This window comes from Trichomycterus rosablanca, chromosome 3 (assembly GCF_030014385.1).
Source record: "Trichomycterus rosablanca isolate fTriRos1 chromosome 3, fTriRos1.hap1, whole genome shotgun sequence".
NCBI lineage: Eukaryota > Metazoa > Chordata > Actinopteri > Siluriformes > Trichomycteridae > Trichomycterus > Trichomycterus rosablanca.
This window is the reverse complement of record NC_085990.1, coordinates 49982192-50104087: the sequence shown is the minus strand read 5'-3', so window position 1 is coordinate 50104087 and position 121896 is coordinate 49982192. Positions and strand designations below refer to the sequence as shown.

At 41.0% G+C, this 121896-nt stretch overlaps 1 protein-coding gene across 1 annotated transcript; it reads right to left on the bottom strand.

The window, feature by feature from the left end:
• Nucleotides 1–1423: 1423 nt before the first annotated feature.
• LOC134310696 (cyclic nucleotide-gated cation channel beta-3) lies at nucleotides 1424–63727 on the bottom strand. Its single transcript, XM_062992322.1, has 22 exons — nucleotides 63674–63727; nucleotides 62544–62686; nucleotides 60881–61044; nucleotides 60581–60728; nucleotides 23262–23490; nucleotides 21569–21623; nucleotides 21201–21291; nucleotides 16318–16478; nucleotides 13920–14228; nucleotides 12559–12767; nucleotides 12418–12468; nucleotides 10160–10246; nucleotides 9989–10053; nucleotides 9798–9920; nucleotides 8325–8466; nucleotides 7613–7772; nucleotides 6187–6284; nucleotides 5546–5629; nucleotides 5349–5467; nucleotides 5108–5260; nucleotides 4285–4435; nucleotides 1424–1602 (listed from the first exon to the last, which is right to left on the bottom strand). Exons 1-22 carry the CDS (start codon nucleotides 63725–63727, stop codon nucleotides 1585–1587), a joined length of 2814 nt encoding a protein of 937 aa, XP_062848392.1. The 3' UTR covers nucleotides 1424–1584.
• Between the last annotated feature and the right edge of the window lie 58169 nt (nucleotides 63728–121896).

Below are 121896 nucleotides of genomic sequence, written 5' to 3'. Positions count from 1 at the left end.
TAAAATGAAACAAAGGAACTGAGTCGCGCTTCTGGGAGTCGTTATATATATATACGGCTCTTTAAAAGGAACCGAGCCAAAAGATCCGACTCCCCATCACAGAATTCACTGCAGCAGTTTCCCAGACGCGATTTTTACTCAGTAACGGGTGTTATTTAAAATGTAGCGAATTACAATTCTTAATACAAAACATACTTAAATAAAAGTAAAATAACAGGCTGTAAAATCTACTTTAAAAAGTACAAGTACACAAAACAACTGCTCAATTACAGTAACGCGAGTAAATGTAATTCGTTACTTTCCACCTCTGGCATTAGGAACTGATTGGTCAGAACTGATTGGTCAGAACTGATTGGTCAGAACTTGAACTTGAAATCAACAGAGTCAAGTAAAGGGTTTAAATGTTTGGCATTGAAGTCAGACAAGCACAATTACCTTTATTTGTAGAAACCAGAGGTTCCACAGTATCCACTGTCCGTACTGTTACCTCTTCTTGTATTGTTGTAGTACTAAATGGCCACCAGATGGAACCAGATAATGACTTTTATCTTATATTAAGTCTCAAAAAAAATCTGCTGGGATTTTGTTTCTTTATTTCTGTATTTATGTTTCTAAAGTTTACACAAAAATACTTAATTTTAAAGGTTTTAATGTCACACTATTGTTGTGTACTTGCGTGTTCCATCAACTTATCAATGAGACTGGTTTGGACTGAGCTCACTCAAGATTTTTTCTCCATTCGCTGTCATCTGATTCTCCTCTTCATGATGCACCATACATTTGCAATAGGAGACAGATCTTACTCTGACCACATGTGTCCAGTACTGAAGCTTACTCTGACCACATGTATAGAGACCACTTACTTAATTACAGCTGAGAGTGTCTGTGTCAGGGTAAGGTAATTAGATAAGTGGGGCGGCACGGTGGCTAAGTGGGTAGCACTGTCGCCTCACAGCAGGAAGGTCCTGGGTTCAAACCCCAGGTGGGGCGGTCCGGGTCCTTTCTGTGTGGAGTTTGCATGTTCTCCCCGTGTCTGCGTGGGTTTACTCCGGGAGCTCCGGTTTCCTCCCACAGTCCAAACACATGCAAGTGAGGTGAATTGGAGATACAAAATTATCCATGACTGTGTTTGATATTAAACTTGTGAACTGATGAATTTTGTGTAAAGTGTAAAACATGAGGTTAAAATCCTAATTAGATAGTAATTAGTAGCAAATACTACAGAAAAGAGTCTAAATGTTGTTTTGCTGTAGATGCTAATTAAAAACAAACAACAGCATTTATTATGTAGGAACATTTATTATGCTTTAGTATAAAACATTGATGCGTCTGGATTAAAATAAATTTCGTTACATTACCGGATGCTTTTATCCAAAGCGACTTACAACTGTGACCATTTACAGTCCAAGAAATTGATGGTTAGGGGCCTTGCTCAGGTGGCTGACAGTGAAAACTTGGTGGTGGTGGGGGCTTGAACCGGCAACATTCTGATTGCTAGTCCAATACCTCAACCGCTGTACAGTAGTATACTACACTATAGTTGTCGTCTCATCTGGAGGGAACGCTGGTCATTTGTCACAGGTATTACCCATTTGCAGGGTTCTAGAAAATAAAAACAAAGAAAACATTATGTTACACTTAATATCTTAAATTACATACACTGTTTTGGCAAAAGTATTTGGACACCTGACCATGAGCGTGTTGGTCATTAATTTCAAAATCAACTGGCATTAAAATTAAGTGACCTCTGTTCTATGTGATTCTTTCAGCTATAACAGCCACTCTTCTTCACAAGACCTTGAAGTGGGAATCTCTGTGGGGATTTGTGCCCATTTAATAAAAAAAAACATGACTGCATTTGTATTGCTGGGCATTGATATTGGTCAAGAAAACCTCAGTTGATGTTCTAGTTCACCCCAAAGCTGTTGAGTGGGGCTGAGGTCAGGGCTCTGTGCTTTACTTTATGGTTTTATAGAGCTTGCTTTGTGCACTTGTCATGCTTGAACAGAAACAAGCCTTCCCTAAACTGTTGTTACAAAGTTGGAAGCATATATAATATAATATAATATCTGGTATAGAATTGATTTATTACCTCTTAGCAATTGTTGTGTCTGAAACACATTAATTAAAAAATTAGAAGGGGTGTCCCAGTACTTTTGTCCATATAGTGTATGTCAGTTTAAAGCCACAATAAGGAACTTTGTGAAGTATTTTGTTGGATGTTCGCACTCACTTTCTTAACCGCTTATCCAATTAGAGTCGTGGGAAGGGGGTCGGGGGTCGGGGCAAAGCACACAGTAACACCCTGGACGGGTTGCCAGTCCATCGCAGGCAGACACACACACACACACACACACACACACAAACACACACACCCATTCACCTATAGGGCAATTCAGTGTCTCCAATTAACCCGACTGCATGTTTTTGGACTGTGGGAGGAAACCCATGCAGACACGGGGAGAACATGCAAACTCTGCACAGAAAGGACCCGGACTGCCCTGCCTGTGGATTGAACCCAGGACCTTCTTGCTGTGAGGCAACAGTGCTACCCACCGAGCCACCATGCCGCCCTTGTTGGATGTTTTATATTGTACTTGGAATCATATTTCTATTTTCTGTGCCAATCTTTTGTAGTATTACACAGTTTTGCAGTTGCATCACTGCTCATTCCCACTGGATGAGTTACCCTTTGGTTGCTCTATAAAAATAAACAAGGCATCATTGTTTTTTAGTCCTTTTTACTAGGGGTGTAATGATACACACATGATTCTTTTTCCCTTATGGGCTTTTGATACTATCCAGATACAATCCAGTTCCAGATATCCAAATATAGTTAGCAGAATAAACATTGCAGGGTGTATATATTGCATAAAAACGGACTTCAGGAAAAAAAGAAACGCAGAATTGGACCACTAACTCAAGATTTTCTTTAGTGGATGCTTGTTTTTGGAGAAATCTTGCTTAGCTTTTGTGTCTCTAACATTTAAAGTACTAGACCAAAGCACTTGACTGTACTTTTACATCATGATCATGACCAGTAAAGCTGTGTTGGTATGTTAGCTGCATGGACCTGCTGGTATGTGTGAAAGTAATTAACATCAGGTACTTTCCGATTGAGGAGAGCAAGTCTGTCACACGCCTCCTCCGACATGTGTGCAGTAGCCGACTGCATCTTTTCACCTACACGAGGCGAGTTCATATGCGGATCAGCCTTGCGTACAGAGAGCCACACCCTGATTAGCATTATTCCTCGACTTAACAGCCAATCGTTGTTCATGTAGCCGCCCAGCCCAGCCGGATGGCAGAGCTGAGATGAGTTTGAAATGTCAGCTCTGGTGTGCTAGCGTGTGTGTGCCAGGTGCTTTCATTATCTCTATCTAGTTTGCTCATGCGTCTTAAAGAAATGTGCAGATTGTTACAGGTTCCCAGGCTTTTGATTAGTATAGACAAAGGCACAGAGCTTGGGGGTTCTTGGTCATAGAAACTTGTGGTGATCAGGGACGTTGGGTTGCTGTCGTTCTGCCTCTCTTGTCCGATCACTCAGGTTTGATGACGGTGGGGAGGTGGGCGCTGATGTCCTGTGAAAACCTTCATGACCTTGTTACCTGCTCGCTCTCCCTGCTGTAATAATTAGGGCTACCGGAGTCTAAAACTCTCTGTAAAACTTATATTCTTTCAACTAGCATTGCACATTTTTAACTACAGTTTCCGTTGTTTTACCCCGAGGTGGTTCTGATTGAAACCTGTTTAACCGCCCGAGGTTAAGGATTGAAGTCGAGACGACCGTGCAAAAGATGCTGCTCCTGCCGGATGTGACGAGCCTGGAGTAATTGCACCAAGAATGACAAGAACTAACTACAGACTTCATTACATTCTGAACTGAATAATAACTCTATTATTATTAATTTACTTACTGCCAGTTATAACTTTTAGTTCATTTAATTCTGTGTTTGTATGATTTGTGTAAATCCTAATTATTTATAGTATCCTCAGAGGTCCCTGCTGAGTCTGGTTCCTCTCAAGGTTTCTTCCTGTAATTTTCAGGGAGTTTTTCCTTGCCACAGTCGCCTTCGGCTTGCTCAACAGGGGTTTTTGTATCTGTTGGTCCTGGATTTTGTAAAGTTGCTTTGAGACAATGTCTATTGTAAAAAGTGCTATATTAATTAAGTTGACTTGACTTGACTTGACTTAAACCTCTACAACTAAAACTGTCATTTTAACAGCCACTCCTGTTTGTGTCGTTAGACTACAGTTTATTAAATAATAGTGTGAGGTTTCCACCTTAAGTTTGTCCATTAAGTTTTTCTTGTTGAATCTTCCAAAAGCACGAAGCATTTTGGGAGTGGGAGGTTTGGCTCCGAACAGCTCGATTCCTTTCTTCTTTTCCTCCTCGGCCTTGGCTGCAGCAGGACCCTTCGCTTTTAAGAGTTTCCTTTAGATGATGGAAAAAAATATGTTAATGATATTTATGGATTAATTCAAATTATCATTACTATGAGGGTTCTTCAAAAAGTTTCCACACTTTTTTTCCACACTTTTTAAAGTTACTCTCTGTAAAATTGACATTTTACTCTTAACCATTTCACACTGTAACTACATCTTCTGTTGTTTTACCCTGAGGTGGTTCTGACGGAAACCTGTTCACCCTCTCGAAGGTTAAAGACTGCAGTGCCAACAATGCTGCTCCTACTAGATGTGACGGACACCTTTAAGGGAGTTTTTTTCTTGCCACTGGCGCCCTCGGCTTGCTTAACAGGGGTTTTTGGTCTGTTGGTCCTGGATTCTGTAAAGTTGCTTTGAGACACTGTCTATTGCTGTCCCAACTTTTTCTGATATGGGGTTGTACACGGTCACATTCCAATGCATTTTTCCAGCGTTTCATCACATTTTCACATCATCATCACATGAAAATCTTCTTCCCCTTAAAGCTTCTCTGAGAGTCCAGAAAGGTGGAAATCAGATGGAGCTAAATCCAGACTATAAGCGTCTCTCAGTCACTCAGACACGACCAATTACTCCTCCCACCCTCACCGCTTATAACCAAAATATAAAAGTGCTGAAACTTTTTGAAGATCCCTCTTATAAAATGTAAAGTTTAACTCACTTTCCCTTCCTAGCCAGAACTTTCTGGGATTCTGGGTAATGAACCAGAATATCACTGAGGTCTTTTTTATCCAGCACGAAGAGGTTAGCAAATCCATGCGCTGCAACGTTGGCTGTTCTTCTGTTGCCTCCGTTAGCTGAGGACTGTAATAAACTGAAGGACATCACAGTAACTGAGCTACATTTACCTGGACCGTGTTCATGAAAGTAAAATTGGGACGGGTCACCTATCATCGCCTGACCTGATCTCACCGAACACACAGCCGGCCTTCAGCGTCACAAACACAATCTTATTGTCAGGTCCACCGATGACCTGCACTGCCCCTGCTTTAATGATGTACATTTCCTTCCCGATGTCACCCTGAAAATTAATCAAATAAAATAAAATTAAATGTAAAACACATTGTTACTTTTGCATTGCTAATATTTCTAAACATACCTTCTTACAGACGAAATCTCCGGGCAGATACACTATAGACTTTAGTCTCAGCAACATGTCCACAAGCATCTGGTTATCACATCCCTGCAGCAAAATAAATCATTTTGGTTCATTTTTATTATTATTATTTTTGGCATTTTCCCCAATTTTCCTCCCACTCTTGTCGTATCCAATTACCCAAATGCATTACGCTTCCTCTCTACTGATGCTGATCCCCACTTCTGATTGAGGAGAGCGAGACTGACACACGCCCCCTCCGACACGTGTGCAGTAGCCGACTGCATCTTTTCACCTGCACAAGGAGAGTTCGTATGTGGATTAGCTTTGTGCACGGAGAGCCACACCCTGTCCACATTATTCCCAGACTCTGTGCAAGCGCCATTAATCAGCCAGCAGTTCAGTTATGAGGTTCCTATCCGGCTTCCCACCCTGTATAATTGTTGTTCATGTAGGCGCCCAGCCCAGCCGGATGGAAGAGCTGAGTTTCGAACCGACGAGTTCGAAATGTCAGCTCTGGTGTGCTAGTGTGTTTTACCACTGCGCCACCTGAGCAGCCATTTTGGTTAATGAAAATAAGTTTTTGTTGGTTAATTAATTTATTTTATTAGATTTGTTGTGCTGTGAGAGGAGAGCAGTTTTACCTTGAACAGATCAATCTTCTGGAAAGTGGTGAGGTTGACGTCGACTGCGATGGCTGTTCTCATCACCAGTGGCATTTGCTCAAGCAACTCTGACTCATCTGAGATAAGGTAAAAAATAAAACATAAATAAGTGTCTTTATTTCAAATAGCATATTTTTGCATAGAGCATGCCCTTATGGTGCTTTAGATTATTCTGTATACAATCAGGCTTTAGAAATGCAGTATAAAATACACTGATCAGCCATAACATTAAAACCACCTCCTTGTTTCTACACTCACTGTCCATTTTATCAGCTCCACTTACCATATGTAGTAGTAGTAGTAGTAGAACTTTATTGTCACTATAAATTGCAGCATGTACAATTACAGCGAAATTAACCATCAACCTGTCCAGAACATTCAATGACAAGGGAGAGACAGGACAGGAAGACAGGATAAGAAAACAAGAAATAATGAACACATAGGGAAAGTAGGAGATAAAAAAAAACCAGCAACCGGATTGTGTTCCCTTAAGGAGCACACTATGGTAACACGAAAAAAAAAAAAAAAAAAAAAACAAACAAACATCAATCCATCAGCACTTACTGTATATATAGAAGCACTTTGTAGGTCTACAATTACTGACTATAGTCCATTTGTTTCTCTACATACCTTTTTAACCTGCTTTCACCCTGTTCTTCAATGGTCAGGACCCACACAGGACCACCACAGAGCAGGTATTATTTAGGTGGTGGATCATTCTCAGCACTGCAGTGACACTGACATGGTGGTGGTGTGTTAGTGTGTGTTGTGCTGATATGAGTGGATAAGACACAGCAGTGCTGCTGGAGTTTTGAAACACCTCACTGTTACTGCTGGACTGAGAATAGTCCACCAAGCAAAAATATCCAGCCAACAGCACCCCGTAGGCAGCGTCCTGTGACCACTGATGAAGGTGTAGAAGATGACCGACTCAAACAGCAGCAATAGATGAGCGATCGTCTCTGACTTTACATCTACAAGGTGGACCAACTAGGTAGGAGTGTCTAATAGAGTGGACAGTGAGTGGACATGGTATTTAAAGACTCCTGCAGAGCTGCTGTGTCTGATCCACTCATACCAGCACAACACACACTAACACACCACCACCATATCAGTGTCACTGCAGTGCTGAGAATGATCCACCACCTAAATAATACCTGCTCTGTGGTGGTCCTGTGGGGGTCCTGACCATTGAAGAATAGGGTGAAAGCAGGCTAAAAAGTATGTAGAGAAACAGATGGACTGCAGTCAGTAATTGTAGAACTACAAAGTGCTTCTATATGGTAAGTGGAGCTGATAAAATGGACAGTGAGTGTAGAAACAAGGAGGTGGTTTTAATGTTATGGCTGATTAATATATATACTGTATATGTACTTTTGAAAAGGTTGTATGAAGCAGGTTTTACCCAGCATTCCTTGTGAATCCCAGGTGTAGTTGTACCATGTACGCACTCTGTGTTGTACCATCTTTGGGATACGATTGGTCACCATGTAGGCCACGCATGCGTCCATAGAGGCACGAAAGTATGTCTGACCGGCAGTAGCTGCCCCAATGACATCTCTCATCTGAAATATAACATCATAAACAGAAATACAGAATTACTCTCATTAAAATGTATTTAATACAATTTAACACATAAAAGATGAATTTTTGAAATGATCAGCTATTCCTAAACAACAGGTTTGCTAATAAACTATAGTTTAACAATAAGGAGAGGATTTCATAATAAAGTCCAGGAATAATTGCTATGGGTCAGCTCAGGGAATTAAACATGGGCCACGGACTGTTCCTGTGAGGATTCTACACTGTCTGTCTTTTACCTGCCCAATCAAACTTGAGAAGACAAAAACACCAACAAAAAAGTTTGTCATCTGAAACATGATCTCAAAAACGCTGTGGGGTTCAGGAAGTCCACCGATGTTGATCAGGGTTCGTACAGCAAAATAATAACAGCGCAAGTACCTGTGAAGAAAAAAGTGTCCGTTAATCGTTTAGTCCATTTGTGGTAAAATTATTATTTATGCAAATAAAAAATAATAAATAAAAATTGAGAAGCCAAAAAAAAAATCTGTGCAAAACACAGCAAACAAAAATGGTGCAGAGACAAAAAAATCTACCTGGCCAAGAAAGATGGATACAAAAAATGCACCAAAAATGTAGGTGGTCATCTGAAAGATTTGACCGAATACGGTGTCTGGAAAAGGTAGTTCTGCGATCATCAGCAGGGATTTCTCTGAGTAGAAGAAACACCTCAGGTAGCTACGAGAGTATAAAAATCCAATTCAGAAAAAGTAAAAAAAAAAAATCCAAAAAGATTATATATTATATAACATATACATATACACTGTTCAGCCATAACATTAAAACCACCTCCTTGTTTTTACACTCTCTGTCCATTTTATCAGCTCCACTTACCATATAGAAGCACTTTGTAGTTCTACAATTACTGAATGTTTCTCTGTTTCTCTACATACTTTGTTAGCCCTGCAGCACTTTCTTAGCACTGCAGTAACACTGACATGGTGGTGTGTTAGTGTGTGTTGTGCTGTTATGAGTCTTTTGAGTTTTTAAACACCTCACTGTCACTGCTGGACTGAGAATAGTCCACTGACCAAAAATATCCAGCCAACAGCGCCCCGTGGGCAGTGTTTTGTGACCATTGATGAAGGTCGAGAAGATGACCAACTCAAACAGCAGCAATAGATGAGGGATCGTCTCTGACTTTACATCTACAAGGTGGAGCAACTAGGTAGGAGTGTCTAATAGAGTGGACAGTGAGTAGAGACGGTATTTAAAAACTCCAGCAGCGCTGCTGTGTCTGATCCACTCATACCAGCACAACACACGCTAACACACCACCACCATGTCAGTGTCACTGCAGTGCTGAGAATGATCCACCACCTAAATAATACCTGCTCTGTGGGGGTCCTGACCATTGAAGAACAGGGTGAAAGCAGGTTAAAAAAGTATGTAGAGAAGCAGATGGACTACAGTCAGTAATTGTAGAACTACAAAGTGCTTCTATATGGTAAGTGGAGCTGATAAAATGGACAGTAAGTGTAGAAACAAGGAGGTGGTTTTAATGTTATGGCTGATCAGTGTATACTCGGTGACTCAAAAAAGGGGATCTCTGTACCTTTGCATATAAGGCACTAAGGCTTGACCTAATAGATAGCTGTAAAAATCGTGTCATGAACCATGAAATGAGCTGTGTAATGTGCCATTTGCTGTGAAATTTAAACATTAAGGTTTGTGTTTATTGATTTAAAATTTTTTATTGGTGTAGCATTCAAGTGTCTCACGTTTACTGGTTAATTTGCATTATGAGGCGTCCCAACAATCCTGCGGCAATTCAGTTAGCAATCGCTCAGTCAAAATGTCCAAGATGTGGAAGTGTAAAGCAGCTAAAAACACGACTCAGGTAAAACTAACAACCAATTCTGCGGGAGACATGTAACAAACAAAAAATGCAAAAACATCATGTAAAAAAAAAGTAGAACATGATAACATGTTTTAATAAGATAGTATGTGTTGTAAAATACAAGGTTTTACGTTTATTTACGAAGAATTTACAAAATAAATGTACATACGCATTGCCTTCACCACTGTAGACCCACTTAGTTGTGCCGATTCCTTGGTAATCAGATGCCACGTAGTAAATGCAGGAGTTGATATGGAGGGCGTACAGCAGGTATCCAATAGTACGGATTACTCTAATAAAAGATCAGAAAGTGTTATTGAGTTTATCAAAATAAACACTGTATATGTTTGGACTGCATACCTCCATATGTAAGCCTTCGTCATGATGCCCTCGAGTCGATCACTGAACTCAAAGAATGCCCCGAACTTAAAACAGATTCAGCATCAGTGATTTATGCAAAAGAAATCTAAGAAATAATAATTACTAAATAAAAATATAATAATAATAAAACCCAGCTTCAGTATGACTTACCCTAATGAGGCGATTGATTCTGAAGATCGACTGAAATCCAAATGGAATATACAACAAGTCCAGTGGCATGACTGATAGCAGGGCATGCTATACATAAAAAAAAGAGAAAACACAAAACATGAAACATTAAACGTTACTACTAAATTGTAGGTTTTTATATTAAAAATTTTAACTCCCTAGACAAAGAAATGTTGCATCCACTTGTTGCAATGCCTCCTCACTGCTCAGTGTGCATCTGATTGAATGTTGTATAAAACCAGCAGTGCAGATATATAGATATATCCTTAATTTCCTTCGGGATTAATAAAGTATCTGTCTGTCTGTCTGTCTGTCTGTCTGTCTGTCTGTCTGTCTGTCTGTCTGTCTATCTAGTGTTGTCACCAGAAAATAAGCCAGTAAAACAAATCACTAAGTGGATAATAAGTGTTATTGTGTTTACCATGGCAGAAGGACAGTCATTAATGAAAATCACAGTTCAGACCAAAAGAAGGAAGGAATTACTGCAAGCAGTTTATCTAAAGGGTGGCACCATGGTTTGGTGGGTAGCACTGGTGCCTTACAGCAAGAAGGTCCTGGGTTTGATTCCCAGGTGAATCGCTCTGGGTTCTTTCTGTGTGGAGTTTGCATGTTCTCCCTGTGTCTGTGTGGGTTTCCTCCTGAAGCTCCAGGTTCCTCCCACAGTACAAAGATGTGCAAGTGAGATGAACTGGAGATACTAAATTGCCCCTATACTTGTGTGTGAATGTGTTTGTGTGTCTACCATGCAATGGACTTGCGCCCTGTCCAGGGTGTTTCTGTGTGCGTTGTGCCCATTGAGAGCTGGGATAAGCTCCTGCACCCCCCGAGACCCTGATTAGGATAAGCGACTTCGAAAGTAATTGCGTGAGTGAATTTATCTAGTACCACTCTGCAAATGGAACTGCACGCTCTGTTCATTTAGAGTACACACCTCTGTTAACACTGGAACACTGGACAACTTGGCTAGATATGGAACAACAGTAGAGAACTAACTCCATGCTAACACTAATGCTAACAACATGAAAACAAAAGGTCCCTATGGGTGCATTCACATAAGAAGCAGTTGGTTTGAGCGGTGTGGTAAAACGTCATTAAAGTGTGAATATGAGATGAATCTGCATTTGTGTGGAATAACCATCAAATCCAGTCTGAAAGCTCCACATGTATCTGTGTTTATCTGGATTTTCCTCACTGTTTCACTTTTAAACTTGTGTTACAGCTCGAGGTTCTGAGAAATTGTGAGAATCAGCTTTTCCAAGAGTCTAAAAAAGCTTAACGTGGTTTAATGTATTAAAAGAACGACACAGGGACACTAAACTTATCTTAATTATTACTGATCATAACTTCTCTCCACTAATAAAATTCCTTGCTCGTTGTTTTAGTACAACAAGTCATGTTAAGTTTTGTTCACGTTAAGCTTTGTTCACGTTAAGCGTTGTTCGTACAGTCTGAGTCGGTTTTATCCCGTCATATCAAACAGTTCGTCTCATTAGAGGAGCTTTGAAAAGGTCAGCGGCAAACTGGGTCAAAGTTCAATCAGGCAAGCACAAAAATCTTGAGCCCAATGTGGCAAAATAGGGCGGTGTGCGCCGCTCAGGGAAGCACAGCAGCACCACCACACTCCATAGGAAATAACAGCACAGCAGCACAAAAGCAGTTTTGCCACTTCTCACGAGAATGTGCCCTACACCAAACTAACCTCAAGCTCCAATCAACAGGAAATACTAATCCCTATGCTAATGCTAGAATTATGCTAACACTAACTACAAAGAAATTTGAAAAAGGTCCCTTAACTAATCAGCCCTGAAACAAAACTAGAAGACATAGATGGACAAGACGAGGGACAAGACCAAGAACAAGAGCAAGAATTACATTTACGGCATTTAGCAGAAGCTTTTATCCAAAGCGACTTACAGTACTATGACGGTATATTGTCTAAGCAATTGAGGTAATCAAAAGCCCTTGCTCAAGGGCTCAACAGTGGCAACCTTGCAGTGGTGGGGCTTGAACCAGTGACCTTTTGATTACTAGTCCAGTATCTTAACCACTAGGCTACAACTGCCAAGAATTACACAAACATACAATCAGGGACAAAGTCAGAATCACAAGGACATGTGAATCAGAATGACACACGAGTAACAGCTAAACAACAAAAACAATCAGTACATGAACACACTGACACAGAGGGACTGACATTGTTACACTACAATCACATTTATGTCCTGTTTATTAAAGAGTACCTGGAATTTTTGGGACTCCCTGTAGTTTTTTCTAATCACAGCTCTGTCATACTAAAACAAAACGATTTTTTAATGCATGATTTGTAATTATGATACAAAATGATCAATACAATTACTGTTGTATTAAGGTTTTGTACTTACAATAATGCCTCCAGCTTTGCAGAACTGCAGCCTGGGCTGGAAAATGACCATGTCAAAGATGTAGATAAGGTCAGCTACAATGTCTACAGCAAACCACAGTGGAACTGTTGAAGGTGTGTGACAGGGAAAGGCCATACGAACTGGTATGAGCCAGAGGTTGTAGTTAAAGGCAATGGTCACCAGACTGAGCCAAGTGATGTAGCGCCGATCTAGAGATGATCACATTTACAAAAAAATAAAATATAAATGTACACCGATCAGCCATAACATTAAAATCACCTTCTGTTTTCTGCACACACTGTCCATTTGATCAGCTCCACTTACCATATAGAAGCACTTTGTAGTTCTACAATTACTGACTGTAGTCCATCTGTTTCTCTACATACCTTTTTAACCAGCTTTCACCCTGTTCTTCAATGGTCAGGACCCCCACAGGACCACCACAGAGCAGGTATTATTTAGGTGGAGGATCATTCTCAGCACTGCAGTGACACTGACATGGTGCTGGTGTGTTAGTGTGTGTTGTGTTGGTATGAGTGGATCAGACACAGCAGCGCTGCTGGAGTTTTTAAATCCACTCACTGTCCACTCTATTAGACAGCCAGGGATGATCGCACATCTATTGCTGCTGTTTGAGTTGGTCATGTTCTAGACCTTCATCAGTGGACCCACGGGGCGCTGTTGGATGGATATTTTTGGTTGGTGGACTATTGTCAGTCCAGCAGTGACAGTGAGGTGTTTAAAAATTCCAGCAGCGCTGCTGTGTCTGATCCACTCATACCAGCACAACACACACTAACACACCACCACCATGTCAGTGTCACTGCAGTGCTGAGAATGATCCACCACCCAAATAATACCTGCTCTGTGGTGGTCCTGTGGGGGTCCTGACCATTGAAGAACAGCATGAAAAGGGGTAACAAAGTATTTACTGGCAGGGCCAGTGATAGCTCAGTGGTTAAGGTACTGGACTAGTAAACAGAAGGTTGCCGGTTCAAGCCCCACCACCACCAAGTTGCCACTGTTGGGTCCTTGAGCAAGGCCCTTAACCCTCAATTGCTCATCGTGTCCCGCTCATTGTGTAAGTCGCTTTGGATAAAAGCGTCTGCTAAATGCTGAAAATGCAAATGTAAATGTAGAGAAACAGATGGACCACAGTCAGTAATTGTAGAACTACAAAGTGCTTCTATATGGTAAGTGGAGCTGATAAAATGGACAGTGAGTGTAGAAACAAGGAGGTGGTTTTAATGTTATGGCTGATCGGTGTATGTTATAGTATTAATTAATATTTGTACTAGGGTTCTTCAATTTTTCTATTTATTAAGAATTTTAAACACTTTAATGTGTAATGTGTGGAGAACCTGTGAATGGATCCATAGTTGTGCCCAGAACTTTATCCATTATGTCTTCAACAGGTTTCAGGATAATGTCTATGCAGGTACATTTGAATTTGGGACAAAAAGGAAATGTTTTGGGTGGTTCAGGTTCTTCTTTCTTCTCCTCCTTCTTCTCCTCTTTCTTCTCCTCCTTCTTTTCTTCTTTCTTCTCCTCGAGTTTAGCAGCTTTTTTCTTAGCCTCCTCCTCCTCCTTTTTAATCCTCTCCTCTTCTTCTTTTCTTTTTTTCTCCTCCTCCTGCTTTTTTAGGAAGTCTTTTTTTCTCATAACAGGAGCTGTCAGGTAAAATAGACAGTAAAAAATGTCTAAACGTTTTATTGGTTGGAAATGAATCACGTTAATGTGTTTTATACATTTAAATTGAGGCTCAGTGAACTCGTGCAGCATCTCTGGACATTTCGTGATTATTCTCATTAGAAGGCTGGTAAAGTTTCTTATAGATTACTTTATCAGACGCTGGTGGGTGGTATTATGAGAGCGAGTGATGGTACTATGATGGTATTATGAGAGTGGGTGATGGTACTATGATGGTATTATGAGAGCGGGTGATGGTATTATGAGAGCGAGTGATGGTACTATGATGGTATTATGAGAGTGGGTGATGGTACTATGATGGTATTATGAGCGCGGGTGATGGTACTGTGATGGTATTATGAGAGTGGGTGATGGTACTATGATGGTATTATGAGAGCGGGTGATGGTACTATGATGGTATTATGAGAGCGAGTGATGGTACTATGATGGTATTATGAGAGTGGGTGATGGTACTATGATGGTATTATGAGCGCGGGTGATGGTACTGTGATGGTATTATGAGAGTGGGTGATGGTACTATGATGGTATTATGAGAGCGGGTGATGGTACTATGATGGTATTATGAGAGTGGGTGATGGTACTATGATCGTATTATGAGCGCGGGTGATGGTACTATGATGGTATTATGAGAGTGGGTGATGGTACTATGATGGTATTATGAGAGCGGGTGATGGTATTATGAGAGCGAGTGATGGTACTATGATGGTATTATGAGAGTGGGTGATGGTACTATGATGGTATTATGAGCGCGGGTGATGGTACTGTGATGGTATTATGAGAGTGGGTGATGGTACTATGATGGTATTATGAGAGCGGGTGATGGTACTATGATGGTATTATGAGAGTGGGTGATGGTACTATGATCGTATTATGAGCGCGGGTGATGGTACTATGATGGTATTATGAGAGTGGGTGATGGTACTATGATGGTATTATGAGCGCGGGTGATGGTACTATGATGGTATTATGAGAGTGGGTGATGGTACTATGATGGTATTATGAGAGTGGGTGATGGTACTGTGATGGTATTATGAGCGCGGGTGATGGTACTACGGTGGTATTATGAGAGTGGGTGATGGTACTATGATGGTATTATGAGAGTGGGTGATGGTACTATGATGGTATTATGAGAGCGGGTGATGGTACTATGATGGTATTATGAGCGCGGGTGATGGTACTATGATGGTATTATGAGAGCGGGTGATGGTACTATGATGGTATTATGAGAGCGGGTGATGGTACTATGATGGTATTATGAGAGCGGGTGATGGTACTATGATGGTATTATGAGAGTCGGTGATGGTACTGTGATGGTATTATGAGAGTGGGTGATGGTACTATGATGGTATTATGAGAGTGGGTGATGGTACTATGATGGTATTATGAGAGTGGGTGATGGTACTATGATGGTATTATGAGAGTGGGTGATGGTACTATGATGGTATTATGAGAGTGGGTGATGGTACTATGATGGTATTATGAGCGCGGGTGATGGTACTACGGTGGTATTATGAGAGTGGGTGATGGTACTATGATGGTATTATGAGAGTGGGTGATGGTACTATGATGGTATTATGAGCGCGGGTGATGGTACTATGATGGTATTATGAGCGCGGGTGATGGTACTATGATGGTATTATGAGAGTGGGTGATGGTACTATGATGGTATTATGAGAGCGGGTGATGGTACTATGATGGTATTATGAGAGCGGGTGATGGTACTATGATGGTATTATGAGAGCGGGTGATGGTACTATGATGGTATTATGAGAGTCGGTGATGGTACTGTGATGGTATTATGAGAGTGGGTGATGGTACTATGATGGTATTATGAGAGTGGGTGATGGTACTCAGAGAGGGCCAGTGATAGCTCAGTGGTTAAGGTACTGGACTAGTAAACAGAAGGTTGCCGGTTCAAGCCCCGCCACCACCAAGTTGCCACTGTTGGGTCCCTGAGCAAGGCCCTTAACCCTCAGTTGCTCATTGTGTAAGTCGCTTTGGATAAAAGCGTCTGCTAAATGCTGAAAATGTAAATGTAAATGTACTCACTGACTGGAGGGCTGTTCTCTGGTGAGGATGCGTGAGGGTCTATAATTTTCTCCTTGAATGCTTCTGTTCGTTCCCGCATCCGCCTGATTATAGTACGAAGTTGTGTGTCGGAGTAAGTGTTTATTACGACTGGACATGGTGCAGACGCTTGTTCCTCTTGTCTAAAAGAAATACACACAAGCAAATGAAAAATAAGTGACTGAAAAAAAAAGCTGAATATACACCGATCAGCCATAACATTAAAAACACCTCCTTGTTTCTACACTCACTGTCCATTTTATCAGCTCCACCTACCATATAGAAGCACTTTGTAGTTCTACAATTACTGACTGTAGTCCATCTGTTTCTCTGCATGCTTTGTTAGCCCCCTTTCACCCTGTTCTTCAATGGTCAGGACCCCCACAGGACCACCACAGAGCAGGTATTATTTAGGTGGTGGATCATTCTCAGCACTGCAGTGACACTGACATGGTGGTGGTGTGTTAGTGTGTGTTGTGCTGGTATGAGTGGATCAGACACATTAATGCTGATGGAGTTTTTAAACACCTCACTGTCACTGCTGGACTGAGAATAGTCCACCAACCAAAAATATCCAGCCAACAGCGCCCTGTGGGCAGCGTCCTGTGACCACTGATGAAGGTCTAGAAGATGACCAACTCCAACAGCAGCAATAGATAAACAATCTACAAGGTGGACCAACTGGTGGAGTGTCTAATAGAGTGGACAGTGAGTGGACATGGTATTTAAAAACTCCATCAGTGCTGCTGTGTCTGATCCACTCATACCAGCACAACACACACTAACACACCACCACCATGTCAGTGTCACTGCAGTGCTGAGAATCATCCACCTAAATAATACCTGCTCTGTGGTGGTCCTGTGGGGGTCCTGACCATTGAAGAACAGGGTGAAAGCAGGCTAAAAAAGTATGTAGAGAAACAGATGGACTACAGTCAGTAATTGTAGAACTACAAAGTGCTTCTATATGGTAAGTGGAGCTGATAAAATGGACAGTGAGTGTAGAATCAAGGAGGTGGTTTTAATGTTATGGCTGATCAGTGTATGTTATACTAAATAAAAGAAACAGTTCAATATTTTGCAACTAACTAAGTTAGTTATACACTCAACAACTATTGGGATCATCTAAACTGTTGCAGTTAATGCAATCCACTCAAAATGTCCAAGATGTTGAAGTGTAAAGCAGCTAAAAACACGACTCGGATAACTGAGTTTGGAAAACAACAACCAATTCTGTGGCAAAACACGGACAAAAATGTACGTCTTTGAGGCAGAACATGAAGCCTCGCACCGTCGCTGGATGTTCTAGATTTAAATTCAATCGTTAAGGTAGCTGTGCTGTGTTTTGTAGCTTCTATTTATTCTATTATTTAGTTTATGAGGGTAATTTAATGACTGCCGTGAAACGTGGCTCTTTAATTTTAGAAAAACCAGGTCTGTGAAATTAAGCCCATCTTCCTGTGAATTTAGTAGAGACCCTAGTTATGAGAAATCCCCTCCGGCATTCCCAACCTCAGACAAGCCAATCACTGTTTGTTTATTTATTAGGATTTTAACGTCATGTTTTACACTTTGGTTACATTCATGACAGGAACGGTTGTTACTCATTACACAAGGTTCATCAGTTCACAAGATTATATCAAACACAGTCATGGATAATTTTGTATCTCCAATTCACCTCACTTGCAAGTCTTTGGACTGTGGGAGGAAACCGGAGCTCCCGGAGGAAATCACACGGACACGGAGAGAACATGCAAACTCCACACAGAAAGGACCCGGACCACCCCACCTGGGGATCCAATCCAGGACCTTCTTGCTTTGAGGCGACAGTGCTACCCACTTAAGGTGTCATGATGCAGAATCTGCTGGTAGAGACTGTATAAAATGTGTTGTGTTAGTGCATTAACATGAACTTTTTTAGGCCTGTAGCTTAAACTTAAGTAGCTCCTGGTTTAAGAGCCTCTTAAATCTTAAAACCTGAAATCTCATAATCTCCACTCTGCGGCCCGCCTCAGTAATCCTTCTGCTCTCTGGCAGACAAATATAGATCGTGTGGGTTACATTTGTTTGCTGCATGCGAGGTTCTAGCATTACAGCGTTCCTTACTCAGGTTTTTAGACGGTACATTAATTAATTACACTTAATACTTTATTTAATCAGCTCTTTAATTAAATGCAGGATCTGGCGAGAGGACCGGGTCCGATTAATCTGCGGTTGTTTGCAAAGCAGTCTTGCTAAAATTAATCTTACAGAATAAAGTAATAAATGGAAGAGTGAAGTTTAGTAACGTTACTAACGTTAATTATCCATGAGCGATCATGCACAGTCGCAAAACTTTTCAAATGACCCGTATGTCTTCATTAATCACTCACAAAATCTGGTCTGATCTTTATCCAAGGCATTAACAAACAAATAAATAATAAATAATCATTTACAGTCCAGGCTGAAGTAATAAGCTGAATGTTTGAGTTAATGACTTCTTGGAAAGTCAGCTGTCTCTATTTATGAGTTGAGTCAGTACTACCCTGCTTTGTATTAAAGACACACAAAGCCTGAGTTCAATCTTCTCAAGGAACATCTGCTGATGTGGACCACGCCCTGGTCACAACTCATTTTAGAGAATTTGGGCTTGATCATTTTTAAGAATGCATTTATCTATCATATATACAGATACATGTACAGTACATTGGAATTCTTTTTTCTGCATATCCCAGCTTGTTTGGAAGCTAGGGTTAGAGCACAGGGTCAGCTGTTGTACGACGCCCCTAGAGCAGACAGGGTTAAGGGCCTTGCTAAAGGGCCCAACAGTGGCTGCATAGCAGAGCCTGGATTTGAATTGGTAATCTTCCGAATGATAGCCCAAAGCTCTACCAGCTCTACCCACCAGGCTTTCTCATTCCATATAATTAATGATATAAGCATAGCATGTATCTAGACTATAACTCACCTTTAAAAATCATAGCAGTTTCTGGATTTTCTCTATGCTTTCAATAACATCCACAACATTCTAATCAAATGATAAGAGTAATCTTTAACAGTTTAGTGAAGGTCCTTTTATGGTTCATCATGATTGTGCTCTCATGCACAAAGCAATTTGTAAAGACATGGTTTGATGAGTTTGGTGTGGAGAAACTTCAGTCCTGCATATATTTACGAGGGATCTTCAAAAAGTTTCCTCACTTTTATATTTTGGTTATAAGCAGTGAGGGTGGGAGGAGTAATCAGTCGTGTCTGAGAGACACTTATAGTCCAGATTTAGCGCCATCTGATTTCCACCTTTTTGGACGCTCAAAGAAGCTTTAAGGGGAAGAAGATTTTCATGTGATGATGATGTGACAGCAGCGCTGAATCAGTGGCTACACACTCAACCAGAAACATGTTTTGCTGATGGCATTAAAAAGATGGTACGATGCTGGAAAAACGCATCAGAAGGTAGAATGTAGAAAAGTGATATCATTTGTTTTTGAAATTCTTAATAGAGTCAAAAAAGTAACTTTAAAGAAACTTCCTCATATGTTTTCCATTTATTCACACTTTCTACTCCTGGTAAAGGTACGCTTCATATTTTAGTGTACTTTTAGTTTTACTGTTTAGTTTTTGTTCTAAAATCTAGCTTAGTGTGTTACTCTTAGTTGCTGATTAGTTGGTTTTAGAATTCTATTCTTAGAACACGTTTCTAAAGGGGTCAGTGGGGGGCAGGGCTTAATTTAACATAAATAGAATATTCAACACAGACGCTGACTCGCACCATTTCTAGTGTTATTTAAGGTCCCTATAATCCATCGCTTCCTAATAATAGCACCAACGATCAACCAACCCTTACAGCAACTCTTGTGTAAGTAGTTAAGCAGTTTCCACTTAGTTCTCGTATTTCTTACTTCTCTGTTTCCTATATAAAATTCAAAACAACAACTATATATATATACCGATCAGCCATAACATTAAAACCACTTTCTTGTTTCTTGTTTCTACACTCACTGTCAATTTTATCAGCTCCACTTACCATATAGAAGCACTTTGTAGTTCTACAATTACTGACTGTAGTCCAACTGTTTCTCTACATACCTTTTTAACCTGCTTTCACCCTGTTCTTCAATGGTCAGGACCCCCACAGGACCACCACAGAGCAGGTATTATTTAGGTGATGGATCATTCTCAGCACTGCAGTGACACTGACACTCCATTAGACACTCCTGCCTAGTTGGTCCACCTTGTAGATGTAAAGTCAGAGACGATCGCTCATCTATTGCTGCTGTTTGAGTTGGTCACCTTCATCAGTGGTCACAGGACGCTGCCAATGGGGCGCTGTTGGCTGGATATATTTTGTTGGTGGACAATTCTCAGTCCAGCAGTGACAGTGAGGTGTTTAAAAACTCCATCAGCGATGCTGTGTCTGATCCACTCATACCAGCACAACACACACTAACACACCACCACCATGTCATTGTCACTGCAGTGCTGAGAATGATCCACCACCTAAATTATACATACCAGCATGAAAGGGGGCTAACAAAGCATGCAGAGAAACAGATGGACTACAGTCAGTAATTGTAGAACTACAAAGTGCTCCTATATGGTGGAGCACTTAAGTGGAGCTGATAACATGGATAGTGAGTGTAGAAACGAGGTGGTTTTAATGTTAATTATAAATATAATTATTTTTTCCCCTTTGTTAATTATTATTTCTCTTTGAATTCTCCAACTACAGAATAAAATAAGAAATGATTTCTAAAATGCTTCTTCTGTCCCAGCTTTTTTTTGGAATTGGGTTTGTATGAAACTTTTATTCATTTATATGAAACTAAATCAAACAACTTTAAAGTAGAATTACTGCAACAAAAGCTAGTGTTATAATGTTTGCTCACCCTTCAGTTTGGGGCTGGTCAAGGGTTGCAGGGTTTAAGGGTTTCTCCTCAGGTTTTGGCTCAGCATCTGGTGCAGGTGTTGGAGCTGTTCCTGGTTATACATAAACACACAAATGGGATATGAGGACCATAGAGGGGATTTCTTCAGCTCTGTGTTTATTGGCAGGGTGTTTTCTGGGAGAACCATCGACACAGATGGAGCTGAAACTTGATGTGTAGAACTAAATCTGACCACACAGCTAAAATCACCACAGAACACAAAGGCCTGAACTGGTTACACATTTACAAGAGATTTGGGGGATAGTATTCTTTACAGGCTTTCTGATTTTTATAGAGTAATATTCAGAGTTTAATAACGAATGACTCACCGGGGGTTTCTTTCTCTTTCTTGGCCTCATTTTCTTTGTCTGAAGGTTTTTCATCCTGTTAATTTGCAATGACATTTCTGTAAACCTCAAACTGCACAATTAAAATTAATCGTCAAAATCTATTGTTTGGTAATTATCGCAACTGGGGTCATTATTCATGAATCATGCAAAATATTCAGGGTTAAAACAAAGTCACAAAGGAAAACCTTCCAGCATTTTAATTACATTTAAAATATTACATTTAAGACACAGCAGATTGTTACAGACAATATACACTCACTGACCACTTTATTAGACACACCTGTACACCTGCTCATCATACAACAGTCTAATCAGTCAATCAAGTGCCAGCAGCACAATACAGATAGATAGACAGACAGACAGACAGACAGATATATAGATAGATAGATAGATAGATAGATAGATAGATAGATAGATAGATAGATAGATAGATAGATAGATAGATAGATAGATAGATAGATAGATAGATAGATAGATAGATACTACAGTGATACCTTGAAACTCAATGCCAATTGGTTCCTGAAGTGGTGTTGAATTTAAAAGATGTTGAGTTTCAAGGTTTTTTTTCCCTTAAGGATGTTTGGTTAACCTGTTAATATGTTCCATGGTCCCGTGGAACTGCATATATTTTAGGCTAATGTATAATATAGGGGTCGTTTTTGACATGTATCCACTGAAAATACAATAAAACCTGCACTTTATCTTACTTCTTTATGGAAGTATTTGCAGTATATTGCAGAACAAATATGTAAGATGAATTATTTGTACTTTATAGTGTCATTAATCAACACATTTGTGCCTTTTGGCTCTAAAGATCTGTCAGACTCTGTCTATTCAGAAATGACTCTTTTCAAACAAATTATTCATTGGAATCGAATCAGGGAGCTATGCTCTTATCTATGGTAGAGATTCATTCGTTTAAAACTTTTAGATTTAAGAGCAGTTTCTTCCCACAGGCCATCTCCCTTCTAAATAAATAAATATTGCCTTTGGTATGTTACCATATATTGTGTACCACTGCTTATATGTACATACATATATTGGTCACTGAATACTGTACGTACATACATGCACACGTCCATACATTTTCTATATATTGCTTGTATATAGTCTTATAGTTTGTATATTTTGTGTTTAATGTTTAATGTATACATTGCTTGAATACTGTATTTATACTAGAGAGATAGCATCAGCCGGAACCAAATTCCTTGTGTGTATCCACATACTTGGCCAATAAATCTTATTCTAATTAACAATGTTAGCAAAGCATTGTCATATCATAAATGTGATTGTGAGATTCTGCTGGTTTGTTTGATATAAATATTTTTACGTTTTATCACACTGCTCAAGCCGACCGCTGAACAAAGTGACAGTACACACGTCAAGTTTAAAGGAAATGTTTAGTTTAAGTGTACAAATTTCTTGAGAAAGAGTGTCAAGTTTCAAAGATTTTGAGTTTAGGGGATGTTACAAGTTACAAGGTACCACTGTATATTGATCCTCAAGGAAATAAATAAATAACACTGGCACATAATTATTCAGCTGGTATCTACAATCAAAAATCAGTGGTGATTCTATTACATTGTTATAAGAAATGCATCCCATTTTAATTTTTTTGATGACAATCACCAACTAGATGCTTTATTTACGCTGTAAGGCTGTTGTATCCTACCTTTGTTGGCTCAGCTGGTGGTGCAGGTGCTGGAGCTGGTGCAGGAGCTGGTGCAGCAGAAGAAGTTGGTGTTGGGGTAGAAACTGGGTCCGGAGTCGGTGCAGGAGCTAGCTCAGGCCCCTTGATGAGCTTTCTGAGTTTCTTGAACATGCCAGTCTCCTTCTGTAGCCGTCTGGAGATCCTTATGGATTCATCCTCTGACTGCTCACTAAAGCTTCTGTCTTCCTGACTGGAGCACCTGATGCTATTAGGGCTCTTAGTCTTTTAATACCCTCCACCATTCTAACTGTGAGCTCTGTGAGCCAGGACCATCGTAGCTTTGGCTTAAGAGACATCGTATAGTAGATGTAAATCGTGTTGTTTTGTTTACTATATATAGTGAAATGCAGACTGAAAAGTAGATCTTTACATTGTTAGTTCCCTTAAGTATTGGAAGATTTTCTCACAACAAACCATTAAGAAGTATGAGGGCATTTACAGTGTTAATGCTGCTTTTTAATTTGGTTTCCATCCATCCTAATTATTATAAATGATTTTTTTTGCATGTTTTTTCCACACTTTTTATGTGCCTTTTCTTAAAATTAGATATGCACATTGTGTTTTATGCTTTGTCTCAGTAGTTTATTTATAGGGCGGCACCATGGCTCAGTGTGTAGCACCCTCTTCTCAGAGCAAGAAGGGTGTGGGTACGATTCCCCCCCGGCCATGGCTCTTTTCTGTCCTTTCGTTATCCCTGTGTCCATGTGGGTTTCCAGTCAGGCCAACTGGAGCTACTAAATTTGCCCAAAGTGAACATGTGAAAGTGTTTGTGTGCGTGTCTGCCCTGTGATGGACTGGCAACCTTTCCTGAGTGTTTCCTGTCTTTCCCCCAATAAAATCAGACCCACTGTTTCCACGACATGAACTAAACCCCCCACCGCACTGCCCCTCCATTGGCTGCACTCGCCAGGTCGTTATTATTATATTATAATATTTTTGTTAAGTAAAATATTAAAAGTGAGTGAGTACCTTTAATTCATTCTGATTAGCTATCAGCATACAGCGTTTTTATGTATATGAAATTTGTTCAATTGGGGGCCCAATTTTTTATTTTTGCACTGGGGCCCATGAGCTCCTAGTTACGCCACTGCTCCCCGTGTCTGTGTGGGTTTCCTCTGGGAGCTCCGCTTTCCTCCCACAGTCCAAAGACGTGCAAGTAAGGGTGAACTGGAGATACAAAATTGTGCAAGACTGTTTTTGACATTAAACCGGTAATTGCCTGTTCTGTCATGCATGTAACCAAAGTGTGCAAAACATGACGTTAAATAATAATAAATACATTTAAAAATGCTTGAACATTGGGCAGTTGTTTCCAGACGTAGCTGACATAATTACAGCAAAACAGTCTGATAAAGGGTGACTGTATAAAACTGTATAAAACACTATTGTGACCTTAAACTGGATGCAATGACCCTGAGAAACTAAATATAATAAATTTTTGACAGATGGGCAGGGACGTATTGGCATCAATTACTCCATCAGCAGCATTATGGATGAGTTCACCAACACACTTTGCTTTCCATAGTCCATATAGATAGATAATATCTCTTTTTGGTGACGGTTTCTGGCATGTTACCCACTGTTTCTCCTTTATAATTGAAAGTGTTATAAAATTTTTACTCTTGTTTCATCCTTCAGCTGATCTTTAGACTATTATCTTTGCAGGAAAACCTCTCCATCTTCTGTAGATGCTCATAAAGGATTCATGAACTCCTATTTCTTTTTCTTTCATATTTCTTCAACCCAAAAATGTAATGCCAGAACTTCCACTTTGCACAGAGAGCAGCAGAGTGAAATATAAACATGATGTGCAGAATCTCTGATTGAGTGTGAAAACGGATGTTCAGTCATGAGTGTTGTTGAGTTTGCACAGCTGAAGAGGCTCCTGAATTACAGGCTTTGTGGGATTTGAGATTTCCACCCATACCGTGCTGGTTTTCTTTGTGTAATCCAGATACTTCCCACCTCCCACAACATGACCGGATTGTTTAATTTAATTTGTCCCTTAATATACGTGGGAGTGATTGAGTGTGTAATACCTTGTACTTGAGAAGCAGGATGTTATGGGAGTTATGCCCCTTTCCCTAAAGATGAATGAATAAATCTCATTTATTACTACTGTTTATTGAGCGATAAGAGGTAACGCAGTGGTTAAGGATTCTAATTAAAAGTTGTGGCCTAAAAGGCCGATCTGGTCTAATAGCAATTAAGCTTCATTCTGGCTACAATGCTGCTGATCACTGAAATCTTCTCTTGTACTTATCCGGTGCACTTAGCCTTGATTAGATTCCCGTTACTGAGTCAGGTTGCAGCATCTGTCACTCCATACTGTGGTCATCAGTTTCAATCCTGGCGGGTCGTGTTCCAGCATTTCCTTTTTATTTCCCTGCTGAAAAACCTCCTGGGTAAATTCTGGACTCTGTGGGTGTGTTTGTAAAAGACAGTTACCACACTGTACTGTACTCTACTGTGCGTCAGGCATGAGGACTGGAAAAATGCTTTGTTTTGGTCAGGGTCATGGTAGGTCCTTAAATCATTGGGTGCAAACAGAAATGCAGTGTGGACAGAGTGCCACTTCATCAGTTATCCATTGCAAGGCCATAGCCTAGCCATGAATTGAACATTTGTGGAGAAAGGGTTCCTGCCATATCAACAACTGACAGGAACCCTAAATAATCCTAACATTATACAACGTTAATGACCAGAATATGTTTATTTATAAGGTTTTTTTTTATCATTATATGGGGTGGGGTCATTGTGAGCATATCTGAATATTGGGGGACATGCCCCCTGCCAAATATACACCGATTAAGTATACACTGATACACTAAATATACACTGATTATCTCTTCATCACGGCACCTGTTAGTGGGTGACCCCTGTCCACTGCCAAAAGCACCAACAATGGGCACGTGAGCATCGGAACTGGACCACAGAGCAAAGGAAGAATTTGGTCTGGTCTGATGAATCATGTTTTCTTTAACATCACATGGATGGCCGGGTGCGTGTGCATCGCTTACCTGGGGAACACACAGCACCAGGATGCACTATGGGAAGAAGGCAAGCCGGCGGAGGCAGTGTGATAGTTTGGGCAATGTTCTGCTGGGAAACCTCGGGTCCTGCCATCCATGTGGATGTTACTTTGACACGTACCACCTGTTATTTACGGCTCTCCTTGGTCAAGAGTTGAAGTCTGCAGCAATAGAGAGGAGGCAAAATGTGATTGGATAATTGAATACAACTAGATTGGTGGCAAAATTGGACAAAAATGCAAAAAAAGCCCAAATTTAAGATAACAATTTTGTTTCACAATGCTATTTTGTGCCTTTGTAGAAAAATATGGACCTATTTTGTGCCTTTGAACTTAAAAAGGGACCTATTTTGTGCATTTGTTATGTATCTTTTTACATCAATAAATATGTAAAAGACATGCAAGGTACAAATATATACTTTCTCATAAAAAACATAAATAATACAGGTACAAAATATGTAACACCAACTGTACCACCCCAGAGTCAAACAAAAACAAACATTTAAGTTCTTTCCCTCCTTAGACTGCAGTGCTATTAAAAATAAATGATTATAAAAGCGACGTGTTGCTTTGTTCATGGATTCGTCTGCCATTGTTTTGAATGCTGAGTATTCTGCTCCATGAAAAGAAAAGTCACAAACAAGCTATGTGTGACAGAAGGTGTGGGTTGCCCTGTTCCGTTCCCCCGGAGCGGTGTGACGCAGGAAGAACTGCTGCCTGTCAGTCAAACTGCCCCATAACAGTCAGTGCTTGAGTAATGTTTACAGCGCGGGAACAGGCCGGCAGGCATGTAAAAACCAATGTTCTTGTGTGAATTGCCATATGAGTCACATCTTTAATTGGCTTGAAGCGAGATCCGCTCTCTGTTGGAGCTGGGGCATCTTTTACACGGCCTGCCAAGATGTTATTTAACATCATGTTATGCATTGGCAGTTGAAATGACAGTCGCTGCAACGATTACCTAATCAAACTGAATTATGGGCCTCAGTTTAGGGTAGTTTTGACTGCAGGGTGCTGCGTTATAGCCATCAACAACACGGTGGTCTTTTTACCTTAGGTGCTCCTTTTTCTTTCTGATAGTTTTGCAAGAATTGTTTATTAGATAGTTAGCAAAATTTAGCTAATTCTGGATAGGTTTTCCATTCTCTCTCGTTAAATGGATTACGCTCTGCTGCATGGAATATACAAAGATAGACAGATAGATCACTTCATTAATCCCATACAGGAAGTCAGTTATTACAGCAGCTCAAGATACATCACTGCAAAGTATTAAAATACACAAGTATTTGGTACAACACTATGTAAATAAATAAGTAGACTAAGAAATGTAGTATGTAATACAACCCCAAATCAGAAAAGGTTGGGACAGCATAGAAATATATACACAGAAAAATAAAAACACAGTTTCTTACATTTACTTTGACTTTTATTTGATGTCAGACAGGATGAACCTGAGATATTTCATGTTTTATCTGCTCAACTTCATTTCATTTATTAATAAACATCCATTCCTGCATTTCAGGCCTGCAACACATTCCAAAAAAAGTTGGGACAGTAAAGCATTAACCACTTTGTAATGTTGCTGTTCCTTTTCACCACACTTAAAAGATGTTTTGGCACCAAAGATACCAAGTGATTTAGTGTTTCAGCTTTTATTTTGTCCCAAAAATGCTGGACGTCCCTGGAAAAGACGACGTCTTGAAGGCGGCATATGTTGCTCTAAGATCTCAATGTACTTTTCTGCATTAATGCTGCCATCACAAAAGTGTAAATGACCTTTGCCAAGGGCACTGACACACCCCCACACCATGACAGATCCTTGGATGGATGGATGGATAGATAGATAGATAGATAGATAGATAGATAGATAGATAGATAGATAGATAGATAGATAGATAGATAGATAGATAGATAGATAGATAGATAGATAGATAGATAGATAGATAGATAGATAGATACTTTACTGATCCCAAAGGAAATTAAAGCCCTTTGGGATATGTATATATACACATATACATACATATACACATATACATACATATACACATATTCACATATGCAAATACATACACATACTGTATATATACACATATACATGCATGTGCATACATGTACGTACACACATGGCTGCCTGGTGGAGTTGGGGACGAAGGACCTACTAAGCCTGTCCGTGGAGCAGCTCTGTGTCAGCAGAGTCACTAAACATGCTCCTCTGTTTTATGATAACTGTATGTAGTGGGTGACTGACATTGTCCATGATGGAAAAAAGTTTACACAGTGTCCTCCTTTCTGCCACTGTTACCAGTGGTTCCAGTTCAATTCCATTAACATGGACGACGGTAACGCTGTTCCTTAAACCAGGGTCAATCATCGTCTGGCTGCCATCCAGGGAGGACAATAGAATGTTTTTGTTGCACCAACTTCTGCAGGTTTTCTGTTGGGTTGAAATCTGGTGATAGCAAATGTCATAGCATATTATTATTTTTACACTCGTTAAACCATCCAGTGACAGCTTGTGCCTTGTGGATTTGGTCACTGCCATCCTGGAAGAGATCATTCCATCGGGATAGCAGAGTTCTATCCTATTAATTGGGGGATCATTCAGAATAACTTTGGAAAGTGACTTCACCCTTTATACAGACAGTGAACCACCAAGATGAACCCTTACCAGACCTGTACTATTCCTGTGTACCCTACACCTACACTTACTCACCTATTGAGGACATAACAAAAGATGATTCATCTTGCCATCTATCTCCTTGTAAAATATCTTTTAGACCAGTGGATTTTGCACTCATTAACTTAATTTATACACGCTTCAGATGTTAAATATAAAATGTTTATCACTCCATCAAGCATCTGCACTCATTATATTTCAACAATCATTATTTAAAACTTATTTTCATTTGTTTCCCGTCAACATATCAATTGTACTGGTGGAAAGAGAGCGTTTGTTAGTTTGCTCTTTCAGAAACTTGCTTCGAGGAGTGTTCTCAGAACACATGCATGAATCAGACTCAGGGGAAGCTGACTCATGAGGTGCTCATCAATTATGTAATCAGAGCCCTGAAAAGTATTACCTCCATCATGACTTTATTTTCTGAGCACCTTAATGTTGCAAATTATTAGGGCCGTTGTAGCCTAGTGATTAAGGTTCTGGACTAGTAATCGAAAGGTTGCTGGTTCAAGCCTCATCACTGTTAGGTTGTCACTGTTGGACCCTGAGGAAGACCCTTAACTCTCAATTGCTTAGACACTATAATGTCACAGTACTGTAAGTCACTTTGGATGAAAGCACCTGCTAAATGCTAAAAATGTATATGTCATTATTATTATCCAGAATAATTAAATTAATAGGGAATGGGAAAAAGCCTACCTTATTTACTAGGGATGTAACGATGCACCACAAGACAGTTAAAAATCGGTGCACATGTGCCACAATTCGAATCGGTTATTCATTTAAGATGAATCGAAATTCACTTTAAACAGCAGAGGGCGCTGGCGCTATTCACCTCGCCCGGTTGACGGCACTTCACAAAGATGCCAGGTTCGGATTTTTCCAGACAAAATGTATTTATGTGAGGATACTTTCTTTATTTGTATTATTCATTTATTTATATAAAGTTGGATTTGTTGTAAAATTTTATTTAAGTTTTTTTTTTTACACAATAAGCCTTATTTGGCATAGTTTGTACCTACCTCAGAAATTAAAGGGCATTTATTATTTAGATAAATAAAAGATAAGCACAAATACAGTATTTCATTTTATTTTATTTTTTAAAAATGTATTTATTTTTGAAATGCATTGTCTCCCCTTTTTCTCCCTCTTTAGCGCGTCCAATTGCCCAATTGCGTCATGCTTCCTCTCTGCCTATGCCGATCCCTGCTCTGACCGAGGAGAACGAAGCTAACCCACGCCCCCTCCGACACGTGGGCAGCAAGCCGTATGCATCCTATCACCCACACATTGACGAGTGTTGTGCCACCTAGCGTTGTGTACGGAGAGACACACCCTAAGAGCACTCCTTTCCCATCTCTGTGCAGACGCCTCTAATCAGCCAGCAGAGGTCGTAATTGCACCAGTCTGACAGAGAGAGACCCACATCCGGCTTAGTCCCGCCCACCTGAACAACCGGCCAATCGTTGTTCATGTGGCCGCTCAGCTTCAGCCGGCAAGGCAGAGCTGAGGTTCGATACGATGTATTCGAGATCCCAGTCTGGTTGCAGCATGTGTTTTTACCGCTGCGCCACCTGAGCAGCCAGTATTTTATTTTTTTAAAGAGAAATAATAAAAGGAAACTTTGTCATCATTTGTCTTCAATTTCATTTTGTTTAAAAAATCTGGAAAAATCGTATCGTGAATCATATCGCGTCGTGGGTAGAGTGTATCGTTACATCCCTAGTATTTACTCATTTATCAGTGACTTTTAATTTTGGATTATGTTATGCATCTTTGTAGTAATCCTAATGCATGTAATTTATCTCCATATATTATTATTATTATAATTATTATTATTGTTATTGTTAGTAGTAGTAGTAGTAGTATAAAACATAAAACGAGAAAAAAAGAATCCATTAACGACTCCCTCCAGTTGGGGGCAGTCTAACTCCTTTTAATGTTTTAAAACTGCTATCCAGCGAGCTTAGCAGTTTGCCATTTTTTATTCCAGTGGCTCTTTGTCTTTATTATCAGTTGGTCTTCAACCTTAAACAAAATAATTCCTGTGGGCTTCAAATATACATTATTCAGCTATTCATGAATAACAATAAAAACGTCTAGTATACAAACTGTGAGCTGCATTTCTCTGTGCCATGACAAAACACACCTTGTACACTAAAAACACACTTTTTCAATAAGATAAGATCACAGAACATTTGCTAAAACTATAGTTTTTTTTTTTTTGCACTATTTAAGTAAAACAGACAAGTGCTGCCTAAACTAACACCACAGTAACAACTTTACTTTTTGACTAATTGATGAATCATTTACAGGTAATGGCTAGAAAAGGTATGTAAACCCTTATATTAAATAACCCTTATATTTAAACCCTTAATATTTTATTGACTTGCACCATGGTAAGGATGCTTTTTGGATAATTTAGGGCTTGCATATAAAGCTTTTTTTTTTTATAATAACGCATCATCTCTGTTACATGTCTGACTTGACCATATCAAACATGTTACTACTCTCACTCACTCACTTTCTTAACTGCTTATCCAATTAGGGTCGAGGGGGGTGCTAGAGCATATCCCAGCTTTTCTTTTTTTTAACTTTTTAACTTAACTTTTTAACTTTTAACTTTTTAACTTTCTATTTGCAAATTTTTCTTCTTTTTTTTTTCCTTTGTTTTAAATTATTAGAGCAATTTCCCTCTGGGATCAATAAAGTATTTCTGATTCTGATTCTTTTCAATGGGCGCAAGGCACACAGTAAGACCCTGGACGGGGCGCCAGTCCATCGCAGGGCAGACACACATACACACACCCATTCACCTATAGGGCTATTCAGTGTCTCCAATTAACCTGACTGCATGTTTTTGGACTGTGGGAGGAAATCAGAGCTCCTGAAGAAAACCCACACAGACACGTGGAGAACATGCAAACTCCACACAGAAAGGACCCGGACCGCCCCGCCTGGGGATCGAACCAAGGACCTTCTTGCTGTGAGGCGACAGTGCTACCCACCGAGCCACCGTGCCACCTGACATGTTATTATTTTAACCTTAATGTTCTGTTTGGGGTCCCTGACACCACAGAAGATTTTTTAACAACTCATTTAATATCCTGAGCCCTGTTCAATCAGCTTGATACTTCATGACTTTTCCTAATTTAATAGGCATACACCGATCCGGCATAACATTATGACCACCTTCCTAAAATTGTGTTGGTCCCCTTTTGCTGCCAAAACAGTCCTGACCCGTCGAGGCTTGGACTCCACCGGACCCCTGAAGGTGTGCTGTGGTATTTGGCACCAAGATGTCAGCAGCAGATCCTTTAACTCCTGTGAGTTGTGAGGTGGAGCCTCCATGGATCTGTCCAGCACATCTCACAGATGCTCAATTGGATCGAGATCTGCGGAATTTGGAGGCCAAGTCAACACCTCAAACTCGTTGTTGTGCTCCTCAAATAATTTCTGAACCATTCTTGCTTTGTGGCAGGGAGCATCATCCTGCTGAAAGAGGCCACAGGTATCAGGGAATACCGTTTCCATGAAAGGGTGAACATGGTCTGCTACAATGCTTAGGTAGGTGGTACGTGGATGGCATCCACATGGATGGCAGGACTCAAGGTTTCCCAGCAGCACATTGCCCAAAGCATCACACTGCCTCTGCCGGCTTGCCTTCTTCCCATAGTGCATCCTGGTGCCATGTGTTTGCATGTTCTCCCCGTGCCTGCGTAGGTTTCCTCCGGGAGCTCCGGTTTCCTCCCACAGTCCAAAAACATGCAGTCAGGTTAACTGGAGACACTGAATTGCCCTATAGGTGAATGGATGTGTGTGTGTATGTGTCTGCCCTGCGGTGGACTGGAGCCCCGTCCAGGGTGCTACTGTGTGCCTTGAGCCCATTGAAAAGCTGGGATAGGCTCCAGCCCCCCCCCAACGACCCTAATTGGATAAGAGGATAAGAAAATTAATGAATAAATGAACTCTATGTGACTGTATTTTACCCACACAATACTGAGACCTGCTGGGGTCTCTGGGACCCCAAAGAACAAGGCAGTAAAGTCAATCTCAACAGAACACAAGGGTTAAACCATTCCCTTGTTTTCAGCCACGGTCTCACAATCCAAATATAATTAACATTTGGGGTGATGGACAGATTCTTCATGTCTGTGTTGTTTTATCTATTTTTTTATGTATATTTTAATTTATTGCTCCTTTAAAAACTGTCTGAACCCTGAGGTAGCAAAACCGCCCCAAACCTGGATGTCATTCATCAGGTTTTACACTAGGTATGAAGTATTGGTGTTCATGCACCATGACTTTTCCTTTGAACCCACCTATTCGCAAAACATTGTATGAGAAGCATTGTTGATCATTTCTGCGTTCTCTTTTAACCCTCAGACATGCAGGAGACAGCGTCCCAAACTGTCCTTCAAATAACACATTCTTTTCATTGTTTTTTCTAATACTTGTTGAGACTTTCCTTGGTGTCATTAATCTAGAGAAAATTGCTCTGTCTATGCTTTACTGGAGTCTTATTGCTTTAGAAATGGTGTTATAACCTTTTCAGACTAATACATTTCACAAATATTGTTTCTCAGCTCTTTTAGAAGTTCCTTAGATAGGGGGCATAGACACTTAGGACCTGAGTTTGTGGAGTGTAATATGAGTGAGATTATATTCCACAGGACTGTCTGAAATAAAGCCTGGCTGGGTTAAATTAGCTAAGTGGTTGATTAAGCATCCAAAGAGGCGGTTTACTTTTTCAGGGTGATATGCGTACTGCGTCGATTTGCTTCCTAATTAAATCAAATTATGTTTTACAAAATGTGGAATGTTTTACTCAAGTCCCATTTGAGTGTCATGTTTTCTTTTGTGTGACAAAATGCAGTAACAGAGAGAACAGGATAGGGGACACTCACTGTTCCAAATATTACTAAATGGTTTTAAAAAATCTGCTACCACCATGTGAGTATTTATAATGAAAACATAATCAGTAGCAAATTTTGTTCTTATATTTGGTAAGCAGAGGATCAAATACTGCAGAATGTGCTGGTCAAGTCAAGCCAGGAATGGAAACAGGCATGGTGGTGATGGTCAAATTAACAAGGGTATGAAAAACAAGCCAAATAGCACCATCACCAAGCTACGATTGATGTGATGAAAGCCTTGGTATGTCCAGTGACCACAAATGGATGTGAAGTCTGGACACTGAAGAAAGAGAAAGAAAGACACATTCAGGCTTTTAAAAACAAGTGCATCCGAAAACTGCTGAAAATCTCTTGGAGGAAGATGACAGGGCAGTGATAGCTCAGTGGTAAAGGTACTGGACTAGTAAACAGAAGGTTGCCGGTTCAAGCCCCGCCACCACCAAGTTGCCACTGTTGGGTCCCTGAGCAAGGCCCTTAACCCTCAATTGCTCATTGTGTAAGTCGCTTTGGATAAAAGCGTCTGCTAAATGTAAATGTAGCATGTAGCATGATTATCACTGAGCGAGTGTACAAGATGGCCAGAACAGAAAAATAGCTACTGAACCACATTAAATCTAACAAATTTTGTTACTTTGAGCATGTGATCAGACACCCACATGACAACATTGAAGACTCAGAAGAGGAAGAAAGACCAAGAATAAGCTGGATTGACAGCATCACAACGTAAATTGCATTATCAGGGGTGCGTCTGCTACAAGTGACACAAGACTGAGGTCATCTGTGCAGCCAACCATCTCAAAACGATGACTGTGTTGTGACATGATGATCTATAGCTTATAATTTGCCAAGCTTGTAATCTTAAATGTAATGTTTATTAAATAATTGGGGCTCAGTGGGTAGCACTGTTGCCTCACAGCAAGAAGGTCCTGGGTTCGATTCCCACGTGGAGCGGTTCTGGTCTGCGTGGGTTTACTCCGGGAGCTTCGGTTTCCTCCCACAGTACAAAGACGTGCAAATGAGGTGAACTGGAGATAAAAAAAATTCCATGACTGAATGAATCTTGTGTAACCAGTAACTACCTGTCCTGTCATGAATGTAACCAAAGTGTAAATCATGGCGTTAAAATCCTAATAGGGCGGCACGGTGGCTAAGTGGGTAGCACTGTCACCTCACAGTAAGAAGGTCCTGGGTTCAATCCCCAGGTGGGGTGTTCCGGGTCCTTTCTGTGCGGAGTTGCATGTTCTCCCCATGTCTGCGTGAGTTTCCTCCAGGAGTTCAGTCCAAAACATGCAGTCAGGTTAATTGGAGAAACTGAATTGCCCTATAGGTGTATGCGTGTCTGCCCTGCGATGGACTGGCGCCCCGTCCAGGGTGTTACTGTGTGCCTTGCGCCCATTGAAAAGCTGGGATAGGCTCCAGCACCCCCCTGCGACCCTGATTGGATAAGCGGTTAAGAAAGTGAGTGAGTGTTCAAAATCCTAATAAATAAATAAATAACTATTAAATAATTGATTTCTATTTACTAAAAATTAGATGAAAAGGAACATTCAGGGAACATGAGTAGAGAAATCAGCATAAATAAATAAAATATAGTATGTTTTTTATATAGCACATCAGGCCTGTATTTTTATTCTTGTAATGCAGCTGTTTACATTCATGTGAACATTTTTCTACGGCCCACGAGCATTATTCTTTATTAAATTTTCTCTTTTTATTCACCAGTACATGCTGAGTTCCTGTATGTGGTCTTTATTGGTTTTTCTCAGGCTGTGTTAGGCGGAAATATTGTGGAAGCTCCTGGACAGGAGCTATAAAATAACACACCACTGATATAAGACTTAATCTAAATAAAGCGTCCGCTGCTGTGGGCAGTGATCAGTGTTTAAAGCAGCTTCACACTGGGCTGTTTTCTATAAGAATTTACTGGGATGCAGGACCGTGCCAAGTGTGCTGTGTGAAACAGCAAGCGTCTGATCTACCTGCATTTGATTGTCTTCATTAATAGGTCGCATGCACATAGAGGGAAGGTGTGAAGAAGTTATTTAAGTTATTTTAGAAGTTATTTTAAATGAGCAGAAAAGTGCAGAGGGTGTGTTGTTTATTCATGTTTACATTTACATAATAGCTGTGATTATTTATTGCAGTCACCACACCAGCACCAGTGTTACCTTTTTAGAAGATTAAAGTTTCATTTCATGTCTATAAGTCTACATAGGTGGAGCAGTGGGTAGTGGCCTGGGTTTGATTCCCAGGCTGAACATCCAGGGTCCTTTTTGTGTAGATTTGGCATGTTCTCCCTGTGTCTATGTGGGTTTCCTCCAACAAGTCCAAAGACATGCAGTCAGGCCAACTGTAGGTAATAAAAAGTGCCCAGGTGTGAGTGTGTATGTGTGTCTGTCTGCCCTGTGATGGACTGGCTACCTGCATGGAGTGTTTCCTGCCTTTCACCCCTATGAAAAAGACCCACCGCGACCCTGACCATGATAAAGCATTGGTAAAACAGACAATGAATAAATGAAGTCTACATAGACTTTAAAAGTATTAAGCCCTTAAAATATTTCTATCTTATTGTTTTAGATTGTGGGTGGTACAGTGGGACAGCTGGTAGTGTAGATGCCACATAGTCTTCAGTAGGTACTCCAGTTCCCTCGTACCTTCCAAAAATATGCAGATGGTGCATTGGTTACTCTAAACTGCCCCTTGTGACTGAATAAATGTGTCAATCTGTCAAAAGTGGATCAATCTGGACAAAAGTGGATCAATCAAGTACTAAACAACAATTATGAATACATTATGAATTATGAAATTCCAGGTTGTGCCTCTTATTATATTAACAAAAGTGTAAGGTGTGGCCCTCAGGTGGCACAGCGGTAAAAACACACGCTGCAACCAGAGCTGGATTTCGAGTACGTCATATCGAATCCAGCTCTGCCTTGCCGGCTCGAGGCTGAGTGGCTGTATGAGCAAGGGTTGGCCTGTTGCTCAGTTGTGGGGGCGGGACAAAGAACCGGATGTGGGTCTCTCTCTGTCAGAATGCGATTACGGCTCTGCCGGCTGATTAGAGGCGCCTGCACAGAGATGAGGAAATAGTACATTTACATTTACATTTACATTTTCGGCATTTAGCAGACGCCTTTATCCAAAGCGACTTACAATTATGACTGAACACAGTTTTGAGCAGTTGAGGGTTAAGGGCCTTGCTCAGGGGCCCAACAGTGACAACCTGGCGGTGGTGGGGCTTGAACCGGCAACCTTCTGATTACTAGTCCAGTACCTTAACCACTGGGCTATTACTTCCCTAGTAATAGTAAATAGTGCCCTTAGGGTGTGTCTCTCCGCATGCAACGCTAGGTGGCACAACACTCATCAATATGTGGGTGGCAAAAATGCATCCGGCTGCTGCCCATGTTTCGGAGGGTTAGCTTCAATCTCTTCGGTCAGGGCAGGGTTCGGCATAGACAGAGAGGAAGCACGATGCAAATTGGACAATTGGACGAGCTAAAGGGGGAGAAAATGCGAACGAAAAAAAAAGTGTAAGGTGTGAGGTTATGTACAGTATGTAGCTTCAAGGAACTTTTGTTTCGGGAAATTTACCCACAATCCAATTGTTAGTTTAGTCTGGGTAATTTGCGGGACACGAGTGCACAGCTGTTGTAAACATTTTATATTTACTGAAACAAACCAAAACCAGGAACTGAGGAGCAAACACAGACAGGTAAAGTAAGAGCGTGTGAAACAGAACATAAACACTAACCTAACCCCTGTGCTAAATGCTAATGCTAAACTGCTAAATGCTAACACTCTAAAAACACAATTACTAGTCTCTGCGCTTAGCTAAGCTAATTGCTACATTGTAACTTGTAAAACATAGAATGCTGGTCCCTATGCTAAGCTAACTGCTAAATGCTGAACTTGGACAACACGATTACTAGTCTCTATACACTAAGCTAAGCTAATCACTACATTCTAACTTGAAAACACATGATACTGTGTGCACACATTGAATACATGTCTATAATCTGCACCTGTTAGACTTACTCCTTTAGTTCTCTGTTCATTATATCTTCTTATATTGTATTTTGTTTTGGTTTTATAGATTTTTATATCTTATTTTTGCATTACATTACAGTACTTGCACTACATTGATGTGGTTTCCATTCTGTTTGGATGGGATTTGATCCAACCTCCTTTATTCTCTGTTCATTTGTGATCTGCTCTCACGCCGGTGGCTGCTGTGAGCTTCTCCTTATCATTCTAAATATCTGGGTTAAAGATAACGACTGTAATTTATCAGCTATAGAAAATGTTTGAAAGCTCTGTTAGATATCAAGTGTCAGAAAGAGAAACCAGGTCACAATTACAGTTTACTGAGAACAGAAAGACTTACTGACATGTACTGTTACAGCAGAGCTTACACTGATCAACATTAAAACCACCTCCTGGTTTCTACACTCACTGTCCATTTTATCAGCTCCACTTACCATATAGAAGAAGATAGAAGAAGAAGATATACTTTATTTGTCATATATACAGTGTATCACAAAAGTGAGTACACCCCTCACATTTCTGCAGATATTTAAGTATATCTTTTCATGGGACAACACTGACAAAATGACACTTTGACACAATGAAAAGTAGTCTGTGTGCAGCTTATATAACAGTGTAAATTTATTCTTCCCTCAAAATAACTCAATATACAGCCATTAATGTCTAAACCACCGGCAACAAAAGTGAGTACACCCCTAAGAGACTACACCCCTAAATGTCCAAATTGAGCACTGCTTGTCATTTTCCCTCCAAAATTTCATGTGATTTGTTAGTGTTACTAGGTCTCAGGTGTGCATAGGGAGCAGGTGTGTTCAATTTAGTAGTACAGCTCTCACACTCTCTCATACTGGTCACTAAAAGTTCCAACATGGCACCTCATGGCAAAGAACTCTCTGAGGATCTTAAAAGACGAATTGTTGCGCTACATGAAGATGGCCAAGGCTACAAGAAGATTGCCAACACCCTGAAACTGAGCTGCAGCACAGTGGCCAAGATCATCCAGCGTTTTAAAAGAGCAGGGTCCACTCAGAACAGACCTCGCGTTGGTCGTCCAAAGAAGCTGAGTGCACGTGCTCAGCGTCACATCCAACTGCTGTCTTTGAAAGATAGGCGCAGGAGTGCTGTCAGCATTGCTGCAGAGATTGAAAAGGTGGGGGGTCAGCCTGTCAGTGCTCAGACCATACGCCGCACACTACATCAAATTGGTCTGCATGGCTGTCACCCCAGAAGGAAGCCTCTTCTGAAGTCTCTACACAAGAAAGCCCGCAAACAGTTTGCTGAAGACATGTCAACAAAGGACATGGATTACTGGAACCATGTCCTATGGTCTGATGAGACCAAGATCAATTTGTTTGGTTCAGACGGTCTCAAGCATGTGTGGCGGCAATCAGGTGAGGAGTACAAAGATAAGTGTGTCATGCCTACAGTCAAGCATGGTGGTGGGAATGCCATGGTCTGGGGCTGCATGAGTGCAGCAGGTGTTGGGGAGTTACATTTCATTGAGGGACACATGAACTCCAATATGTACTGTGAAATACTGAAGCAGAGCATGATCCCCTCCCTCCGGAAACTGGGTCGCAGGGCAGTGTTCCAGCATGATAATGACCCCAAACACGCCTCTAAGACGACCACTGCTTTATTGAAGAGGCTGAGGGTAAAGGTGATGGACTGGCCAAGCATGTCTCCAGACCTAAACCCAATAGAACATCTTTGGGGCATCCTCAAGCGGAAGGTGGAGGAGCGCAAAGTCTCGAATATCCGCCAGCTCCGTGATGTCGTCATGGAGGAGTGGAAAAGCATTCCAGTGGCAACCTGTGAAGCTCTGGTAAACTCCATGCCCAGGAGAGTTAAGGCAGTTCTGGGAAATAATGGTGGCCACACAAAATATTGACACTTCAGGAACTTTCACTAAGGGGTGTACTCACTTTTGTTGCCGGTGGTTTAGACATTAATGGCTGTATATTGAGTTATTTTGAGGGAAGAATAAATTTACACTGTTATATAAGCTGCACACAGACTACTTTTCATTGTGTCAAAGTGTCATTTTGTCAGTGTTGTCCCATGAAAAGATATACTTCAATATCTGCAGAAATGTGAGGGGTGTACTCACTTTTGTGATACACTGTACATATACAGGTGTACAGTACAATGAAATTCTTTCTTCGCATATCCCAGCTTGTTTTGGAAGCTGGGGTCAGAGATCATACGGCGCCCCTGGAGCAGACAGGGTTAAAGGCCTTGCTCAAGGACCCAACAGTGGCTGCATAGCAGAGCCTGGATTTGAACCGCCAATCATCCGGATGATAGCCCAAAGCTCTACCCACTAGGCTACCACTGTCTCTATAGAAGCACTTTGTAGTTCTACAATTACTGACTGTGGTCCATCTGTTTCTCTACATGCTTTGTTAGCCCCCTTTGTTAGGACCACCACAGAGCATGTATTATTTAGGTGGTGGATCATTCTCAGCACTGCAGTGACACTGCCATGGTGGTGGCGTGTTGGTGTGTGTCGTGCTGGTATGAGTGGATCACACACAGCAGTGCTGCTGGAGTTTTTAAACACCGTGTCTACTTACTGTCTACTCTATTAGACACTCCTACCTAGTTGGTCCACCTTGTAGATGTAAAGTCAGAGACGATTGCTATTGCTGCTGTTTGAGTTGGGCATCTTCTAGACATTCATCAGTGGACACAGGACGCTGCCTACGGGGCGCTGTCGGCTGAATATTTTTGGTTGGTGGACTATTCCCAGTCCAGCAGTGACAGTGAGGTGTTTATAAACTCCATCAGTGCTGCTGTGTCTGACCCACTCATACCAGCACAACACACACTAACACACCACCACCATGTCAGTGTCACTGCAGTGCTGAGAATGATCCACCACCTAAATAATACCTGCTCTGTGGTGGTCCTGTGGGGGTCCTGATCATTGAAGAACAGCATGAAAGGGAGCTAACAAAGCATGCAGAGAAACAGATGGACTACAGTCAGTAATTGTAGAACTACAAAGTGCTTCTATATGGTAAGTGGAGCTGATAACATGGACAGTGAGTGTAGAAACAAGGAGGTGGTTTTAATGTTATGCCGGATTGGTGTAAATACTAGCACATTATATATTATACACTAGCACATAAATACTAGAACACTATTAATACTAACACATAATATTGTGGTAGCAGTCAGGGAAACAACTTTCTTGTTCATACATTTGGGAGGAATTGGAACATAGATGGAGTGGTAGCACGGATAGATAAATGGGTGTGACATAACAACATGGGGGGCGGCTAACGACCCTATGTATGAATCGACAGGCTTGGGACTTTATTGATTTGTGCAACTGTCTCCCCCCCCAAATCCCCCCACCCGTAACTAAACAATGGAAACACAATTCTTTGTCAAAATATTTACATTTAGGACTGTGGGAGAAAAATATTAATTTACACAAGTAGTATTATTGATACTCAGAACATGTAAATATATTTAGGGCATGTTTGCCAGTAGTCATATTCCAATATTCCAAGAATACTGCTATAAGGGAATGTTACTGGAATGTGGTGGACGTGACAAGAAGTCCATCAATGCATCAGTGCAGTTTGTTTATTTAGTTTGTTTGTTTATTAGGATTTTAACGTCATGTTTTACACTTTGGTTACATTCATGACAGGAACGGTAGTTACTCATTACACAAGATTCATCAGTTCACAAGATTATATCAAACACAGTCATGGACAATTTAGTGTCTCCAATTCACCTCACTTGCACGTCTTTGGACTGTGGGAGGAAACCGGAGCACCCAGAGGAAACCCACACAGAGAACATGCAGACTCCACACAGAAAGGACCCGGACCGCTCCGCCTGGGGATCGAACCCAGGACCCATTGTATGACATGCAAAAAACCCAGTTTTAGCTGGTTTAGACCAGTTCCTGTTTTACCTAAGAAATCTCTGTTAATGGTGGGATCTTTTGCTGACCTACAGGTTCACTGATGGGAGAATAAAGGGTGATTATTTTCTCTCCTTCTCTGTTCTGGCATTTATCGAGTTTCCATGTGAGACTCAGTCCCTGAGTTATTTCATGAAGGTTTTTTCCACCACAAGACATTTAGCATTTGACAGTATATAATCAAGCAACTGCAGATTCTGGTCCTTTCTCAAGGGCCCGACTGTGGTTGCCTGGCATTGGTAAAACTTCATCCAGCAACCTTCCGATTACTAGTCTGTTAAGCTACTACAGCCCAGTGGTAAATAAATAAAAAAGAATGAATTTGAGGGGTTTTGCAGGTTTTATAAAAATATGACAAGATTGATACATTAAGCACATATTATTCTTATGAATTTATGATTTTCTTCACCTTGATCAGGTTAATAAAATCAGTTCACATGTCCTGATCAGGGTAACACCGTCGCCTCACAGCAAGAAGGTCATGGGTTCGATCCCCAGGCGGGGTGGTCCGGGTCCTTTCTGTGTGGAGTTTGCATGTTCTCCCTGTGTCTGCGTGGGTTTCCTCTGGGAGCTCCGGTTTCCTCCCACAGTCCAAAAACATGCAGTCAGGTTAATTGGAAACACTGAATTGCCCTATAAGTGAATGTGTGTGTGTGTGTGTGTGTGTGTGTGTCTGCCCTGCGATGGATCCAGGGTGTGCCTGTGTGCCTTGCGCCCATTGAAAAGCCATGACCCTAATTGGTTAAGCGGATAAGAAAATGAATGAATGAATGTCCCGATCAGGGGTGAGGTCAGAACAGATCTATTTCGAATGTCTTAATTTAGTCTATTTTTGGTGGCACGGTGGGTACCGGTCCTGGGTTGGATTCCCAGGTGGAGCGGTCCGGGTCCTTTCTGTGTGGAGTTTGCATGTTCTCCCCGTATCTGTGTGGGTTTCCTCCGGGAGCTCCGGTTTCCTTTTACAGTACAAAGACGTGCAAGTGAGGTGAATTGGAGATACTAAATTGTCTGAACTGATGAATCTTGTGTAATGAGTAACTACCGTTCCTGTCATGAATGTAACCAAAGGGTGTAAAACATGACGTTAAAATCCTAATAAATAAATAAATGTACTCTATTTTTATTCATTCATTCATTCATTCATTCACTGTCTGCTTTTTTACCACCTCTTTATCCTATTCAGGGTTGCGGTGTGTTCAATTCACCAGGCGAAGGGCAGGAATCACCCTGGACAGGTTGCCAGTCCCTCACAGGGCAAACACAGTTAACCTGACTGTATGTTTTTGGACTGTGGGAGGAAATCGGAGCTCCCAGACGAAACCTGGGTTCGAATCCCAGGTGGAGCGGTCCAGGTCCTTTCTGTATAGAGTCCAAACACATACAGTCAGGTTAACTGAAGCTACTAAAATAGTCTACTAAAAGTCTTTCCTACATTTTGCTGGGTGAATTGTACCCACCGTGACCCTGAATAGGATAAGATGATGAATTTTGGCAGATTCCTATCTAGAAATAGCACCAATAATCGAGGCATACTGCTTATAAGTTTAAACAGGTTCCATGTGAGTATTTAATTCTCTGATACAGTAGATGTCATAGCCTGTCCGGGGGGTCGGTTTGGAAGGCTAAACACACTGTAGATTTTCAATAATGTATTTAATTACATGACATCATGTTCGTTTATGAGAGTAGCCTATTTCTGCATGTTGTAACGCTTCTTACCCTGGTATAATGTGCATTAAGCTGGTAAACATGAGCGCACATGCAAAACACGTGCAGATTTGCTCTGCACTCGCTGTCTGTCCTCATCGTTTTGTGAAAATACAATCATGTGCTGAACAGGTCATTTGATGAGGTGATCCTTGACCCGGTGCCACTGATCACAGGGGTGCACCGTGGGTGCGCTTGCTGTAGTGCTGGTGCTGTAAATGTGTACATACTTGCATGTTTTTACATCTGTTCCTGCCATAAAGCCAAATTTCCATCTCGGACCATGGGGAGCGTGCTCCGACTGTGCTTGCCTGGCACACACACACACACACTTACACACATTTCCTGCTCTTGTGCCCTGTTCCCGTGAGAGCCTGACTGTGTGCCAGCGCTGGGGGCAGGAAGTGCTTGGCTTCCCCCAGCGCTGCGCTCCGCCCTGCGTCCCCCCCTTGCATCCCCCTGGTTTAGAGACGGCCCCTGATGCACAAACCAGGAGAAGACGCTCACATTGTTTTTTAAAGGAAACCGGCTGCTTCGTCTGCACTTTTCTCTGTTTGTGTTGTACATTATATATTTCTCTATATGAATCTGTGCCATGTCCCTCCTTAATACTTTCCAGTCCGAGGGGCTTTCCACTTTCCGACAATTCTCATATAGTAGCTCTGGGCTGCTGGAAGGAAAAACATGTAACCTACTTTTTGCCATTTAGTACCACGGTAGAGGCAAAGGATCCTGAATCGACCTTTTATTTCATACAGTCAAATACACCGATCAGCCATAACATTAAAACCACCTCCTTGTTTCTACACTCACTGTTCATTTTATCAGCTCCACTTACCATATAGAAGCACTTTGTAGTTCTACAATTACTGACTGTAGTCCACCTGTTTTTGTACATACTTTTTAGCCTGCTTTCACCCTGTTCACCCTGTGTTAGTGTGTGTTGTGCTGGTATGAGTGGGTCAGAGACAGAGTTTTTAATTAGTTTATTAGTTAATTAATTAGTACTATAACATTAATGCTATTATTTATATTTTATTTTATTGTTTATGTGATCATTTCTAGATCGGCGGTATATCACTTGGTAGTTAATGTGCTTTACAAGACAAAAATAGCACAGATACAACAATTCTAATAATAAAATAGAATAAAAAGAAAATAATCAAAAATAACAAATGCCTGATTAAAATAAATAAATGAATAAATACAATGGGTGTGTTCGAAAACGTAGTGATCTCTCTACATAGACAACACTTTACATCATCCTACGCGCGCTCCGGGAAGTGGGCTGTTCGAAATCCTAGATGCCTTAATGTGCTCACTAGTAAGGTATCTTAACATTTCAACGCTATTTTGACTCAGGAACGATGCTGCCTTAGCGGTGAAGGCAAACCCAGCATTCAATGCGGCACAACTTTTCACAGAAAAATAAAAAACATAATAAATAAATTATTATTGATCTTTAATTTGTATAAACTTGTACAAGTGTATTTATTTGCAAATTCGGGCTTGTCAGTGAATTTAACCGTTTTCGGTACACGAAGGGAGATGTTAGTTGACATGCTAGCATGTTGTGCCACCCCATCCCATTGGTTTGAATGGCATGATGCTAACTGTGTTAGCTTAGTAAGCGAAAACTGATGTTATCGCTGTCTAAGTAGTGCGTTCGAATAATCTGCCTTATAAGTCAATGACTTATTAGAATCCTCTCTACTGAGGCAGCTGCCTATGTAGGCAGTAAGACAGCAAGGCAGCTCACTAGGTTTTCGAACACACCCACTATACGTCAGCATGTCTCAGTGTTGGCAGAAAACATTTTACTGGACTTAAACATTTTACTTTAACATGTTCTATTTCCTCTAATCGTGTTATTATAAGGGGTTTAACCCCATACACAATAAAATACCTTTGTGATCTGGTGTCACTAGAAACACACCAAACAGGGCATCAGTTTATCTCATCACACACTTACAGTACATATTTACATCTAGGGGAAAATTAGAGCAGCCAGTCCATCTACTGTATTTTTCAGACGGTAGGAAAATATTTCTGCATGTTCTCAAGGGGAAAAACTTCTCACAGACAGTTATGGAAGATAATGATCGAACCAGCATCACCATGACCCATTTTACTATTTAACATCCACTAGCTGTGCCTCTTTGACTTTAATTTTACATTATTTTGATTTACATTAACAAAATAACAGTAATTAAGTAATTGAGAATGCCTAAAGCCTGATTTGACCGTATCATGGTGGACTGATGCCTTAAAAATTTACATTTTCAGCATTTAGCGGACGCTTTTATCCAAAGCGACTTACAGTATACAGTTTTTAAGCACTGCGATGGACTGGCGCCCCGTCCAGGGTGTTACTGTGAGCCTTGCGCCCATTGAAAAGCTGGGGATAGGCTCCAGCAAACCCCCCCGCGACCCTAATTGGATAAGCGGTTAAGAAAGTGAGTGAGTTTTTAAGCAATTGAGGGTTAAGGGCTTTGCTCAAGGGCCCAACAGTGGCAACCTGGCAGTGGAGGGGTTTGAACCAGCAACCTTATGATTACTAATCCAGTACCTTAACCGGTAGGCTACAACTGCCCTAAAACTTCCTTCCATGTTCATGTTTCCACCTGTGTGGGACCATATCATAAACATTAATTTTGAGAGAGTGCCAAACCAACCCTGAGACACGTAACCTCCCTCTAAGCTTTGCATTATTCAGCTGTTGCTAATGAACATAATTTCTACGACCGTTTTGTATTTTCTATCTCACTGTGTGTCCGGTGGAGAGCGTAACCCTGCGCTGCACCACTGATCTGTATATTTTGTGGTGTGTCTAGACTTTTTAAGCTGAGGAATTTATAAACCTCGAGGATCTGCTTTCAGGATGTGAACAATGGTGGAATGTTCATCTGTCATGCAGTAAGACTGATCCTGACCGCAGATCTGGTGTCAATAACCACTATTTTAAACTTTGTCTTGATGACATATGGTTTGTTTCAGGCTATCTGATAAAACACATGCTACGTGCAGTTGATGCTATAATTCTAGGTTAAAAGATTAACATCATGTAGTGTTTTGGTTGCCTGCTACTTGTATAAATGTTGACATTTACCTGTTCTTTTGTACTTGATATACTTTAAATATTAAATAAGTCGTGATACCATGCGTGCCAGTCATAATCTGGTCACAACACTACAGGATTTGAACTCTAGATATGCTAGATATTTTTAATATTAAAGTTTCTACACTCACTGTCCATTTTATCAGCCCCACTTACCATATAGAAGCACTTTGTAGTTCTACAATTACTGACTGTAGTCCATCTGATTCCATGGTGGTGGTGTGTTAGTGTGTGTTGTGCTGGTATGTGAGTGGATCAGACACAGCAGCGCTGCTGGAGTTTTTAAACACCTCACTGTCACTGCTGGACTGAGAATAGTCCACCAACCAAAATTATCCAGCCAACAGCGTCCTCTGACCCCTGGTGAAGGTCTAGAAGATGACCAACTCAAACAGCAGCAGTAGATGAGCGATCGTCTCTGACTTTACATCTACAAGGTGGACCAACTAGGTAGGAGTGTCTAATAGAGTGGACAGTGAGTGGACACGGTATTTAAAAACTCCAGCAGCGCTGCTGTGTCTGATCCACTCATACCAGCACAACACACACTAACACACCACCACCATGTCAGTGTCACTGCAGTGCTGAGGATGATCCACCACCTAAATAATACCTGCTCTGTGGTGGTCCTGTGGGGGTCCTGACCATTGAAGAACAGGGTGAAAGCAGGCTAAAAAAGGTATGTAGAGAAACAGATGGACTACAGTCAGTAATTGTAGAACTACAAAGTGCTTTTATATGGTAAGTGGAGCTGATAAAATGGATCAGTGTATATTTATTTTATTAAGGAAATAGTACCTAGTAAATAGTGCCTAGCAGGAAGGCGTTGTCCCACAAATCCTCCAGAAACATGCCAGTAGAATGAATACATGCCAGTAAATACTAATATTTGTGTAGTGGTATGATGTCCAGTGGTAGTCTGTCATCCTGTCTATGGTGTGTTACTAAGATTAAGGCGTTTGTCCCACAAAACTCCAGGATCTCGGGTCCAATACTTAGCTCTCCTACCACTAAAAACATGCCAGTAGGTACTAGAATACTCACATTTTTCCTCTAGGTGATAGTAAGTGTGTGATTTCCAGTGGTAGGCTGGGATCCTGTCTATGGTGTGTTGCTGAGATAGAATGTGGTTCTGCACCTTGTAAGGCGTAAAGCGGCTATGGACATAAATAATAAATGTACAGGGACAAAATAACAGAAACAGCACATGAAACAGGAGAAAGGGTGAAGATGGAATTTAGGAAATATTCACACCTTTTGACTGTTTGTGCACTTTATTGTATCTGCTAAAATTTTAAATGATTTATTTGCCATTTTCAAATGGCAATCTAGAATCTAGAATGGTAGAGACGGCCAGCTCATGCAAATTTAAAGGTACTACACGACTTTCAAAGTGTCCAGATTGCTGTACTGTTCACACTACACAAATTCTTGTAATTTGGACTCTTTGGCAGGTCCAGATATGTAGCATGCTAGAAATTTTTTATATTAAGGAAGCACTTGAGCAATTAGAGCAACTAAGCAATTGAGAGTTAAGGGTCTTGCTCAAGGGCCCAACAGTGGCAACCTGGCAGTGGTGGGGCTTGAACCAGTGACCTTTCCATTACCAGTTCAGTACCTTAACCACTAGGCTACAACTGCCCCTTTCTGAATCCATTGTATATTGGATTAACCACTTACCTAATTAATGTTAATTAATTACTTGCACAGTAACTCCAAGATCTTTCTCCTCCATCTTTTACTCTGTACTTGACTTTATATTACATACTACATTCACACATACAGTGTATAACAAAAGTGAGTACACCCCTCACATTTCTGCAAATATTTCATTATATCTTTTCATGGGACAACACTATAGACATGAAACTTGGATATAACTTAGAGTAGTCAGTGTACAACTTGTATAGCAGTGTAGATTTACTGTCTTCTGAAAATAACTCAACACACAGCCATTAATGTCTAAATAGCTGGCAACATAAGTGAGTACACCCCACAGTGAACATTGAATTGTGCCCAAAGTGTCAATATTTTGTGTGACCACCATTATTATCCAGCACTGCCTTAACCCTCCTGGGCATGGAATTCACCAGAGCTGCACAGGTTGCTACTGGAATCCTCTTCCACTCCTCCATGATGACATCACGGAGCTGGTGGATGTTAGACACCTTGAACTTCTCCACCTTCCACTTGAGGATGCGCCACAGGTGCTCAATTGGGTTTAGTCCATCACCTTTACCTTCAGCTTCCTCAGCAAGGCAGTTGTCATCTTGGAGGTTGTGTTTGGGGTCGTTATCCTGTTGGAAAACTGCCATGAGGCCCAGTTTTCAAAGGGAGGGGATCATGCTCTGTTTCAGAATGTCACAGTACATGTTGAAATTCATGTTTCCCTCAATGAACTGCAGCTCCCCAGTGCCAGCAACACTCATGCAGCCCAAGACCATGATGCTACCACCACCATGCTTGACTGTAGGCAAGATACAGTTGTCTTGGTACTTCTCACCAGGGCGCCGCCACACATGCTGGACACCATCTGAGCCAAACAAGTTTATCTTGGTCTCGTCAGACCACAGGGCATTCCAGTAATCCATGTTCTTGGACTGCTTGTCTTCAGCAAACTGTTTGCGGGCTTTCATGTGCGTCAGCTTCCTTCTGGGATGACGACCATGCAGACCGAGTTGATGCAGTGTGCGGCGTATGGTCTGAGCACTGACAGGCTGACCTCCCACGTCTTCAACCTCTGCAGCAATGCTGGCAGCACTCATGTGTCTATTTTTTAAAGCCAACCTCTGGATATGACGCCGAACACGTGGACTCAACTTCTTTGGTCGACCCTGGCGAAGCCTGTTCCGAGTGGAACCTGTCCTGGAAAACCGCTGTATGACCTTGGCCACCATGCTGTAGCTCAGTTTCAGGGTGTTAGCAATCTTCTTATAGCCCAGGCCATCTTTGTGGAGAGCAACAATTCTATTTCTCACATCCTCAGAGAGTTCTTTGCCATGAGGTGCCATGTTGAATATCCAGTGGCCAGTATGAGAGAATTGTACCCAAAATACCAAATTTAACAGCCCTGCTCCCCATTTACACCTGGGACCTTGACATATGACACCAGGGAGGGACAACGACACATTTGGGCACAATTTGGACATGTTCACTGTGGGGTGTACTCACTTATGTTGCCAGCTATTTAGACATTAATGGCTGTGTGTTGAGTTATTTTCAGAAGACAGTAAATCTACACTGCTATACAAGCTGTACACTGACTACTCTAAGTTATATCCAAGTTTCATGTCTATAGTGTTGTCCCATGAAAAGATATAATGAAATATTTGCAGAAATGTGAGGGGTGTACTCACTTTTGTGATACACTGTATGTATATATATATATATAAATCAGGGCTAAAATCATGTATTGTGAATTTAGCCTGACTAAACATCTTCCTTAATCCTTTCAAGAACTAACAGAATGTGTTCAGAGTGAAAACACCTACGTACCACCACAAACTATACAGGACTTGTAAGATAGCATTACTACGTGGATTAAAACTGCCCTTGATATAAATACTGTGTGCTGTACAGCAACATAATTCCTGAGGATCTGGGTTATATCCTTGCCTCCGGTGACTGTCCGGTCATGTTCTTCTCATGTCCATGAAGGTTTCCTCTGATAACAGGGTACTCTGTTTTCATTTTACCTTTAAAAACATGCACAAAATATACGCCTACTTTAAACTGCCACTAGGGGTAAGTGATTGTACGAGGGATCTTCAAAATGTTTCTGCACTTTTATATATTGGTTAGAAGCTGTGGAGGTGGGAAGAGTAGTAATCGGTCGTGTCTGAGAGACTAAGAGAATTTATAGTCCGGATTTAGCAGCATCTGATTTCCACCTTTTTGGATGCTCAAAGAAGCTTTAAGAGGAAGAAGATTTTCATGTGATGATGATGTGAAAGAAGCGCTGCATCAGTGCCTAACGCTCAACCAAAAAGAGCGTGATGTAGAAAAGTGATGAAGAAGAACCCTCGTATGAGCGTGTGATGCCCTGAGATGGATTGATGTTCTATTTCTGCTTTGTGTCTAGAGCTTCTGGGTTGTATCAGCCCTACTACGGCCTTGATCAGGATGAAAATGCTGATTTTCCATGAAAGGTTTACATTTATGTAAGGACGTTGCTGGGGCAGTCGATAGCTTTTCACTGTCAGTATGCCATTGCTAAGATCCGAACTTAACCTTTGTAGTCACAAACCTTTGATCGGTAGCCACGTGGCTGCTAGCATGCCGGCGCTGGTGATGAGTGACTGAAAAGCTGAAAGCCAAAAAAAAAGCAGATATTGTTTCTTTAACCGTTTTATCTTATGTAGAAAGTCAGGTTAGCCTCGTTCTAACGTAAATAATAGATTTTTGTTCTCCCACACGTCACAATCAAGCTGCACATCTGTAACGTATCCATCACTGTTTGATGGTCAGACAGGTGACTTTAAACAGACCCCAGACACAAACGCCTGGACCTTTGAACAATGAAAAATCCAGACTTTTATGGATTACTGTTCTTTTTTAAATCGATTCTCGCACAATGGAAAAGAGGATTAACCATGAATAAAAGCAATAGTCTGTCTTGCTGTGGAAATATCAACAGGATACCTAGAACTGTGAAGCGTCTGTGTCCTGAGTGACTCACCGCGGCAGTAAATCCCCTTCCCCGATGCCTGCAGGTTACCGGGGGCTAAAGTTTATTAAGGATGAGCCATAAATGCTACACCAGCTGCACTGGAAAATATACAGTCAGACAAAGGAGCTGGTCTGAAGCTATAGAAGAAGACAAAGTCCAAACCAGGACGGGATCAGACCGGTCCTGGTGTTCTGCACTCGTCGTCTGGCTTCTAGGTCAAGAAGAGAAAATATAAACATCTGGAGCAGTCAGTCACCCCCAAGCAAAACAAATGAACACATTGTGTTTGACAGAACTGGGTCCTGCGTAATGCCTGATTTAAATTAAGCCCAATTATAGACTTAATGAGTACTCTTTTTTCTCAGCGTCAGCACTTTCAGGTACATTTTATGTAAATGTGTTCTTACGACTCCACTGTATCCATGAAAAACTGTTCAGTACCAAAAACTATTTTATATTATGCTGGAAGTTCCTTTAAAATGTACATATATTTTTCTTCCAGTTGATACATGACTCACTCACTTTCTTAACTGCTTATCCAATCCGGGGGGGGGGGGGGGGGGGGTTCAATGGGCACAAGGCACACAGTAGCAATTCAGTGTCTTCAATTAACCTGACTGCATATTTTTGGACTGTTAGAGGAAACCGGAGCTCCAAGAGGAAACCCACACAGACATGGGGAGAACATGCATGCAAACTCCACACAGAAAGGACCCGGACCACCCTGCCTGGGGATCGAACCCAGGACCTTCTTGCTGTGAGGTGACAGTGCTACCCACTTAGCCACCATGCCACCCCAGTTGATACATGACATGTTACATTTACATATACGCTTACATTGACGCTTTATCCAAAGCAACTTACAGTACTGTGACAGTATACAGTCTGAGCAATTGAGGGTTAAGGGCCTTGTTTGAGGGCCCAACAGTGGCAACCTAACAGTGGTGGGGTTTGAACCAGCGATCTTCGTATTATTAGTCCAGTACCTTAACTGCTAGGCTACAAATTCACAAATTGTATTGTCAAATAAACATTTCTTTTCCTCCAATTTTCTCCACTAATCTAGTCGTATCCAATTACCCTGATTGTGTTACGCTTCTCCTCTACTGATACAACCCTCCACTTCTGACTGAGGAGCTTTGCAACTGACACGCCCCCCGACACCGTGTGCAGTACAGACTGCATTTTTGTACCTGCACGAGGCGAGTTCAAATGCAGACCAACCTTGTGCACGGAGAGCCACACCCTGATCAACATTATTCCTCTACTCTGCGGCGGCGCCATCAATCAGCCAGCAGAGGTCGTAATTGCACCAGTTATAAGGAACCCTGGTCCGACTTGTCCCACCCTGTGAACAACAGGCCAATCGTTGTTCATGCAGACACCCAGCCCAGCCGGATGGCAGAGCTGAGACTCGATACAATGTCTTCGAAATCCCAGCTCTGGTGTGCTAGGGTGTTTTACCGCTGTGCCACCTGAGCGGCTTCGTCCTTGAATTTTTAAGTGACCCAGGCAACACAGACAATGCATCTTACTCTCTGTACAATCTGCTCCCATTGCGGTTTTTATCCAGATGTAACATAAAGCCTCCTATTTTTCTCTGTGTTCCATTTTTTCCGGCTCGCGACCCGACCCAGGGTTTGAAAAACCCTGATTTAGGTGGCGTACTGGTCAAATGTGCTAGTCCACCATTGCAGAGACCCGGGTTTGAGTCTAAATGACCCAAAGCAACACTGCCTAAAAGTAAGAAAATGTATGTTTTTGAGCTGCCCAGTGAAAATCCTGATTTTTTATGCGTTTCGTCCCAAATGTCCTCCCATAATCGTATCCAATTGTCTGATCGCCGACCAAGGACGGCCATGACTAACACACGCCCCGTCCGACACGTGTGCAGTAGCTGACCGCTTCTTTTCACCTGCACTGCGAGTTTATGGAGATCCGTATCGCACACAGTGAGTCATGCACTGATGTCTATTATTCCCCGTCGTTTGCAGACAAAATGGAGGTCTATAATTATAGCATTCATGAGGAGTCTGCTCTGCCCTCCCTCTCCTTGGACAAGCCAATAATTGTCTGTATAGATGCCCAGCTGGCCAATAGCAGAGCTGAGATTCGAAATCACAAGATTGAGATGTTAGTACTGGTGGGCCTTAGGGTTCTGATTATAACCCCTGTCTTTTCAAGATAAGTTAAATCAAACATGCACATCCATTTGTTTTTACTTTCCTGAACTGCTCTTTCTCAGACAGTTTTTACCTTTAACCTACATGGAACCGACTCTGAATGAGAGCACCAGTTGTTTGGATGGATCAGTTTTGTAGGCTGCCAGTATTGAAATAAATATGATTATTTTGTACAGTTTTGTACAACTAGAGCACACACGTGCATTCAGACCCAATGTGGAGTTTGACGTATCATTTAGATTTAGTTATGATAGATGTAATCATATTTTTGACGCTTATTTTTCGGTTCAAGCCTTTTTGGCAGTGAGCAACAAATCCTCAAAACCAGCTGCTAAAACTGAGCTCCAAATCCATCACAGCTGGTAAGGAAATTGAATTAATTTAGATTTCTTTCTCACCACTTTTCTTTCAGTAAACAGTAACAACAATGTACAAAACATGTCACGTGGTGCTTCATTGTGGGGATTTAAAAGAAGGTAATTACAAGCTGTTGTTATTTCACTGCATGTCCAAGGGTTTAGATGCTGCACAAAGCAGCGCTTAATGAAAAATATATACTTAGAGCTTTTATTTCTTACATACACCAATCCACCATAACATTAAAACCATGTTTCTACACTCACTGTCCATTTTATCAGCTTCATTCACCTATCATTAGGTGGTGGATAATTCTCAGCACTGCAGTGACACTGACATGGTGGTGGTGTGTTAGTGTGTGTTGTGCTGGTATGAGTGGATCAGACACAGCAGCGCTGCTGGAGTTTTTAAACACCTCACTAACACACCACCACCATGTCAGTGTCACTGCAGTGCTGAGAATGATTCACCACCTAAATAATACCTGCTCTGTAGTGGTCCTGGGAGAGTCCTGATCATTGAAGAACAGCATAAAAAGGGGGCTAACAAAGCATGTAGAGAAACAGATGGACTACAGTCAGTAATTGTAGAACTACAAAGTGCTTCTATATGGTAAGTGGAGCTGATAAAATGGACAGTGAGTGTAGAAACAAGGAGGTGGTTTTAATGTTATGGTTGATCGATGTATATACTAATTCTTAATTTGATGCATGCCACACTTTTCAAAAATGTTGGGACAGAGGCAGTGTAAGAGGATTTTGTGGAATGATTTCCCCAGGTGAGACTGTCATGATTAGGAATAAAAGGTTTACGAGCAAGGGTTAAGAAAGTACACAGATCTTATTTTATGTCCTCATTTTTCCTGCCTCCAACTCATTCACTTTAAGGTTTTCCCATTCTCATAAGACGTGTTAATCACTTCACCTTCCAGTTATTTAATTGTTGTGGCTGATCTGTGTTTATACAGACAATACGGTTAATAAATTACATAACTTTCATTCGTTAAACTTGATCTTGTTGTTGTGTGTAGTATCATTTACATATTAAATTAGATTAGATTTGATTCAACTTGTCATTGTGCAGAGTACAAGTACAGAGCCAACGAAATGCAGTAGCATCTAACCAGAAGTGCAAGGTAGAGATTATTTAAATATAATACAGTTAAAGTACAGTAGTGACCAGATAAGGAAAATGGAGAGACATAAATTAAGAACAGTAGACAGATAATGATTGTCCAGTGTATAGACTACTATATAGTGTGGTAAGCGTATAGACTACTATACACTTACCACTCCGATGCAGATGATACTCAGCTCATTCTGTCAGTTCCTCCTTTAGACATACAAGTCTCAGCTCGCATCTCAGCATGTCTGCGAGATATCTCACAATGGATGTCAGCTCATCATCTAAAACTCAATCCCAGCAAGACTTAGCTGGAGATCAATCTCCAACCCAGGATCTAGTCATCTCTCTTGATGACTCCCAGATCAGACCATCTGATAATGTAAGAAGCCTTGGTGTTGTCCTGGATAGCCAGCTGACCTTCTCTCCTCATGTAGCAAACATGACAAGAGCATGTCAGTTCCTCCTGTACAACATCAGGAAGATTCGACCATTTCTCTCCATGGAAGCTACTGGTCCAGTCACTTGTAATCTCACAGCTGGACTACTACAACTCCCTCCTGGCAGGTGCTCCCATGTCCACTATCAAACACTTGCAGCTCATCCAAAATGCAGCTGCTCATCTGGTTTTTAACCAACCTAAACACTGCCACATCACCCCACTGCTGCGTTCTCTTCACTGGCTTCCTGTAGCTGCCCACATTCAGTTTAAAACACTGATGCTCGCCTACAAAGCCAAAAATGGACCAGTCCCAAACTACCTTCGTTGTCTAATCAAACCCCGCTCTGTACCACGCAACCTCCGAGCCACTAGTCTCGCTCGACTTGATCCTCCACCCAGAACTCGAGGAAGACAAGCATCAAGGCTCTTCTCTGTACTGGCACCCAAGTGGTGGAACAAACTTCCCTTGTCTGTCTGAACATCTGAGTCTCTCACTGTCTTCAAAAGACGATTAAAAACCTTCATCACCTCTTTACTAAGCACTTAAGATGACTTGTACTTACTTACTAACGTTCTTATTCATTTCTTGAAAAAAAACCCCACTTTGGTTCTATCAGGGTTTCCTGCAGATTTGTGTTCTTGGACTGTTGTCTACTTAAACTAGAGTAAGGTAATGTTTACTATGGAAGCACTTCTGTAAGTCGCTCTGGATAAGAGCGTTTGTTAAATGCTGTAAATGTAAATGTAGACTAGTATATAATTACAGAGTTATGAAAGGTGGCTACAGTGGCTAAATGAATGAGAATAAATAGACTATATAAGTATAGCAGATATTATACAATATATACATTATTGTTGTGCTGGTGTGATTATAATTACTAAAAAATTATAAATAATTAATAATAATATAATAATAGTATAAATAATAATAAATAATTACTTTCTGATTCTACCTTCCCAAATGTTTTTGAAATAGGCATAGACTTATTTTCCAGCCCATGTTCTATCCAGTCCTGTTGTCCACTCCCACTCCTGAAGCAGGATGTCGATGTGCATTTCTGAACTTTCTACTGAACTTTTAACTGACAGTAAGGACAGATATAAGCAAGAAAAGTACAAGTAGAATAGTAAATTTGCCTGCTCTTATGTTCTCGCCACTGGTTATCTTCTTGAAATATATCCAGATGTGACAGACATATCAAACCCTCTCTATGATGAACATAGGCAGTATGTTATCTTGCAGTTGAGGGAAAGCATGTGTAATGCTTAAGATATAAAGATGGATGCCTTTCCAGTGCTGACTCAAAAACTAGAACTAGGACAAACAGAAAGCAATGAAAGCTGGTGTTCTAGCTTTGGTTTTTAGTGTTTTTGCTATGAAGTGCGAGAAAACAGCATAAACGAGGAAGTACATTATTATCCTGTTGCACAACAAAGCTTTTGTTTGTGGTAATTTATGTAATTCTGAAGCACCATCACTGTTATTACTGGTATCACTCTGTCCATCATGTTGAGCTTTACAACGTTAAACATGTTCAAATGCAAACTACAACCACGTTTCTGCTGGAACCAAGCTGCAATAAAGCATTTTGGAGTATTTCTGAAATCTGTAAGTTTGCATGTTCTCCCCGTGTCTGTGTGGGTTTCCTCCGGGTGCTCTGGTTTCCTTCCACAGTCCAAAGACATGCAGTCATGGTAATTAGGAGATATGAAATTGCCTTAGGTGTGGCTGTGTGTCAAGTGAAGTTAATTTTATTTGTATAGCGCTTTTTACAATGGACATTGTCTCAAAGCAACTTTACAGACTCCAGGACCAACAGACCAAAAAACCCTGTTGAGCCAGCCGAGGGCGACAGTGACAAGGAAAAACTCCCTTAAAATTACAAAAAGAAACCTTGAGAGGAACCAGACTCAGCAGGGACCTCCGTCCTCCTTGGGTGGCCTGAAGGATAATTTAAATGAATATAATTTACACACATACATACACACAATTAAATTAGACTAAAAAGTTATAACTAGAGTTCTTCATTATTCAGTCCAGTCTGTAATAATTAGGAGTGCCGGAGTCTTATGCTGCTCTTTGCAGAACTGACATTTAACTCTTAACGATTTCACATTTTAACTACATTTTCTGTTTTACCCCAGATGGTTCTAATAGAAACCTGTTTACCCACCCGAGGTTGTCGAGACTGCTGGAACCTGGCGTGTTGGCACCAAAAATGTGAAATCGTTATGAGTAAAATGTCAGTTTCACAGAGAGTAGCATTAGACTCTGGCACCCCTAATTATTACAGCGTAACTAAAAAGGAGAGCGAGCAGGTAACACAGTCATGAAGGCTTTCACAGGACATCAGTGCCCATCTCCCCCACCATCATCAAACCTGAGTGATTAGACAAGAGAGGCAGAACGACAGCAACCCAACATCCCTGATCACCATAAGTTTCTATGACCAAGAACCCTTTGTCTATATACGGGGTGGGCAGCTCCGGTCCTAGAGGTCAGAGATCAGGCGCAGCCAGAAGCCAACACGCAGCGCCAGCAGTCTGACAAACATGAGACCAAACTGCCCAGACCTCCAGGACCGGAGACTAATCAAAATGCCCTGTGATGGACTGGTTGTTGACCACAACCGTGACAAGGATGAAGCGGTAGTAAAACAGGCAATGAATGAATGAATAAATAAATGTATTTCTGCATTAATAACTTTTAATAATAGACAGTCACATGATAAAACACACACACACACGTGTCATGTTTTTGTGCACACTGATTAGTTAGTTGCAGACCAGGTTAAATAAGAGCACTTTAACAGTGGTAGCCCAGGATTAGTAACTGGAAGGTCACTGGTTCAAGCCCCACATCTGCCAGGTTGCCACTGTTGGGCCCTTGAGCAAGCAAGGCCCTTAATTCTCAATTGTTTGCAATGTATACAGTCTCAATTGTAAGTCGCTTTGGATAAAATGTAAATGTAAACAATTCCTCTAAAAACAGGAAATATTTACATTTTACATTCAGCAGACTCTATCCAAAGCGACTTACAATACTATGACAGTACACTGTCTAAGCAATTGGGGTTTAGGGCCTTGCTTAAGGGCCCAACAGTGGCAACCTGGCAGTGGTGGGGCTTGAACCAACAACCTTTTGATTACTAGTCCAGTTCCTTAACCGCTAGGCTTCAACTGCCTTAGCAGACACTTTTATCCAAAGCAACTTACAGGTGTGACAGTATACAATCTAAGCAATTGAGGGTTAAGGGCCTTGCTCAAGGGCCCAACAGTGGTGGGGCTTAAACCGGCAACCTTCTGATTACTAGTCCAGTACCTTAACCACTAGGCTACAGCTGCTACAGCAATATGAAGAATGATTAATAAGGTGAGAACTTTGCAATATGAGTCTGGAGTAAATACACCTGGATTAATACACTTTGTCAGCTAGGTTTATGAGTTTAGCTTTGCAGATGATGCAGCTTATTCATTCTAAAGCTCACAGTCTTGGCAATATCTAAAACAATTCACGTCTCAATATTTTGCGTAACTTGTGAGAGTTTCAGAAAGACTGTGTGAGCTGAATGGTAAATCTCATCGTTCCAAGTTCCATTCAGCTGGAACCGTGATTTACTGTAACTATCTCAGAGGCATGAATATTAAACACATGGACCTGTCAGAGACAGAGAGGGATGGGTGAGAAAGAAAGAGAAAAGATCCATCCTGAGAGAGAGGGGTCATCAGGGGACAGACACATCTCATGTCATTTTTCTCAGTGCTAAGAAAAATCGGTGATGACTGTTCCAGTACCGTGAATAAAGACAGCCGTCAGTCAGTGAAAGGTGTTGCAATTGTTTCCTTTTGCCCCATGAGACAATGAAATCACTACCAGTTACTTCTGAGTCTGTCAGTGCTGGTGTTCATTTGCTGGGTAAATCAAACCGTACGTATTCTGGCTGAAACAGGCGACCAAGAGAATAGAGCTCAGAGTAAATGTGTAAATGTATCTTCCCACTTGTACTTTTGTTCTGGACCTGATCATGTTCAGAGTCTGAGTTCAACATGAAGTGTACCTCAGGACGGACCCGAGCTTACCTAAAATGTACTGATACACAGTCAATTCAAGTCAAATTTATTTGTTTAGAGGTTTTACAATAGACATTGTCTCAAAGCTTAACAGAATCCAGGACTGACGGACCAAAATCCCCTGTTGAGCAAGCAATGTAGACATCCTTCTTCTTACACCTAAAAAAATTCTAAAATCCTAAATCCTTCATTTTATCTGACCTTTGTAAAAGGTTTCAGTCAAAGTTCCAGTTTAGCAAACCTCAGCTGCTTAGATGTTTGTGTATATACTGTATGTACAGTCATGTGCATCTTGTCTTTTTGAACATATTTAAACAAATAGACATTTGAGCTTCATTTGAACAGTACTGAGAGAAGGAGCATATAATCATTAAACAAATAAAACTGAAAAAATTACTTTTAAACTTTGTAAAATGTAATGAACAAAAATGGAAATTGATTGTGAGGAAAAAGTTAGGACACCCTATGACCTATAGCTGGTATTTCCCTCTTTGGCTGAAATAACCTCAATTAGACGTTTCCTTTAACCATCTACCGTCTCTGACATCGACTGGGTGAAAGTTTTTCCCACTCCTCCATGCAGAATTTCTTCAGCTGTGTGAGGTTTGAGGGGTTTCTTGCATGCACAGCCCGTTTCAAATCACCCCACAGCATCTCAGTAGGATTAAGATCCGGGCTGTTCAGTGAGGCTGGGGTCAGGGCTCTTTGCAGGACACTGGAGCTTCTTTAAACCGAGCTTTTCTTCATGTCTTGCTTTGTGAACAGGGGCACAGTCATGCTGGAACAGGAAAGGTCCTTCCCTAAACTGTTGCTTAAAATCCTTTATATAATTGATTTTATAAACCTGTTAGCAACTGTTGTGGCCGAAACACATGAATAAAAAAAAAAAAAAATAATAAAAAAAAAAAAAAAAACACTTTTGTCCATATAGTGTAGCTCTCTATTTTGTTCTAATGTAAATATAAATCATTCTTGGCCAGCCCATGCTTTGGGCTACCTGCGGTAGCGCTCCTTCTTACACAGGGCGTGGAGGAGTCTGGTGCTGAAGGAGCTTGTTGGGACCCCTACAGACTTGTGTAGTGGATGTGCGGTGTTGTCCAAGATGGATGAGAGCTTGGCTATCATCCTTCTTTCTCCCACCTCCTCTACAGATTCGAGAGGACAGTTCAAGACAAAGCTCGCTTTGTTGATCAGCTTGTTCAGTCTTTTCCTGTCTCTCTCCCCAGCACACCACTGCATAAAAAATGGCTGATGCTACCACAGTGTCATAAAATGATCTAAGCAGTGGTCGGCACACTCCAAAGGACCTCAGTCTCCTTAGTCTCCTTTCTATATAGAACATCCGAGTTGCTAGACCAGTCCAGTCTGTTATTGAGATGAACACCCAGGTATTTGTACTCCTTCACTATCTCAACATCCAAACCCTGGATGCTCACAGGTCTGGTGTAATGCAACCATTTTCTGGAATCGATCACCAATTCTTTAGTAAATGTTCCATGAAATGGCGAGAAGAAAGAACATAGAGAAAAAAGTTTCCATTGTATGAGAAACCCAATCATTTCAAATCATTTTCACCCAGTATGAGGTGAAATCTGACTGATATTTGCATGCAAGGATGATAACAGATAACGTTCCTATTAATGTTGTCCTGCTAAGAGATGCAGTGGTGCAACTCCTGAAATAACAGAGAACAGATTCATTATCCCATTATCTGTGTAATACGCTGCGTGTCTGTGTGGTGCTTTTGGGGAGGATCTGGGTGCTTTGAGATGTTTGGGAACAATGAACAAGTAAAATAAACAAGAATTAATTTTAAAGATTATATAATACATTATATTAAGTAAAAATGGTTGTTAGAGTAATAACTGAAGGATGACTTTGTAGTGTATGTGCTCTATATTCCATAAAATCAATCCTGTTTAGAATTTGAAATGAATGTTTTACATAAAAGACAAATATTTGAGTTACTGGGTGAAAAGTCAGATCTCTTGAATGTTAATCTCATGTAATCTTCCTGAACAATGCTGTGGACCTGAACACTAAACACTATGCAAACACATGAAGGGTGATTGATTGCTCTGACCTTCATTCAGTACACACACACACGCACGCACACACACACACACACACACACACACACACACACACACACACACACACACACACACACACACACACACACACACACACACACACACACACTGATATGGATGAGCTCTCTTGAGCCTGACTTGTTTACTCTGGGTCTGTTGGGTGTGGATAGTGAAGGGTGTAAAAGTAAACATCTTACCCAGAAGCATGTTAGGCAGCTTCAAAACTCTTTGATGAAGATGGTCATCATGGCTACTTTTGAAAATATGTGTGGAAAATATATGAATTTATTATTGCACTGATGGAAGAGCTGAAAGAGTTTCTTATTGACTTTATCAGAAATAAAAATAATTTTATCATTTATGAGATATAGAACCAATTTCCAATGTATCAGTGATATCGTCAGTGTACTCTTAAATACACATAGCTGCCAGTTTGCCAGATATACAGTATATGGACAAGTACTGGGACACCACTTCTAGTTATTGAATTCATGTATTTCAGCCTTAACAGTTGCTAACAGGTGTAATAAATCAGTCAAATAAGATACAGTAGTGAACCATGACTCCTAAAGCTTGGGGCTTGAACCCATAAAGCTCTGCAGAGTCCAAACCTCTGGCATTAACATCAGCACAAAAAACTGTCCAGGTATTGAGTTCCAGTGGTTCCTAAACACTTGCACTTATTCGCTTTCTGTATATAGGCTAAGGCTGCCTCTACGGAACCGACACAAGCCTCGTGATCATGAATCTGTCCCTCTGCTGCCTCCATCCTTTCTGTGACATTGTAATGTTGTTTGCAAATGCTGGAATGACTGTTCAAATTTGTCATTGATCGTTTGCAGTATTCTGTTAGATATCTTCTCCCACATCAGTGGTAGATCCTCATCACTCGCTTCTTGATTAGCCACGTCGCTAGCAGAGTTATCCGCAGCTAAGGCTAACTGTTGAGAGTTTTTCGGTTGCTTCGAGGTTTTTGGTGGCATTTCGATTTCTCGATGAAACAAATTAGGCTGCGGGTAATCAGATTTACATTAAACTGAACATGTATCAAAAATTAAAGTAAGAGACGATGAAAATTGAAGTTAAAACTCTAGTGCGGAGAAGCTCCTGCAAAACACGTCTACTCCATGTGCTACTCTTTAGCGCCCCCTTCCACTTATCAATATAATTATTCACAAATGATCGTGGAATATATAGCAGAGATATTTTAGAGAGATACAGAGAGATAGAGATATTTTTCCTGTGTGGCTCAGCTTCATGCTTACAATAACTGTAAAGGATTTTGGTTTCACCTAAAAATTTGGTAAAATTGTGTCAATTGAATTGAAGTTGCACAAATTTCCTGAAGGTACTGACTCATCGTAGTCTGATCAACTTTATTCTCCGGTCCCTTTATTTTAAAGGCGCCTGTTCTTCCTATTTTTAATAAAATCTAAAAAACGTTTTTTGTTTTTACTTTTAGCTTGAAAACACAACACTGATTAAATCCTCATTGGAAAATTTGTTTCATTAAGAACATAAAGGTTAAGTGTTTTTTAATCCATTGGACGCTTTATCTATATCTTACATTTTTGAGTCTGGGAAATATTAGAATAATTGGTTTGAGACTCAGTTTCCTAAAAGTACTGAATCAATTTATTAAAATAAAAATGGTACTGTGGCGCCGGCGAGCAGGAAGGATAGCGTCAGGGCCGCGAGTGAGCTGCCCTTGGCAGTTCACTCAGTGGTTTAGGACATACACTCATTCACACATACATACATTCATACAACAGACAAACATATAAGCTACCTATCCAGCCCTCACCGCAGCCACCCAGGCTCCTTCACTGGGATACACGCCGACGGTAAGCCTGGATACCACGGCCGCAGGGCTTTCTGGGTAAAGCCCGTGCCGGCCCCTCCCACTGGCGACGCTACACAGCCCCCTCCCTAAAGGTCAACCGTCCCGGTGACCTACTCACCAGCGTCCACTGGGTGGCTCCATGTCCGGACCTCACCCCATTACACTGCCGAGCCGCTGTTTCCACCCCCTGCTGCACCTGGCTTTCCATGCCCCCGCAACAACCCCGGGGCCAGCGCACTCAGACAGATCGGGCATATTGGCCCACCGAACCACCCAGACATCACAATCCCACTTCTGACACCAATGTAGCGTTTCTACGGCGTCGAAGACGAAATGGGATGGGAAATCAGCTCTTTCAGTGACCATGTGGACAAACATCCATTCACACACATAGACATTCATACCACATATACATAGCCACACAGCTAATAACTGCACAGCCCAAAACCCAAAGCCATCTGCTGCATTACTCAGCACAGCCAACCCCATTCCCAGTGCTGAATAACACGGTCACGGTGGATCTTGTAACCATAGCCGCAAGTCCTTCTGGGTAAAGCTCCGCCCCCTTCTCAGCCACAGCAGCGGGTCGCTACAGTACTCTGAAACAGTTCACTTAATAAAAGATGTCTGATTTTTTTTCTACTTTATTTATGCATTTTCTCCCAATTTTAGCGTAATCAATTTGTCTTCCTCTGCTGGGGGATCCCCGATTTTTTGCAGTTGAGGTTGGTATATTGCTGCTCACGCCTCCTCCGCAGCCCTTAGCGGAACCCTTTTTCACCCATGCACTCTGCACAGGTGCCTCTCTATCTGCTAATCAGGGTCCTTACACAGCATTTGAAGACCCCACCCATATAGTCCGGCATCCCGCCCTAGCAGAAACGTGTCTGCTGCAGGCACTGCCAATTATGCCTGTTAGATGGTGCCCAGCCGACCGGTGTCAACGTCGAGTTTCGAACCGAGGAGTTCAGCATCTCGACACTGGTGTTCAGAATCTCGGCACTGGTGTTCAGAATCTCGGCACTGGTGTTCAGAATCTCGGCACTGGTGTGCTAGCGGAATATCCACCACCTGGACGCCCTGTTCTTCCGATTTTTAAGTAAAAATTGTTTTTACTCTTAGCTTATGAAAACAGAACAAAAATAAAATTCCCATTGCAAAATTAATTTGTTTCTTTAAGAACAAATGTTCCATTTTTTTTAATCCATTAATATATTAAATTGTTTTTACATATTAATGAAGCCTTTTGTGGTGTGATATCCTTGATAGCCATTTTAGTAAAGGATTGTGTGATTTGGGATATAGCCAGAGGTTCCCAAAACATACCAGCTTTCTGTATACAGTATATAAAAACTAAAAATGAAACAATGTGTGATGACTGATTCCTTTTATGGCGGAAAGTGCAAAGTGACACGAACCATTACATGCACTTACACACACATACACTTACACACAACACAATTCCAATACACACCTACTCAGTGACTATATCACTTGGATCTTTGCACAATATTCCATTTTTGCATCTTATTCTTAATCTTATTCTTATCTTATTCTATTCTTATTTAAGATCTCTGCTGCTATATAAACCTTACACTGCTAACTGTATTTCAGAATATGTTTTTACCTCACTTATCATTTACTCAGTGCCATTTACTGGTCAACACTGGTTTTTGCACTGTGTTGCACCCTGGTTATGGAGGATTGTTGTACAAGCCTCTTGAACTTGAACATTAACTATATCTGATGGATGATGAAGATGTCCATGTGAATTTGTCTTATTCTGTAAAGGAATTTTTGCTTAACTTTGTTTTTTGGTTCTGTATAGGGCGGCACGGTGGCTGGGTGGGTAGCACAGTCTTCTCACAGCAAGAAGGTCCTGGGTTCCATCCCCAGGTGGGGTGGTCCGGGTCCTTTCTGTGTGGAGTTTGCATGTTCTTCCCGTGTCTGTGTGGATTTCCTCTGGGAGCTCCGTTTCCCCCCCCCCCACAGTCCAAAGACAGGCAAGTGAGGTGAAATGGAGATACAAAATTGCCCATGACTGTGTTTGACAATAAACCTGTGAACTGATGAATCTTGTGTAACCAGCAATTATCTGTTCTGTCATAAATGTAACAAAAGTGTGTAAAACATGACGTTAAAATCCTAATAAATAAATAAATAAATAAATAAAATGGTTCTACATAAACACACACACATAGGTACACAAACTCATTTTTATATAATAAGCAAACACTCCAGATTTTCTCTCTTCTATCTGGAACTTGTTGCTCGAAATGTAGCAGCTATTTGGATCTGATCATCTGAAATATTCACTACTTTTATTTATTATTCAGTACTAGATGCCCACAGCAGCACAGAACTTAAATGTTTGCCTCATCTTGATCTACATGCCTCATGAATAAGATGAAGTGATGTGGTGAAAAACACCTCGCTTTACATGTCAGTTCTAAAAGTGATTCAGCTTTAAAATTACTCTCCTCAGATCAAGCTGCACCATCCACTGCATGATTATGATGTGGAGCGTCTTCGCCGTTCAGATGCTTCTGTCCTGTTTGTTTACTCACTGAAACTTCTTCTGTTTGTGGAGAAAAGTGTTAAAGAAATTTAATGGCTAGGTTGCGTCAAAGAAATTATTGCACAATGATAGAAAAGTATGATTGTTTATGATTGTTTAAGCGATGTTCCTTGTAAGTCAAATTTATTTATTTATTTATTAGGATTTTAACGTCATGTTTTACACTTTGGTTACATACATGACAGAAACAGTAGTTACTGGTTACACAAGATTCATCAGTTCAAGTTTTTAGTATCAAACACAGTCATGGACAATTTTATAATAATAATAATAATAATACATTTTATTTATATAGCGCTTTTCAAGATACTCAAAGACGCTTTACATAAGACAAATAATCAAAACAAATACGTACATACACCATACAAATCATAGTACAAAATCAAAATAGTACATCAACATCAAGAATAATTAAGATAAAAACAAAGAGAGCAGCATAAGACAGTTCATTAAAAATTAGCTAAATTATGAGAGAGAACAACAAATATAGAACAATTTCTTAAAATTAGACAGAAACAGGACAGATTTACATGCAATCAGGAAACTGAAAACTTTACAAGTTTTAGGATCTAGGACTTCACATTTCTGTCGTGATCTAAGTATAAAAACTATTAAAAAGAATAGCAAAAATAAAAGCATTTATTTTGTGTTGTTACAAGTTAAATGCCACTCTGAATAGATGAGTTTTGAGAAGTGACTTGAATTTGGACAGGTCAGGACAATCTCGTAGGTGTTTGGGGAGAGCATTCCATAAAGATGGAGCAGCTATGGAAAAGGCCCTGTCACCCCAGGTCCGGTGCTTGGTCCTAGAGGGTATGGACAGTAGGTTAGCCTCAGAAGAGCGAAGGCTACGGGAGGGAATGTGCTGATGGAGCAGGTCGGTGAGGTAGGATGGGGCCTGATTATGGAGAGCTTTGTGAGTGAATAGAAGAATTTTGAATTGAATGCGTTGAGCAACGGGAAGCCAATGAAGTTTTTGTAGAACAGGTGTAATATGATCACGGGAGCGAGTATGAGTAAGGAGGCGAGCAGCTGAATTCTGGATATACTGAAGTTTTTTTAGGATTTTGTTAGATGTACCATAAAGGATGCTATTGCAATAATCAATTCTGGATGTAATAAAAGCATGAATCAAGGTTTCGGCGGCAGAAAAGGAGAGTGATGGACGTAGACGTGCTATGTTTTTTAGATGAAAGAAAGCAGTTTTGGTGATGTGATTTACATGGCGGTCAAAAGAGAGGTTGCTATCAAAAATTACACCAAGATTTCGGATGTTAGAAGACGGAGACAAAGTGTCATTATCAATGGTAATTTGAAAATTTTTTGTGGTTTTTGCCAGGGTTGTAGGACCTACGATGATCATATCTGATTTTTCACAGTTTAATTTGAGGAAATTAGCTTTCATCCACAATTTCATTTCAGTGATGCAATTTGTCAGAGTGGAGTGAAGTTCAGTATTAATGGATTTGGAGGAGATGTAAAGCTGAATATCATCAGCATAGCAGTGGAAATGTAAACCATGCCGACGTATGATGTCACCAAGGGGGAGCATATAAAGAATAAACAAAAGGGGACCTAACACTGAGCCTTGGGGAACGCCTTGGGACAGTGGAGCAATGGCAGAACTACAATTGTTGATATTAACAAACTGTTGTCTGTTTATGAGATATGACCTTAACCACAAAAGGGCAGTACCAGTGATGTTGACAGAGGATTCAAGGCGGGACAGAAGAATGGAGTGATTAATGGTGTCAAAAGCTGCAGTAAGATCAAGGAGGACGAGAATATTAATTTGTCCAGAGTCTGAGGAAAGAAGAAGGTCATTTGTGACTTTGAGGAGGGCTGACTCAGTGCTGTGCTGGGGGCGGAAACCAGACTGAAATGATTCAAATAGATTATTGGAATTTAGGTGATCTTTGAGCTGTGAGGCAACAACACGTTCCAGTATTTTCGACAGAAATGGAAGATTGGAAATGGGCCGAAAGTTACTCATAATGTTAGAGTCAAGTCCAGGTTTTTTAAGTATGGGAGTAACAGCAGCCAATTTGAGTGATTGAGGGACTGAGCCAGAACTAAGAGAGGAATTGATTATCTCTGTGATAAGTGATGAGATAACTGGAAAACAACCCTTAACAAGTTTTGATGGAGCAGGATCCAAAACACAAGTGGAGCTTCGCATCCCTGTTAAGATCTCAGATAGGTCCAAAAGAGACACAGGTGAGAACTGAGACAGAGGCTGGGTAATAAATTGAGATGAGATAGGCGGAGAAACAGAGATGACAGGGGAAACTGTCAGAAAATTGTGGATATTCTCAACTTTTGTTTGAAAAAATGAGAGGTAAGAGTTACACTTGTCAACTGTAAAGGAATTGGTAGTATTGTCAATTGGTTTGAGAAGTTTATTTATTGTGGAAAAGAGAGTCTTAGGATTTGTTGATCCAGCATGTATGAGTTCGGAATAGTAAGTGGATCGGGCTGCCGTAAGAGCGTCTTTGTAATGTTGAAGATAATCAGAATAAATCTGATAATGTACTGTTAGACCGGTTTTCTTATAAAGTCTTTCAAGCTGGCGTTTACGGGATTTCATTTGGTGAAGCTCAATTGTGTACCATGGTGCGGAATGACTAAATGAAACAAATTTGGTTCTCAAAGGAGCCAGCTCATCAAGACATGAGGCGAGTATGTCATTATAGTAATCGACAAGGTCAGATGAATTACTAGACAGTACAGGACAGACAGACATCTTTTTAACAAGAGAATCTGAGAAAGCAGAGGGAGAGATATATTGAAGATTCCTGAAGGATATTTTACGTTTAGCTCTAGTGATGGGCCTAGTGACCTCAATGTCCATGATGATTGTCAAATGATCAGAGACAGTAAGGTCATGGCTGGACGGCTGATGAACTAGGACACCAGTAGAGCAGACAAGGTCAAGAGTATGACCTTTTTTATGAGTTGGAAAATGTATATGTTGTGTGAAATTAAAACACTGTAACAATTCCAAAAATTCCCTGGCAAATTTACAGTTGTTGTCATCAATATGGATGTTAAAATCACCCATAAGCAGTACAGAGGATGAGAGGGCACTAAGCTGGGTTAAAAAATCTGAAAAATCAGAGAGAAAGGAAGCGTTTGGCTTTGGCGGACGATAAACTACAGCAGTGACCAGAGGAGTAGGCCCTGACAACTTGAAAGCCAGGTGTTCAAAAGAAAGAGCAGCAGGAAAAGACAAAGTGGTTATTTTAATATCATCCCTATAGACTGCAGCAACACCACCACCTCGCCCTTCCATACGAGGTTCATCAATATACGAGTATCCCATTGGCGTGGTCTGATTTAACATAAAATAATCCAAGGGTTTATGCCAAGTTTCAGTGAGACAGAAAAAGTCTAGTTCACTGTCAGATATAAATTCACTAAGTACAGTACTTTTTGTGTTGAGTGAACGAACATTAAGCAATGCCATTTTCAAGTGGTATTGTTGTGTAGTTGGCTGTGAGGAACGAGGAAGAGAACGGAGATTTGCTAAGTCCACTCCGCGTTTCCCATCCCACTCCGTGGACAGCGTTGTCATGGAGACTACACCGCTACTGGTGTGCAAGGCAGCAGCGCTCTGATGACGTGTTTGCGGAGCGACAGTGCGCACGGCTGACCAGAAGGATGGAATAGCGTTACCGTTTCGAAGATAAACAAGCTTTCTCCGGGAGCCCCTGTGAATATAACGAGGCCGGCGAAGGAGTCCAAGCTGTTTGATGACTGAAATACACGATGGAGTAGTGCAGTTGTTGAACTTCCTCAGCTGGTCAACGGAATAGTTCAACATCGTGCCGATCCCAGGAAAACTCATCCACCGTTCACCACCGGCCGCAGACGCGATGTACAGTAGAAAGAACAAAAAGTATCAAAAGCACAAATAAAAGTATCAAAAGTAACATAAAAGAAATAGATCCACAAGGTGTGTAAAAAGATGAAAACGAAAAACGATAAAAATACAATAAAAAACGGTAAAATACGGTAAAATACGGTAAAATACGGTAACGGTAGCGGCAGCCAAATGCGCCAGCGTCCACCATCACCATGGCAATCTGAAGTAGTGTAATGATAAAAGATATATTATGTATGAATATATAAATAAGAAATTTTGTATCTCCAATTCACCTCACTTGCACGTCTTTGGACTGTGGGAGGAAACCCACCCAGACACTGGTAGAACATCCAAACTCCACACAGAAAGGACAAGGACCACCCCACCTGGGGATTGAACCCTGGACATTTTTGCTGTTAGTCAAAAGTGCTACCCACTTAAGTTAATCAAATAAATATATAAACAAATAACTAACAAACATATTTGATAGTAACAACATTTTCAAGTACAGGTAGAGTTTACTTTACCAATAAATAAAAACAAGAAAACTACAATTTACAAAATTACAATTTACAATTTCCACAACTCTCTGCAGTATCTTGTTACGTATATATATATATATATATATACAGTGTATCACAAAAGTGAGTACACCCCTCACATTTCTGCAGATATTTAAGTATATCTTTTCATGGGACAACACTGACAAAATGACACTTTGACACAATGAAAAGTAGTCTGTGTGCAGCTTATATAACAGTGTAAATGTATTCTTCCCTCAAAATAACTTAATATACAGCCATTAATGTCTAAACCACCGGCAACAAAAGTGAGTACACCCCTAAGAGACTACACCCCTAAATGTCCAAATTGAGCACTGCTTGTCATTTTCCCTCCAAAATGTCATGTGATTTGTTAGTGTTACTAGGTCTCAGGTGTGCATAGGGAGCAGGTGTGTTCAATTTAGTAGTACAGCTCTCACACTCTCTCATACTGGTCACTGAAAGTTCCAACATGGCACCTCATGGCAAAGAACTCTCTGAGGATCTTAAAAGACGAATTGTTGCGCTACATGAAGATGGCCAAGGCTACAAGAAGATTGCCAACACCCTGAAACTGAGCTGCAGCACAGTGGCCAAGATCATCCAGCGTTTTAAAAGAGCAGGGTCCACTCAGAACAGACCTCGCGTTGGTCGTCCAAAGAAGCTGAGTGCACGTGCTCAGCGTCACCTCCAACTGCTGTCTTTGAAAGATAGGCGCAGGAGTGCTGTCAGCATTGCTGCAGAGATTGAAAAGGTGGGGGGTCAGCCTGTCAGTGCTCAGACCATACGCCTCACACTACATCAAATTGGTCTGCATGGCTGTCACCCCAGAATGAAGCCTCTTCTGAAGTCTCTACACAAGAAAGCCCGCAAACAGTTTGCTGAAGACATGTCAACAAAGGACATGGATTACTGGAACCATGTCCTATGGTCTGATGAGACCAAGATTAATTTGTTTGGTTCAGATGGTCTCAAGCATGTGTGGCGGCAATCAGGTGAGGAGTACAAAGATAAGTGTGTCATGCCTACAGTCAAGCATGGTGGTGGGAATGCCATGGTCTGGGGCTGCATGAGTGCAGCAGGTGTTGGGGAGTTACATTTCATTGAGGGACACATGAACTCCAATATGTACTGTGAAATACTGGAGCAGAGCATGAACCCGTCCCTCCGGAAACTGGGTCGCAGGGCAGTGTTCCAGCATGATAATGACCCCAAACACACCTCTAAGACGACCACTGCTTTATTGAAGAGGCTGAGGGTAAAGGTGATGGACTGGCCAAGCATGTCTCCAGACCTAAACCCAATAGAACATCTTTGGGGCATCCTCAAGCGGAAGGTGGAGGAGCGCAAAGTCTCGAATATCCGCCAGCTCCGTGATGTCGTCATGGAGGAGTGGAAAAGCATTCCAGTGGCAACCTGTGAAGCTCTGGTAAACTCCATGCCCAGGAGAGTTAAGGCAGTTCTGGGAAATAATGGTGGCCACACAAAATATTGTTACTTCAGGAACTTTCACTAAGGGGTGTACTCACTTTTGTTGCCGGTGGTTTAGACATTAATGGCTGTATATTGAGTTATTTTGAGGGAAGAATACATTTACACTGTTATATAAGCTGCACACAGACTACTTTTCATTGTGTCAAAGTGTCATTTTGTCAGTGTTGTTCCATGAAAAGATATACTTAAATATCTGCAGAAATGTGAGGGGTGTACTCACTTTTGTGATACACTGTATATATATATATATATATATATATATATATATATATATATATATAAAGAATACATTAAACCGCCAAAAGTATGTCGACACATTTCCAGGAGCATGATGTAAATGACATTCTGTTTAACCATAATCGTTTATATGGAGTCTCCCAGTTTTTAGAAGGCTAAATATGACTATGAGAATCAATAGACCAAATGATCTGACATTAACTAAAAATCCAGGAGTTGTCCAATGCTGAAATCTGCTGGTGTAGTTGTTAGGGTGTGTCACAAATCCAGCCTCTCTGTGCTCCTGGAGCTCATGCTTATGTGCCACGCCCCTCTCAACGCACATGTTGGAGGTGGTTTTGTTGATGGTGTCAAACTGACGCCCCTCAAGTTTATTTGTCAATGAAGCTAATTGCAGGTTAAGTGCTCAAGGCCTTTTGGAAGAGGCTGTGGATCATTTAGCGGAGGCTATGTTGGATAGATTATTTGATATGCTGTTCACATTTTGATGAATTATTTGAGATGAACAAAAAATAAATAATATTGAACGCTTGCTCGATACCACTTTTTTTATGTCTAATAATACACGTCTCAATGCACCATAGTTAAACCAGCTATTTAAATAACAATGCTCAGACTGTGAAACAAATATTCTAAAGGAATAAATACAGAACCTACATCACACTTTTGGCTCGTTTAACAAAAGTGTCTACAATTGGAAGATGTGGATGTCAATCAAACGTGATGGACCAATTAGAATTGATGCAGAGTTGAGATTTTCCGTTTAAGTTCTGTCACGTTTTTAGTTAATTAAAAACCAAAGTGCGCTTATTAAAAACCCTACTGGATTTTAAAGAGGAAAACGGGAAACGGTGCAGTTTGTTTTATTTCATAACACTAATGGATTAATCGAGGATGTGACAGATCTCCAAGCCGGGACAAGACCGATTTATCCTAGTCCGATTTATAATTTTTCATATCGATTTATCAAGCGATTTATAAAGCAATTTTTATTGTGTTTAAACAGTGTTTTTAGATGTGGCAGTAGTAGATGATTTTTACTGTGTTTAAACAGTGTTTTTAGATGTGGCAGTAGTAGATGATTTTTATTGTGTTTAAACAGTGTTTTTAGATGTGGCAGTAGTAGATGATTTTTACTGTGTTTAAACAGTGTTTTTAGATGTGGCAGTAGTAGATGATTTTTATTGTGTTTAAACAGTGTGTTTAGTTGTGGCAGTAGTAGATGATTTTTATTGTGGTTAAACAGTGTTTTTAGATGTGGCAGTAGTAGATCTGTTGGAAAGTATTTTTGTGTGTTATTTGCTTTATACACAAGCAATGGCCTTATTTACATTAAGTGTTATTTACATTAAGTAACAGTATCGGATCGGATTACACGTTTTTTCCTTCCGATATCCAATCCAGTGATTTGGGCCAATATCGGACCGATACCGATACAGAGTATCGGATCGGTGCCAGCCCTAGTTTAAATATATGTGTTTCCTACAGTGGCGATTTCTCTAAGACTGCAAGGGAAGCTCAGCTTCCCCTAAAATGTCAAAAATTAAATGGTCAAATATGTACAGTTGTGTTAACATTTCATTGACTACAAATGCGTTAGAACACGTTCATCTCGAAGACGAGTTTGTTCAGAATCAGCTACTTATCACAAATCGACTGACTCGAACTTCTCATACATTCCCGTAGCGTCAATGCATTTGCCCGCAGAAGCCGAGCGTCTATTCACTTCTATGGGGCTGCATGGGAGCGTTTTTTCATTGCTTCAAAACTCGCCGGTCATTGGATAAATGCCACGATTTTGTCCCGCCCCCAGACACTGAGCGTCTCTGGGGGTGAACGGAGCCGTGGGCGGGTCTGGACGCTGAGCTTCTGCAAGATGATTGGAGGATCGGTCGAAAGGCTGAATCCTGTTTTGATTGACGGCTATTTTGATCTCTACACCATCACTTAATCACTGGGAGCTTCAGTCCCATCGCGGATTTTGCGAGTGAAGTCGAAAGACAAACTGTAACCCTTTCAGGCCATTTTCTTGAAAAGGAACAGAGGACAGAATTTATGTATAAATAAATTGGCAAATTTTATAATGTAAGCCGACAACGAGCTTCCCCTCTTTAAAAGACCAGCAGCCGCCACTGGTTTCCTACAATGCGAAATCATTGTTAATAATTATTGTGAGGAATCATTGTCTGTCACATGTGATCAGACAGTCACTTCACATATATGAATGTTTATTATTATTATTAATAATAATATTATCATTAAAAATGTTGCAAAACTGTGCAACTTTGTTATTCAGGTAGTTTGTATTAAACAAGTAACACCTCGTATTACTCACTACCCTTGAAGTAGCTTTCAGCAGATGCCCGCATTCTCCACCATTTGTTAGGTTTTTACTCAGTCACCCAAAGTCCTGTTAATAGAAAGACTTAACCAGGAGAAGAATCATTTGTTGAATCTCGTGCATGATGAAAGCACCCAGACAAGACACCAAGTCAGAGTATGAATGCCTCAGTTTATTGAAAGAAAACAGGGTTTTATAAACACAAGAAAAGTGTGTGTGTAAGTGAAGAGAGTGTATGTGTGTGTGATGGCTAAACTACATGAGAAAGTTTTGGAGAGAAGGACAGTTTTGATCAACAAGAACAAAACTAGACAAAACAATGTTCAAAACTGCATGCTCAGCTCGTAAGTGGTGAGAAGTGCAGAAATACCAGGCCTAATACCATAAGTGTATGGACATAAGTGTAACTAAGATCTAACAGTGCAACTTTGTTATTCAGGAAGTTTGTATCAAACAAGTAACACTTCGTATTACTCATTACCCTTGAAGTAGCTCTCAGTTTCAAAAAGGTTGATGACCCCTAGTTTAGAGTCATGTTTCATTTTGTTAGTTTAGCATTTAGCTCAGTTCATGTGTTTACTGTGTCTTGTCTTGTGCAAACCTGTCTTGTCTATTGTTGTTTGAAATAAACGTTAGGAACATCTCTGCGTGTGACCACCCTTGTCTCTTGTCTGTAGCCCAATTGTTACCAAATGATCGAATAATCAGTATGTACTGTTTCTATATTATATTACTTCCTTTAAACTTTGCTTAGACTTGAGAACGACTTTTATTCATCTCACAGTTTTGCACTATTTTTCTTTTTGAAATGTGTTATTGTGCTGGCCGTGCTTGTGAGGGAGCTAGACAGAGAAGTATGATTTTCTCTATTGATCTGAAAACATGTTTGGTCTCTTGACAGTCATCTGCCAATACCTTTCAGATAACAGGCCCTAATTTCATCCCATCAGTGCACTGCAGGGCTGTGCTTAATTCTTTGTTTGAGCTGCACGTCTTGACAGACACTGCAGGTCTGGATTATTAAACTAAACAGAAAGTGAATTTATTGAGACTCTGATGTCTGTGGTTTCATGGAGTTAGCAGCTCTTTTGTGGATGGAATATCTGAGGTGGTGAATGCTTTATCGATTGGTCTAGACCAGACAGTCAATGGATATGTTTAACAGATATGTCTGGAGCTTTATTTGTTCAATAGCATGATGTCTGAGCAGATGTGCCCGTTGAAAGACGTGCTTGGTTATAGCTTTGAGATCTTAGAAGCAAATAATTACAGATCACAAAAAGTGTAATTTAATGCGTGTAGTTGGAAACTGTTAAAAAATAGTTTGCAGGAGTATGTATAATTGGTATAATACATTATTAAGATCACGTGTTGGGTTAGTGTTATTCATTCGCCATTAAACATTTGAGCATGTGGCACTCGGGTGGCACGGTGGGATATTCCACTATCAGTGCTAGCATTCTGAACTCCCCTCAGCTCTGCTACCAGTCAACTGGGCGTCCCCTAGCGAGAATAATTGGCAGTGCCTGCAGCAGACAAAATTGGCCACTAAAGTCTGCAGAGTGGGAAAAGACTGGACTAAAAGTGGGTGAGGTCTTCAACGCTGTGTAAGGATCCTGGTTAGTAGCGAATAAGTGGGAGAATAAGTAGGGCATGTGTCTGAGGGAGCGTGAGACAGGCTAATTTACCCTCCTTGGACACGACCAGAGTCTCCAGCAGCGAAAGACGAATTGACTACACTAAATTAAGAGAAAAGGGGGAGAAAATGCATAAATAATAAAAAAAAGCATTTGAGCACTTCTTTTCAGGTATTGTATAGCCATACTGAGCAAAAATTTCAGTGCCTGCAAAGTGATTCCGACTTTTGGCAACCATTGATAGTATTTCTCCAGAACATCCTTTTTTTAGCTATATTAATGTAACATCCCTCCTTGTCTCAACATGAAGAAGATTCGGCCATTCTTTCTATGGAAGCCACTCTGATTCTCGTCCAGTCTCTTGTAATATCTCGACTGGACGACTGCAACTCCCTCCTGGCAGGTGCTCCCATGTCCACCATTTAACCCCTGCAACTCATTCAAAATGCAGCTGCTTGCCTAGTTTTCAACCAACCTAAACACTGCCACATCACCCCACTGCTACGTTCTCTTCACTGGTTTCGTGTAGTTGCCTGCATTCAGATTAAAACACTCGCCTACAAAGCCAAAAATGGACCAGCTCCAAACTAACTTAAAGAACGCATCAGTACTCAAGGAAGACGAGCATCAAAGCTCTGGTATTTTATGAAACTTGCTTGAAATTTCCAAATATTTCTATTAAAATAATGTTTGGAGGATCGTTTTAATTAATTATTAACCATCCTTAAAACCCAAATCAACTCTAAACAAAATAATTTATTTATAAGCAGAAATAAGCTGAAATATGATGAGGTGGTTAGAAAAAAGCTGCTTTATAAACAAGCCCAAATGTTATTAATTACTTACAGAACTTTCCTTTCAGCTTGACTGAGGAGAAGATTAAAACCTGGAGCTGGGTTGAATGGGGCGATGTGTGTGGCGTGTGGTAAGTTTGTGTATTTGAAATAATTACAGTAAATCCAGATGTTTTCTGTGCTGACTGTAGTGCTCCACGTGAACTCATGCGTGCTGGCTTATCCAGTGGCTATTCAGTCCGTGCTGTGTGATATGAAAAGGAAAGGGAATAATAAATGAGCTTCATCCTGGTGCTTTTTTCCCCTCTTTCATCCTTCCTTTGGTCTCTTATCCTAAGGTCACAGGCGACAAACGGTCGAGCTTTATTGAGATACAAGATGGAAATAATTAGTGCTGGGCGGTATGACGGTACATTCGGTATACTGTCTTTGATTCCTCGTAAGGTATGGATTTTTTAAATACCGCCATACCGTAGCACAGTTAATACAGCAGCTGTAGGCTTTAATAGGCAGCAAATCATATAATATTGTTTGACGCTAAAAACGCTATGGAGCGCCTAGCAGATTAAGTAGTTATCCAGGTAGAGTTAGCATAACAGTGTTGAGAGAGATGAGAGAGGCTTAATCGATATGGTGAAAAAAAAAAAAAAAAAACAGATGGAGGATGAAGAGAGGGAGACCAAATATGCACCGGAAGAACCTGCCAAAGAAATGAGGTGTGTCGGCAGTTTAGAACAGACTAAAACACGTATGGTTTACTGTATGGTTTGTTGAGCCACGGCTGTTACAAACAACAACATTATGAACGCAGTAACAATCCACATGTACAAGGACACGATTCCTCTATAGACAGTCGAGAAAGAAGCTTTCAGAGCGATAATTAAAACACTGGATTCCAGGTTTGTCTTACGAGGTGAAAATACTTCAGGTCAGTCGCTAAACCAACGTTATAATCAAACTGGAAGCGGAGATATTTAAAGTCGTCCACTTTTCTACAACAGACCAGTGGTCAAGTTGTACAGCTGAATTTGCAAAGGTGATTTTATTTGTTAAAGGGAGAGCTCAGAGTAATTGTACAATTTGTTTGTTTGTTTATTAGGATTTTAATGTTACTTTGGTTACATTCATGACCGGGTCTTTTCTCCACACAGAAACGACATGGACTGCCCCACCTGTGGATGGAACCCAGAACCTTCTTGCTATGAGGCGGCAGTGCTACCCACTTAGCCACCATGCCACCCTAATTGTACAATACATCAGTATTAAATAAACAATAAAAATTTTATTAATTGCACCTGTTTCACATGTACTGATTCCATCATATATTGTGTCATTTTGTAGGGCTAAGCAAAGCTTATAGTCAAAACCTTCATTATATACATGGTGAAATTACAACTTTTAATATTCTATGTACTTATTATAGTAGAATAAGCCAGGGGTTTTTAACCATTTTGGACATGCGCCTCCTTTCATGTGCCAACCTTGAACTTACGCCCCCCCCGAGTCACTTATAGCGATACTTTGAACAGAGCATCTTCCACTATACACCTCTCTTAAAGACACACACCCATGTCCTATAACAGCGGTCATTGTTTTGTCACCAATTTATGTTCACTGTTAGCCCTATTTTTAAGTTTTGCTAGCCAACGGTCCCTTTTTCAGACTGAGAAAACCCCTTCCCTCCCCGGACAGGTACTCGCACCCCCACAGGTTGAAAACCCCTGAAATAAGCCACAGACATATAAAAAATCCCAGTCCTACAAAAACAAAAACATACAGTGAAACCATCAGAATCTTAAAAAATACTGTGATACAAATTTTTGGTCATACCGTCCAGCCCTAGAACTTAAGAACTCTACAAAGAACTCATTCTCATCTCATCACCTCCTTTACACATAATCTGTACTCTCTTTTGGCTCTGCTCATCCCACACCTGATGTCCAGTGAGATTTTCACCTCTTTTTTTAAATGTGATAATGACTTAGAGAGAGATAATTTAAATGACCTCAACATGCACCCAACTTTCTTTTCATTGCCTTCAGGTATTTAAATCTAACCATAATTAGAGTTCTCTCTTCCTGCATTAAGAGAGAAAGTAATAAAAACTAGAGCGCGAGAGAGAAAGTGTCTGTGACCGAGGCATGTGAAGGGTGATATGATTAGAAAGGAAGCTTAACAGGAAAGGTGATGGAAAATGGAAAAGCAGGAAAAAGCTTTAAAGGGCAGGTGAGGCACAATGGAAAAGTCAGATTGATTGGGTCTTATCAGAGCCAGCACCTGACACTTGATTGCCAGACGAAAGCACTAAGATTCTCTCTCTCTCTCTCTCCTTGCACTTTCTCCTCTTTTCCTGCTGCACCTCTATAACCAGATGGAGATAGCATGCATCTTTATCGGTGTAGGACAGAGAGAAAGAAATAAAGAAACTGTGAATGCTGCGAAAGAAAATGCTGTAGCTGTTTCGTCCTGTCAAATGTAAAAGCTTCACTGAGTGGAGCAGGGGGCGGCACGATGGTGCAGTGGTGCAGTTTGATTAGTTGATAAAGTAAAGCATTACATTTCTCTTCTTTGTACTGTGTTCAATCAAATGCCTGCGTATTTCTATATGTGTATACTCGGTTAAGGTACTGGACTAGTAATCAAAAGATTGCTGGTTCAAGCCCCACCACTGCCAGGTTGTCACTGTTGGGCCCTTGAGCAAGGCCCTTAACTCTCAATTGCTTAGACAGTATACTGTCACAGTACTGTAAGTCGCTTTGGATAAAAGCGTCTGCTAAGTGCTAAGGCATGGTGGCTCAGTGGGTAGCACTCTCTCCTCACAGCAAGAAGGTCTTGGGTTTGATTCACAGGTGAAGCGGTCCGGAACTGAACTGATGAATCTTGCGTAACCAGTAACTACCTGTCCTGCCATGAATGTAACCAAAGTGTGTAAAACATGACGTTAAAATCCTAATAAAATAAATAAATACGTTTTCCCAACTTTTTGGAATTGGGTTTGTACAATAAAGTCGAATTAGGCCACACTTGACTTCTAAACTTTAAGAACAGCTGGTCTTTATCTTGGAAAAATAAAGCTTATTATTTACGTTTCCTTTTCAGTTGCTCTTGGCTGCATTTAGCCAGTATACTCTGTAAAATCTGCAGATGAATAACAATCTCAAATAAATACTGATGTCTAATAAATAAACTGATCTGATTCTGGACACTTTATTGACCTAGTTATTTTGTAGCCTGCACTTAACAGCAGCAAAACCAGAGGAGCAACGGCAGAAGGCCAAAATCAGCACACTGAGGACCATTTAAGGCTTTTGATCAGGGGCAGTTTGGCAGTGGTGGGGATTGAACCAGCTACCCTCCGATCAGAAGTCTTCTGCCTTAACCACTAAGCAACCACTTCTTTTGGTGATTGACAACAGACATTTATAAATATTGGACAACCAGCAACCTGTGAAGGAAAAAAAACCTTAGACAGAGACACAGTTAGACGTCACACTTGTGTGTCTCCCTTGTGCCACATCACACCTACAATGTGGACAGTGGTGGCGCTCCAAATTGTCTGAGAGTTGAGCTATTTATGGGAGTCTGGTCCCATCATGTTTCAGCTTTCTCCCAAGAATTGGCCAATCATATTCTGGTCTTTTTCCCAAGAATCGAAGACGATGTCACGGTTTTCATGGCCAATTGCAAGATACAGGACTAGTAATCAGAATGTTGCAGGTTCAAGCCCCACTACAGCCAAATTTCTACTGCTTATTTTATTGCTTAAATTGTATTCATTCATAATTGTAAGTCGCTTTGGATAAAAGTGTCAGGTAAATGCCATAGTTCTTAGCCTAAGACTCGAACCAATCCTCACTTCCACAGCTTTTTTTCCCAGGCCATCAGCATACTAAACAAGGACTACTCCCACATCCCTCTGTATTAAAAAATGCACATCATCATTTCACACATGCTTCCCACATTTTTCCCTTATACAGTTAATGCACATATGCACCTTACCTGCTTGTAAATAATCTCTACGGCACTTTTTAATTACTTTTTAAGTCTGTCAGTGTACCGTACTGTACACATTCATTCCACACTTTGATGCTGTACTGTTCATGTTGCTGCTATATTGTCTATTACGTTAATATACAGTGTATCACAAAAGTGAGTACACCCCTCACATTTCTGCAGATATTTAAGTATATCTTTTCATGGGACAACACTGACAAAATGACACTTTGACACAATGAAAAGTAGTCTGTGTGCAGCTTATATAACAGTGTAAATTTATTCTTCCCTCAAAATAACTCAATATACAGCCATTAATGTCTAAACCACCGGCAACAAAAGTGAGTACACCCCTTAGTGAAAGTTCCTGAAGTGTCAATATTTTGTGTGGCCACCATTATTTCCCAGAACTGCCTTAACTCTCCTGGGCATGGAGTTTACCAGAGCTTCACAGGTTGCCACTGGAATGCTTTTCCACTCCTCCATGACGACATCACGGAGCTGGCGGATATTCGAGACTTTGCGCTCCTCCACCTTCCGCTTGAGGATGCCCCAAAGATGTTCTATTGGGTTTAGGTCTGGAGACATGCTTGGCCAGTCCATCACCTTTACGTTCAGCCTCTTCATTAAAGCAGTGGTCGTCTTAGAGGTGTGTTTGGGGTCATTATCATGCTGGAACACTGCCCTGCGACCCAGTTTCCGGAGGTAGGGGATCATGCTCTGCTTCAGTATTTCACAGTACATATTGGAGTTCATGTGTCCCTCAATGAAATGTAACTCCCCAACACCTGCTGCACTCATGCAGCCCCAGACCATGGCATTCCCAGCACCATGCTTGACTGTAGGCATGACACACTTATCTTTGTACTCCTCACCTGATTGCCGCCACACATGCTTGAGACCATCTGAACCAAACAAATTAATCTTGGTCTCATCAGACCATAGGACATGGTTCCAGTAATCCATGTCCTTTGTTGACATGTCTTCAGCAAACTGTTTGCAGGCTTTCTTGTGTAGAGACTTCAGAAGAGGCTTCCTTCTGGGGTGACAGCCATGCAGACCAATTTGATGTAGTGTGCGGCGTATGGTCTGAGCACTGACAGGCTGACCCCCCACCTTTTCAATCTCTGCAGCAATGCTGACAGCACTCCTGCGCCTATCTTTCAAAGACAGCAGTTGGATGTGACGCTGAGCACGTGCACTCAGCTTCTTTGGACGTCCAACGCGAGGTCTGTTCTGAGTGGACCCTGCTCTTTTAAAACGCTGGATGATCTTGGCCACTGTGCTGCAGCTCAGTTTCAGGGTGTTGGCAATCTTCTTGTAGCCTTGGCCATCTTCATGTAGCGCAACAATTCGTCTTTTAAGATCCTCAGAGAGTTCTTTGCCATGAGGTGCCATATTGGAACTTTCAGTGACCAGTATGAGAGAGTGTGAGAGCTGTACTACAAAATTGAACACACCTGCTCCCTATGCACACCTGAGACCTAGTAACACTAACAAATCACATGACATTTTGGAGGGAAAATGACAAGCAGTGCTCAATTTGGACATTTAGGGGTGTAGTCTCTTAGGGGTGTACTCACTTTTGTTGCCGGTGGTTTAGACATTAATGGCTGTATATTGAGTTATTTTGAGGGAAGAATAAATTTACACTGTTATATAAGCTGCACACAGACTACTTTTCATTGTGTCAAAGTGTCATTTTGCCAGTGTTGTCCCATGAAAAGATATACTTAAATATCTGCAGAAATGTGAGGGGTGTACTCACTTTTGTGATACACTGTATATAATGTTCCTTTTCTATTATTTATCTTGTATGTATGTATGTATGTTGACACCTGCACCAAAAGAAATTCCTTGTACATCTGGTACTTGGCAAATAATAAAGATTCTGATTCTGATCAATTTGAAAATAAATTACTGGCAATCACAAAAATGAAAACAAAAGCAGCTAAGCCTGCAACACATACTGTATATAAACTGTAAACTGGAGACCGGAGAACTAATGTATATGATAAATCAATTTAATAAACGTGTTAATAAACTTAATTAAATGATCAAATACTATTATTTCTAAATTGAAGTAATAAAATTGGCTTTTTCATTTACATTTTCATTTTCGGGATTTAGCAGATACTCTTTTCCAGAGTGACTTACAGAAGTGCTTCCATAGTAAACATTTTTTACTCTAGTTTAAGTAAATAACAGTCTAACAATGCAAATCTGCTGAACATTTATTTTATTTATAAGAAATGAATGTGAGCATTAATAAGTACAAGTTGGCCACCGCAGTGTAATGGGGGTGAGGATATGACGAAGAGGAGTGTGTTGCAAATGTGTTAGAAACAATTCACATTTAGAGAAGGTCATGGGATGAATGTTAATGCAGTAAGCTGCTGATGATAGAAGGTTCCTTTGGCCTGAGTAAGATGTCTATCATCAGTTTTTCCCAGCTGCCCCTCTTCTTCTCTTTCTTAAGTTCTCATGGTTTTAAAGTGCTGGAGGGAGGGCTGTGACCTCCTAAATTTCTGAGTCTGATTAATCCTTGGCCCAGGATCTGCAGAAGGGTGTGAGTGTGAATGGGTCTCTCTTCATTGTTTTAGAGACACTTCCCGTAGCTTTATTGCCTGTTCGGAATGCGTCAGCAACTTTATTGGTTCCATCACGTCATTTATCTGGGAGCAGAAGTATCAGGGTTGACTTGGGCCAGATTGTTCACCTTTCCGATAATGCTTAGCTGCCAGCAAACTAGAGGACCATGGAATAATTTTAAGTTTAGATTTTTGCATTAGTTACTGGGCTATTTTGGCCAAATCCATTTGCTAGCAGGTACAGAAAAGGGTAGAAATCCATGTAGTCCAAGTAAAATTTGGCGATTACTTACATAATTTATTACATAATGTGTTACACTGTTGTACATAGTGCAGTTTATTAAATAATGATCTGGATGATATTACATTGTTTGGAATAAATCATTTACTTAAATGAATGAAAATCTTAAGTGTGTTCCAATGTTGTGGCAACAGTTTGGGGAAGGTCCTTGCTTGTTTCAGCACTACAGTTTCAGCACTACCCTTTCTTACAAGTGAAAAGCTAATTACCTAAGCAAGGTGTACAATAACTTGATTACCCTGCAAAAATAATCATTTCCTTCAGGATAAATAAAATATCTGTCTGTGTCTGTCTGTCTATCTATAATACCTGTCCATCTGCCCACCCGCCCATCCATCCATCCATCCATCCATCCATCTATCTATAATATCTATCTGTTAGTCTGTCTGTCTGTCTGTCTGTCTGTCAGTCTATCTATTTATAATATCTGTCTGTCTGTCTGTCTGTCTGTCTGTAATATGTACAGTGTATCACAAAAGTGAGTACACCCCTCACATTTCTGCAGATATTTAAGTATATCTTTTCATGGGACAACACTGACAAAATGACACTTTGACACAATAAAAAGTAGTCTGTGTGCAGCTTATATAACAGTGTAAATTTATTCTTCCCTCAAAATAACTCAATATACAGCCATTAATGTCTAAACCACCGGCAACAAAAGTGAGTACACCCCTAAGAGACTACACCCCTAAATGTCCAAATTGAGCACTGCTTGTCATTTTCCCTCCAAAATGTCATGTGATTTGTTAGTGTTACTAGGTCTCAGGTGTGCATAGGGAGCAGGTGTGTTTAATTTAGTAGTACAGCTCTCACACTCTCTCATACTGGTCACTGAAAGTTCCAACATGGCACCTCATGGCAAAGAACTCTCTGAGGATCTTAAAAGACGAATTGTTGCGCTACATGAAGATGGCCAAGGCTACAAGAAGATTGCCAACACCCTGAAACTGAGCTGCAGCACAGTGGCTAAGATCATCCAGCATTTTAAAAGAGCAGGGTCCACTCAGAACAGACCTCGCGTTGGTCGTCCAAAGAAGCTGAGTGCACGTGCTCAGCGTCACATCCAACTGCTGTCTTTGAAAGATAGGCGCAGGAGTGCTGTCAGCATTGCTGCAGAGATTGAAAAGGTGGGGGGTCAGCCTGTCAGTGCTCAGACCATACGCCGCACACTACATCAAATTGGTCTGCATGGCTGTCACCCCAGAAGGAAGCCTCTTCTGAAGTCTCTACACTAGAAAGCCCGCAAACAGTTTGCTGAAGACATGTCAACAAAGGACATGGATTACTGGAACCATGTCCTATGGTCTGATGAGACCAAGATTAATTTGTTTGGTTCAGATGGTCTCAAGCATGTGTGGCGGCAATCAGGTGAGGAGTACAAAGATAAGTGTGTCATGCCTACAGTCAAGCATGGTGCTGGGAATGCCATGGTCTGGGGCTGCATGAGTGCGGCAGGTGTTGGGGAGTTACATTTCATTGAGGGACACATGAACTCCAATATGTACTGTGAAATACTAAGCAGAGCATGATCCCCTCCCTCCGGAAACTGGGTCGCAGGGCAGTGTTCCAGCATGATAATGACCCCAAACACACCTCTAAGATGACCACTGCTTTATTGAAGAGGCTGAGGGTAAAGGTGATGGACTGGCCAAGCATGTCTCCAGACCTAAACCCAATAGAACATCTTTGGGGCATCCTCAAGCGGAAGGTGGAGGAGCGCAAAGTCTCGAATATCCGCCAGCTCCGTGATGTCGTCATGGAGGAGTGGAAAAGCATTCCAGTGGCAACCTGTGAAGCTCTGGTAAACTCCATGCCCAGGAGAGTTAAGGCAGTTCTGGGAAATAATGGTGGCCACACAAAATATTGACACTTCAGGAACTTTCACTAAGGGGTGTACTCACTTTTGTTGCCGGTGGTTTAGACATTAATGGCTGTATATTGAGTTATTTTGAGGGAAGAATAAATTTACACTGTTATATAAGCTGCACACAGACTACTTTTCATTGTGTCAAAGTGTCATTTTGTCAGTGTTGTCCCATGAAAAGATATACTTAAATATCTGCAGAAATGTGAGGGGTGTACTCACTTTTGTGATACACTGTATATACTATCTATCTTATCTATCTGCCTGTCTATCTGTCTGCCCATCCATCCATCCATCCATCCATCCATCCATCTATCTATAATATCTATCTGTAGTCTGTCTGTCTGTCTGTCTATCTATTTATAATATATATCTATCTGTCTGTCTATCTATAATATATATCTGTCTGTCTGTCTATAATATCTATGTCTGTATATCTATCTGTCTTTCTGTCTGTCTGTCTGTCTGTCTGTCTGTCTGTCTGTCTATCTGTAATATGTACAGTGTATCACAAAAGTGAGTACACCCCTCACATTTCTGCAAATATTTTATTATATCTTTTCATGGGACAACACTATAGAAATAAAACTTGGATATAATTTAGAGTAGTCAGTGTACAACTTGTATAGCAGTGTAGATTTACTGTCTTCTGAAAATAACTCAACACACAGCCATTAATGTCTAAATGGCTGGCAACATAAGTGAGTACACCCCACAGTGAACATGTCCAAATTGTGCCCAAAGTGTCAATATTTTGTGTGACCACCATTATTATCCAGCACTGCCCTAACCCTCCTGGGCATGGAATTCACCAGAGCTGCACAGGTTGTTACTGGAATCCTCTTCCACTCCTCCATGATGACATCACGGAGCTGGTGGATGTTAGACACCTTGAACTCCTCCACCTTCCACTTGAGGATGCCCCACAGTGCTCAATTGGGTTTAGTCCATCACCTTCAGCTTCAGCTTCCTCAGCAAGGCAGTTGTCATCTTGGAGGTTGTGTTTGGGGTCGTTATCCTGTTGGAAAACTGCCATGAGGCCCAGTTTTCGAAGGGAGGGGATCATGCTCTGTTTCAGAATGTCACAGTACATGTTGGAATTCATGTTTCCCTCAATGAACTGCAGCTCCCCAGTGCCAGCAACACTCATGCAGCCCAAGACCATGATGCTACCACCACCATGCTTGACTGTAGGCAAGATACAGTTGTCTTGGTACTTCTCACCAGGGCGCCGCCACACATGCTGGACACCATCTGAGCCAAACAAGTTTATCTTGGTCTCGTCAGACCACAGGGCATTCCAGTAATCCATGTTCTTGGACTGCTTGTCTTCAGCAAACTGTTTGCGGGCTTTTTTGTGCGTCAGCTTCCTTCTGGGATGACGACCATGCAGACCGAGTTGATGCAGTGTGCGGCGTATGGTCTGAGCACTGACAGGCTGACCTCCCACGTCTTCAACCTCTGCAGCAATGCTGGCAGCACTCATGTGTCTATTTTTTAAAGCCAACCTCTGGATATGACGCCGAACACGTGGACTCAACTTCTTTGGTCGACCCTGGCGAAGCCTGTTCCGAGTGGAACCTGTCCTGGAAAACCGCTGTATGACCTTGGCCACCATGCTGTAGCTCAGTTTCAGGGTGTTAGCAATCTTCTTATAGCCCAGGCTATCTTTGTGGAGAGCAACAATTCTATTTCTCACATCCTCAGAGAGTTCTTTGCCATGAGGTGCCATGTTGAATATCCAGTGGCCAGTATGAGAGAATTGTACCCAAAACACCAAATTTAACAGCCCTGCTCCCCATTTACACCTGGGACCTTGACACATGACACCAGAGAGGGACAACAACACATTTGGGCACAATTTGGACATGTTCACTGTGGGGTGTACTCACTTATGTTGCCAGCTATTTAGACATTAATGGCTGTGTGTTGAGTTATTTTCAGAAGACAGTAAATCTACACTGCTATACAAGTTGTACACTGACTACTCTAAGTTATATCCAAGTTTCATGTCTATAGTGTTGTCCCATGAAAAGATATAATGAAATATTTGCAGAAATGTGAGGGGTGTACTCACTTTTGTGATACACTGTATATATAATATGTCTATCTATCTATCTATCTATCTATCTATCTATCTATCTATCTATCTATCTATCTATCTATCTATTTCTCTGTCTGTCTGTCTGTCTGTCTGTCTGTCTGTCTGTCTAAAATCTCAGACCTCACTCTTTGGGTGAAATAAGAACACTTATTTTAAGTGGATGCGTATTTTCATCCAACATTATTGTCCAAATATCACAATGGTTATTTTAGCTTAATAAACACTAATAATCCCAGTCATGTTCCAGAATCAAACTGGAAGTCCTCCTCAATGAGTGGAGGTTGTTACAGCTGAGCTGTAAAGGGGTACAGCTGTACAGTAACTGCATTACTGTATTACTATCAATAATTATGAATGTGATTATATTAAAGTTTCAGGATAAGCTTCTGTCACTATTTATTTTGCATTTGCTTCTTCAGAAAGGTTCTCCAGTAAAAACGATTTCAGGCTCATGGTGAGATGAAATGTGTACAGCTTTGTTATTAGAAGCTTGTTAGGAAGTTATTAGATCAGGATTTCAGGCGTTGTGGAATCTGTACGGTGGCCGAGAAGTGCAAAACAAATTTACATTTCAGAAAACAAAATTACAAAAAAACCAAAACAAATTTACAACAAAAGCAAAAACAAATTTACAAGTGCTCGGGTACCCAGTGTTTGTAAATTTGTTTTGGCATATGTAAAAGTGTTTCAGCACTTGTAAATTTATTTTCGGCATATGTAATTTTGTTTTCTAAAATGTATATTTGTTTTGCACTTCCCGGCCGCACATTTCTGACGGAAAAGGTAGGTACAATAACACCGGAAGTGCGTGTTGCTTACCTGCTGTCAATCAAACTGTTTCTCAGCGATAAAGTGAACGGAGTTTGTGATGGTGACGATAAACAAGGTTTTGTCTAGTTTGTGGAAATCATTTTATCCAGTTGACCTGCTATTGTTTTTCTTGTGGAAAGTTATTAGATAGTTTGTGCAGATGTTTAGACGTGGCGTGTGCATCTCTATTTACCGTCCGCTCTTCTAAACATCTAAGGAATTCCCACAAGAACAACAAAAGCGAAATAATGAAAATAATTAACACAAAATGGACAAAACATTGTTTATTAGGGACGGAACATTTGATACCGAGGCTTTAAAACTTGTTTCACTTTTGTAACACTGGACTCAGTGTATCGGAGCTTATATTAAAGCAGCATGTGCGGGACTGATGAAGCTTTGTGCTGAGTTTTATCTCACTCACTATATAAGAGACAATCAAACCAGGGTTACCAACCGTCCTGTAACATACAGAATCCTTCTTTATCTGGAGACTAAACGCCGCGTTCAGTATTGAACTGATACAGGACGCTTTGTTCCGTATTTTTATCAATGGGAGACGGTGTGGTGTATAAAACAGAAGGAAACTGCTGCTTAATTCATTATATTAAGTAGTGTTCACTTTTATTCTTAGTAACGTGACATAACCTGTTTAATACACCGCTGTATGAGTAGCACAGTGGGCGGAGTGCGTTGTTTTGCCTAAAATATGGTTCTGACTTATTATAAAGAATGAAAATAATAAATTTTAAACACCATAAATAAAACCTTTGTTCTCATGACTGTGTAAGGTCCCCCCTGCTGCTATAACCAGCGCACACACACCGTTACTAAGAATAAAAGTGAATACTACTTAATATAATTCCCACCGTCTCCCATTGATAAAAATACGGAACAAAGCGTCCTGTATCAGTTCAATACTGAACGCGGCGTTTAGTCTCCAGATAAAGAAGGATTCTGTATGTTACAGGACGGTTGGTAACCCTGGTTTGATTGTCTCTTATATAGTGAGTGAGATAAAACACAGCACCAAAGCTTCATCAGTCCCGCACATGCTGCTTTAATATAAGCTCCGATACACTGAGTCCAGTGTTACAAAAGTGAAACAAGTTTTAAAGCCTCGGTATCAGATGTTCCGTCCCTAATAAACAATGTTTTGTCCATTTTGTGTTAATTATTTTCATTATTTCGCTTTTGTTGTTCTTGTGGGAATTTCTTAGATGTTTAGAAGAGCGGACGGTAAATAGAGATGCACACGCCACGTCTAAACATCTGCACAAAACTTTCCACAAGAAAAACAATAGCGGATCAACTGGATAAAATGATTTCCACAAACTAGACAAAACCTTGTTTATCGTCACCATCACAAACTCCGTTCACTTTATCGCTGAGAAACAGTTTGATTGACAGCAGGTAAGCAACACGCACTTCCGGTTTATTGTCCCTGCCTTTTCCGTCAGAAATGTGCGGCCAGGAAGTGCAAAACAAATATACATTTTAGAAAACAAAATTACATATGCCGAAAATAAATTTACAAGTGCTGAAACACTTTTACATATGCCAAAACAAATTTACAAACACTGGGTACCCGAGCACTTGTAAATTAGTTTTTGCTTTTGTTGTAAATTTGTTTTGGTTTTTTTGTAATTTTGTTTTCTGAAATGTAAATTTGTTTTGCACTTCTCGGCCACCGTAAATCTGAGCATGGACCACACACAAGACTCATATACATTAGCCAAAACAAGCATATGGGGCACAGGTATTTAACCTAGGGGCCTAAGTCTGTAAGGTCAGTTAGTGATCTGGTACGGAAGTGGCTTGTAAAAGTGAGAGCACAACAGAAAAAGGTGATTACAAATGTGCTACATACAAGGTCATAGCCATTTTAACATGCAGACAAATCCTAACATTACACAAAGCTAGTGAGTTGAATGTGCTTATTTATCATTTTTACCTCACTGTATTGGGTGGGGGCATGGTGGCTCGGTAAGCAGCCTTGTTGTCTGACAGCAGTAAGTCCTGGATTTGATTCCCAGGTGAAATGGTCTGGGTCCTTTTTGTGTGGATTTTGCATGTTCTTCACATGCCTGTGTGGGTTTCCTCCTAGTACCTGATCCACTAAGCTTTCACTGCCCTTATTTTATTGGGACTTGGGTCAGTGATGCTGTTAGGGCAGTTGTAGCCTAGTGGTTAAGTAATTGAAAGGTTGCTGGTTCAAACCCCACCACTGCCAGGTTGCCACTGTTTGGCCCTTGAGCAAGGCGCTTAACCCTCAATTGCTTAGACAATATACTGTCACAGTACTGTAAGTTGCTTTGAATAAAAGCGTCTGCTAAATGCTGAGAATGTAAATGTACTCACTCACTTTCTAAGTCGCTTATCCTAATTAGGGTCGCAGTGGGTGCTGGAACCTATCACAGCTCTTAATGGGCACAAGGCAAACAGAAACACCCTGCACAGGGTGCCAGTCCATCGCAGGGCATACAAACACATACACACCCTAACACACACAAACACACACAACTAGGGGCAAGTTTTATTATCTCCAGTTGGACTGTGGGAGGAAACCGGAGCTCTTGGAGGAAATGCATGTGGACACAGGGAGAACATACAAACTACACAGAAAGGACTTAGACCACTCCACCTGGGAATCGAACCCCAGACCTTCTTGCTGTGCGGCGACAGTGCTACCCAACGAACCTGCTGCTAATAAGATTATTAAAGCACAACATGTGCATGCTCTTACAGCAGGGGGTGCTGGAACCTATCACAGCTCTTAATGGGCACTAGGCGAACAGAAACACCCTGAACAGGGCGCCAGTCCATTGCAGGGCATACAAACACATACACACCCTAACACACACACACACACACACACAACTAGGGGCAAGTTTTAGTATCTCCAATTGGACTGTAGGAGGAAAACGGAGCTCTTGGAGGAAATTCACGCAGACACAGGGAGAACATGCAAACTGCACACAGAAAAGGACTTTCTGAGGATCGCTCCACCTGTTAGGTGACAGTGCTACCCACCGGTGTTGTTAGTTTGGTCATTTGTTCGCCAGGAAGAGCAATAATCCTGTCATCCAGACATTACCTTTAGAACCCCGGAGCTATTCCTATTACTTCTACTATTTAGTAGTATTTAGGATGCATTACAAAGGTATACAGGGAGGACACAAGTTTTACTTCTGTCTGTCTGTCTGTCTGTCTGTCTGTCTGTCTGTCTGTCTGTCTGTCTGTCTATCTATCTATCTATCTATCTATCTATCTATCTATCTATCTATCTATCTATCTATCTATCTATCTAAGGTCCTGGGTTCGATCCCCAGGTGGAGTGGTCCGGGTCCTTTTTGTGTGGTTTGCATGTTCTCCCCATATCTGTGTGGGTTTACTCCGGGTGCTCCGGTTTCCTCCCACAGTCCAAAGACATGCAAGTGAGGTGAATTGGAGACACTAAATTATCCATGACTGTTTGATATTAAACTTGTGAACTGATGAGTCTTGTGTAATGAGTAACTACCGTTCCTGTCATGAATGTAACCAAAGTGTAAAACATGACGTTAAAATCCTAATAAACAAACAAACAAAATCTGTCTATTTATAATATCTGTCTGTCTGTCTGTCTGTCTTTCTATCTATCATCTATCTATTTATAATATCTATCTGCCTGTCTATCTATCTATTTCTCTGTCTGTCTGTCTGTCTAAAATTTCAGACCTCACTATTTGGGAGAAATAAGAACACTTATTTTAAGCGGATGCGTATTTTCATCCAACATTATTGCTCAATATCACAATGGTTATTTTAATTTAATAAACACTAATAATCCCAGTCATGTTCCAGAATCAAACTGGAAGTCTTCCTCAAAGAGTGGAGGTTGTTCCGGCTGAGCTGTAAAGGGGGGTGACTGTATTACTATCCATAATTATGAATATGATTATATTAAAGTTTCAGGGTAAGATCCTGTCACTATATATTTTACATTTGCTTCTTCAGAAAGGTTCTCCAGTAAAAACGATTTCAAGCTCATGATGAGATGAAATGTGTACAGAGCTACACAGTTTTACCCTAACCCTAACCCTAACCCTAGACTGTATGAGTTTTTTTTATATGAATCTGTTTGCACCTCTGTTAGATTTCAGTTTTATTTTTGCAGCTTGCCCAGGCTGCCGTCAACGAGCAGATAAACGAGCCCATTTTGTCCAGTTTTGCGCTTTACAGAGGTGGAATGTAAAACAACAATCAGGGTTGATATACGGTGTTTTCTCTCCCAGCATTAAGAATTCACTGTAAATCAGATTACTGCTCACCTTCACAAACCAAACTCGGGTTTGTAAAAAAAAAATCCGCGTTTCTGCCAAAACCAAGATTACTTATGTTATTTATTATATTTAGTCTAGACTTCGGCCCTTTTTTAAATGTCTTTTGTTTCCGGAGTTTTACTGACTGTACTGGGTGTGAGTGTGGCTGTGATATAATGAAATACATTAAGCTGACAAGGGTTTTGATCACATGACACATCAGTATCAAAACCATGTGCATTCACATGCTTTTGGTCTGTCCCGTATTTTGGAACAAAAATTAATTTTTTATTAAACAAAATAGAGCAGCACGGTGACCCTCCAGTGCTCTGGTTTTCTCCCACAGGTCCAAAGACTTGCAGTCAGGTCAGTGGTGTGTGTGTGTGTGTGTTGCCCTGTGGTGGACTGGCAATCGTCCAGGATACTTCCTACTTTTTCTCAATGAATCAGACCCATCGTAACCCTGACCAGGATAAAGTAATGGTAAAAGAGAATAATAAAAAATGAATGTAACAAATCTATACTGATCATTTGGACAATGATAGTGGGCAATAAGACCTGGCTGGCTGGTGTTTCTATTCATCCCAGAGTTGTTGGTTGGGGTCAAGGTGGAGGGAAAAATTTGAAGTAGTTTTTCTAAACAAAAATAGTTTTAATTTTGTGCAAGGGGGGCTGTAATGCTAAATCATAAAGAGGACTCCAATTCATAAAGAGGATTCCAATTCATTCTTCATCAGATTCACCCTCCATCACATTTTACAGTTGGCACTAGGATAACATCTACAAGATTCATTTACATGTGCTGCATTTTGCAGAATCTTTTATATAAAAAAAAACACAACTATAACTGCAATTGAGTAATTGAGGGTTAAAGGTCTTACTCAGGGACCCAACAGTGGCAAATCAGCCATGGCAGGGCTTGAACCAGCAATCTTCTGGTTACTAGTCTTGCACTGTTTGCCGCTAGATGTGGCATCTCGGAGGCAACTCGGCATTCTCTCAGGGCTTGAAAGTCGGCTCTCGAATGTGTGTGAACTGTTAAATGTCTGGACCAGTCGGCGACTCACTTTGGACGTGGTATCATTAAACCCCTCGTCACTTCTCAAACGTAGTTTGGGAGACCAGATAGACTCACCTGGGATTTCTCCCGGTGATAGATGGTGTAGTGTGTGACCCCCTATCACCGATCAGTCGTGTAGTGTGTAATACACAACGGCTTAAAATACTCTCGATTATAAGACATCCAGTCGTGTAGTGTGAACTGTACAGCGACATGACGACTTGGAATGTTGTGTAGTGTAAACTACCCCTACCTTGGACTAGTTTACCTACCTTGTTATTAATTTACATTTATGGTGATCTTCAATCATTACTGAATACAGTTCGAGCAATTGAGGGTTAAGGGCCTTGCCAACCACTTGGAAGTTGTGGGGTTTGAACTGCCAACCTTCTGATTACTAGTCCAGTACCTTAACCACTGCACTAGTCTTGCCCTGCTCACACTTCATCACAATGTCAAATGGTGTGTCAAGTGTAATTCATCACCTTTTTTACTGTTCCAGAGTATGGTGGCAGTGGTCCTTACACCACTAGAGCTGTTATTTTGATTTCATTCAGTGGTATTAGACATTTGTGAAATGATAATTTCAGTGTCAGCACAAGATTTTACTGATTGTGGAAACCAGGAACAAAGTTCTGATGCTGCGACATACTCATAACTTTTTCATGACACACACAGTGGACCTAAATTGCACTTTACTACAGTATTTACAGCTGACTGGGCAGCTTTAGCAGTGCAGAAATCTGATGTACTCTCATGACCTTAGTTAAAAATCACTGAGCTCTTCTTTATGTCCATTCTAACCTTGGTCTATAATATAAGTTGGTAGCACTGTTGCCTTACAGAAAGAAGGTCCTGGGTTTGATTCTCAGGTCCAGGTCCTTTCTGTGTGGAGTTTGCATGTTCACCCCACCTGGGAATCAAACCCAGGACCTTCTTGTTGTGAGGCGACAGTGCTACCCACCGAGCCACCATGCCACACCAATAGTCTAATGGTAAAAATCATTTGGACACTTGATGAGCTTATTGAAAATCACATTTCAAAAATAATTGGTATTAAAACAGAGTGACCTCTATGTAATCCTTTCAGTTATAATAACAACCACTTTGAGGTATGTCGTGGACATCTGTGCCCATTCAATCAAAAGAGCATGTGCATGGCTGGGCAATGATGTTGGTCAAGAAAGCCTCAGTTGATGTTCCAGTTAATTCAAAAGCTGTTTAGTGGGGCTGAGGTCAGGGCTCTGTGTAGGTCACTTGAGTTTGTAAACCAGTTTTTCTTCATGTCTTTATAGAGCACAGTCATGATGGAGCCTTCCCTAAACTGTTGCTGTAAAGCTGAAAGCATATAGTTTCCTTTGTATAATTGATTTATTACACCTGGTATTAAATATTGTGGCTGAAACACATGAATTTAATAATTAGAAGGGGTGTCTCAATACTTTTTCATGTAGTGTATAGTGTGACATGGGACAGTGGTAGCCTAGTGGGTAGAGCTTTGGGCTATGAACCGGAAGATTGGCGGTTCAAATCCAGGCTCTGCTATGCAGTCACTGTTGGGTCCTTGAGCAAGGCCCTTAACCCTGTCTGCTCCAGGGGCGCCGTATGATGGCTGACCCTGCGCTCTGACCCCAGCTTCCAAACAAGCTGGGATATGTGAAGAAAGAATTTCATTGTACTGTACATCTGTATATGTATATATGACAAATAAAGTATCTATCTATCTAATATAGTATCTACTGTAGTGTAAAGTACACAAGAGCATGTTTATAAGAGAAATCAGGCACATACAGTTGTATTAATGGTAAGATATTTTGGTGTTGAATGTAGAATGGCAGCATATTTTTAAATGGATTAAACCCTGGTCGGTCTCTGTGTAGTGAAAGGACAAAATATGACTCTGGTACACAAGGTCCTACAGTATATCAGGCTTGAATGGTTCAGACTCTGCCTCGCCCGTGCTCAGTTGGGGTCGGCCTTCAGGTTTACAGCGCTCGTTCATCATACGCCGCAAATCATAAACGTTCCTGTATAATCAGTGGTGCAGTTTGGCCTTACAACACAATCAATTATGAAAGGCCATAGACAAAGTTAGATCTATACGTGACCTCAGTGTAAATCTGAGTTATGCTTGACTGTGATTGCTTTCCTCGTGTTGAGGCTGTGTTGGCTCAGCGTTTATGGTATTTACCTAGTAATGAGAAGCTTGCCGGCGCAAGCCCCACCACCACCACCACTACCAAGGTACCACTAAATACTGCACACATCTTTGTTTCTCACAGAGCTTGGAGTTGGGTGGAAATCAAAATGCATCCATCACTTTTATAGAACTTGTATGCACTTACGTGTTAATATGTTAACGCGTTAATATGTCCCCGCTCTGATTGAGGAGAACGAAGCTAACCCACGCCCCCTCCGACACGTGGGCAGCAGACGTATGCAACTTATCACCAACAATTTGACGAGTGCAGTGCAGATCAGCACTGTGTATGGAGAGACACACCCTGAAAGCACTTTTTTCTCATCACTGTGCAGGCGCCATCAATCAGCCAGCAGAGGTCATAATTATATTAGTTATGAGAGAGAGAGACCCCATCCGGCTTAATCCCACCCCTATCTGAACAACAGGCCAATGGTTGTTCATGTGGTTGCTCAGCCAGCCGGCAGGCAGAGCTGAGATTTATTTTGTAGTAACGAGTAATGAATTTGCATAGGGCAAAAGCATCGGAGTAAAAGTATACTAGTTTCCTAAATTTACTTTGACTTTTATTTAATTGCAGACAGGATGAACCTGAGATATTTCATGTTTTGTCTGCTCAACTTCATTTCATTTATTAATAAACATCCATTCCTGTATTGGAATGGAATGCTGATTCACAATACACGTTTCCTAGATACACAATACACGGTCCATCCTAGATGCCTTTGAGCCCAGAGAAGTTGACGCCGCTTCTGGACATGGTTAACATAAGGCTTCTTTTTTGCACAGTAAAGTTTTAAGTGGCATTTGTGCAGTAACTCTGTATTGTAGAGCTTGACAAAGGTTTGATAAAGTAATCCCTCACCCATGTGGTTATATCAGCTATTGTTGAGTGGCTGTTCTTGATGCAGTGCCGTCTGAGGGACGGAAGATCACCGGCGTTTAGCTTAAGCTTGTTGAAATTCCTCCCGATTCCTTGAATCGTTTAATGATATTATGCACTGTAGAGGGAGAAATATGCAAATCCCTTCCAATCTTTCTTTAGGTTCATTGTTTTTAAACATTTCAATCATTTTCTCACACATTTGTTGATAAACTGGATCCTCTGATCATCTTTGCTCGTCAGAGACTCTCAGCCTTTCCTGGATTCTGCTTTTGTACCAAACCATGATTACAATCACCTGTTCACATCACCTGTTTGGAATCACATAAATATTTAGTTTTTTCACCTCATTACTGGCTCTAAATTGCCCCCGTCCCAACTGTTTTTGGAATGTGTTGCAGGCCTAAAATCCAGGAATGGATGTTTATTAATAAATTAAATGAAGTTGACCAGACAAAACATGAAATATCTCAGGTTCATCCTGTCTGCAATGAAATAAAAGTCAAAGTAAATGTAAGGAACACTGCATTTTTATTTTATTTGCATTTTCCACACTGTCCCAACTTTTTCTGATTTGGGGTTGTACATTTTATTTAGAAAATGTAGTGGAGTAAAAGTAAAAGTTGACAGAAATTTAAAAGCTTAAGTAAAAAAATACTTAAGTACAGTATTACTTTGTTACATTGCACCACTGGATCAAAGTGTTCGCTAAATACTGCAAACGTCTTTGTTTCTCACAGATTCAGTGTTTACGTTTTTCATGCTACACTGCACAGATCATGTACAGAAAGCTCAGTCAGGTGAAAAATTCAGGTGTAACAGGTCACGACCCACAAGCGGCCCTCACATCGTAGACCATACAGAACCTTTAAGGTCTGCTCGTTCAACATGCCTCTGTGTTTAGTTAAACTCCTGGAATACGAGCGCAGGATTTGCTGGTTTTGGCGTTCTGTTTCCGTACAGTCTGCTTTCAATCTGCCTGTTTCTGTTGATGTAGGAGGAGATAAATAAGGAGTACATGTAACAAGAGAAAAGCAAGAAGTGGGATCAAATAAAGGTACTTTTAACCCAAACCATATTTTCTGTCTTTTTTTCTGATTTCTCACAGAAGGCTGAGGGTCTCTTGGGTTTTTACAGCAGGGGGATACCTTAAATTTCCCTCACTTTATAAAAATCTGGCATCATTTTAATGAGAGGCATCATCTTTATTAATTCCCAGGCTTACTTTTTGACTTCCCTTATTGTTTTAACAAAGCTTCTTTCTTTCTGTCAGTTTGATAAACTCTGCACAAGTTACCCTGGTGTATTTTACTACTTCACTCTGGGTGCATTGGGATGGAAAAAGGAGAGGTTGTAAGAACTACACACACTTAGACCCTCAGGCTTTGTACTGAGGAGCTGCGTGTCTGGTGTTTGCGTAATGAAAATGGACATGACCCACTTTTGTGTAGGTTCACAGGCCTGTAGTGTGAGTGCTGGGAGTGATTCATTAGAAATACTACACCGTCTGTCTATCAGGAGTCTGACATCATCCCAGTCCAGCTGTTCACCTTTGTCGTATTAGTGTGTGTGGTCTGCAGGGCTAGGGTGGGACTCACAGGGATTCATGGGTAGGGCTGAGAACCGGATTTATGTGCATATTGTAGCTCAGAGGATCTGCACCCGTGTGTATATGTACACTTTATATCTGATCTACTTAATTAGGGAGTTTCCATCAACCTGTTTTTTGGCTTTTCAAAATAAATGCATATTAATGACCCAGATATCTTGGAAAGTCTATTGATTGACTTTCATTCCTCTTTAGCAACCTCTTTATTATGATCAGGGTTGCACACTGGACACAAAGCAGAAGCACACCCTGTACCAGGCTCCAATTTATCTTACTCAACCATTAACTCGCATCTATGTGTAGTTAAGAACAACCAGCGTTAAAGACCCCATCCTTTCCTAAGTCCGGTCTTTTACCAGGGTTGATGTAGGCCTACTAACTTCCCTAGTTTTAAACTTTAAACAATGATCTCACAGCTTAAACTGACTTGCATGCAGATTTACATTTACATGATTTACAGATTTACATACCACACATCAGAAAAAGTTGAGACAGTATGGCAACAAATTTAAATAAATAAATAAATGAATACATAATGCAGCGTTCTTACTTTGACTTTTATTTAATTGCAGAAAGGATGAACCCAAAATATTTCATGTTTTGTCTGGTCAACTTAATTTCATTTATTAATAAACATCCATTCCTGTATTTCAGGCCTGCAACACATTCCAAAAAAGTTGAGACGGTAAAGCATTTACCACCTTGCAATGTTGCCATTCCTTTACACAACACTTAAAATTCATTTTGGCACCAAAAATACCAAGTGATGAAATGTTTCCAGTGTTATTTTATCCTGATAAAACATGAAATATCTTGGGTTCATCCTGTCTGCAATTAAATAAAAGTCAAAGTAAATGTAAGGAACACTGTGTTCTTGCATTTACCATTCTGTCCCAACTTTTTCTGATTTGGGATTGTACATTTACGGCATTTAGCAGATGCTTTTATCTGCTTATAAATATTACTGGATACAATTTGAATAATTATGGGGTAAGATCTTTGCTCAAAAGCCCAACAGTGGCAACTTGGCAGTGGAGAAGGGGGGGGACAGCAAATGTACAGATTGTACATTTGCTGTCCTATGTTAAAAGCATTCAAGCTTTATGTATAATGGGAGTTGATGTAAACAAAATAATTTACAGTCTCTGTTGTAGGGCAGGGGCGTCACGGTGGCTCAGTGGGTAGCACTGTCGCCTAACAGCAAGAAGGTCCTGGGTTCGATCCCGAGGCGGGGTGGTTCGGGTCCTTTCTGTGTGGAGTTTGCATGTTCTCCCTGTGTCTGCGTGGGTTTCCTCCCACAGTCCAAAGACATGCAGTCAGGTTAATTGGAGACACTGAATTGTCCTATAGGTGAATGGGTGTGTGTATGTGTGTCTGCCCAGCGATGGACTGGCGTCCCGTTCAGGGTGTTACTGGTGTTACTGTGTGCCTTGCACCCATTGAAAAGCTGTGTGAGTGAGTGTTGTAGGGCAGTTGTTGCCTAGTGATTAAGATAGTGGACTAGTAATTGAGGGGTCACTGGTTCAAGCCCCACCACTGCCAGGTTGCCACTGCTGGACCCTTGAGCAAGGCCCTTAACCCTTAGTTGCTTAGACAATATACTGTCACAGAACTTTAAATCGCTTTGGATAAAATTGTCTGCTAAATGCTATTTTCTGGCTGTACTTCAGCCTTATCTGGAAGACTTTAACACAGCAGTCCTATCAGACACTGCAACTGTGCCTTCATAATTACCTGATGATTATGAGAGCAACTTCTTTATAATATAATTGCTTCCATTATATAAAAGCAAATCCTCTTTAAATACAGTCTGCTGTGCACACAGTCTCAAATGGACGTTGTTCGCTATGTGAAGTTAAATAGAATTGTCCTGTGTGTGACTTTTTGAACTCTCTGGTGTAAAACCTTCTTTTTATTTAGCTCCAAATCCTCTATATAAGCGATAAACAAACCATTAAACCAACCACATGATCTGATTGCTTTTTACTCACCAATCCTGCTGCAGAACCTCCACCGGGATCTCACAGTCTGAAGCATCCGAATCCCAGCGCTTACAGTTGATGTCAGTGTTCAGTGATGATAATGTTTTTTAACAGCTGCTAATTACAGACCTTAATGGTTTAATCTGACAGATTAACGGATGGTATGAAACTCTCATTATTGCTGCTTTGTTTTTCTTGTCTAGGATTAGATGGATTTGTTTGTGCTGCAGGATCTCATCTGTCAGGCCGGCACATTCATCACAAGTGTTACTGTTAGATCTCATGTTCTTTTTCTGTTGATTGCTGTTTCACTCACTCCACTCTCATTATGGATAGTTTGCTTAAAGCTTTTTGTCTGGCTGTTGTACCGTGAATTTAGCCTGAAATTAGAATTATTTTGAAGTTTTTGTGTTAGTAATGTTTAAAACTGGAAATCAATCATCACTAACAGGTGAATAAACATTTATTTGTCATATACACTGATCAGCCATAACATTAAAACCACCTCCTTCTTTTTACACTCACTGTCAATTTTATCAGCTCAACTTACCATATAGAAGCACTTTGTAGTTCTACAATTACTGACTGCAGTCCGTCTGTTTCTCTGCATGCTTTGTTAGCACCCTTTCATGCTGTTCTTCAATGGTCAGGACCCCCACAGGACCACTACAGATCAGGTATTATTTGGGTGGTGGACCATTCTCAGCACTGCAGTGACACTGACATGGTGGTGGTGTGTTAGTGTGTGTTGTGCTGGTATGAGTGGATCAGACACAGCAGCACTGATTGAGTTTTTATACACCTCACTGTCACTGCTGGACTGAGAATTGTCCACCAACCAAAAATATCCAGCCAACAGCGCCCCGTGGGCAGCGTCCTTTGACCACTGATGAAGGTCTAGAAGATGACCAACTCAAACAGCAGCAATAGATGAGCGATCGTCGGTAGGAGTGTCTAATAGAGTGGACAGTGAGTGGACACAGTATTTAAAAACTCCAGCAGCGATGCTGTGTCTGATCCTCCATCATAATATGTTTATGATGGGGTTCAAAAAGTTATGTAATGTCATTTAACTTTGTGGCATAACCTACTAATTCCTTTTATTAGTGGATAAGTGGATCGTTGGTCAATACTTCACCCCTTCTTATAATAATTTGCTGTGGCAGAGTTCCAGTAGCCTTGTTTTCAGAAAACTTCAGTGGCCTGTACAGAGCACTAACTTCAATCTTATCGGAATTGAAATGCTAAATGTGAGCCAGACCATGACAAATGGGCACAAATTCCCAAAGCACACTTCAATACGTTGTAGAAAACCATCTCATCAGAGTGGAAGCTGTTGTAGCTGCAAATGTGGGACAATTTAAGATATTTGACCATGGTTTTAAATTGTAATGTTTATCAAACTCACCGTCGACCCACGTTCCTTTGGTCAAACAGTGTATTTTTTAAGTGAATATTTTTCTTTATACACAGACAAGTGCTGTGTGATGCTCTTCTACAATTATATTCATGAGGAACGTGGCACAGAGGACGAAGGAAAACAAGAAAAAAAGGACAAACCCTGAATGTCCTACTGCAAATAAATATAAACTATAAAACAAATGTAAAATACCAACATAACATCCGAGGAATTAATCAAAAACAAAATCAGACAAACTCCAGACTGATTGAAAAAACGATGATTTCGTTTTTTTCAGCCTGTAATTGCTGATTTTAATAGACGTGACTTCTTGACTTTTAAGTTTGTTTCTTTTATTCGACTCTGTATTTCCTTCCTCTCATATAAAACTTTCTTTTTTTTAAATTGTGAAACCCACTTCATGTCGTCTTTCCACAAGCTTTTCAAACTCAGTGCAATTATTTTCAGACAGCTTGCACCACATTGCTTCATTTCTGTTTGCCAGGGGGATTCAGAGAACCGAGACACGAGGTTGTAATTAACCCACTTACACGGACGGAACTGAGCGGCTTCCATATACGCGCCTGTTCAACCCACGGAGGGCTCAGGTGTTTAAAACCAGGGTCAGAACTATAGGAGACCAGTTCAGAGATACACTGATCAGCCATAACATCAAAACCACCTCATTGTTTCTACACTCTCTGTACATTTTATCAGCTCCACTTACCATATAGAAGCACTTTGTAGTTCTACAATTACTGACTGTAGTCCGTCTGTTTCTCTACATACTGTACTTTGTTAGCCCCCTTTCATGCTGTTCTTCAATGGTCAGGACCCCTACAGGACCACTACAGAGCAGGTATTATTTAGGTGGTGGATCATTCTCAGTACTGCAGTGACACTGACATGGTGGTGGTGTGTTAGTGTGTGTTGTGCTGGTATTAGTGGATCAGACACAGCAGCACTGCTGGAGTTTTTAAATACCGTGTCCACTCACAGTCCACTCTATTAGACACTCTATTAGACACTCCTACCTAGTTGGTCCACCTTGTAGATATAAAGTCAGAGACGATCGCTCATCTATTGCTGCTGTTTGAGTTGGTCATCTTCTAGACTTTCATCAGTGGTCACAGGACGCTGCCCGTAGTGCACTGTTGGCTGCATATTTTTGGTTGGTGGACTATTCTCAGTCCAGCAGTGACAGTGAGGTGTTTAAAAACTCCACCAGTGCTGCTGTGTCTTACCCACTCATACCAGCACAACACACACTAACACACCACCACCATGTCAGTGTCACTGCAGTGCTGAGAATGATCCACCACCTAAATAATACCTGCTCTGTAGTGGTCCTGTGGGGGTCCTGACCATTGAAGAACAGCATGAAAGGGGGCTAACAAAGCATGCAGAGAAACAGATGGACTACAGTCAGTAATTGTAGAACTACAAAGTAAGTAATTTAAAACAAGTTTTTATTTTGATAACTGGATCTCTGTTTATGTATGTGGTATAGCTAATGCACTACCTAATTCATAGCTGTGAAAACGAGTCATGGACCGTGAAATGAGCCATTTCAAGTGCCTCACGTTTACTGGATAATCTGCACTATGAGGCGTCCTAGCAATCCTACGGCAATTCAGTTAGCAAGATGACGAAGTGTAAAGCAGCTAAAAACACTCGGGTAACTAAGTTAGGAAAACTCCCAACCAATTCTGTGGACACAGAGAGGGGGTGTGTCAAAACACGAACACGATTTTTTGAACATGAAGCCTCGCACCATCGCTGGATGTTCTAGGTTTACATTCAACCGTTAAGGTAGCTGTGCTGTGTTTTGCAGCTTCTATTTACTCTATCATTCAGTTTATGAGTGTAATTTAATGACTGATGTGAAATGTGACTCTTTTCTTTATAAATCTGTGAAATCTGTGATTTATGAAAAATGAGGTCCGTGAAATAATGCACATTTTCCCGTACATTTTGTAGGGCCGCAGTTACAGCTTTTATAAACATAAATAAAAACATTCAGAAACTCTGGTCTCATCGTCATCCAGTTCCAAAAAACAAGTAAACATATTAGGTCTCTTCTAAAACATAATTAAATTAATTAAATTAAAATATTGATTATAATCATTTTGATCATCCGTTTATCCTGGCCAGGGTTGCTGCAGGTCCAGTTTTACTGGGAAACACTGGAAGCAAGGCAGGAATACCTTGGAAAGGGGAATAGTTCATCACAGTGACATGGTCAGTGTTATGATGATCATATGTTTGTGTTTTTTAGCCATGGAAAACCCAGTTATTAAAGCTTCTAATTTTACTTCTAATAAGGTTTGGAACTTAGAAATGATATACGCAGTCAGCAGTCCTATTCTGTAAGCTTGACAAGCTTATCACTGATCAAACCAAGCAGCTCTGTGTTCTATATACTGATCATTTATTTTCCAATAAGTCCAGTCACTTTTGGCAGTGTGTTGACCGTGATTTAGACATAGAAGCTTTGCAGAAATTACAGTTGTTTATTTGGGGAGACCTTTATTGACCCTTTTGAGTACTGGTTAGTCTCAGACACCCATTGGTTCAAATCTTTTACCCAATTTTAAATCTTTCTATATATTTTTATCCTCAAATGATTCACGTCAGTCCCACAGTTCTATAATTTCATTTATTGTAAATGTTCTTGTTTTTATTTAGTTTGGTCTGGTTTCCTTCAACAAACGGCGATATGCTGTATACTGTGTTTATTTACCCATGCAATGTTCCTCATGGTTATCAAAGCAGAAGTGGTGTACAGTGGTACAGTGTGTGTGTGTGTGTGTGTGTGTGTGTGTGTGTGTGAGGTGAGAAAGGAAAAGACAAGGTCGTATCCTGTGTTAGTAGGAGGCAGCGTATGTCTGCGGGGAGAGAGGTGTCAGGACGAGCAATGACATTATCATCCCGGGATACGAGCAGAGGAAATAGATTTCAGGCCTTGAAATAAAGGATGAACTTAACGCGCCCTCTTCAGTAAACATGACAGCACGTTCCACTTTTCAGCCTCGTTAATCTACTTCCCAGCCTCGTTATGAGAACGCTGTGGAGAAACAGATTAATTTTTCTGTGTGGAATCTTTTAATTAAACAGGATCTGGCTATACTCGACTATTCTTGCACACCATGATGATCCAGGATGATAATGTTACTCATAATGAATGTGTATCAACACTGAAGGACCAAATCTACCATATTTAAGTCCAGGTTTTCCAGCCACACCCATTGCTATGTATAAATGCTATGAGTCCTCGCCTCAATCTTATTTAAACCTCTTTGGGATGAATTGGAATGTTGACTGTGAACCAGGCCTGCTTGTTTAACAGCAATGCCTAACATGACAAATGGGCCCAAATTCCCACAAACACACTCCAATATGTGGTAGAAAGCCCTGCTATAAGAGTGGAAGCTGTCGTAGCTGTAAAAGAGGGACAAAACAACGTCTCATTAATGACCACGGTTTTAAAATGTGATGTCCAACAAACTCATGGCTCACGTTTCTTTGTCCATATGGTGTATATGAAACAAGGCTCTGGTTCTACTCGACTATCCCTGCACACCAAGATGATCCAAGATGATAAAATCACCCATAATGCCGGTGTATCAGGGCCGTAGCTATGAATTGAACATTGGAGGACCAAATCTACCATATTTAAGTCCAGGTGTTCCAGCCACACCCATTGCTATGTATAAAATGTGATTCTAAAGAGTCCTTTTCTCAATCTTATTAAACCTCTTTGGGACGAACTGAAATGCTGACTATAAGCCAGGTGTACTGTTTACACAAATAGGGTTCAGGTTCTGCTCGACTGTCCCTGCACATCTAGATGATCCATGATGATAAAGTCACTCATAATGTCTGTGTATCAAAGCTGTAGCCTTGAAATAAACATTTGAGGACCAAATTTACCAGGATGGACCACAGTTAAGTCCAGACATTCCAGCCACACCCCTTTTAGTGGCCTATACAGAGCCCTGACCTCAATCTTATTAAACCTTCCTGGGACGAATTGGAATGTTAACTGTGAGTCAGGCCTGCTTGTTTAACAGCAATGCCTAACCTGACAAATGGGCCCAAATTCCCACAAACACACTCCAATAAGTGGTAGAAAGCCCTGCCATGAGAGTGGAAGCTGTCGTTCCTGCAAATGGAGGAGAACTCTATAATAATAACCATGGTTTTAAAATGTGATGTCCAACAAACTCATAGCCCACGTTTCTTTGGTCAAATGGTCTATTTCTAAGTGAACAACTTTCTTTTTGTGCATATATAGGGCTTTGGTTCAGCTCGACTAGCCACGCACATCAAGGTGATCCAAGATGATAAAGGCACTCAATGCCGGTGTATCAAGGCCGTAGCCATGAAATGAACATTGGAGGACAAAATCTACCAGGTTGGACCACATTTAGGTTCAGACATTCCAGCCACACCCATTTTAGTAGCCTGCATGATCTCAATCTTATAAAACCTCTTTGGGACAAATTGGAAACATTCTGCTTGTTTAACAGTAATGCCTTACCTAACAAATTTTCTTTTGACTGAATGGGCATAAATTCCCACAAACACAATACGTTGTAGAAAGCCCTGCCATAAGAGTGTACGCTGTAATAGTTGCAAATGAGGGACAAGACAACTTCTCATTAATGACCACAGTTTTAAAATGTGATGTCCAACAAACTCATGGCTTATGTTCCTTTGGCCATATGGTCTATTTCTAAGTGAACAACTTTCTTTTTGTACATACAAGGCCAGGGGCGTAACTACCAGGATGCAGGGGGGGCATGTGCACTGGGGCCTATGGCTGGGGGGAGGGGGTTTGGGTGGGGGGTTTGTGTGAGTGACATTCAGCTCAGCCAGTCAGCCGGACGTTCTGCAGTTAGTTTTGTATATGAGACTCGCCGTACAGCCCCAGCATTGAAGCTCGGTTGCTGGAGCTAGGCAGTCTAAAGTGTTGTATCGCTCATTGAAGTCCTGCCTAAACAGTTAAAGTGAACTCTACCTTGTCGTGTGCCTTTATTCCCACACCTCCACCACCGCACGCAGCAAAAGACTGCTAAAGAATGCTAAAGTGCGGTGATAGCGAAAGCAAAAACACGACAATATTATATATATATATATATATATATATATGAAATTTGTTGAGGGGGCCCCAAAATAATTTTTTGCACCTGGGCCCATGAGCTCCTAGTTACGCCACTGTACAAGGCTCTGGTTCTGCTCGACTATCCCTGCACGTCTAGATGATCCAAGATGATAAAGTCTCTCATAATGCCTGTGTATCAAGGCTGTAGCCATGAAATGAACATTGGAGGACAAAATCTACCAGGTTGGACCACATTTAGGTCCAAACATTCCAGCCACACCCATTTTAATAGCCTGCTTACAGGCCTGATCTCAATCTTATAAAACCTCTTCAGGACAAATTGGAATGTTGACTGCTTGTTTAACAGTAACAGTTCCCACAAACACACTCTAATATGTGGTAGAAAGCCCATGAGAGTGGAAACTGTTCTAGCTGCAAATGAGGGACAAAACGTCTCATTAATGTCAACGGTTTTAAACGTGATGTCCAACAAATTAATGGCTCACGTTTCTTAGTCCATACGGTGTATATAAAACAAGGCTCTGGTTCTACTTGACTATCCTTGCACACCATGATGAGCCAAGATAATAAAATCACCCATAATGCCTGTGTAGCATGGCCATACATTGGATGAACCTTGGAGAACCAAATCTACCACAATTAAGTCCAGGTGTTCCAGCCACACTCATTGCTATGTATGTAATGCACAGAGCCCTGACCTCAATCTTAAAAAAACATATTTGGGATGAATTGGAATGTTGACTGTAAGTTAGGCCTGCTTGTTTAACAGTAATGCCTAACCTGATAAATTTTCTTTTGACTGAATGGGCATAAATTCCCACAAACACACTCAAATATTTTGAAGGAAGCCCTGCAATAGGACTGGAAGCTGTAATAGCTGCAAATGAGGGACAACTTCATATTAATGACTGCGATTTAAAAATGTGATGTCCAACAAACTCATGACCCAAGTTCCTCTGGTGATACACAGTATTTTTAAGTGAAAACTTTTCTTTTGTACACAAATAAGACTATCCCTGCACACCATGATGATTCAAGATGATAAAATCACCCATAATGCCTGTGTATCAAGGCCGTAGCCATCAATTGAACATTGGAGAACCAAATCTCATGGCTCATGTTTCTTTGTCCATACGGTGTATATGAAACAAGGCTCTGGTTCTACTTGACTATTCCTGTACACCATGATGATTTAAGATAATAAAGTCACTCATAATGCCTGTGTATCAAGGCCATAGCCATAAAATGAACAATGGAGGACCAAATCTATCATATTTAAGTCCAGGTGTTACAGCCACACCCATTGCTATGTATAAAATGTGGCCCCTTCAATGGAGTCCTGACCTCATGGGGGAAACAACTTCACATTAATGACCAAGTTCCTGCACACCACGCTGATCCAAGATGGTATAAGCACCCATAATGGCATTATAGGACCAAATTTACCAGTTGGAAAGGGGGTGGGGGTATTGTCCTGCCATTCTAAATCATTCCTGCCAATATCAACAACTGATGGAAACACTGAAGGATCCTGACATTTCTCAAAGCTGATGAGTGAAATACGTTTATTTATCATTTTTATATTGATGGGTAGCACTGTTGCCTCGCAGCAAGAAGGTCCTGGGTTCGAGTCCCTGGTGGAGCGGTTCGGGTTCTTTCTGTGGAGTTTGCATGTTCTCCCCTTGGAGCTCCGGTTTCCTCCCACAGTCCAAAAACAGTAAGTTAAATAAACTAGAGATACAAAATTGTGTTTGACATTAAACTTGAACTTATGAACCTTGGGTAGTCTGTAAATACCTGTCCTGTCATGAATGTAACCAAAGTGTGTAAAACATGACGTTAAATCCTAATAAATAAATAAATAACATGATTACAGTCTTGTTATGTGAGTTAAATTATTGGGCTGGTTTAAATGACCCATTTTATAAAGATATACTTTCACTGTGTGTTCATGGGAAATAATACATCATCACTCAGAGCAACTGGTGGTACATGAGGTGTTAGTTAAGCATTCATATTACTCCTGTTGACCTCAGAACTGACGTTGGACGGCACTGAGAGATCAGACGTCACACTCGTGCCCCCACTGACATCTGCTATTGTTTTCTCTGCGGCTGATTAATAAGCGGAAATAGTAATAAACACTGCAATTACCTTGGCATGGTGTCTGCCTTCCCACTTAATGAATGCCAACCTTTAGCTGCACACTATCCATCACTGCTTCCTGGTACATAACCTCCCTCCACTTCTACAGTGATACATGCACACACACACACACACACACACACACACACACACACACAGAGTTGCAAAAACCTTACATGTACAACCTTACAACCTTTCATGTACAAAGCAACTGTGTGTGTGTGTTTGTGTGTGTGACAGTGGTTTTCTTGCTCACTATAGAAAGTATTTTGTCTTTATTCCTGACTAGGTCATTCATTCATTGTCTGTTTTACCACCGCTTTAACCTGGTCAGGGTGGGTACAATTCACCAGGCAAATGGTAGAAACCCCCAGACACGTCGCCAGTCCATCATGGGACAAACACACACACACATTCACACAAATACACACACCTCCTATTAACCTGACTGCATTTCTTTGGACTGTGGGAGGAAACTAAAGCTCCCAAACTAAACCCACGGGGAGAACATGCAAACTCCACACAGAAAGGACCCGGACCGCTCCACCTGGGAATCGTACCCAGGACCTTCTTGCTGTGAGGTGACAGTGCTACCCACCGAGCCACTTTAATAACTGCCTCATTTTGGTCAGCTGAGACAAATCTTTCAAATAGTTGTAGTTGTAGTTAAGGGTAGTTGTACCCTAACGGTTAAGGTACTGGACTAGTAATCCAAAGGTCGCTGGTGTAAGCCCCAACACTGCCAGGTTGCCACTGTTGGGCCCTTGAGTAAGGCCCTTAACCCTCAATTGCTTAGACAATATATACTGTCAGAACTTTGTGTTTTTGCGTTTTTTGTTCTTGTGCTGTTGTTTCCAGAGCAGTTTGGACTTGGTGAGTGTTCCCATGAGCACTTTGTAATTTTATTCTGTGAGCTGGTGGCTCACTGACATCACAATAACAGCTCTCACTGAAAGCTGAGGTAGAAACAATCAAATGACCTCTAATGTAAGACTGTGCCACAACGCTGAGCTCTTTAGTTTGACGATTCTTATCTACAAAGATTTTAGGAGAAGTGATTCATGCATTTATCATAATTCTGCTTTTAATTTTTAGATGTTAACATGTTTTAGATGTTTGACATGCACCTATACAACATTCCCTGTGTTTTGCTACTGCAGGTAACCACCCTGAGTACCCAGGGCGCGTTCACATGAGAAGCGGCAAAACCGTTTTTGTGCTGCTGTGCCCTTGTTTTCTATGGAGTTTGCCACGTTGGTCTCGCGTTTTTTGCATCTGCTGCGGAGCTTAAAGTTCACCTTATTGAACTTTGACCCCGTTTGCCGCTGTTCTTTTCAAGGCTCTTCCAATAAGACGAACTGTTTGATATGACGCGGTAAAAGTGACCTAGGCACTTTAATGACCAAGTTCCTGCACACCACGCTGATCCAAGATGGTATAAGCACCCATAATGGCATTATAGGACCAAATTTACCAGTTAAAAAGGGGGTGGGGGTATTGTCCTGCCATTCTAAATCATTCCTGCCAATATCAACAACTGATGGAAACACTGAAGGATCCTGACATTTCTCAAAGCTGATGAGTGAAATACGTTTATTTATCATTTTTATATTGATGGGTAGCACTGTTGCCTCGCAGCAAGAAGGTCCTGGGTTCGAGTCCCTGGTGGAGCGGTTCGGGTTCTTTCTGTGGAGTTTGCATGTTCTCCCCTTGGAGCTCCGGTTTCCTCCCACAGTCCAAAAACAGTAAGTTAAATAAACTAGAGATACAAAATTGTGTTTGACATTAAACTTGAACTTATGAACCTTGGGTAGTCTGTAAATACCTGTCCTGTCATGAATGTAACCAAAGTGTGTAAAACATGACGTTAAATCCTAATAAATAAATAAATAACATGATTACAGTCTTGTTATGTGAGTTAAATTATTGGGCTGGTTTAAATGACCCATTTTATAAAGATATACTTTCACTGTGTGTTCATGGGAAATAATACATCATCACTCAGAGCAACTGGTGGTACATGAGGTGTTAGTTAAGCATTCATATTACTCCTGTTGACCTCAGAACTGACGTTGGACGGCACTGAGAGATCAGACGTCACACTCGTGCCCCCACTGACATCTGCTATTGTTTTCTCTGCGGCTGATTAATAAGCGGAAATAGTAATAAACACTGCAATGCGTAACAAGAACGTACAATGCGTAACATGAACAAAACTTAACGTGACTTATTGTAGCGAGGAATTTCATTAGTGGAGAGAACTTATAAGCAGTGATAATTAGGTAAAGATAAAGAGGTTTAGTGCTCCTGTGTCATTCTTTTAGTACATTAAACCATGTTATGCTTTTTTTTAAACGGTAAGCGTTTTGGACTTTCTCGGAAAAGCTGATTCTGATTCTCACAATTTCTCAGAAGCTCGAGCTGGAACACAAGTTTAAAAGTGAAACAGTGAGGAAAATCCAGATAAACACAGATGCATGTGGAGCTGTAACACTGGATCTGACACTTATTCCACACAAGTGCAGATTCGTCTCATATTCACACTTTGATGACGTTTTACCGCACCGCTCAAGCCGAGCGCTGAACAAAGCGACAGTTTACTCCCTCACAGAGAGAAATCTACTCCAGAAATAAGAACCAATGGTGCACAAGGAGATTCTTCTTCCTCCATGTTTTTCCATTTTAATCGGAATGTCTGCCAGCACTCACACAGTCCGGTGTGATAAATTAGGACAGTTCTGTCAAGCTCATGTGCATGTTTCATTAAAATAATCTTCATGTAGTTACACTAAGCGGGATGATTTGATGGTCTGATACTTGCGTAAGCTTAATGCCCAAGTACATAAGCAGTTCATAATGAAAACCATAAACAAGGAGTCGAGCGAATGGTAGAACATCTATCACTCTGTCCAAGAACCACAGAGTTAAACGTTCTAATTTTCTCATTTCTGATGTTAACATGGCATTCGTAAATTTAGCGCTTGGTTTGTGGAAATGAGTCATTGAATTTGGCAGTGCTTATGTTTGTGCACTATTCATAGAAATTAAAACATGCCAAGCTTTATAAATCAAAGGATTTTAAGAGCTCATTTATTTTCTTCACTGCAAAATGTGCAGTAGGCTTTCAGCATCGCAAATTTGCTTCGTCTGAGCTCCATTCCAGAAGCTCGTCGTTCATTAGATGATAAGCCTGAGTATTATTAAGTTATATTTTGTTAACGAACTGAATACAGTGCAGTAAACATGCGTTTCTAAGCTGCTTAGGAAAAAAATGATCTGGTTTTATGTTTTGATTGATTGATTGATTGATTGATTGATTACTTTATTGAAGGGAAATTGCGGTGTTGCAATTATCACAAACATCACACAACAACATTAAATGTAGTACAGGAGAGAATAAAAAAAGGTATTACAGTAATGTAATACAAGTAAGATATAAAATCTAAAAAGTATGTTCAAAATATAATAATATAAAAAATAGGAATATAAGACATCTAACAGGACAAAAACTAAAAAGGGGGTTAGACTAAAAGGTGCAGTTATAGACACTGTGTGCAATTAAGGCTGTGCAAATAAAACAGTACCATGTGCAGATTGCAAGTCAAGTAGTACCAAGGTTTGTTGTCTTATGTGGGTACTACAGGTTCTGCGTCCTTCTCTTACACCAGTGAGAGTCATTATAGGTTGCCACAGCAGTGGGCAGAAATGACTTCCTTGTAGCGGTCTTTGTTGCAGCGGAGTTGGCGGAACCTACCACTAAAAGTACTTTGCTGTTTAATCAGCAGGTTGTGTAACGGGTGTGAGGTGTAGATTTTGTGTAGATCTACAGAAAATAATTTTGGTTTATAGAAAGTTGTAGCCTAGTGGTTAAGCTACTGGACTATTGGGCCTTTGAGCAAGGCTCTTAACCTTCAATTACTGTATACTGTCAAAGTATAAAAGCGTCTGCTGAAATGCCGAAAATGTAAATGTAAAGTATTCCAGGAACCTTACAGATTAATAACTGGTGTAAAAGCACAGTAAGTTTAGCTTTCCAAACAATTGCTGATTAATAAATAGAGTTAAAAAAGTGAGGAAATGTCATGAAGAACCCTCGTTCAATTACAAACATTGTGTTGACCAATCCAGATGACTGTGTTCTATCAAACACTAGAACTGCTAGAAGTGGATTATTATTATATTCTATTTAAATAACAACTCAAGCATATTAACTCTAACAAAGAATATATTTATTATTCATGCAGCTCTAAACCCAACCGCTCTGTCTTCAATTCTGACAACCAAATTAATGTGCATGAAGGATATTAAAAATGGATTTCATTAAACTTCCTTCCTTTTCTTTTCTGATGTTTATTTCAGTCTTTTTCTGGAAAAAAAAAAAAAACTCTGAGTGACTGTTGATAACTTAATCATTTCCTTCTGTCTCTTTGCCAGTCACTGATGGATTATTGTTTAGAAATCTCTAAACAATTACCTGCTTTGGAATTGTAAAATGCAAAAACTTTGTTTGAATGCTGAACTGGCATTGTAACTGGAAAAGTGAACTGGGAGGAAAGCTTAGATTTTTTTAGTTTTCTCATAGCCAAGCAAACAGAAATCTGGAGGAGTGTCATACTGAGCAAAATGCAGTATAGACTGTGGAGATGCTTATAGTTTACTGGGTTTGGTCATTTTTGCCACACCAATTGCTAATCTCTGGGATTCTGAACTCCTCGAGCACAAATCTCAGTTCTGCTCCCGGTCGGCTGGGCGCCCCCTAGCAGGCACAGTCAGCAGTGCCTGCAGCAGACAAAACTGGCATTGGTCTGCTGGGTGGGAAAAGACGGGACTTAAAAGTGAGTAGGGTCTTAGATGCTGTCGGAGGACCCTGGTTAGTAGGCCGAGGCACCTGTACAGAAGTGGAGGGATGCGGAGATTCGGAGAGTCATGGATGGCACACATGTCAGAGGGAGCATGTGTCAGGCGAATATACCCTCCTCGGACCAGTTTGGGGTCCCCTGCAGTGGAAGACTAATTGGCTATATTGAGAAAAATTAAGAATATTGGGAAAGAACTATATTTGTGTATAAGTGCATAAGGATTCACTTTTTTCCACCAATGCCAAAGACCTTGTGGCTTGTCACATCCTCTTCTTTTCTTTTTCAACATGTGTCAATAAGTTTAATACAGTTTTAATAATAATAAGAAGAAGAACCTTTATTGTCATTATACTTGCGTACAACGAAATTTAGTTTGACACTCTCCGAGAGATAAAAAAGAAGAAGCAAAAGTATTTACATAGCATATGGATATTTACACAATAACCAGTACAATTTAAGTATGGATTTTAGGATGAATAATAAATTAATTATGGATGAATATATAAGTAAAGTGACTGTGCTATGTGGAGATACCAGTTCAGTTTCCAAAGTGATGATTTATGCTTGAGTGAGAGAATGGTTGTATGAATGGTTGTATGAAGATGTGCAAATACGCAATGTTCAAGTACACAGTCTATGAGGTGCTGGGAGGGGTGATGGAGGCCACAGCTCTTGGGAAAAAGCTGTTCCTCAGTCTGTTCGTGTGTGCCCGAATAGCCCTGTACCGCCTCCCAGATGGTAACGGGGAAAACAGATGGTTCCCAGGGTGTGTTGCATCCTTACTGATGCTGTCGGCCTTGCTCTGTAAACGGCTGTTATATAAACTGTCCAATTTGGGGAGTTCGGTCCCGATGATACGTTCCGCCGCTCTGACCACCCGACGTAGGTCCTTCCTCTCTGAGGCTGTGCAGCTGGAGTACCACACAGTCATGCAGTTGGTGAGGACGCTCTCAATGGTGCTGCGGTAGAAGTTCACCAGGAGTTTTTGAGGAAGCTGAGCCTGTTTTAGCTTTCTCAGGAAATAGAGTCTCTGATGTGCCCTTCTGTTCAGGTATGAGGTGTTCTGTGTCCATGTTAGATTGTTGGATATGTGGACCCCAAGGAATTTCACACTCTCCACACATTCCACTACTTCTCCGGAGATGTGAAGGGGGTGATGTTCTGACCTCTTTGTTCTCCTGAAGTCCACGATGATCTCCTTTGTCTTGGAGGTGTTAAGTACTAGGTCATTGACTTTGCACCATTCACCCAGACATTTCACCTCGTCCCTGTAGGCACTTTCATCACCATCTGTAATTAGGCCAACAATTGTGGTGTCATCAGCAAATTTTATTATTGTGTTGGAGGTGTGGATTGGGGTGCAGTCGTGCGTGAACAGGGTGAAGAGCATGGGGCTCAGCACGCAGCCCTGCGGGGTACCGGTGTTCAGGATCAGAATGGAGGAGGTGTGATGTCCTATCCTGACACGTTGTGGTCTGTCCGTGAGAAAGTCCAAAATCCAGGAGCAGATGGAACTGTCCAGTCCCAAGCACATCAATTTCTCGACCAGTTTGTGAGGAATTACGGTGTTGAACGCAGAGCTAAAGTCCACAAATAACATCCTCACGTACGTGTTGGACTGTTCCAGATGTGACAGTGTGGTGTGAAGTGCCATTGAGACAGCATCTTCAGTGGATCTGTTTGTTCTATATGCAAACTGATGTTGATCCAGATCCGGGGGTATGATGTCTCTGATATGTGAAAGAACCAGCCTCTCAAAGCACTTCATGACTACCGGTGTTAGTGCCACTGGTCGATAGTCATTAAGGCATTTCACTGCAGACTTTTTGGGTACTGGTATGACTGTGGAGGTTTTAAAGCACGTCGGGACGGCAGCTTGTTTTAGTGAGAGGTTAAATATGTTTGTGAAAACCTCAGCTAGTTGGTTGGCACAGACCTTTAGTGTCCTTCCAGAAACTCCATCTGGGCCCACTGCTTTGTTGGGGTCCACTCTCTGCAGGGTGGTTCTCACCTGATGACGCTTTAGAACCAGTGTCTGCTCCTCAACAGGTGGTGTGATGTGAGAGGCAAGTCCGCTGTTTTGCTGATCAAAGCGAGCGAAGAACTGGTTTAACACATCAGGTAAACTGGTGTCATTACTGTCCTGCAGGGTGTTGGTCTTGTAGTCCGTCAGTGTTTTAATTCCATTCCACATGCTGCGGGGGTTGTTGTTCTGGAAGTGCTCCTCAATACGCTGTTTGTATCTGCGTTTGGCCTCCTTAATGCCTTTTTTGAGGTTCCTTCGAGCTATTGAATAAGCATGTCTGTCTCCAGTCCTGAATGCTGTATCACGTCTTTTAATCAGAGTCTGTACGTTCCTGTTTAACCATGGCTTCTGATTAGGAAACACTTTTATTGTATTTGTTGTGAGTGCATTCTCAGTGCAAAAGTTTATGTATCCCATGACCGATGATGCATATTCCTCCAAATCTGCCCCCTGTGCAAACAAATCCCAATCTGTGTTATCAAAACAGTCCTGCAGTATTGAGGTTGTTTCCTCACTCCATACCTGTACAGTTTTGATTGTTGGTCGAGTCCTGCAGATCAAAGGTTTGTACACTGGGATCAGGTTCAGTGTGATGTGATCTGAAAGTCCGAGGTGTGCAGATGCTTTAGCTTTGTATGCATGTGGAATGTTTATGTACACCTGATCCAGAATGCATGGGTTACATGACAGACATGAAAGACATGAAATGGTTACATGACAGACATGAAAGGTCCAGACATGCATGGGTTACATGTACCACATGCAGAGGCTGTTGGTTTAAGAATTTCAAAAACAAATAACGTCACTTGTGTTTTATGTTTTTGGTTAAGCTCATAGCCACTGATGCGCTGCTGCTTTCATATCATCATCACATGAAAATCTTCTTCCCCTTAAAGCTTCTCTCAGTGTCCAAAAAGGTGAAAATCAGATGGTGCTAAATCCGGACTTTAAGCGTCTCTCAGACACGACCAGTTTCTACTCCTCCCACCCTCATCGACTCCAACCAAAATATAAAAGTGCAGAATTTTTTTCAAGGTTTTATTTTGTCTTTGGTCACGGTCTGTGGTGAATTCAAAATGTTCTCTTAATGCCTGTGTGGCGAACATACAAAAATTAGATTGGCTGGTAAACTTGTGAGTGTGTGTGGCCCTGCGATGGATTGATGACCTGTATAGCATTATAAGCGCCAGCCTGGAAAGCTGTTATGACTAAGAGGCTGAAAACCCCGTTTTGTTATTTGTAGTTCTGTTGAATCACATCATTTGCTGAAACCTTGTGGGTAAATTTTTGACTTTTTGTAATAAAACAGCCAAACAAAGGAAAATGACATACCTGAATCCTGAGTTCTACTTAAGTCTTCCTTGCTAGCCCAAACAAACCGGGAGCAAGAAAGACGTAAACTTTGCTGCCAGGGGATCTAGTCTGGTGTCCCAGGCTGCCCAGAAGCTTCGGAACGGCTGAGCTGGTCATCCTGCTTAAAACAGAGTGGTTTAGAATCACAAATTATATTGTCTGCCGGTTGGGAGGCCATTTGAACTTTTGGATGACCATAGATTTCACTGGGTGTCGGGCATCTTAGAGGAAAGTTGGGAAGGCGGTCCCACTTCCAGCAAAATGAGGTGCCTGGATCTGAGAGCAACGCTACATGCACTGGGTCACTTATCTAGGGAACATTTGCTCCAGGGTCAGTATCGGCAGCAACTTCATAATAGGTGCACCCAACCTATCACCCTTGTGATGACCATGGAGGATAGAGTAGGGTTGGGACCGGAGTGCCCAAAGACTTCCAATCCCACTCCAGTTGTCTTTTGGGAATATCTTTCTTTGTCCTAAAGAGCAGAGGTAGCTAAATTGCAGGTAAATTTCTTAGATTTTTCTCCCCTGCCTGGATAAACTGACTTCATAGAACCTCATCATATTGATTGCCAGAAATTAATAGACATAAAAGCATCACAGAGTGATTACTGGAACAGTCCTTGTTCCAGAACGCAAAAGCAAAGTCAGCAAAGTTCTGTGTGGACTTTTGCTGGGTCAGTGCAGTGTCCAGATGAGATTCCTACTCAATTTATGAGCTCTTGTATCAGCTGGGTGCTGCTCATTTTTATAAAATGCTGGAACAGACCAAGGAGTTTGGCGAAATCCTTTTGTCTCATCAGTCCAAGGAACAAGAGTCTCCACCCTATTGGAATTTCACCATTTTGTCAGGCTTTGTTTCAGATTTTAGAGCACTGGTCATGTTTGGGCAGCTAATGGACAGGTTCCTGAGCCTGCAAAGTACATACACCGAATAGGCATAACATTATGACAACGTATTATTCCTCGACTCTATGCAGGCGGCATCAATCAGCCAGCAGAGGTCGTAATTGCATTAGTTATGAGGTCCCTATCCGGCCCCTACCCTGTATGAACCACAGCCAATCTCTGTTCGTATAGACTCTCAGAAAATCTGATTCTCACAATTTCTTAGAACCTCAAGCTGTAACACAAGTTTAAAAGTGAAACAGTGAGGAAAATCCAGATGAACACAGATACATGTGGAGCTTTCAGACTGGATTTGATGGTTATTCCACACAAATGCAGATTCGTCTCATATTCGCACTTTGCTGACGTTTTACCACCCTAAGTCCAGAAAAGTGTACAACTGGACAGGTGGAGGTATGGTATCTGAGCTTTGACTCGAGGCATGAGCAGGTGCATCCACATATTGATTTAAAAAGCTAATATTTCAGCATGTCTACATCCCAAGTCCAAAAATAAGGCAAGGCCATTTGTGTGACTGGCTGACTATCCTAGGTTTGTACCAAAGCTTCTTAGAATTCATCAGCTTGCTGAGTGATTTTACCAAAAAGACCAGATCTTGTCCAGTAACAGAAGAGCTACTTCAGTAGTGCATCAAAGCATTGTTTTTTCCCTATTTTAAGAGCAACACAACAAAAAAGAGTTCTGTATTCATGGCTGGTTCTGTTAAATTTCTCTAAAAAGATTGCTGTGCTACACTGGCATTGATAGATGTGTGGGAGGTTTATGCAAAGCAATAAACACAAGCAGTTCAGGAACACGTACAGAATTGCAACTACCACCAGATTTTGTGCAGACTGGAGCCGTTCTGTAGGCAAAGCAATAAGATCTGCATGAGGAATGTCACTACAGGCAAAACTCAGCAGCAAAAGATTAGAACCAGCCCTTGCAGTGATTGATTGCATGTTATTATTTATGACATTTAGCTCGCCTGGCTTTTCAGCTGCCACCGACTCATCGTGTCTTCTGCTCAATATTTCAGGTGAGTCGATGTGACCCAATAGCAGGCTTTCTGAAGCACTGTTTAATAGAATGTGATGGATTTGCAGAGGCTTGTCAGGGGATATACACTAGGCCGTGTCTCTCTACTGATATTTCACACCGCCGCTTGGACAGATACCAGCGATATTTGCTCAGCGCTGCGCCCTGTCAGAGCGACTGGCCTTTATGAACAGTTTACCCAACTGTGCTTGTTTAATTCATTACATATTGCATCACAGCAAAGCTCACTTTCATTCTGGCAAAAGTCTTTGGTGCAGATTAAATGTCATTGGATAAAGAACATCCACCCATGAGTGATTTTATTAAGTGTCAAAATGAAAGCAGAATAAAACAAATTACACTTGATCCTATTCAGGGTCTCTGTGGGTCTGATTCACCGGGTGAAAGGCAGGAAACACCCTGGATGGGTCGCAGGTCCATCACAGGGCAAACAAACACACTCATACCTAGGTGGGCATTAGTGGCTCCAGTTGACCCGACTGTATGTCTTTGAATTAGGAAACCCACACAGACACGGGGATTCAAACCCAGGACCTTCTTGCTGTTAGGCAAAAGTGCTATCCACTGAGCCATCATGCCTCTTGTTAACATTTGGTTTGTTTGACTTGCAGACAGAGAGGATGGTACTTTGGGCCAGTGATAGCTCAGTGGTTAAGGTACTGGACTAGTAAGCAGAAGGTTGCCGGTTCAAGCCCCGCCACCACCAAGTTGCCACTGTTGGGTCCCTGAGCAAGGCCCTTAACCCTCAATTGCTCATCGTGTTATGATTGCTCACCATTATGCACTGGGTTATTTCATGTAACATGTAACAGGTTATGTTATATGTAGGATGAAAATGATGCCTTATAAAAGTTTAATCTTGCAGTAGGCTTTCTCAAGTTTTGCTACAGCTTTCATTGCAAAAAAGTATAAATACATAAAAACAACACAACTGTGAAGTCATCCGAAGAAAGGTAGTTTTGCCCTTAGAATGGGTCTGTCGTAGAGTATTCTCTCTACATAGACGCATTTAACATCATCATACACTCCCGAGAAGAAGGCATGTCTAAATTCTAAGATGCCTTAAAATGATAATCTGACTGAATAATGAGGGAGCGTCCAACGCTTCCTTAGCAGTGAAGGCAATCCCAAACCTCTCTACTTAGGCAGCTGTCTATGTAGGCAGTAGACAGCAAGGCAGCTCACTGGGTTTTCAGACAGACCAGATGTGTTAGCCTGTAAGCAGAGAGTCAAATTTACAAACAATTGCAATGTTACTTGGGAAAGACTAAGGCTAAAATCCAAAAAAGATAGCATACTAGTCAAGTCAAGTCAACTGACATTGTCTCAAAGCAACTTTACAAAATCCAGGACCAACAGATACAAAAACCCCTTGTTGAGCAAGCCGAGGGCGACAGTGGCAAGGAAAAACTCCCTTAAAATTACAGGAAGAAACCTTTAGAGGAACCAGACTCAGCAGGGCCCATCCTTCTTGGGTGGTCTGGAGGAAACTTTAAATAAATAGTATTTACACAAATCATACAAACACAGAATTAAAATGAACTAAAAGTTATAACTAGCAATAATAAATAAATAAATAATAATAGAGTTATTATTCAGTCCAGTCTGTAATAAAGTCTGTAGTGATTTCTTGACATTCTTGGTGCAAACATGCCAGGACCCGTCACATCCGGCAGGAGCAGCATTGTTGGCACGGCAGTCTCGACTTCATTCCTTAATCTCGGGCAGGTAAACAGGTTTCCATCAGAAGGACCTCGGGGTAAAACAACAGAAACTGTAGTTAAAAATTTTAAATGTGAGTATTACTAGTGTAATACGAATATAATAATACTATAGTATAAAATAGTATCACATAAACATAATATATTTAACTTCTTTTAAATGTGATTGTTTTAAATCAGTCTCAGATGGGGCAGCAGACATGGCCACTACTCTCAAGTTTAAAACCCATACAGTGCTATTGGCCTGGCTGGGTGTACATACACAGGGACAATTGGCTGCTCCTTTTGGGGGGAGGCATGTATCTTTCGATGCTGCTGTGCACTTACGACCTCTGTTGACCGGTCAAGCCATTTGCACTAAAGGTGGGGTGTTTGCATAGTGCATGGCGTGGCATAGTACGTGATATGACTCTGGCAGGTAAAAAACTCCTGACTCTTGGCCTGCACTGGATGGTGTGAGCAGTAGGCGAATTGGGGAGCTGGCTACGACTAGATTGGGGGATAAAAAAATTTGGTTAGAAGCAAAAACTAGAAAGAACGCATGGGTGGTGCAGCAATCTAAAATGCTAGTCCAAGCTCTAGGGTTTGAGTCTCAGTGGGAATACCG

Coding starts and splice junctions, on each gene's coding strand:
- LOC134310696 (XM_062992322.1), bottom strand. CDS start 63,727: ATGGAAAGCCAGGTGCAGCAGGGGGTGGAAACAGCGGCTCGGCAGTGT. Junction 12,469..12,558: donor GCAAAGCTGGAGGCATTATT/GTAAGTACAAAA, acceptor GTTTTGTTTTAG/TATGACAGAGCTGTGATTAG. Junction 7,773..8,324: donor TATCCATCTTTCTTGGCCAG/GTAGATTTTTTT, acceptor GTTATATTTCAG/ATGAGAGATGTCATTGGGGC.